Here is a 138,880-nt window from a genome sequence, read left to right on the forward strand (position 1 = left end):
CGACACGGCGGCGTCGGCTACGTCGACGAGGTCTACAGCCACAACCACCGGCAAGCAAAGGCCGCCCTCCGCATCATGCGAGCGGAGCAACAGTCGTGCGCCAGCGACGACGCCAAGCTGACGGCGGCCGCAGTCCACCCATCGCGCACGCCGTCGCCATCGCTGTTTGTGCCGCGGGCGGCATGCCCGCCGCGCGCGTGGGCGCCGCTGACGCCGGCTGCGACCTTACATGCTGGTGGCGGCCCCGGCGCGCGTGCCAGCACTCACGAGTGTCCACCGACGCAGTTTTGCGGCTGATGCGTGCAGCCGGCGCATCGTTGCCTCACTTCGTGCTGCTGCGTGAACCCGCGTGGGGGCTGAACCACCCATGTATCTGCGCTGCCCCACCGGTCCCGCTGCTCCTCGTGGATCTGCGGGTATGGTCTTCCTCGTTCAAGTTCGGTGGCAGCCATGGCTAGGGCCATACGCGGCGGCGGTTCTGGGTGAAAGCTTTGCCTAGCTCATGCTTAGGCCGGCGACGGTGGCGTCCTTTGGCGTCACACCCCTCTGTGGAGGCGTCGTCGAAGAACCTCATCTACCATGGACTCTCTTGGTAGCCTTCTTTCTCCAGTTGAAAACCAAGATCCAGCTCGGCCGGATCGAGCAATGTTGGCGTCTTAACGTCAAGTCCTCATTGGAGGCATTGTCTCGGAGATGGGCATCTCGAACTTGTGCATGGTGATTGCTGCTACAACTTGGAGCTTGCGTTGCGTTGTTGTGTTATTCGCGGTTAAGCCATATTTTCGTCCTTATGCTAGGACATGATATTGTTATCTGTGGATATGCCACAATTTACCCTTGTGCTAGGGTGTGTAGGCCTAGTTTAGCTAGGTTCAGGGTTTTAGCCCGATTTTCTAAAATTAACCGAGCGTTGTAGGGTTTTGTCTCATTTTCCTCAAAAATGAGGCATTCGATCTGTGGCCTGCCACACTTTTGAATACAATTCAGGTGGGGATGCTCCCCCCCCCCCCGGTGACCATTCAAAAAAAAGTAGAGTTTTGAGGATTTGAGGGTTTGACAGGATCAGGGTGCTCCAACAAATTCCTTATTTCAGGTGGACCTAAGTGCATCTCAATTTCACATTATTTTAGGTGGGCATTGCCTAACAATTGTCATTAGCTCCCAACTAAGCCTGTCTTTTAATATTTAATAATCAATCCCTGTCACTATAGGGCCCTGCATTCAACCATTTCTATTATTCAAGTTTGTCCGATCTTTACCGTATACATTGCAGATAAGGCTAGAACCCTTTGCTTGCGCATGGCAATTGAGTTGCACCTTCCTTTGTGTTGACTAGACAAACATGGCTGGTAGAGTAGTAAGTCCTTGTCTACATGGCAAAGAAGATATTAGATCTTGACAAATGGAACATAATTATAGGAAGAACGAGACTGGATCTTATAATAGCAAGCGTTACAAGTCGTGCTTTTAGTTGGAGTAGAAATTAAGTTTACACAGTAATATGGAGCTTTGCTTTATTTATCGTTATAATATTTGACAACGCTGTTAAGGAATTGCTTATAGGCAGAAGGCTGGATCCTCATCCGCTGCTGAAAGAAACAAAGAAACTGATACATCCAGTCCAGGTGGGGTTCCTCATCCGCTGCTGAAAGAAACAAAGAAACTGATACATCCAGTCCAGGTGGGGTTGGCCGAGGGCCAATAAATTAAGGTTGCCCAGACCCTAATAGTTCTTAGTGCACACCCACTCGGGGAAAGACCCAATCTCTCTAAAAGACTGCACACCCACTCGGGGAAAGGCTCAATCTCCCTAAAAGACTAGTTTGATAGAGGAATGATGGCTCTCTCTTTTAAAGTGGTTTCCTCCTCCCAAGCTAAGCAAGGTGTGATTATTCAGAGGCTCACACGGTCGCCGCCCGACTACAACTGGGCCACTTGGCCATTTTTTTATTGCGTTTTTGCCAGCGGGTAATAGTGGAAGATGCCCTCGTCACAAACCAAGCTAGGAATTGGTAATAGTCTACTATGTTTGCATCAATATATTTTTTTCATCGCTTTTATTTACAGTGTGCAGCATATGCGTCCCAGTGATTCCGTTCAATCGCTCTTGTTAGGTATTTGAAATTTTGATGATTTTTATTCAAGTTTGTCCGACCTTTATTTATCGGATCCATTGCAGATAGGCCACCGCGCTTGCGGCAAGCGTGGCAGTTAAGTTGCACCTTCCTTAGTGTTGACTTAACATGGCTGGTAGAGTAGTAAGTCCTTGTTTTACATGGCAAGATAAGAGATTAGGTCTTGATCAATGCAATAAAATTATGGCATATGGAGAGGCCGGTTTAATCCTTTATATAAAAAATAGCCAGCGTACGTTACAAGTCGTGGTTTAGTCAGCAATTAAGTTCACACAGCGATAGGGTTCTTTCATCCGCTGCTGAAAGAACCAAAGAGTGGAGGGCAGTGTGGCCCTTTGGAGCTGAGCTACGAAGCTATTTAGTAGTAACTGGAGGGAACTCCCAAATTTGAAGAATCGTCTAATAGAGCTAGCGGTAGCAGATTAGCAGCAGAGTTCACTTTCAAAAAAAAAAAAGATTAGCAGGAGCCCACCAGTTATTTGCAGATGGTAACTACAGCAACGTCCACGCCGCCACGGCCGTCTGATGAGGAGGAGTGGAAGGAAGCAGCTGAAGACGTCCCGGCTGATTCCGTCAACCACCTGGAAGGAAGAATCTTTCCTTTGGGTCTGGAAGCATTGCTCAAGAAGCAAGCAATAGAGTTCCATGCCGAATTTGCCAAGATGGAGACGAAGATCCATAGGCTCCCTCCGAGCCTGCAGGGCCTGGACCCACGGTACTCCGTCCCCAAGGCCGTGGCCATCGGCCCTTACCACCGCCGCTCGCCCCATCTCCAAAAGATGGACATGGTGAAGAACGTGGCGACACGCCACTTCATCATCGGCATCTTCCGCTCGTGCGAGGAGATGTATGCGGCGTTCTGCTCCGCCATAGGTGATGTCGATGTCCGCAGCCTCTACGACGTGCTCACCGACGATGCGGTAGCAGGTATGAGCGATGATGAGTTCTTGACTATGATGCTCGTTGATGGTTGCTTCTTGCTGCAGTACATGCTCAAGTGTACAGGCAACCATCATAGGATGCCTCCGTCGTTGGTGTCCTTTTTCGACGCCAACCAAAGTGTTATCGACAATGACATCATGCTGCTGGAAAATCAGCTCCCATGGGTGGTGATCCAGACCCTCAGGAAGTTCAAGAAAGTACCAGTTGAGAAGTTCATCGCCAAGATGGGGCGCACGCTCCAAGTTGCCCGCAAGGAAGAAGAGCATGACAGAATATTTGCCTTGGGTGGATACACGCCGCCACATCTCCTTGGCCTCCTCCGATTGTACAAAGCGCCCAGATACACTGTTGTTCCAAACAACCAAGACGAAAGCTTTTCTCTGATTAACTGCTGCTACTGCTACAACAACAGCGGAGTGCCCCCATCTGATGGGTTCCGCCCAATGTCGAAGACTGTTAGCGCCATCGAGCTTGCAGAAATCGGCATCAAGCTCACGGCCAGCAGGACGACCAAGTTCAAGGACATGGGCTTCAAGAAAAAGCTCTTCGGCAGCGAGATATTCCTGGCGCCACTGTTGCTAGATGAAATAAGGTCATGCTGGCTCCTCAACCTGGCGGCCTTGGAGCTCTGCACGGCCACAAGTTCTAACGAGACTGAAAACCAAGCCATCTGCTCGTACCTCGCCGTCTTGGCTATGCTCATGGATCGTGAGGACGATGTGCACAAGCTGCGATCGAAGCGCCTCGTGCAAGGAGAGCTCACCAACAAGGAGACGCTAGACTTCTTTAAGAGCCTTATAAAGCGCGTAAGTGGCGGCCCCCTCTACATCCACATCATGGAGGAGATCGAGGACTACAAGCTCAAGAGGTGGATGTGGATCAAGGTGCACGCGTTTGTTTACAACAACTACAAAATGATCACTGCGGTGCTCTCCATCGTCGGCGTTCTTGTGGGCATGTTCAAGGCACTCTTCTCTCTGAAGCGGCACTAGCAGCTGGCCGGCTGCTAGACCTACCATTGTTCAAATGATGACTTTCCTCATTTTGTAATTCGTGCAGTCAATGTACTGCAGTAAGGTGTATGTCTTTGGTTTAATCTCTTGTACATCTTTATTTGTTCCTTTTTGCTGTTGTAACCTGTTGTGGCATGGTGAACGAAAGAGGCGTCGGTGAGGCGCTATAAGAAGGCCCTCTTGAAGAAGCGCGACCAGGCGGGCGCGCTTCGGCAAGTACCTCGAGGTCGTGGAGGCCGGCAAGGCCAAGATCGCACAGCCGGCGAGCTCCTGCCGCACGAGATCGCTAGCCCGGCAGAAAAAGTATATATATAACCCCCAACATATCAATGGTTTATCATATCACCCTCTGAACTACAAAATTGAATTTTTAACCTCTTATCTTTACAAAATCAGACATTTAACCACCCAAGATGGCTTTGTAGCCCGGTTTTGCTACACTGGTGCGGTTTTGTCCTTTTCTTTTTTATTTATATCCGCTATTTTTTAAAAATCATAGTAAATTTTAGAAAAATCATAAAATAGGAAATATAATTTTGTTGAACTCTACATGAGTAGAACTACACAGCGAATATATATGGTATGTTTTAGTACAAAGTTTTTGTAGTAGCTTTAGATCTATGTTTTTTCGTAGGTAATTGGAATAATTCATGATACAGTTTTTATGGTTTAATTGTGATAAAGTTTTTATGAAGGGCTAAAATTATAGCATGTTTGAATTGTGGGTCATGCATGCTGCACAGGAGGCTGGCATAGTTCAGGGGAAGCCAGCTCGTCAGCGTCAAACTGCTGGATGTAGCCGTTGGCCTTGTACTCCTTGACGAGCCCCGCCGCGCGCTCCTTGACCTGGCTGAGCTTCTCCCGCAGGCCGTCGGTCATCTCGTCGGTCATAGGCGGCGCGGCGCAGCGCCCGCGGAGCTTCCGCGGCAGCATGCGAGTTCGCATCAGACCAGACGCGGCCGTCAAGGCCGCCAAGAGGCGAGCTGCATCAGCCCCTCGCCGGCAGACGACCGTGTGTGCTCTGCTCGGCTTCCCAAGTACCGATGCTGACTACCGTACGCTCCTCCTTGTACCGCAACGGCAAGCTCGTCAAAACCAATCGGACGAACCCAAACTCATATGAGCAGCGAGCTCCAATCATCTTTTGTTTTTTCAGAGCTCCAACATCGCTTTCTTGGTATTCAGTGATGCTAGATTTCCGTACGTCAAATGTTGTCTTGTCAACAGGATTGAACATTCTCAATCAATCGTCCGTCAGTTGATGGTTTCTCATCTCCATATATCTGATGAATAATATCAGCAAAATCGAGCTTAGGCTGTGTTTAGGTCACTTTGCCAAAAAATTTTGAAAGGGAATCTTAATATTTCGGAGTACTAAATAAAGTCTATTTACAAAACTTTTTGCATAGATGGATTGTAAATCGCGAGACGAATCTAATGAGTCTAATTAATTCACGATTAATTCATGATTAATGAATGATTAATATAGCATCACTGTTGCAAATCATGGATTAAGTAGGCCCATTAGATTCGTCTCGCAATTTACAACCCATCCGTGCAAAAAATTTATAAATAAACTTTATTTAGTATGGTACTCTGTATCCAAATATTCGTTGTGATGTTTTTGGGGAAAAAAATTTAAAACGAAACACTGCCTTAGAACTTCTTAAGAAAAAAAACACGGCCTTGTGCTATTAATATGGCGACCTGTGTATACAGACAGTCCTTTACATACTACGCGGTGGATCTCCCACAATTGGCGATCGTTTCTATGCTGAAAATGGATGGAATGGTGAAGCACTGGATAAAGATTCAGGCATGGGCATGCAACCGAATATGGAAACCTGCAGAGGATGACGAGACAGACCGCCGCCTCGCGAGCCAGCCTTGTCCGTGAAAACAGCAGCAAAGACAAGTGCGGCCAGCTCCACTGACGGGTGGGCCTCGCATTTCGATGCCCCACCTGTCAGTGGGATCTTCGTCGGCGGGGAACGCCGACTGGCCGCATCGGTTGACTCCACCAACCTTCCTTCCTCGGGGGCCGTTCCACTTCCACCCACCCCTCCCCTCGATCTCACTCCCCCCCCCCGTGCTCAATGGAGCCCCCGCCCCCCGACCCCACCTCGCCGCCGGCGACCGGCTCCCCCGCCGCCGCTGAGGGCTCCTCCCCGTCCCCGGGAGGCGGCGATGGCGAGGCGGCGGAGGGCGGGTTCAGCGCGGGGCTGGAGCCGCTCTGGTCGCTCCTTTTCGGCGACCCCGAGGAGCTGGAGCCCATGTGGTCGCCGCCCAGGGACTTCGGCGTCGGCGCGGGGTTCGCGGCCCCGGAGCCGGACGCCGACGAGGGCGACGCCGAGGGGCCCTGGGACGGCGCGCCGTGGCGCTCCACCGGGATCGTCGCCGGCGAGGGCGCGGCCGCCGCGTTCCCGGAGTTCGACCCCGCCGCGGAAGCTTCCACGGGAGGGGCCGCGCCAGAGGTGAGGCCGCTCGATTATTCCGCCCCCGATTCTGCTTCGCCGGTGCCGCCGTGCTCCCAAGCTCCGGTGCCTTTAGAGGTGCGTGCGCCCGAGCTGGTCCCCGGCTGGGACGAGCCTGCGCTACCGCCCGCAGCGGCTTCTTCGGAAGCCAAACTAGAGGAGTGCACCCTCAACTCGGTGCCATCGCCGCCGGCCCCGCCTTCTCGGGATGATCCTGATTTGGGGGCAGAGGACGGGTCCTCCCCGCAGAAAATCACCTCGGGAGCCATGGTGGTTGTTGGTCTGACTGCGGTGGAACGTCCTGAGGTCAATGCAGCTAGCTGCAGTATGCCAGATGTTGTTGGCAGAGATCGCACACCTCTCCGGAGGTCCCCGAGGATTGTGGCAGCCAAGGCCAAAGCATATGCCGCGTCTCTGGAACGGAATGCTGACTCATCTAGAGCTTCCAAGCTCCGGTTAGCAGTTTCTGGGCGGAGCAGCATCAGTGAAGGGAGCCTACTTGAGGAGACGACCACAGTTGACTTGCTCGATGGGGTGAAGCAGCAAGGATCACGAGAGATTGTTGCAGTGCAGAGCTCCTCTATCACTGTTGTGGTGGCTTTACCTGTGGTGAACAAAAGGACCTTGAAGAACAAAGCAGTGCCCGTGTCCTCTCCAAGGAAGACTAGATCAGCCTCAAAGGTATTAGTGAATTCCAACAGGGTCTCAGCTGTCTCGCCAGCAATGAATTGTGGGCCTGTGAACAAAGCAGGTTCTCATATACCTCCTAGGAAGCACAAGCTTGCTTCTGAGAAATGCTTGCCCAGTTTGGAGAGAGTGGATGCTGTGTTACATAACTCTGGGTTAGTGAGTGCTAATAAAGTTGAGATGCCCCTAGAGCTCCAGGCAGCAGCATCTCAACCTCCAAAGGCAAAAAGGGCCAGGGTATCCTCAGGGAAATGCTCATCCAACTTGAGGAGGGCAGAGAACAATAATACCTCAATCTGCAAACTGCCAATGGTCACGGTGACCTCAGATCCAGAGGATAAGCCTAAACTTATATTGGATAAGTATTCTATTGATTCTGAAATGGTGGATGGCGAGGATGGTTCCTGTTTCTTTATGGGTGAGGCAGTGCCTGACGAGGAGGCTAGGCAGAGGTGGCCTAACCGCTATCAGAGCAATCATTGCCTTCTGAAGAAGGTAGGCATGTGTCTTTGCTGTTACTTCTCTCTGCATGGATGCACCATCATACACTTATTTACGTATAAGAATGGATATGAGGTATAACAGATTGGTAGTGGAGAAATAGCTCTTTGAAATTCCATTTAACATTTTTAGCATTTAGGGAGAGGAACTCTTTATTAAAACAACATTCATCTTTTTATCGCAGAAGTAAATATTTATGAGAGGCTCTAATTAGTAAAGGCATAATGCTGAGAAGTGTGCTTTTGTCAACAAGATTCAAGTATTTAGAAACACATAAATGTCGATTGTGCTTTACATGTTAGAAATACATAGGTGGCAAAAATGAAAAGGGGAGGTACTAAAGAGATGCGTTAACACCCTAAAAGACATGCTTCTTTAATTTAATAACTATAGCTGTATATCAATCTATCAGTTTGCTCCTGTATAACTTATAATTGCATTTCTGTGGACAACAGTCAAGATATTTAAGTCCAACAGAAAAATAGAGAATTGCTAAAGAATCATAAAAGTGGTAAGAAACAAATATTTCTCTTTTATGCACAATAATGTAATTTAGAGTCAATTTAAGTTATTTTTCATAAAATCTGTAAAATTTATGCAAAACAATACAATTTTAAAATCAAGGAATGGTCGAAAGTCAATTTGCATGCAACAGGAGAACAGATAACTATCAAAGAAATAGTATTAATAAACCGGAGGAAACTAATTTCTCCTTTTTGCCATGATGCGATCTTGCAATTAGTTTAGCCACGCATATGTGTGCTACATAAGGAGTCAGGTAGCGCATACACATATTTGTGCCACATAAGGAGTCGGGTAGCACATACACATAAGGAGTTGCGTAGCACATACACATGTGTGCCACATAAGGAGTGAACTGCAGGTCCTAATATGAAACTTTTATCTTATGTTTTGCAATACGACCTTATCTGGTTTGCACTATGCTGAACTTGTAAGATGACATTATTCAAGTAACCTATTTGGCTTGTGGCTTCTTTGTTTGAAGGATAAGTGGAGCAATACCCAAACGTTTTCCAAGTGAGCAATAACTGAATTAACTTTTATGCTCATATGTACGTCTAATTGAATAATTGAAGTTACTCATGATAAAATTTCTATATTCACAGTGCTGGCAAAGCTGTCTTCGATGTCAAATGTCACTATTTGCAAGCTAGTGTATGTGGATCTACTTTATGTATTGGGGATTGTGCATTCATTAAGGTAAGTTATAATTGAGGTCTAAATTGCTTCTTGGATATCTCTGTGGCCTGCGTTATCTTTATTTCATGGCTTCTCAACTAATTAATGGTCTGCACAAGTACTCAGAAAACTAAATCATTGATGGATGTATATTGTGTATCATTGTTCATGTGTATGTATGCTTATCTACATCTGTTGCTTGATTGTAAACTGTAGCTTCCATGATTATTGTGTCTATTTGTACAAATAATGTGTACCTTGATACCACATGCTTTGCTGTTGTACAACTTAGTATGGTTAATTTTTACAGGGTCCAGAAGGAAAACCACATTATATTGGCAGGTTGTTAGAATTCTTCGAAACGAGTGGAGGTGAATATTACTTCAGTGTGCAGTGGTTTTTCAGATCTGAAGACACGGTGAGTTTGGCTGTCCTAGCTTTTTGTCCGGGAAATTATGCATGCCTGAAGAAACATGAGATCTGTAAGGAGACATGGATTGATGAAACGTAAATGGATGTTCAGCTTGCAAAAGTTAAAATATGATAATCCAGTTTATGTTAGATTGCTTAATCGCACTTTTAACCTCTTATTCGATCTCAGGTCATGGAAGACCAAGCACAGTCTCATGACCCAAGGAGGCTCTTTTACTCAGACCTGAAGGACGACAATTTACTAGACTGCATTGTTTCTAAAGTGACCATCGTGCAAGTTTCCCCTAGTGTAGGACTCCATCTTATATTAATATATTTTTCTTGCATTTGTTTACTTTTACTTGTTTGTATGAGAAGTATGATTTTCATTTTATGCTATAGGTAAATGAAAAGTCTCGATCAATTCCTTCGTTTCACTATTACTATGACATGAAGTACTCTCTGGATTATAGTACATTCTCTACCATGGAAATGGGTGAGTCTCCTTAAAACACAGTGATTTGTAGGTGGCTTAACCTGGATGCAAGAGATGTTAAATGCTTCACAATATTGATGAAACAATCAATCATCACTTGTATTTGAAATCTACTCTCTGAATTTTGCAATTTATACTGAAGCATCTTTTGTTATAAATCTTTTTATCGTGTTGATCATACTTTATTTCTGTAATTATTATAGCTTTTGTTCTTTTATGTTTTTGGTACAGTTATGAGCATGTTAACCTAGTTCACAAAATGCAGGAAGTTCAAATGACACATTACAGTTACATTACACTAGTAGCAGCAGCAACAGTGTGAAAAGGATCGATTCCACTGGAAGGCAGAAGTCTCCCACACCAGAGATGGAGCTCTCTCTGTTAGATCTGTACTGTGGTTGTGGGGGGATGTCCACTGGACTTTGTTTTGGGGCTCGTGGTGGTGGTGTGAATCTTATAGCGGTAAACACTAATATTGTAGATGTGCTGTGGCTTAGTATAGTAATTGTTGCTTTTTAATTATTTCCTTATCATTAATAGAGATGGGCTGTTGATGGAGATGAAGCTGCATGTGAAAGCTTCAGACTGAATCATCCAGAAACTCGGGTATTTAGCTTCATGCTTTATGTTGTTTCAATATAATTCTAAAAATTCAAAAGTCAATTCTGGTTCATTTATGCACATAAATATACTTGTTGCATAGGTCCGGAATGAAACCACCGACGATTTTCTTGAGTTGTTGAAGCAATGGGAAAAACTGTGCAAAACTTATGTGAAGCTTCGGAGTAAACTAAAGTCCCATTCCAGCGATTTAGCACAATCCAGTAGAGAAACTCTAGAGTGTTCTACAGTTCCTCCTGAAGAATTCGAAGTATGGAAGCTAGTTGATATTTGCTTCGGGGATCCAAATGGTGTCGGAAAGCGTGGCTTATACTTTAAGGTTTGTAATAATTCGCTTGCTTTAGCCTTGTAGTTACAGAGTGGCAACTTAATTACTTGTCAGAATCATCACTTGCAAGTAGAAATTTGCCCTTCTACTCTTTAGTTCAACACTTTTTAAATATGTAAATAATTTCCTTGTTATTTCATCCAATAATAATTTTGGCTCTATTGCCTCATGCCTGCTGAAGGCTGTTTGTTCTTTAGTGCACAAATTGCAGGTATATATCGTTTATTGTTTTTATTGTTGTCTTCATATAGATGATTTGTACTGAAATAATTCTGCTACCTTATCAAATGTGTAGGTCCGTTGGAAAGGTTATGGCCCTAATGATGACACATGGGAGCCAATTGAAGGCTTAAAGTAAGAATAAAAGGACTAAAACTTACCAATACTCCCTTCACTATGATGTGAACAATTTGTCTTTTGTTATTGCAGGAACTGCAAAGAGGCAATTAGGGATTTTGTTATTCAAGGGCAGAAGGAAAAAATATTACCGCTTCCTGTATGTGATACCCATGCTTGATTTCAAAATGAATCTCATGTTATGAACTGTATGCTAGTATGACTCCTCTACATCCTCTCCAAGCTGAAAATAAATAAATAAAGAAAAGGAAAGGAAAAAAAATAAGACATTCTATACTCTAGAAGTCAATTCAGGAGTGAACTAAGCAATTTTTTAATGATGCAGAATTGTGCATTGTGTCCATGACCCATATTGTTCTGGCGTGGTACTCATAAATTATTGGGGATATCTTGTTTTTTCCATTTCATGTGGGATTTTTTTGCATTTGATGGCTGCTTATTGCATATAATGATTTTAATAGTCATTTACTCAAAATGGTAGTTAATTATATTGATAACACCTTGTGAATTTCTTTGACCAAAAGTCATGACAAATAGTGTGTTTATTGGTGGCAAACTTATATTTGTGAACAAACAAAATTATATGGGAAACTGAATGTCGCCTCCACAGATATTGAAATATATATGAAACCAAATGTAATAACAAAGATGCAAGATGCTGGTAGCATGAATACTCGCTAGACAAATATTTCCAAGCCAGCATTGCCTCCATTGCTGCTAGCAGCGAGCAAGGAATACTCATTAGATAAATATTCTTTCTTGTTAATACTGGTTATTTAATGCGACTGGTGTGGTATTGTTGTGACTTGCTACAACACTCAACATTCCTTCTGATGTCTTGTATGAATTCAGGGTGATGCGGATGTCATATGTGGGGGACCACCATGCCAAGGCATCAGTGGCTACAACCGCAATAGAGAATTTGATGCACCATTCAAATGTGAGAGAAACAAGCAGATTATTGTCTTCATGGATGTAATACAATTTTTGAAGCCCAAATACATTTATATGGAAAATGTCCTTGATATATTGAAGTTTGCTGATGCAACACTTGCAAGATATGCTTTAAGCCGGCTAGTTGCTATGCATTACCAAACAAAACTCGGGATCATGGCTGCTGGGTGTTATGGCCTCCCACAATTCCGAATGCGTGTATTTTTGTTGGGCTGTCATCCTAAGGAGGCAAGTAATAGTTCCCTTATATTAGGAAGTTACTTTCTTCTGTTCTATTTTCTCCTTATTTTTATACTTCTACCCTGTAGAAATTACCCCCATTTCCTCTTCCTACTCATGAGGCAATCGTGAAGAATGGTTGCCCATTGGCTTTCGAGGTAAATATGATTTGCTGAATTTGGTCAATTTATGGATAGGCTTAGTTCTGCTCTGGTATTCATTCGTTTAGAAAGTTCAGTTCCCAATTAATGCAACATGCCAGACTATAATAGCACACCAATGTCTCTTTGGAGACATCCGATAATAGCACACCAATCAGTACAGTAAACTTCTTTGTGTGCATTTTTCCCTTATACTGAGAATTAGTATGTGGTGAAATAATAATAATATTAATATTCTTTTCTCTTTTTGTAGCGTAATTTGGTTGGGTGGCCCGATGGCATGCCAATGCAACTAGAAAAACCAATTGTTCTTGAAGATGCTTTATCTGATCTTCCGGAAGTAAGTAACAATCTCAGAGATTCCATACCTACCTGACCATGCTGTACCTTGTCCGCAGTTGAACTAGCACTTCCCTAGACCATGTCACCAAAACTAAAAGTTAATTTGACCAGGGTACACCAGTCCAATATGCAATAGTAGTTTACTTATGAGGGTTCATTTGCTGACTTTATAAGGTATATGCAATTTCCCTTAATTTAAGAGCCATTTGATTCAGAAGCTGCTGTGAACATCTTTGGTAGGTGGCGAATGGAGAAAAACGTGAAGAAATGCTATATGTAAAGGGACCTCAGACGGAATTCCAAAGATACATTCGGTCATTTAATTCTGGTTTGTTGATTGCTTACATTTGTATAGAAGAAACTTGAATGCTCTTTTCATGTCATGTTGAGTTGTAGGTTCTGATGGCTAGAAATATCTATTTTGTTCACTATAGTAATATTGAGATGACTGATTCCATTCTTGAGAGATGATAATTAACTTGTATGCTTTTGTAATGGTCTTTTGCATACAACTAAAGTTATCTGAAAGACAATTTAATTGGTATAAATTGTGGGATATTATTTGACAAAATAAGTATAAAGATAGCTAAAAATGAGACTTGAAACAACATGTATCAGATATGTTCCCTTGGTTTCTATCTGCATGCCACTACCACGGAAATCAATGTTAGAGTCAGCTTGGGTATTTTGTGGACTAAAAGCTCTTTTTCTTTCTATTTTTTCAATTTTTTTGTGCTCACTGCTATTTCTGATTCTCATAACCATGTTTGTTGGCATCACTTCGTGATAGCTACGGTGCAAAACTCTCACATGAAATTGTCTTCCTCCCTGTCCAGAAGTGCTTGGATCCAGAGCTCATGTCACAGAAGTTTCCAGGTCAAAATTGTATGACCATCGACCAAAAGCACTAGATGATGATAACTACCTAAGAGTATTGCAGATTCCCAAGAAAAAGGTTGTCTGAGATGCTTGTATTTACGTAAAACTCTATGTTAAAGAAACCTCTACAATCTCATCAGTCCTGTTTCAGGGAGCTAATTTTAGAGACCTTCCGGGAGTCATAGTAGGTCCAGACAATGTAGCTAGATTAGATCCAACTAAGCAGAGAATACTTTTGCCTTCTGGTAATCCTCTGGTAAGATGCTCGAGACAAACACCTCTGAGATACACTATACTTCTCTTTAGATGTGAATTTTGACAAATTTCCCAATTTACATCAGGTAATTGATTGTGTGCTAACCTATGAGCATGGTAAATCATTAAGGTTGGTTTCAATTTTTATAGTATTTATATGTTTTTGCATTCATGTTTTAGTGGTTCCTTTTGGTAATATGTTTCAGACCATATGGTCGACTGTGGTGGGATGAGGTAGTTGGAACCGTGCTGACATCTCCAAATGCTCGCATGCAGGTGAACTGTAACTCTTGATTTCAACCCCCTTTCCCTCTTTTATTTTGCTTCTGATTTCATTTTCAATAAATATCCTTGCATACTCTCTCAGGCCTTAATACATCCTGCACAAGACAGACTGCTAACTATTCGTGAAAGCGCTCGTTTGCAAGGTTTTCCTGACAGCTTCAGGTTTCGTGGAACAGTCAAAGACAGGTATTTGTTTTTTAAATTTAAACATGAGGATCACATCTATAAGGCAATCTGGATCCAAAATTATTTCTGCATTTCCAATTCCTCTATGAATCGGCATATATGAAGTTCTGTTCAATGCTTTAATTTAGTACTAGTGCAAGTGAAAGTTGTCCAGTTTGTAGACTAAGTTCTCATGTGATGAGCCTGGTTGCAGGTATCGCCAGATTGGAAATGCAGTAGCAGTACCTGTCGGCCGTGCACTTGGGTATGCCCTGGCCATGGCTATTCTGAACAAGAGTGGAGATGATCCTCTGATGGTGTTGCCACCCAAGTTTGCATTCTCTCATGAAGTGTGAGGTCTTTCAAGTCTGAACGATCTTCAGAGTGGCAACATCTAATTTTTTTTACTTGGCCCAACTCAGTTTGACTGAAGAATTCATCACCTCTGTGATTCTCCCGTTGGAAAGTTGCTCGCACAGGGCAGCACTCATTTATCTGCGGGAGTCGGATGGAAGGAAATCTGGGTTCCCTAATCTGACAGTTTATTGTTCGAAAAAAAAAATCTGACAGTTTCTCATGTCTGTTGTTCACATAGTCTCATTCATTTGATTCGCTGTTGTAAGTTGTATCATTCATTGTACTAACTTATCAGAATACAGGTTCCCCTTCAGAGTCTTCTTGTTCAAAAGAATGTACATACTGTATAAAGCTAGGTATATCAGGGGAACAAAATGTTGTGCGTCGTTGTATTTGGCAGTGAGTGAACATGAATATAGGAACTAGAATGAAATAAATTTGTTCAATTGATATGGAGTCGCAGAATCGTACTACTATTATCAGTCTGATCTTTCAAAAAGAGACGGATTAAACAATTTACGGAATTTCTAGAGAAAAGTGTCTTGCATGTTGTAGCTCTGTTTGAACAGAGAGATCTCTACGTGCTTCTGGTTCCGTTTGGTAAAGACGCGTGCTCGAAACGTCCATCAGTCAATGGATGCTATGTCAGGAAAGGGAAAGTTTTCTTCTATGCTTTTATAGTGTTGTAACGCAACTGCGCAAACTCACATATGAGAAGATGACGCTTTGGAAAACACAGGGACGGAGCTAGAAACGGTCCAAAAGCCTCTGGAATGAAGCCTCATGCTGCCCTTGCTACGAAGAAGATGGTGATGGATAACCTTTTATACGTGTACACTACTTGAGTACTTGTATCCGTATCCGAGATGCATTTCGATGTGAGACATATGCAATGTTTTCTCAGATGCTGCTGCATTGCATCTATACAATGACATAACAAGACATCAACTATTTTTCAACATATAATATGCTTAGCTAAAATCTTGCTCAAGTTTACCATTGTTTAGGCACATCTACTTAGACAAGTGTGGTATGCCACAACTACTACTGTAACGAAGAAAACAGCTGTCACAACTATGGTAAACTTAAGCAAGAAAAAAGTGTCTATGACACGTAGGATATGATGGTAAAAAGGTGTGGCCTGCCATATAGATGTGGCAATGAACACCTGTCTAAAAAAATGAACCATGACTAGCATGGCATGAAATGTTTGGTAATGAAATTATGAAAACATGCCCCAAGTTCTAATATTATGTAATTAATTGATGATAAGGTACATTGTGAAATTTGATTAATCTGGGCAGCACACAAAACAAGTTTAATATGGAGTATCGAACTACGAAACACTAGACATTCACACAACTTGTATCCGATCCTCACAATTATATCTGACAATTTTTCACAGAACCCATGCAAATTTACACTCCTGTATATGCTCCAAATACAGTTACAGACTGACATATGTAAAATACAATAGCTGCATCTATATTTAATCATAGTTGTTTTGCATTATCGACCACAAAAAAAAACTATGATCAAAACCAATAGGGTCATCTTCCACCTGAAAGACCGGTGGTCGCGGTTGCCACAGAGGGATATGAGGCAACAAACTGATCATACACTTCATCATTAGCTGCATCCGCACTGAACAAACTAAGTGGAAAATCAGGAAGTGTCGCAACAGTTTCCAGGTATTGCATCACCAAGCGCATGCCAGGCCTCAGCTTGGGCGACGGGTGTGAGCACAGAAGTCCAAGCTTTAGAATCATCTCTACCTCCTGTTCTACACAATCTTCCAGGAGTCCATGATAGAGCCACCTTGCCATGCACTGGTCACATGGTCAGCTAGCACCTGAGGCTCTCCAGAAGCATTTACCTCAACCGGCCGCCTTCCACATGTAACCTCCATCAAAAACACCCCAAACGCAAAAACATCAGTCGCTTTGGTTGCTTTGCCAAATCTAGCCAGCTCAGGAGCAATGTAGCCAAATGTACCTGCTACGCGCGTGGTGTGAGCATCCACTCCGTGGTCATGTAATCTTGCAAGGCCAAAATCACCCAGCCTTGCATTCATTTCATCGTCAAGGAGGACATTGCTTGACTTAATGTCTCGATGGATGACCACATGTTCCCATTCCTCATGGAGGTACAAGAGTCCGGATGCAACACTTTTGATGAATCTCTGAGACCAACCTAGTGCAAGTTTACCTTGACCGCCATACAGATACTTATCAAGGCTGCCATTGGGCATATAATCATACACCAAGAGTAGCTCATGCTTGTGCCTGCAATAGCCAAGTAAACGAACGACATTCCGGTGGCGAACATGACCTAATATGTTAACCTCGGATATAAATTCCTTGGTCCCTTGCTTCGACTCAGGGGAGATCCGCTTGATCGCGACATTCTGCTTAGAGGCAGGGAGGAATCCTTTGTAGACCCGTCCAAAACCTCCCTTACCAAGGAGCATTTTGTCTTTGAACCCACCAGTAGCATTGACTAGATCTTTGTATGTGAAACAAGGTGGCCCGTGGTTGATCTCCCAATCTGATTGCCTCCCGGCAGCCTTGGAATGCCTTCTCTTATAGCCATAACCAAGGCTGGCAAAAATAACAAGCAAGATCAAGGAGGTTAAAGTAACTACAGGTAGGAGCATATGCAAGGGTGGGCGAGCTCGCTGTGATCCGTGATTAGGATGTGGAAGTGGAACTATGTCCTGAGAAACATTAACTTCTAACCCTGGCCCTGCTGGTGCAGAGTTGTTTCTTGTTTCCCACCCTTCTATAAACGCAGAGTAGTTGAGCTGTGGAGGTTCCCCATTTGTTTTGAAGCTCCAGCCAAGAATGAAATGCCTGGTTGCAAGTGTGCTTGTTGATGCCGAAAACCCAGCAAATACTGCGCTTGGGAAGAAAGATGACAGATTCAGAGGGCTCGACAGTAGTGGAAACTTGGGTTTAGGTGACCAGGGAGACCCTAAGGTGACATTTAGTTGCTTAGCCTTGCCATCATACTCCACCCATAACTGAAACTCTTGTTCACTAATTAGTCTCAAGGAATTGAACCCACCATCGGAGGTGTAGAAGCCAGCAGTATGGGAGTTAACTGAAATCAAGCTGTTCATATTGATCGCGACATGGTTATCATCTACGTCGTTGAACTTAGGATTCATAATGTTGCCAAGCTCAATAGCAAGTATATTCCTGGAAGCGTTGCTCCTATTTGACATATTGAAAAGGCCTAGGTACGGACCTGGTAGTAAGGAGTCGTTCAAGAACTTATCCGTGGAAGAAATCACAAAAGCAACCCCATCACGTTGAGCAGAGGGATCCACACCTTGAGAAAATGTCGTCTCGAACACGAACGATGTCGTAAAGGAGTGCATGGTAGGATCGCTGCGGGTCTTTCCGAAGCTTATAGGGTATCTGTGGAAAGCATGGCCGATTCCAACTGTCAAGACCACTTGTCAGTCCCAGGCGACCACGCTCATCAATAGAAGCTTCACCCTCAAAGCTTAGATCAGCGTTTGTGAATCCATTGTATACAAATTCCACAGCACCAGAGCCATGAAAGAAGAAAAAGAGAAGAAAACACTGCAAGAAGAAAGGGATCATAGCTTACTACTCTCGGTTCCAAAGGACTGGAGGTATGAAGACTAATTAATGTATCTCTGGCTCAACTGTACTGCCAAGTTCAGGTTTGTGCTTCCTGGAGAGGCCAGCTGTTAGCACTTGGCACAAGTCCTTCGGAAACTCTAATGGAAAAAGTCTACATAACCCCATCAACTATTGTACCTGGACTACTTAACCCCACAAACTACAAAACCGGTTATTCTACCCCCTAAACTTTTCAAAACCGGTCAAATAACCCCCAAGGCGGTTTTGAAGGGTGCTTTTGTATTTTTCTTTTTTATTTATTTCAGCTGAATTTTTGTAAAATCATAACAAATTACAGAAAAATCCAAAAATTAAAAATCAAATTTTGTTGGACTCTACATGAGTAGATCCACAAATTAAACATATAACATAGTTTGCATTCATACAAAATTTTTGTTGGAGATTTAGATATATGTTTTTTCTGTAATTAAATAGAATAAATCATAGCTGCATTTTTCGTGGTCCAATTGTGATGAAATTTTTATGGTGAGCTAACTATTGTATGCTTGAACTCTAGTAAAAACTTCATACTCATTGGATCATGTATACCTTTGTCATAAATTTATTTATGTTCATGCTAGTTAATTTTAAATAAATCTATAACTAAATTATACATGATCTAATGAGTATGAATTTTTTACTAAATTTCAAGCATACTATAATTATCCCACCATAAAAAGTTCACTACAATTGGACAATGGAAATTGCAGATATGAATTATTTCCATTAATTGCAAAAAAAGTATAGATCTAAATCTACAACAAAAAAATTGTACTAAATCATACCATATTATATATTCACTGTGTATATCTACTCATATAGAGTCCGACAAAATTGGATTTTCAATTTTTGGATTTTTCTTTGATTTGTTATGATTTTTCAAAGATTCAGCTGAAATTAAAAAAAAAAGACAAAACCACCCTCTAAAACCACCTTGGGAGGTTATTTGGCCGGTTTTGAAAAATTCAGAGGGTAGAATAACCGGTTTTGTAGTTTGGGGGGTTAAGTAGTCCAGGTCCGATAGTTGAGGGGGTTATGTAAACTTTTTCCAAACTCTAATCGTCAAACATGAATTCAATGCTGAAAGAGACGGAAAGGGTGTTTTTTTTTCCATTTTGTTTGGTACAGTCCAATTGGTACAAGGACCTTGAACGACGACTTGGGGTCAACTTCATCATCTAGGCTCTTTTCTTGATTTTTTTTCTTCAAAATAAGCATAACGCATAACTAAGAATTCGGAAACTTGTCCTATACTAATGCTAAGCCGTACTCTCCAATTGAATGAACGTACATGTCGTTTAACTTCGAATTGCATTTATTTATTTTATTCTAAAATCTGCACATTCCCCATTAACAAAGAGGTTGATTGCATGGAGTTTTAACTAGTGATTTGAGGAATTTTCAGATTAAGAATCCTAATTTTTAGAAGCAACGGAACGGAAATACTCCCGGATGGGAGCAGGCGACCAGCTCTCCGCCCAACCCCCCTTCCCCCTGGCCCTTTGGGTAGCGGTCAGGCTTACGTTAGGTTTTCCTGGGTCCACGAAAGGGATGACAACCACTCTGACCACGCCACATCCCAAGAGCCACCACTGTCTTCTCATCAAGAATTTAAATATATACCCTTAAGATATAACTTAATTCAAACAATACATGACTCTAAACATTACACAAACTGTGTTTCCTTTTAGAATTGACTTTCAGAATGCCCAAGTACAAAGAATAAGGGGCTAATGGAATGTGTATATCAAAAAGAGGAAGGAGGGAAGAGGGTATGAATTTATGGGAACAACAGACATGTACATACTGATCAACAGCATCGGTGAAGTATTCCAAAGTCTCCCATAAAGAGCTACCGCACATTCATCCAAAGATAAGAGGAAGCAACAGAGGAGCTTGCAGATCCTCCTAAAGCGAGGTCCACTGTCTTATCTTCTTTCTTCCTCACAGGTGTGGAGCATTCATTGAAATCGAGCACCCGTCCTTCTGCCTGCAGAATAAATTGAATATTGAGCTTTAGAATATACTGGAGTAAAGAATAGAGGTGTGCCCCCCTGCTTGAGATTCAGCACCTGTTTCAATCGGTCACATATATGCTTTCCAATCAAAGGAAAATCTATGAACCCTAATTAGCTATGTGGTTTTCCACTTTACCAAATCTCAGTTTCACTTGTCTTCCCCATAAGGTATATAATAATGAGAAAATGTATAATCTAAGCCACGTGAATTTAGCCAATGATCTGATTGATTCCCTGTCCACTAGAATTTGATGATGCATGCAAAGCTAAGGTGTAAACAGTGAATGGTTGCATCAGAGAAATGCATTGGTTAATTCATACCTCCAAATCTCAACTTAGAAATTTGTGTGCAACCATCAAAGTATTCAATGATGTATTCAATTACACGGTGTAAAAATAAAGGAATACATGGAAGAAAGCAAAAGGACAGGTGTTTATAGGAGGTTCAAAGATTTCTCCCTATTTCATTCAGTTACTTATTTGTTCTGATTTTGACCTAGAGGAATTCAAGTTTCTGATCAGTTTAAGGCTCAAAGCAAAAACAAGGTTCTAAGCAATAGTATAATCTGAAGATTTTGATTTAGCAATCATGAGAATAGCAAGTACAGTAGGGAGCTTACATACCATGGGTTTGGATGGAGGTTTGCTTGTTCCAACTTCGTTCTTCCAAGCTGTATTTTCTTTGTCATTGTTTTCCTTGCAGTGTCGCTTCCATGGGCTACCGCTTGCCAGAACCTCATGCGCTTCCTCCAAAGCAGCAGCACTCTGCTCATTAATCTGCTTCACCAATCCTAAGGCATCAAAAGCTCTGCTTGCTGGGCTCATGAAGTATGCATCCTGAAAGAATGATACAAAATGAAGCAGTCAGCTTGGTGTGATAAATAATAATATTTTCAAGCACAAAGTTATTAGTCCAGACAGTATGGTCCTTCCTCAGAGGCATAGCAAGTTATACAAGACTAAAAGCACCCAAAAAATTCAGTTTCAAAAATATTGGTGTACTGCTTGCCATAAAACATGAACTTAACAATGATTGGAAGAGAATATTTATATGGAATCCTCGAGCTATATAATTTATTTCACATTGAAAATTCCTAAAGCAATTGCCTCATCCAAAAAGTCCCTAAAGAAATCATTACCTGGAATGGTGTGAACAAAGGAGACTTCCATGCAGAGGGAGATTCTAAGCCTCTTTTAATACCTGGAGTATCAGCCAATCTGACAATAACAGCTAATGAGGATCATTATTGTATATGTGCAAAATCGTGAAGTCTGTATTCATATTATCATGGATGATTCATGATTGACATTGTCATAACTCATAAGATAATTTAAAATCCAAAAGTACATTTTACTCTATAATGACTCAGTGAAACAAGGTTTGATAGTTTACTTTGCAGTAATAAGTGCCATCAACTGAACGTATTGTAAAATGTGATCACTAAATTAACCTCAGAACAATGGATTTAATTCTGAATGAAATCTGAAAAGAAATTTCAGTACAGCATTCTAAAATCAAGATGAATAGGGAAATTTAATAGGTGACTCGATCACGAGGAAATTCTGATTTGAGCTGCCTTAAATAAATCATGAAGCACTTAGAATTTACACCAGATTAAACAGTGCTGCGGCTCTATCCAAGTTGGGGAATATTCCCACAACTAACTGCAATTTGTATAAAATCAGGAGAAAAAAGTAACAAGCGGTTTTGCTGTACTGGGGAGAATCACATGGTTCATGCTGGTACCCCACAAAACTGAGCAAAAATTTCAAAGAGCGTTGATGGTTTGATTTGCATCTACCAGCTGCAAATACTAATAGCGTAACTTCAGGATTTGTGAATCAAAATCATGGAAACTTCTCACTAAGCAAAACATAGAAGAGAATCCAACTTACATGTTCACATACTCGTAATCTGCATCAATGCAGGGTATAGATTTCTCAACGAGAAGTTCAGATGGCTTTGATCTAGAAAATATTATATCTTTAGAGTTAGACCAAGCCTTTGTACTGGTATTTAGCCTCTGACTTTCATAATTTGGACCATGCTTAGGTGTATTGAGGTTGTCGACACTTCTATCAGTAAGAATCCCTGCAGAATGCTGCATTAAACAATACATAGAAGATCAGGATAAGACAACAAACGCAAAGATACATGATTGCAAGTTATATTTCAAGATTAAGATTAAGTACATTTCAGTTCAGGAAACTTTATTACTAAATTGATTTGGCAAGGTGGACCTCCAATAGAGGAAATCCATCACTCATCAGGCCTACGACTTTTAATGTTTTATCCTTGAATAAACTAATATTGAGTATAAATAGAAAACTAGTAGAATGAAAGTACGTACTAAACTGTTTGTGGAATCACTGTTCACAGTGGAACATCTCTTGCCTTCTGTGAAATGGTTTACCTTTGCATTGCCTTCATTTTCTCCCTGATCAGTAATTTGATTTAAATTTTCTTTGTTTTCTTGAGAAAGCTTGAGCTTCTTTTGAAATGCAGTTTTCCTTGTCGGCGAAACTAAATCAACAAAATCATCAGGGGTGTCCATGCAAGATTTCCCAATTCTTGTAGAGGACATGCCTGACCTCCCACAATCCTTTTCAGCATTCAATTTCTTTTCATTTCTTATATCAGGAGTTGGAGATGAGAGATCCCTCGGCCGTTTTTTCATTATGGATGGGGTGCACACAAAACTTTTGGCAGCATTTTTTAGCACAGCATCAGGACTACCATCACGAGTAGGGGAGCCCCACAATCTTACTGGGGTAGGGAAATTCAAGGATGACCTCATCAACTCTCGAATGCCAAGAGGACTGTATTCTGGGAGATCACTTGAGGTTACAAGCTCGCAGCTGACAAAGGGAACTTCAAAGCTCGCAAAGCAAGGAGGTTCATAGCATAAAGCTCCAGCATCCTCCTTTTCGCTTAATACAGAGTCACCATGACTTGATAGTGCTTCTTTTCCAATGTAGGCTGTAGGCTCCAAACATGATTGTTCGAGATCAACCAGCTGTTTCTTTTCAGAATCTGGTATGCTGTCCATTGATTCAGAAATCCTGTTTCTGTCACCTTCGCAGCTAATGGGCTCCAAACATGATTGTTCAAGATCAACCAGCTGTTTCTTTTCAGAATCTGGTATGCTGTCCATTGGTTCAGAAGTCCTGTTTCTGTCACCTTCGCTGCTAATATATGAACTTTGATCAGGATCACCTGAAGAATTGTGGCAGGTTTTAATCTCCAAATCTTGGTGAGAAACAGAACAGCGATTCTTCTCAAATTTGACATCAGATGCATTGGAAGTACCATCTGAAGAAATGAAGGATGGCGGTAATGATGTTACAAAAGTCTGATAGTTCGAAGGGCCGCCCATCATGGTTGCAGGTTCAGATGTCTGCAATGGGTAAAGTGGTGCAGAAAAGTTGTTTGCAGCTTCAGAAGAATATGAACCTGGTTCAATGGAAATATTCTGCCACTGTTCAGTCTGGAAACAATCCTCATTTTTTATGCCCACTTCACACATCATATTTATGTTATTGTCACATTCAGGAACACTAGGTAAGATGGAAACACATGGTGTTACAGCATAAGGTATCAAAGATACTCCATTTTCTGAACTATGCATAATCTGTGTGTCCTGAAATTGACCCGTAAGCTCATTGGATGCATGGCTATCTGTCATCACAAAATTGTTTGGTACTTCATCTATGTCAAGATGCAAATCCATTCCTTGAGAAAATTCTTGCTGCAATTGCAACTGTTTATCCAAATCCATCCCTTGAGATAACTCGTCCTGGAAGTGTTTATCTTGATCCATGTCAGAAGTGGATAACTGGTGATGCATCTCAGGTAATGCAGAAGCAGCATTGTCAGCATTAATGAAACCATCCTGACACAATGATTCATGCACATTTAAATGAGATCCCAAAGTGACATCAGTTAGCTCCTCCTGAGAGCAAGAACCCTTGGCAAACGATGATTGACTTAACTCTGTCGAATCTTCCACCTCCCGAAAAATATTAAGACCACTGTCTTCACTAATTTGGTTGGTCATTGCAGATGAAGAATCAACACTTAAACCACCAGTAGTGTATTCAACAGGTGCTAGGCCCTGGAATTGAGCCAGTAATCCAGATGCTCTGTATGAATCAATTTTCTTCTTCACCGAGCTGTGCCAATGATTTTTTATTGCATTGTCTGTCCTGATAGGATATATACAAGCTTGCTCATCAATTTCTTTGTAGGTTATTTAGTGATGTACTTGTTAATAGGTAATCGAAAAATATATCAGGCATATTGCAATGGGTATCACGAATGCCTAGAAGGCTAGAAGATTTTTTTTCCAGTTGACATGACCTAGTACTCCTTTTAGTTTAAAGAAGATGAGGGGAAAAATCTTTACCTTCCTGGTAAAAACTTTGTCAGTTCAGCCCATTTGTTTCCATAGGTTTGATGAACATGGATGAGCTTGATTTCCTCCTCTTGTGTCCAAGCTTCCTTATTGATCCCTGGATTAAGATGGTTGTGCCATCTAAATAAAGATATCATACCAGAATGTTTCATGTCAGTATTTATCTCCATATCAATGTGGTTTGTGTGATTGCAGCTAACTATCAGTTTGCAATACATATGCTCCAAACAAAGAATGCACACTCAAAGAAACAAATTCTAGGCATGCCAGATCTTTCTCATATAATTTCAAGAGTATTCGGCGGCAAAAATGCAGAAAATATCATTGCGACTGTTAATATACATTAGAATGACTCCTATCAGGCTTCAGAGAATTCATCTGCATAGTAATGATCATGAGAAGTGTGGACACGATAGCTTTACTATTCTATTTGTAATTTTACAAAAGGAAAGTTTCCTCTAGTTAGCGGGGTACTCTGGTCAATTGCCCGAAAACATAACTCTTATTTTTCCATAGAAGCTAGACCAGAAATAAATAAATATTGTTGCATCACTTACGTTAGTAAATTCTGGAGCTGATACTACAGTACTACAGGTACTTTTCATGTCATACCTTTCTCGACATTGCTTTCCAATACGTCCAGGCAGAGCTTGGGCAATGGTTGACCATTTCTTTGGCCCAAGTTTGTTTACCATCTGAATAATGATATCATCTTCCTGGAAATAAAATAATAAAAATAATCATTTGGTATGTAATATAATTCAGTAAAATAACCTAAGATGGGATAGTTAATTTATTTTAAGAAAAGTGAAACAAACCCGAAATGGAAAACTGTAGAACTTACTTCTTTGGACCATGGCCCTTTAACAAGTTCAGGGTTCAAAACCTTCTGCCACCTATGCAAACATTGAACATCGGTCCTACCTGGAAAACATTCAGCTGGAAAAAAGGCAGTTCATCAAGCACTAGTTTCAGATAAACACAAGAAAATATTCACACTGATATGCAAGGGGAAAAGGATGGAGTAGTATCATGAAAGGTGAGTCACATTACTGTAAGAAATTGAGCTTGCAATACCATTAATGACATGAGCAGAAATGATATAACCGCAAAATTCAAAGAATGTCATTTGTAGATGATGTTAATTTCTTGAAGTAGCTCAGTGGTAAATGAAGTAATACAATAACAATATTTTTTTAAAAAAAAATGTAGCATGTACACATCTATGATCATCTGTGCAATATTTCATATCACAGGTTCAAATTATTACATTATAAACATTAACAAGAGGGCCATATCTAGTTTAGTCCTGTATTTGGTGCTAAAGTCCTAAGTCTTCTAAATACGACATTCCCCTTTTTTTATATTTGGACTTGTGATGCAAATTACAAGCAAATAACAAGAGGCATGTTAGCAAACCAAGTGAAGTGTCATTTTATACGGTCAATTTACATTTGGATACCTTAAACTTCAAAAAGAAATCTGCCATCTGTAATACACAAATTGAGAAAAGAAAGCATATCAACTTTGCGTCAGCTAAAGAAAGTACCTATCTTTTTCCAATTTTTCCCTTTGTAAGTTTCAACAGCTTTGCGAAGTATGTCATCCTACAATTGAGTAGCATATGTGCCCATCAGACCACACCAGTAGATAGACAAAATATGGTTTAACCATAAGGTCATCTTCAACGCAATGCTTAGCATATAAAAAGAACAACATCAAATAAATCTTCAATTTCCGTTGTATGTGTGTCACTGAATGTCTACAATGTTTATTGCAAATGAAAATAAATACAGCAAGGGGATCGATCAGAACAGTAATCCCGACCTATTATCAACTATTAATGTCTGGTGAGAAGTTCTATATCTGTATGCTATTTATCTGCTCTATCTACAGGTATAAATTATCTTACAAAGAATAAGTGTTCAGCATAGGATTCCTAAAAGCTAGCTAAGATAGGCTAGCAACCTCACCATTTAAATTATTATTATTTTATTAAGAAAGCAGGATAATAAGAGAGTTTGGGAGACCAGAGTGCTAACTTTACCTCTTCTGCAGTCCAGTTTCCCTTTGATGAGCGACGTGCTGGACCAGTTGTCCTCCTGAAGCATGAGATAAATGTATAAGAAGGAATTTTACACATAATGTAAAACCAGATCGGCAGTTCTAATAAGTGGATGGACATATACCCATTGGGCAATCGCCCTTTTTGAGGTTCTTTTCTGACTCCTTCATCAGGAGGAACAGCAGGAGCTGAAGCCTCTGTGCCCTTCGAAGTCATCTGCCCTTCGCTCGTCATTGTAAGTGAAGACTGAAAACTCAATCCCCACTTGTAGTGAATGCAAGGGAAGGGCCAAAAGTATCATCACAATGTCAGACCCCTCTTAAGGTCTACAAGGAGTTTTTGCACTGGGGGAGAAGTGGTCATGGTCTGCCAAGTGGGGGGAGGGAACAAAATTTAGACAAGAAGCATGAATACTCGAAAGTATAACAACAGAACCACACAATTCTGAAGGAAGTTATGGTGGAACATCGTGATTTTGCCAAGACAGACATGACGTCAAAGCTAACCACAAGGTATAAACTTTTTTACAGTGAGAAAATTAACAAATCCGAAATTGTCTAGATTTGAGAATTTTTAGAGCACAGACGAGATAAACATCACTACGCAGCAGAAGCCTTTCCAAATCCCCAACTCCTCCCAGTCCTCACACCACACGCAACCAATCCCTCGAAGGCTCTGCTGGCGCACCGCGGGCGGTATCGCCAATGCGCAACCCCACACCCCCAAGGCCCCAAACCAAATCGTCACATCACCCGGTCCGATTCCTCTATGGCGGCTCCAGAAGGAACCCCTCTCTCACCTCCCAACCTCGCCACCCCTTCCGCCGCCGCACCGAGCTCGAAGCCGGGCATCAGAACGCCGCGCCGCCGAGTGGCCTCGGGCGCAATCGGGGTCGAGGGAGCGGGGAGGCGAGAAGAGAAGAGAAGCCTCACCTCTCCGGGGGACGCGGCGCATCCGCTCCGCTCCAGCGGCGACCGAACCGCGCCGCCACCCCGATCCGGCCGCCGCCGCGGTGCTCCGAAATCTCGAATCGCGCAGGCCAAAGGCGAGGCCTTTTCCACCCAATTTTTAATAGGAAAAAAATGGTCCTGCGGCCCTTGCTTCTCCGGGCTTCGCTTGGGATGTTTCAAATTTCGGACGCTGCCAACGGACGGGGAACGAACGGTTCCTCTGGTCAGAGCGAACTCACTCAAGTAGCCATCGGACCGGACGGGCGCACTCCAACGACGGAGCGACTGAGCGAGCACGCTAGTCCTGTTCGGCTGTTCCCCAGCGTTTAGCCTGGTGCATCTCAGCCGTTCAAGCGGTGGATGCAGCTGCCGGGTTTTCCTGGCGCCAAAAAAAAAACTCACCATTCACTCACTTCAGCTAGTTGTGGCTGGTGACTCATGCTGATTTAACGGTGGTTGGTGGCTGGTCCTGATTTTGTATGAGAGAAAAAATATTACTGACTGGTTGGCTGGTTGACCAGCCGAGATACAAAATAAATCATTTTCACCAATTTTTTAATAGAAAGAAATGGCTCTGGCTTCTAAAAGAGAATCCCACTGCGGCAAGGATTGCTGGGATGTCATTCAAAACCTACAAAACCATCTGATTTAAATCGTTCAAGCGGCGAGTGTATCTCTGTTGTTTGAGTTTTTCAAATCATCAAATGTCAATGGCTAGTTGCCTATTGCACATCCCGTTTCACGCTTGTTTCGGCGTGAGTGGAATTCAGGCCCAGGAGCAACTATCATCTGGAACAAGCATCGGCAGCAACTGCCTTCCCTGGGGCCTGTTGTCCTGGTGGCATCCCCGAAAGAATACGATCTGGAAACTCAAGATAGCGTGCTCAGACATGCACAAATGCTCATCAAACAGAGCGAAGGCATGTCGACGCAATCACGCAAGTATAGTCAAAACTCAACATGTACAAGGGATGAACAGTGCACTAATTAAAAAACTAATTTCAGAACTCACCTGGAAACCGCGAGACGAATCTTTTGAAGCCTTTGACGCATCATTAGCACATATGGGTTACTGTAGCACTTATGGCTAATCATGTACTAATTAGGCTCAAAAGATTCGTCTCGTCGTGTACATTCAAACTGTGCAATTAGTTTTATTGTTTAACTATATTTAGTGCTCCATTCATGTGTCTAAAGAGGAAGATACAAATTTCAAGGTGAAAATTTTTGGGAACTAAACGCCCCCTATTGTTAGGAACAGGGTGTTGGGTTTATCCATGGGCCTGCATGCTCGTTTCCTGTGTTGGACTGAGCCTAGAGTGAGTTGGCCCATGTGAGCACTTATATGTATGCCTGAACCAGGTTGAAGCAGGACAATCAGCGATGAACAAACATTCCTATTCTGAACCTATCTTCCTCAACCTCTCGCTTCCACGTGAGCTCTCCTCCTTCTTCCCTGTTTGAGGCAGCGCAACCGTGCTCTACCGCCGCGCGTGACGCCGGCAACCCTTCTATCTCTTCTAGGATAGTTATATTTGGTTATCAGAGCAAGGTTCAATTGCGGACTCGTGGAGCAGACCCAAAAAATTCCATCAAGATTTTCTGATTTGGGGTGAAATTGGGGGAAATTTTTTCTTCCGATTTGCTCTCAAAAGGCAGGCGCAGCTGGAGCACGCGAAGCTGTCTTCAGACCAGAGCATTACTACCAGCATTAGACCATAGATTATAGAGCCAGCGTCGCCGTCGCTCAGGGGCATCATACAACTCAGTGCTGGATGGCAGCCGGTGCCAAGGCCTCAGGACGATTGCTAGGCTTCATTGTTGTGTTACTCCACGGATTGCTTGTGGCAAGAAAGTATTCAGCTATCAGTATTGCACTGTATTTGTTGATGAGAATTAAGAGCTCCATTCAGAATTGGTATCTGAAATGTAGGAATTTGATTTCAACCTAAGACCCAAACAGCTCGATGAACTAACCTATCAAAATAATAATAATAAACTATAATATATTTTTCTAACATATATTATGATGTGTATTATCATCTCGTAAAATTTCACCTATGCATGGAGAAATAAGAAAATGATAAATTGTATTACAGAGTAATTTGAACCAAAAGTTTAGTTTGGAGAATAAAATAAACTAAATAGTAATAGTTTAGATGTTATCCGAACTTTTAACTATAGGTTTTTCTCCTCTTTAAATGATTTGACAGTGTTTTTACAGATCTTTTTAAAAAACTTTAACTACAGTTGAGGAGAATAAGTTGAGGAGAAGAATTTAATCTTATTCCATCGGACGCCTCCGCCACCGATGGCCGCGCCGCCGCCACCGTCCGCTACAGATCCCGTTCCAGCCGGAAGCGAAAGTGTCCTTCGCCCAGTCCGCGCCTACCACGAGAGCTCAGCTCACCCCCTGCTGTTCTGTGGCAGCAAGCCGCGCGCATCGATGCGGCGCACTTGAGCTCACGCGAACCGCCATGGGCGGGTGCGGCGGCCTGATCACTTCCAAGGACACGAGAGGCTACGCGGGCATCGGTGCCACTGCCATCTGTCAACGAAACATTTCTTTCTATATTTTGTGCCAGTTGCAAGCACGCAAGAAACCCTGAGCGACGGAGCCAATCAGCTTCCTGAGGAAACGGCAAGCACGCAAGAAACCCTGAGCGACGGAGCCAATCAGCTTCCTGAGGAAACGGCAAGCACGCAAGAAACCTCTGTAATCGGAAGCCTTCCTCCTTGGCTCAAAATTTTCTTGCTCGCTCCTCTCATACTCTGACGCAAACGGAACGGTCCGAACAGAGCACGGCAGGGAGTGAGGAAGAACAGGGGAGGTTGGAGCAGCGACAGCGAGAGAGTTGTTGGAACCTCTCAGCTCAAGATTTGCTTTCCAAAGAGTATGAAACGGCATGGTGGCCAGAATCTTTTCCTGCTATGGTCATGGAGACAGTGTGGTGCTTGCCTTTGGATTTGGGAACCGAGTCTTACTTGTCTCATCTTTGCAGGTTTAATAGAGCAACTGAGCATGAGCAAGGCAGTTATTATCTAATATAGGATCGCCGCGTTGGATTCGGAGGGGAAGCATCTGCTGGTCTTCAGGCCGACCATGAGATGGGGGGCCTGGGGCGGATGCCAGGCTTGTCAATACTGAATAGCCTGACGACAATGGCCGCAACACTAACGAAGCTGTTCCGACTGAAGATGAAGACAGAAGCGACAACATAGTCAACCACCCATGGAGAAGGGACGATCAACCCTCTTCGGCCTTCCCTTACCATCTAACGACGCGCAACAACTCTGTTAGCATGGTCCACACCTACTGCTGTTACTTTTTTCATTCCGTTCTGTGGGACCGAAGCCGGCGACCAGAGGGGGGTGAATGGGAGCCGATCAAAATTTCTTCCGAAATTCAAACCGTCGGCCTATATCCCGAAAATCACCCGAACCCTCAAGCGTTCTGGCCAAAGTTTGGAATAGCTATGGAAAAGCTAAACCAACACAAAAGACCTCGAACGAGCGAGCGAAACCACAAAGCAAATCGGAAGCGAATTGAGAAAACTGCAGAACTGATCTGCCTGGACCGGTCTGACCGGTGCGCTGGACCGGTCTAACCGGTCGTGCCTACCGGTCTGACCGGTAGCACCCAGAAAACCCCCGAGAAATTGGATTCAAACGTTGAATCTCGAGCAAACGACCACGAAAAACGGTGAAACTTGGGGGATTGCTTCGCCCCTACCCCGTGAACATATCCCCAAAAGATCTCGTCCTAAAGATCAATGATTCTTGAGAATTCGAGAGGAGATCAAAAGGGTTGGGGTTATTTCTAAAACTCAAGAACTCGAATTCGAAAGAGCTCGTGATTCCAGAGGGAGTAGGACAGGGCTAGATGCACGGGAATCACAGCTAAGAACTCGTAGCCTCCTCTCAATCAAGTGTGCCAAGAACGAAATCAAAAATCCATTGCACAAGGCACAAAACCAGGGGATTGAATCGAATCAAAAGCCCAGAGGGCACGAGGAGGATAGGGCCTCCTTTCCCAATCAAATCCCTTACAAGGTTTCAACAATCCATAGACAAAATCAACTCAAAAGAGAGAAACAGGGGGAGGAGAACACAGGGGCGGCGGCCTGGAGAAACAGAGAGTCCACGAACAGATTACAAAAGCCGCAATTAACCTAACACAAGTGAAGGGGTATTTATACCCGCGGGACCGGTCAGACCGGTACGCTGGACCGGTCAGACCGGTTGGTTAGACCGGTCAGACCGGTGCCAGGGACCGGTCAGACCGGTTGGCCTGCAGCACCCCCTGTACACGATCTCATCCGACGGCCGAGGTTCTTTCTTCGAAACGAAGTCTTCTCCACGATGCCGCCGTCTTGATGAAGATCCAGTCCGCGGTTTTGGAGGGTCCGCGAAACCTGGGTAGATGGCCGGTTTTGAGAAAACCGCCAAAACCTCACGCGCGGGAAGATTCCCGCCTCCGCGCCGTGGCCCTAGACGCCGTTCCCGCCTCGGCCTTCTGACAGCCCTAGACGCCGCCCGACGCCCGTCACCTCCTCGCCCGCAGCGAGGCCCTAGACGCCGTCGACGCCCGTCGCCTCCGTCAGTCCCGAGACCGACGCCCGTGCCTCCACGACTTGCCGTCTTCAACCGCCGTCCGCCTCCTTGGTTTTGTGGCGCAAACCAAGAAACCCGTCTTCCGTCGCCGCTTGCGCCCTCGATCCAGGAGTGGACGCCACAGCTACCGCCCGGTCCGAGCTCCGGTCCCGGCTGCCCTTCACCGCCGTCCACCACACGGTCCATCGGCCACAGCACCTCCACTGCAGCTCCCCGTCGACACTCGACGCCCGTGTACCTGCAATCCAAAGACCAAGCGCACGATCACACCGCACGGTTGACAATTCACTCATCACAAGCAGGATAGAGTACTCAACATTCCTCAATCTCCCCCTTGATGAGTGCATTGTCAACACACCACAAACGAACCAAGAGAAGTGAAACCAGAAAAGAACAAAGAAGCACAAGCAAGTGACAAAAGGCTCAGAAAGGCAAGAACAGTCACTTACTCAAGCAAAGATCGATCCCCTAAGACAAGGGCAACGGCTCGACGCAATCGATCAAAAGCCAAAACATGACTCCTCAAAGACAGAGGTAACGCTCGACGCAGTCATGCAAGCAGCAGAGGGAAAACGAGAAAACCAGTAGCCAAAACCAAAGCAGAAACTCCCCAAGCAAAGTTTTTCCCTCTCATAAGTGCAACTCTCCCAAAATGATGCACTCTCAAAGCCCTGTGCACAACAAGTTTTTCAAAAATCAAACAAACAAGTCTCCCCCTTGTTCGATCACTTCTCTCAAAATTCTCCCCCTTGTTGGCACATGCACACATCAAGCCTAAAAAGACCTAAAGCTCCCCCTGAAGCAAAAACTCCCCCTGAACAGATGCTATGCCATGAATGCAATGCAGGAGGTGTAAGTGAAAGCATTCAGGGATACAAGGATATGAGCAACATCTAGTCACAAGCATGTGTGCATCCATAAACAGGACCTGCATCTAGCTCAACAGGGTATATCAAATCAGTCTAGAGCTAGGCAAGTTCAGTTTAGGAGAAATAAAAGCATCACCCATGATCTAGTACTAGCAAGTAGGAAATGGAAAGCAGTGCTACTCAAACTCATACAGGTGAGCCAAAACAAGTTGCCAACATTCCTTTTTCAATCAACTTTATCTCAATCAATTCTTAATGCCAGGGGTTGAAAGCTTGTCATGCTTCACTTAGCAACGAGGCCAAACCTATGCCAAAAGACAATCAGAAGCTTAAAGCACTCGTTTCAGTCATGCACAGCCTTGCCCGGGTTCTCACAAGTGCAAAGTGAGCCGTCCCGAAAGCTCGATCAGTGCGACAAGCAATTCCACCTGGATCTTTTCAATCCATTTCAAGAATAGTTCAAGCAATTTTATCAGATTTAGATCATTTCAAGTATGAATTGCTGAACGAAAAGCCACACTAGCATGAATAAGATAGCAAAGCACATCAACACGCCCTAACATGCTAGTAGCCAAGACAGGGTGATCATGTTTTCAGATTTTCAAATCAAAATAGCTTAACTCAGATGATGTCATATACACAATGGAGCAAGCTATACATGATCAAGTTTATCAACTCACACTAGCAGGCACTAGAAGATCATAGCAATGTATTCAAGAATGCTAGTGCAAGTGAGACAATGCAAGATGCAAACATGTACAATGCATATGCACAATGCAACTACCAAACCTAGAAAACAAAGAGAAGCAAAACAAAGACCTACCAAGCTAACCAAAACAAAAGTCAGCGATCAAAAGGGGTAACAAACCCCAACCTCCCCTCGCAAGCGAGCAAAGGTGTCCTGCTCTAGCGGTTTGGTGAGGATATCTGCAGTTTGCCTCTCAGAAGGGACATGGATCAAGTCTATGTGTCCTCTCTCATGGTTGTCTCGCAGGAAATGGAATCGGATGTCTATGTGCTTGGTTCTGGAGTGTAGGACAAGGTTCTTTGCAATGCTAATGGCTGACATGTTGTCTACAAAGATGGGAACCCTACCGAAACTCAAGCCATAATCCTGCAAGGTTTGTTTCATCCAAAGTATCTGGGAGCAGCAGCTAGCAGCGGCAACATACTCAGCTTCTGTGGAAGAAAGCGCTACGCTAGCCTGCTTGCGAGAGGACCAAGACACCAACGATGTACCTAGAAATTGACAAGTGCCGGATGTCGACTTGCGATCCAACCGACACCCACCGAAATCGGCATCAGAAAAGCCCACCAAAACCAGAGAAGAATCCGCAGAATACCAAAGACCAAACTCAGGGGTGAATTTCAGATACCTGAAGATGCGTTTCACCACCTGCCTGTGGGAGGTGCGTGGAGAAGCCTGGTAGCGCGCACAAAGGCAGACGCCGAACTGAATGTCCGGTCGCGTCGCCGTCAGGTACAGGAGCGAGCCGATCATGCTCCTGTACTCCTTCTGGTCCACCGCCTCGCCGTCCAAGTCCTCATCAAGCGCCGTAGATGTACTGATCGGAGTCGGCTGAGGAGACAAGTCGCTCATGTCGAACTTCCGCAGCAAGTCTCTAGTGTACTTGGCTTGATGGACAAAAGTGCCCTGAAGAGTCTGCTTGATCTGCAGCCCGAGGAAGAACTGCAGCTCACCCATCATGCTCATCTCGAACTCCCTGGACATCTGCTCGGAAAACTTGGACACAAGAGCGTGAGAAGAGCCACCAAAGATAATATCATCCACGTATATCTGAACCAAAAGAAAATCAGTGCCAGATCGCATGAGAAACAAAGTTTTATCAACACATCCCATTTTAAAGCCCTGAGCCAGCAAAAAGGTTTTCAATCTATCATACCAAGCTCTAGGTGCCTGTTTCAAACCGTAAAGAGCTTTCTGAAGTTTATAAACACGGGTTGGAAACTTGGGATTTTCGAAACCAGGGGGTTGCTTCACATAAACCTCTTCTTCGATAAAACCATTCAAGAAGGCAGATTTAACATCCATTTGGAAAACTTTAATACCCTTGGAAGCAGCAAATGCAAGAAAGATTCGAATAGCTTCCAAACGAGCAACAGGGGCAAAAGTTTCCTCAAAATCAATACCCTCTTTTTGGCAAAACCCCTGGGCAACAAGACGAGCCTTGTTCCGAACAACCAAACCATCCTCACCCTGCTTGTTTTTGAAAACCCACTTCGTTCCGATGGGATTACAAGCAGGTGGAGGCTCGACCAAAACTCAAACTTGGTTTCTTTCAAAAATTTCAAGTTCATCATGCATGGCATTGACCCAATTAGAATCAGAAAGAGCGTGTCCAATATCTTTGGGCTCAAAAGAGGCAACAAACGCTGAATGAGCAAAGCCAGCGATACTTGTTACCTTGGACCTGGTGACTCGCTCGTTGAGATCACCTAGCATCTGTTGAGGTGGATGGCGACGCTGAATGTGTCGCGGTGCTTCCCGTGTCGAAGTCGCCTCCTCCTTAACCAAAGCTGGTGTCTCCCCAGGTGCAGCTGGTGTAGCCTGAGTCACCTCCTCGAACAGCCCCCGGGAAGTAGACGTAGTCGGGTCGGGGCCGTCGTCATCGTCCTAGCTCGTAGCAGAGATAGCTGGGTCCACAGCACGCGTGGTAGCCTCAGCCTCGCCATCTGCAGCTTCTTCCTCCTCATCTTCAAAGATGGAGGTGCCGAGCTTATCATCTCCTGCAACTTCAAAAACAGAAGAATTGCACGGTGCAGTCTCGTCGAAAGTGACTTCACAAGTCTCTCTGACGATGTTGGTATCAATAATCAGCACACGGTATGCTCTAGAGTGAGAAGCATAACCGAGAAAAATACCGTCAGACGAGCGAGACTCAAACTTATCAAGATTTCTATCTTTCAGCACAAAACACCGGCAACCGAAAACTCTGAGATGGTCAACACGGGGCTGGCGTCCAAACCGCAACTCATAAGAAGTCCTGTGCATGAAACCACGCAAGAAAATGCGGCTGGACACGTAACAAGCGGTGTTAACCGCCTCAGCCCAGTCTTTGCGAGGAGTCCTATGCTCATCGAGCATCGTCCTCGCCATCTCAACCAGCGTCCGATTCTTTCGCTCTACAACTCCATTCTGCTGTGGAGTGTAGGGAGAAGAATATTGGTGTTCAAGCCCTTGATCACTGCAAAAGACATCAAAATGAGCGTTTTTGAATTCTGTGCCATTGTCAGAGCGGATCGCTCGCATGGCCTGGGGTAGCTCGTTTTTCAATCTCAAGATCAAGTCTCGAACAAACTCGAAAGCCTCATTCTTGGTTCTCATGAAAAAGACCCAAGAATAGCGAGAAAAGTCGTCCACAATCACAAGCACGTACCACTTCCCACCAACAGACATCACCCTGGAAGGACCAACAGTGTCCATGTGTAGCAACTCTCCAGGGTGAGAAGTCATCACCTGATTAACAGGCGGATGAGAAGCGGCAATCATTTTCTCGTGGCGACACGGATGGCAAACAAGGTTCTTCTCAAACTTCAATTTGGGCAATCCTCGGATCAGGCCAAGTGAGCTCAGTCTCGACAACAAATCGAAGCTCAAATGTCCTAGTCTCCTATGCCACCTGCACAAATCAGAAGAAGAACCTGCCATCAAGCATTGAGAAGGGCCAAAAGGAGTTCCAGAGAAGTCAACCAAGAAAACTCGATTGCGAGGTGTAATCCGGCAAACCAAATCTCCCCTGGAATCCAAAACACGCGAACAACCCTCCTTGAAGCGAACCTCAAACCCCTCATCAAGAAGTTGCGAAACAGAGAGCAAATTAAAACCAAGATTCGAAACCAAACCAACTTCTCTCAGGGTAAAGCGATCAGAAACTCGAACAGCGCCAAGTCCACGTACCTTTCCTTTTCCATTATCCCCGAGCACAATGTACTCCTTTGAGCGCATCGGGGTGAGGCTGGAGAACCATTTGTCATTTCCGGTCATGTGGCGCGAACAACCGGAGTCCATGATCCACCTGTTCTCCAAGCCTCCGACCTGCACATCAGTAGCGAGACAAAGGGTGAGCAAATGTCTCAACACTGGGGTTAGCAAAGTGAGAAGCAAACCAGTGTCGAGCCATTTGCTCTACAGAAGGGTTAGCAAAACCAGACAAAGCGTATCCCCCGTCCCGTCTACCGCGTGACTGACGAACACCACCGCGAGGAAAGCGTGGAGCCTCAAAACCTCCTCCAAAGCCTCGGTCCCGTGGTCCATAGCCGTACTGAAAACGACCAGGAGCACGGCCGGCCAAGCGACCACCTGCTGGAGCACGGTAACCACCATCGTCTCCCGGACCTCCACCTACACGGCGCGCCCTAGCATCTCGCCTATCACCATGCAGAGAAGGATCATGCACTCGAGCAGAGTACATGTCCGCATTCAGTCTCTCCTGCTCTCTCCTCACAGCCCGCTTCCTTCTGAAGCAAAACTCCTCCAGGTGACCTTCCCTGTCACAGAACTCGCAGTGGTACCTCACCTCACGCTTGGGAGGAGGAGGCCTAGCCTGCGGACGAGGAGGAGCAGCCCTCTTCTTCTGGGCAACCTGGGCTGTGGCAGCAGGCAGCGTGTCGAGGGAGTTCCTCAGCTCATTGGGCTTTGGAACCCAAACCTGCTTCTGCGGAGGTGCTTTCGGTGGTTCTTTAAGCACACCATCCGCGGGGTCAACAAGCGAAGGCTGCGTGCTCGTGCTAGCAGTGTTTCCAGCAGCCTTGCCAATCTTACCATACAACCTGTCAAAGTCTGACTTCGTGTACGTGTAACCGACCCCAAACCCATCACCACGCTTGAACTGCTTAATCATCATGCCCAACTGCGGCTCACTGCTAGAGACCCAACTCAGAATCGCCCTAAGATAGGTATTCTCATTCTCCAGGTTGGCTTTCTCTACCGCAAGATTATCCAAATCAAAAATCAAACCAGGGCAAACAGAGCAGTCAATAGGTGGGCTAGACTCTATGACCTTAGTCTTTCCAAAAGACTTGATCAAAGCGTTCTTCTCCTCTAGCTCCAATCTAAGCGTGGGACAAAGCTTACAAGCACCAAGCAAAACTGGCCTAGACTTCATCTCCTCTAGCTCGCACACAACAGTAGCAAACTTAGACTGCAATGAAGCTAGATCAGACTTAAAGATAGGACACTCCTCGCATTCAAGCACATCGCTAACAATAGGAGCATCCTTAACCAGTTCTAGTTCATGCTTGGCCTTAGCGAGCTCATGAGACACGTCAGCAAGCGAAATCTTAGCAACATCTAAGTTCGCGACATTCTCATCATGCTTGGCACGGAGAGCAACAAGATCATTCATGTGAGATATGCAGCCAGCGCACTCATCCTCACTAGACTTCTCCCTAGCACAAGCCAGCTCAGCCCTAAGCTTTCTACGCTCTCTAGCTGCTTCCTTAAGCAGCCTCTTCTGGTTGTCGAGAGCGGCGTACAACTCCCTAACCTCTGTATCAAGCAGGTCGATCGTGGAGTTTACCTCTGAATCGCTCTCGGATCCAGGAGAAGAGCCGGAGTGCGTCGGTGTAGCATGTCCACCCGAAGATGCACGAGCACCATCGGCTTCGCCTGCCATGGTGCAGAAGCTCTTGCGTCGACCGGCCGCCAAGCAAAGGCCGATGAAGCAGGTGGCTTCCTTGTCCCGCTTCTTCTTCTTCTTGTCGTCGTCGTCGGAGGTCGGTGAAGAAGAGCGGTCGGTGTCGGAGCTCTTGTCGAGGTCGCTGAGCTGCGCCAGGAAGGCCTTCTCCCGCTTCTTGGCCTTGTACTGGAAGCGCTTCTTGAGCGACTCCTTGTCGAAGCGTCCTCCCCGGTCACGACTGCGGTGCTTGTGGCGCCGACACTCCTTGTTGGAGCCTCCCTCGTCGCGGTCGCGGTGGCGGTAGTAGTCGAAGGAGTTGTTGTGGCCACCGCCGGACTTCTTGGGGCAATCGGCGATGAAGTGGTTCAGATCGCCGCAGTTGTAGCACCCGGGGTTCTTCTTCCTCTGCCTGTTGTGGTAGACGCGCTGGAACTTGCTAATGAGGAGGCACAAGTCGTCGTCGCCCAGCGTCTCCAGCTGCTCATCTGAAACAGAAGGCAAAGAGGCAAGAGAAAAGCCAAGAGCAGAGTTAGCGTTAGAGCTCGATCCACCTGGGCCAGTCACAATAGCGACGCTCTTGGAAGGAGGGGCACCATTGAGCTTGGCTCGTGTCTGGTTATCCACCTCCGTGGCCTTGAGCTTGCTGAAAAGCTCGTTCACCGTCAGAGTCTCATAGCCAGCAGACTCAATGATGGTGTTCACCTTGAGATCCCACACAGAGCGATCAAGTGCGTAAAGCAACTTAAGGGCCTTCTCGTGCTCTGTGTACTCAAGGGCACCAGCAGATCTGTTCGCATTAACCTTGTTCACAATCGACTGAAAATGACTGAACATCAGGTCAATGCTCTCACCCGGCTCCTGTGTGAAGTTCTCGTACTCACGCCGGTGAGTCTCGAACAGTCTGGCCTTCACCTGAGGTGTACCCTTGTGGTAGTTCTCAAGGCACGTCCAAATCTTGTGGGCTTCCTGAAAACCCTGGACGCGTGAGAACTCCGCACGAGAAACGCTAGCGAACAAGGCATTGACAGCCTTGGCGTTAGCCTCGTGCTGGGTCACCTGAAGAGGCGTGGTCCGAACAGCCAGCACCTCGTAAAGCTGGTTCTTGGTAATCTCCCAGACCTCGGCTCTCATGCTCTGCAGGAAGGCTCTCATGCGAACCTTCCAGTAAGCATAGTCCTCGCCGGAAAACACGGGGATCTTACCAAGACTCGCCATGGTCGCCGAGTGGTTTTCGAACCGGTTAAGGTACTGAAAACCTCAACCAAGCTCTGATACCAATTGTGGGACCAAAGCCGGCGACCAGAGGGGGGGTGAATGTGAGCCGATCAAAATTTCTTCCGAAATTCAAACCGTCGGCCTATATCCCGAAAATCACCCGAACCCTCAAGCGTTATGGCCAAAGTTTGGAATAGCTATGGAAAAGCTAAACCAACACAAAAGACCTCAAACGAGCGAGCGAAACCACAAATCAAATCGGAAGCGAATTGGGAAAACTGCAGAACTGATCTGCCTGGACCGGTCTGACCGGTGCGCTCGACCGGTCTGACCGGTGCGCTCGACCGGTCTAACCGGTCGTGCCTACCGGTCTGACCGGTAGCACCCAGAAAACCCCCGAGAAATTGGATTCAAACGTTGAATCTCGAGCAAACGACCACGAAAAATGGTGAAACTTGGGGGATTGCTTCACCCCTACCCCGTGAACATATCCCCAAAAGATCTCGTCCTAAAGATCAACGATTCTTGAGAATTCGAGAGGAGATCAAAAGGGTTGGGGTTATTTCTAAAACTCAAGAACTCGAATTCGAAAGAGCTCGTGATTCCAGAGGGAGTAGGACAGGGCTAGATGCACGGGAATCACAGCTAAGAACTCGTAGCCTCCTCTCAATCAAGTGTGCCAAGAACGAAATCAAAAATCCATTGCACAAGGCACAAAACCAGGGGATTGAATCGAATCAAAAGCCTAGAGGGCACGAGGAGGATAGGGCCTCCTTTCCCAATCAAATCCCTTACAAGGTTTCAACAATCCATGGACAAAATCAACTCAAAAGAGAGAAACAGGGGGAGGAGAACACAGGGGCGGCGGCCTGGAGAAACAGAAAGTCCACGAACAGATTACAAAAGCCGCAATTAACCTAACACAAGTGAAGGGGTATTTATACCCGCGGGACCGGTCAGACCGGTTGGCCTGCAGCACCCCCTGTACACGATCTCATCCGACGGCCGAGGTTCTTTCTTCGAAACGAAGTCTTCTCCGCGATGCCGCCGTCTTGATGAAGATCCAGTCCGCGGTTTTGGAGGGTCCGCGAAACCCGGATAGATGGCCGGTTTTGAGAAAACCGCCAAAACCTCACGCGCGGGAAGATTCCCGCCTCCGCGCCGTGGCCCTAGACGCCGTTCCCGCCTCGGCCTTCTGACAGCCCTAGACGCCGCCCGACGCCCGTCACCTCCTCGCCCGCAGCGAGGCCCTAGACGCCGTCGACGCCCGTCGCCTCCGTCAGTCCCGAGACCGACGCCTATGCCTCCACGACTTGGCGTCTTCAACCGCCGTCCGCCTCCTTGGTTTTGTGGCGCAAACCAAGAAACCCGCCTCGATCCAGGAGTGGACGCCACAGCTGCCGCCCGGTCCGAGCTCCGGTCCCGGCTGCCCTTCACCGCCGTCCACTGCACGGTCCATCGGCCACAGCACCTCCACGACAGCTCCCCGTCGACACTCGACGCCCGTGTACCTGCAATCCAAAGACCAAGCGCACGATCACACCGCACGGTTGACAATTCACTCATCACAAGCAGGATAGAGTACTCAACATTCCTCACGTTCGCAACAACTCTGTAACAGCTGAAAGGACAACTTCTGCCATTTTGGGCTCTCTCCAGCAGATTACTCGTAATTCATACCTTCTCTCTCATAACTACTTACTTGGATGGACGGAAAATCACGAGAAGAATCTAAGCCTAATTAATTCATCATTAATGGTTATTTATTGTAGCACGACATTATTTAATTATGATCCAATTAGGCTTGAAAGATTCGTTTGACAATTTCACCTAGGGGTCATAGAATGTGTTTTGTCAGTTATCTAATTTAACACTTCTAATTAGTGGTCAAACGTTCGAAGTTACTGTAGTGGTGGAAAATTTTTGGGTACCAAAAGTTGGGTAGATCAAGCACTCGATCTCTCATCTGTACCCGACGGAATCTAAACTATACTTCCGCGATCTGCTCTTGCTGTGTGTTCCTCGTTCCTGCTCTGTTCTCCTTGTCTTATCATCTTCACTCTTCAGGATCTGACAAGTTGGGCTTTGTTTGGTTACTGGGTTCCAAAAATTTGAATCCAAAACTTTGGATGTGCAGTTTAGAATTTTAGCCATTGTGTGTTTAGTTGATCCAAAATTCTTGGTTTCATAAAAATTGTTAGATGCACCACCCTTCCTTCGTTTCAGCCAGTTTAGAACTTGTCATTATTTTGGCCCCTAGCGTTTGGAAGTTTTGCTCATTTCGGTCTAGGCTAGAATTTGGAGCCCAGTAACCAAACCAAACAAGGCCTTGATATCAGAGCTCGGCGTTCTTCTTTGGTCGAGTTGTTCAAAGCAGCCAAGCTTAGGCCGTGTTTAGATGCCAAAAAAAATTTGATAAAAAATATCACATCACATGTTTGGACACATACATGGAGTACTAAATAAAATCTATTTATAAAATTTTTTACACAGTAATATTTTATTTAATATTTCGAAACAGTAAGATTTTTTTCAAAAATTTTACCCCTAAACATCTAGACACGGCGTTACGCTGAAAAAGATTTGTATTCACGAGTTGCGTCACAGAACACACTATTCCCCCTCTTTTTTCTGATTTCCCAAAGGTAGATTTTTGTCAACTTAAACTGCTGCCTGCCAACAACCGCTGAACAGGGAGAAAAACTTGCCACGCCGGCGTTCGCTGTCCGGTGGGCGCGCAGCGGATCCCGACGCGTAGGGCTGGGCATTCGATTAGTGCGGTTAATTCGGTTTTGAAATATTTCGGTTATGACAAACTCTTAACCGAAATTGTAGCTAGAAATCTTTTAACCGCGTAAATTCGGTTGCGGTTAAATCGGTTCGGTTTTGCGGTTAACCGTAATGTATACAATACATAAATAACAAGCAAATTAGAATGAAATTATGACATCAACCACAAGCTATTGGCCACTAAAATAAGCTTAGAAAGCTAGAAAAACAATTAATGTAGCCTCACTTAGATATCTTAATTATGAAAACCAAGAATTCTTGATATCTCACATGATTATACATATATTTAAGACATAAGATAAATACATATTACACTCAACTTGCTAAATCGGTTAATTCGGTTAAATCGGTTAGTGGCACATCAAAACCGAAATAATATGCGGTTAAAGAATATCTCAAAAATTTTAACCGCAAAATTAACCGTTAACCGAATTAACCGATTTTTACGGTTAAAGCGGTTTAGTTTGGTTCGGTTAATCGATTTCGGTTATATTTTGCCCACCCCTACCGACGCGGTTACGAGACCGCGTGGAGGCGAGCCAACAGGAGGCGCCGCCAGCCAATGGACGACGCAAAGGCTCGCTCGGCGACCAGGGAGGGACCATGCGATGCGATGCGGTCGGCGCACGCCTCCCGGGTCCCGGCCCCATCCACCACCACGCACGCAAGCATCCCTGCCACGCATGGCCCACGCCGCCGCTCACATGGCGGGCCCCGCGGCTCAGCCGGGCTCGAGCGCCCACGTGTCCGCGCCCGCGGTGCCGCCCGGGCTGCCTGCCTTTTGTCCCCGCCTCCCTTTCCTTCTCCAGACGATCCCGTCACGAGGGCGCCGCGGGTCTCGAGCCCCTCCGAACCCGAGCCGCCTCCAGCACCGCTGACAGGTGGGTCCCGATCGCGCGACGGGTTCGCGCGGGCCCACGGGTCCGTGGCGCACGCCGCGGACGCGAACGTGCGCTTAGCTTCGCCGCGACGTGCCCGGATAAAAAAAAGGCAGTAGTAGTTGTAGTCCCCCCCGGAGACGGAGACGGAGACGGAGACGGAGGAAGAAGACGCGTAGAGACAGGGAAGGGAGCATGGCGAGCGTCAAGCAGGGCGGCGACGCGGCGAAGGGCGCGGGAGGCGGAGGGGGCCTCGGGATGCCGGCGGCGGAGGTGGAGCAGGTGTTCCGGCGCTACGACGCCAACGGCGACGGCAAGATCTCGGCGGAGGAGCTGGCGTCCGTGCTGCGGGCGCTGGGCGCGCCGCCGGGGCCCGGGGAGGTGCGCCGCATGATGGACGAGATGGACACCGACCGCGACGGCTTCGTCGACCTCGCCGAGTTCGTCGCCTTCCACTGCGCCGCCCGGCCGGAGGGGGAGGACGAGGACGGCGGCGCCGCGGAGGCCGAGCTGCGCGAGGCCTTCCGCATGTACGACGCCGACCGCAACGGCCTCATCTCCGCGCGGGAGCTCCACCGCGTCCTGCGCCAGCTCGGGGACAAGTGCTCCGTCGCCGACTGCTCCCGGATGATCCGCTCCGTCGACGCCGACGGCGACGGCAGCGTCAACTTCGACGAGTTCAAGAAGATGATGGGCGCCGGCACCGGAGCCAGGCGCTAGCTAAGCCGCCGGAGCCTGACTCCGATCCATTCCCCACCACCAAAGGTTTAACTGGTCCTCCCTTGATGTATGCGTGGTTTATCTGCTTATTAGCTGATTATTAATCAAGCATGATTAGTTTCTACTACTTACTAAGGTGAAGTGAGTAGCCTGCCTGCATCCATCCAGCTGAACAGCCTTGGAATTGGATCTTAGGCCTCCTTTTACTGTAGTACTCCACCGGGCAAAGCACGGTTTTGGAGGCACTGATCTGATTTTATGGTGAACAGCGGAGGTGATGTTGTCGTGTAAAGGTGTGATGACCTGCTACTGCTTTTCTGTCTGCCTGCTCCTATATTATGATGATGTAATCTACTGATTGACTAATCCCTGCTGTCGCTAAACGGCTAAAGGAGGCTCCAACTTTTAATCCCTTTGTTTGATTTTGTTATGGGCAAGACCTTTGTTTAATTTTGTGCCATGGGCCAGGTGTGAGTGTTAATATATACTAATATACTATTATATATGATCAATTGATCACCCTTCACTCGACCTCAAAACATAAAGGTGCAAATTGGTGATTTTTAGTGCACCTTTAATCCTCTTTAGTTCAAGTATATGTAGTATCTTTTCAAAATAGGATCTCACTTTGAAGAAGTACTATAAAAATTTGAGCTAAAGAGGGTTGGTGGTGTGCACCACCAATTTACAACTCTTACGGCTGTTGTTGGGATTCAGATAGCGAGAGAGGGAGAGGGCGGTGGCTGCTGTCGCGCTACAGTACCCGTGGTGCCACAGTACCCGTGGGTACTGTTCATGAGATGGAGGGCCTTGAGGGCGAGAGAGCGGCGGCTAGGGTTGGGGGCGCTGGGAACGCCGGCCGCGGGGCTTCGCCCACGGCCGGCAAGAGGGAAAGGATTTCCTTCTAATCTCTTGCTTGATTAGATTGATACATCTCATCTCCTTATAGAGAGATTTACTTGACCCCTAAGCAAGCGACTAATTAACCCTAATGGGCTAAGGCCCAATAGCCCCTTGACTCCTCTAACACTACACCCCACCTGGACATGCAGCTCGTCCTCGAGCTACAACCTAACGATGACGCTAACAATGACTCCACTAGACGCAAACCGAAAACCTAAGAACAAGCCTTTTACATCTCGACTTATTTTAAATAAACTGCAATTCTTTATTTTTGACTCTTCGACGGACACTCTCCTTGTGCTGGACCTGCACGTAAGTAGCCGCCTGGGTCCCATGGAGACCATCGGAACGAGAGGGGAGGACAGGTATCGCCACCGGAAATTAGTCGCAACAACGACCAGCGGAGACGTCCTCGTGGCGGCCGGTGACGGAACGTGATGGCGCTAGGCGATGTGCCTCCGCCGATGACAAGGAGGAAAGCGTCTCCCTTATCGCTGCTGTAGAATTGGAGTTCGCTACCTAGCGCGCGCTTGAAGACAACGGCGAGTTGGCGCGAGCGCTGGTGGCCTTCCGACGGGACAAGGTCGCGCCCCCATTTGCCGAGGTCGCGCCCCCAATTGCAGAGGTCGATCGCTGTCAAAACCGCCTCTTGCATCTCCAAGCGCATCTTCTGCAGTCGACGCCGCGCTAGGAGGCCGCGTGCTACAGCCTGCAGCCGCACCGCTGCAAACATATGGTAGGCGTCCTCCCACGCAAACGCTTCTTCTTCCCGAGCTATGGCAAGGCTACTGCTGCAGGGACGACTGGATGCCAGCAGCGCGCTGCAACCGGCAGCGGCGACGCCGCTGCCTGGGTGCCATCTACGCCCCCGTAGAAGATGCCCTCGCCGTGCTGCTGTGGAGGCACGGGGCTAGGGGCGGTGAACGATGGGAAGGCGGCCGCGAACCTTGACTCCAACAAGGTCAGGCGGGCCTCCATGCGCGCTTCCATGTCGCCCATGCTGCTCAGCAGCTTGGTCATCAGGGCGGCCAGACCCTCCATGGTTGGCAGCGGCGGCGGTGGCTCAGACTTGTCGTCGCCTGGCATATCTGATACTAGATTGTTATGGGCGTTGTTGTTGGGCTGCAGATCGTGGGAGAGGTCGGTGGCTGCTGCCGCGCTACAGTACCCGCTGTGCTACAGTACCGCGTGTACTGTTCACGAGATGGAGGGCCGTGAGGGCGAGAGAGCGGCGGCTAGGGTTGGGGGCGCTGGGAACGCCGGCCGCGGGGCTTCGCCCACGGCCGGCAAGAGGGAAAGGATTTCCTTCTAATCTCTTGCTTGATTAGATTGATGCATCTCATCTCCTTATAGAGAGGTTTACTTGACCCCTAAGCAAGCGACTAATTAACCCTAATGGGCTAAGGCCCAATAGCCCCTTGACTCCTCTAACAACAAACCTATCAAAACATATTGTTTGCTACCTGTTAAGTACTCCAGTACATACATGGACCTTTTGAATGATTTTGCCAGAAGATCCATTTAACTTGAGCTGTTTTTTAATTGCTTTGGTGGAGCAAATTTTCGGTACCATGAGACAGAGGAAGATATTCTATAGCTTTTCAATCCGGATGAAATTAAAAGATTGATTCAATCCATGATTCTCGTTTTATAAGCTCAATATGTCTAGTAATGCTCTCTTATCTTGTTGTGAAGCTTCCTTTGGAACGAAGAATTTCATGATTTTGAAATGTTTTCAAAACTCTTGTTAAGTTCCAGCATGTTTCCCCCACTATAACATAGAATTTTCATGTTACAAAGTTCCAGCATGTTTTTTTCTTTCAAAAAAAAAGTTCCAGCATGTTTTGGTTCGCTGGTTTGAGCATTTCAGGTCCTTGGCCTCCACAAACAAAATGGCCCAGCGCAAATATGATTTCGACAAGTACTGACAGAATTGACCCGGCATTGTTGATGCAACATGGCCACACCAATTGAGCTCAACCCATGCTTTTTCTTGAAACATAAGCAAGCTTTGCTTCCTTTCTGGGTCATTTGGTAGATCTAGAAAGCATTTTTTGTTGAAGTAAACTAATTTGCATTTTAATGTAGAGAAATGAGATGCATCAAGGGTGGGTATCCACCTGAACTCATGTTGTTTCCCCTTTGTTTGTCCATTTTGATATTTGGTTCATGTCTATTCTTGGTTATCTTCGTAGCAATCATATTGTTCGACTTAATTCTATTCAAATAAGATTACATGAGGTTTGCCAATTACGAGTATTTATGGGGGAAGGAAGCTTGAGGGGGTGGCTTGTTGGCGAGGCCAAATGGGCCGCACGGCACGAGCACGGCCTGGGCGTGGCATAGTTCGGCAATGAGACTGTCTCCAACAGCACGAACCCAAATAAGAGACCCATTCCAGGCTTTGGGTCAAGTACAGTAAGAGGGTCACCATCCAAATCTTTCCTTCTCCAACAATGAACGCAATAACACGACACCCGTTCAATTCCAGCAGCGCCTCGTCTTGGGCCCACCTCGCCGCGCCTGCCGCTCCCCGCCACGCCGCGTCGGCCGCTCCCCGCTCCCCGCCGCGGGCCTGCCTCGCCGCGCTAGCCACTCCCTATCGCGGGACTGCCTCGCCGCATCCTGCTGCTCCCCGCCGCGCCGGCTGCGCCCCGTCGTGGCCCCACCTCGCGCCCCGGCCGTGCTCCGCCGCCGCTGCCACGGGCCGCAGCCCGCTCCCCGTCGCAGACCCGCCGCGCCGGGTGCTTCTCGCCGCGCCGGCTCCCCACCGTGGACCAGCTCGCCGCGGCCACTCCTCGCCGCACCGACGGTTCCTCGCCGCGGCCGCTCCTTGCTGCTGCTCCCAATCGCAGACCCGCCGCGCTGTGCCGGCGGCCCCCTGCCCCGGCCACGCCTCGCCGGCGCCACCTTGACACGTCCTACGCCAGCGCCAGAGCATGCGTCGTGGAGAGAGGAGACCCTTATTTGTGTCTACGCTAGCGCCAGAGCATGCGTCGTGGAGAGAGGAGACCCTTATTTGTGTTCTGCCTCGCCGGATACGCAAAATGGGTGAGCTGTTTGCATCTTCTGTTGGAGCCTGTTTTGAGTTTGCAAAAACATTGTGAAAGACCTATTTTGCATTTGGGTCTCCATTTGCCTGCGCTGTTGGAGATAGCCTGACATGACTAGGCACTAAGCCTTACTCGTGCTGGCACCGTGTGACGGCTCCTTGCCTGAACATGATACGATTGGAGTTTAGTCGTGCCATGCTGACCTGCCATCATGAGCAGCCTAGCGTGCCAGTGTCGGCCTGAGCTCAGTAGCCTCCATTGCCGTCGCCGTTGGTGAAGATCATGGCGGCGAGGTGCAGGGGAGGCCGCGGTGGCGGGAGCTGGGGTGGCGAGGGGTCGGAAGGCCGCGGTGGCGCTAGCTCGGACGGTAAAGGGCGGGGAGTCTGCATGTTGGGGACGCCACCTTCGGCCATCGACCGAAAGCCTGCGGACCGGCGGAGCCAGGGCAGAGAGCGTCATCAACCATGTCTTCGCTGGTCAAGCGAAGTTTCGAAGTCCTCGAGCGAAGACCTCGTGCGAAGCCCTGCGAAGAGGCACCTCCAGAACAGCGGCGACAGCAGCGAAGACCTAGTGCGAAGCCATGCGAAGAGCTGCGAAGCGTTGCCTCCTAAGCGGCTTCACCGGCAGCACCAGAGACCAAGCAGACAGATGATGGCGTCCGACAGCGGGCCCAGGAACAGTAGGGGAATCCAGCTGTAACCCTCTACGTGATGTAAAAATACGGTCTTATCCTAGGAATATTCCGGGAATATAGTTGTTGGAGGACGTTACGGTGTAAATTACGGGGATTGGTAGGTGAACCGTCACCTATAAATACCCGGATCATTGTACATTGATGGGACACATTGAATAGAAAGAGAAAATACTGCTCGGCTGTCCGAAGCCTACGTGTTCACCAGTACGCGTTCCTCTTTGCTTGGTGCGTTCTACCTACTGTTGTAGTGTTTGTCCATCCCAGAGACACTCTCTACCAACAGTTTGACGCCTACCATGGACGGGGCTTCCTTTGCCCCCATCGTCCTCGGAATCCCCAGTGCTGCGAAGGAGCGACGAAGTCAAAAGGTCCAGCAGCTTCGTGCGCTTCGCCCCTCCAGGGCCGGCACCCCCCTTTTTTTTCCTCTTCCTCTTCTCAAGAGTGGCAGTGGCGCCAGTCGCGCCCCCAGTCTTGCTCGTGGCCTTTTGCTTGGCGAGCAGGGCTTCGGCAGCGCGCTGCGGGACTTCAACTCCGAAGAAGGAGAACACCCGATTCCCGTGCGTACCGGCGAGCTTCGTCAGCAGCAGGTCGTACTCGGTCCCAGACACGGTACCGAGAATCTCGTTGGCGCGGGCCTCCACCTCGTTGGCATCGATGACTGAAAACCAAAGAGAGAAATCTTTAGTCCGAAGCCTTTCAAAAAAAACTTACATTCTTTCCGAAGCTTGAAGACCTCAGTGAAATTGGGCATCGGAAGCCCATATACTTCTTTATCTGCCGAAGCCCACGTGGACACGGCCCAACCCTCCCTCACGGGGAAACACCTGCACGCCACGAACTCCTCCGTGATATCGCGCATCACCAACACCTTCGACACCTCACGAAGGATCGATAGGTACGCCTCATTGGCGGGCACGCGGTCCACGTCCACCTTCGGAGTGTCGCTCAGATTGGCAATCTTCCGAATCACCAGAGGGTGGCGCTTTGTGGTAGGATCGAGGGGCACCTTGTGGTAGAACCAGAAGGAGGCCTAATCCCCGGCCACTTGTTCTTCGACGCGCCCACGGGGCTTGGGGCAGTCGGTTGGAAAGCAAAAGTGTAGCACCCATACTGGGGCTCCACCTCCGTCGACTTGCCATCCGGGCCCCATACAAAGATGGTCTTCGGCTGATAATGCACCCGCATAACCCGAGCGAAGTTCTCAGGGGTCAGTGCAATTCGGCAGGTCTTCGACAGCCACATGAAGAGATTGAGGCGGACGAAGGAGTTCGGCGTCATTTGGTGTAGGAAGATGTCGTACCGAGCGAAGATGTCGACGACGGCAGAATCGAGGGGGAAGCAAAGCCCGGCCGAGAAAAAATCCTTGAAAACCACCACCTCATCGTCGTGGGGCTTCATGTACACCTCCGTCTTTGGGGGAACTCGTCCGAAGCCAGGAGAGATCACCTCTCGCTTCTCCATGTCTTCCAATATATATAGCCGGAGACATCTTCGTCGGCCCCAAGAAAGTAGAGGAGCTTTAGCTTTCTTCGGGGCCATGGCTGAGTCAGTTGAAGTCGTCGTCGCGCTAGCGAAGGAAACGGAGCAGAGGCTTTGCTAGAACGTATCGAAGAGAGTCCAAGGCAGAGAGCATAGGAGAGTTCAGCGCAACAAACTAAGGAGGCATAACTCCCGTCCGCGCCCCCTCACCTTTATAGAGGGGAAGAGATGTGCAAAGTCCTTTTTGCCCTCCATGTATTATACAGGATGAGGGCGCGCGGAGGGCATTATCGGCAGTCCACAAAGCGGAAACGCATCGCGCGAGCCGACGCCTCGATCACCGCATCGGTGAAGTCAAATCTCTTTTTATAATTAATGCATTAATGGTGTCTCGAATCATGCACAGGGCGGAACAAGTGATTCAACGGCACGGAACTCAGCCCTCGACCGGACCGCGAAGCGATCGGACGAGGGCCGAAGGGTGGCGCTTCGGGAGAAGAAGTCGAGGTCATCGCCCCTCCAAGGAGGGACAACGACCTCGAGGGGCTACTTTTGGGGACGCCACCTTCGGCCATAGACCGAAGGCTTGCAGACCGGCGGAGCCAGGGCGGAGAGCATCATCAACCATGTCTTCGCTGGTCAAGCAAAGATCCAAAGTCCTCAAGCGAAGACCTTGTGCGAAGCCCCGCGAAGAGCTGCGAAGAGGCACCTCCAGAACGGCGGCGGCAACAGCGAAGACCTAGTGGGAAGCCATGCGAAGAGCTGCGAAGCGGTGCCTCCTGAGCGGCTTCACCGGCAGCACCGGAGACCAAGCGGACAGATGATGACGTCCGACAACGGGCCAAGGAACAGTAGGGGAATCCAGCTGTAACCCACTACGTGATGTAAAAATACGGCCTTGTCCTAGGAATATTCCGGGAATATAGTCGTTGGAGGGCGTTACGGTGTAAATTACGGGGATTGGTAGGTGAACCGTCGCCTATAGCAAGGGGCATATTAGCAGATCATTGTACATTGATGGGACACATTGAATAGAGAGAGAAAATACTGCTCAGCTGTTCGAAGCCTACGTGTTCACCAGTACGCGTTCCTCTTCGCTTGGTGCGTTCTACCTACTGTTGTAGTGTTCGTCCGTCCCGGAGACACTCTCCACCAACACTGCAGCGGCGGGTACTGTTGTAGTGTTCGTCCGTCTCGGAGACACGCTCCACCAACACTGCAGCGCACGGGAGCTAGGACGGCGAGGGCGGGGCAGGCCTCGAGGGGCCGTGGTGGTCAGCTCGGCGTTGGGTTGGGACGGCGAGGCCGCAAGGGTGGAGGTGCGCGGCAGTGGCGAGGGGCGAAGGTAGCGAAGGGTCAGCAGGATGAGGCGGCAGCCAGTTGTAGAAGGAGAAGAATGAAAATTAGAGTTTGGAGTGAAAGTATTTATACGAGATATATGATTGATAGACTAAATCATAGCGGATCCATTAGTCGTGTCATGTTCATGTCCTGCATAGCGGGAGTTAGGCCCACGCACGACACGACGGCCCTATCTAGCTGGCACGGGCGCTATGTCTATCGTGACGACGGCCCTACCTAGACCGTGTTTTTAGTATCGTTCCCCTCTATCTAGTTGGCACGAGCACTATGCCTATCGTGTCGGACCGTGTTTTTAGTGTCGTGTCCTGTGGCCATCAAACACGGCCCATTTGGCCATATGCAGTTTTTTTTTTTTTGAGAGTGGCCACATGCAGTTGATGAGCGCTCAGGCTCGACGGAGTGGCCGGCCCACCCACGTTAGAGTTACACACTGGTCGGTCAGCAGTAGGTATCTGTACCTCCTATCCTATGTAACACATGGACAAGTGTCAGTACGGGGATCAGTTGGGAAATGCTGATACGCTTTTAGTATGTTGGTGAGGAGATATGGGCCCTTGTGTCGGGGTCAAAGTTCAGGTCACAGAGATAGGATTGGAAAAACACATGAGAAAAACAAAAGAAACAGGTAACCGTGCACGTGTCTTTATTCTAAATCTGAAGATCGTGTCGCTAAGGAACGAGGCTCAACGGAGCACCAGGTTTTGTTAGGATTACCAACTTACAAAGCTTTAGCCAGTCTAGAAAACAATGCTCCACTAATACAAAAAACCATTTCTACATGCGGAGAAATAGAATTTCCAGAGGGCGGTAATAAGATGTAAATAGAATTTCCAAAGGTGGCGAGAGGTCCGGCTTTGAGCTTACGCCTATGGAAATGTGCATTTCCTATATTTCAGAATCATCAGAAAAGTATTGGAAATGCTTCATATAATTCAATGATTAATATTTGCATGGTATGGTTATCAATCATTTTGCCTTTATGTTCTCCTTGACTATGGTCAATGGGAAATTCTCTCCCATCTAGAAGCTAGGAAATGGGTCCGTGGGCACGCAAACTAGCGGCTTATGATTGTTGCCAGTTAGGAGCCATGGGGGCCAACCAAATTTCAACCACCAAGACAGCGATCTGATCATCTGAATAACCCCCGAGGCATCTTCCGTGGAGTATCCAGTAACAGTGTCTTTTCAGAACACATGCATCCACTCCTTGTACAGCATCATCATGTTTTTTACCTTTTTTTTGTACAACAGAAGATTCTCCTTTCGAAGGTCGGAAACAAGACTGTCAAATCACATCGGAGAAACTGACATGCATGGATGATCAAAGTAAACTGATGGACATTGGCACATTTGCATGCTGGATTAGCTGTAGGACTACTGGACACGTTCTTTCTTCTTTCTTCTGAGATGAGATACCCTCTTTGTTGGTGTGTATTTGCACAAGGTAAAATTGGCGAAAGGTGTAAGTATAAGTACGACCATGGAATACAAATGAACTATTTTAGCTTTAACTTATATAATGTCTACAGGAATTACCTAGATTGGCAACAGTTAGATTTGACTGCCATCATCTTTATAATTAGAAATATAGGTCAGCCCTAGGAAAATGAATAAATAATTAAATGCCTTGGAGACCAATATTCTTGATTTCTTGGTATTATAATTGTATTTAAGTTTAGCACATAGGCGTACTCACATTGCTCATTAGTGATCATTTATGTTTTTCAGCATGCACCATCAAGCATAACTGAGAATAAATATTTTTTTCTGCATTTTACAACACTGATTGAGAGGACAGTGCAATCCCCATCCCAACCAGTGTTGTAAAATGCAGAAATAATATCTTTTTAATTACAAGTGCGGTTTCCGGCTGGTTTTGCCTAACTTGAATTTCTTAGGACCTCCAGGAAGGCAGAAAGCAACCGATCATAGTTGAATGGGACATGCAACCTCAAAGCTAGGCACACTTGTACAATTCATAATGAAGGTAGTCGGTCAGCAAGCTAGAAACACATCAATTCTATATAATTATGGCAACAAGTATGTGAAATAGACATTCTGCTACACATGAATATAGACTTGTCTACAAGGGACACTAGCAGCGCTTCTATGAATTCTGGTTGTACCTGAATCTATAATTAAAAGTAGTCTGGTAAAGCAGCCTGTTATTAGATGATAATAGACATAAAATTTTGATTTTACGAATGGTGTGGAATATAATATTAACCCAGCTTTTCTTAGAAAGGACTTTTTTTTCCCAACTCAAGTCCACTCCGGCCCATTTGAATCAATTTGGCTCACTAAGCTAGAACATGGAGTTAAGGTGTATAGCATGCCTACACGAATATACAGATTATCTATCTGATTAACAAGCTTTGGAGGAAAACCTCACCTGCCAAGTATAGCTTTCTATGTATCCACATGTGTGTTCCACCTTTTTTTTTGGGAAACATGTATGTAAGTATGTTCCAACAGAAGGACGAGATACTTGCATATGAACGCGTGATATTTTTAAGGTTTCTATTAATAAGTTAACATGCTTATTTAGATTAAGAAGTATAGATCGAAAAGAGTGCGTGGTATATTACCAAAAAAAGTGAGTACTACAATATATATGAGAATTTAGACATGATGCAGTAGAGCTGACGATTTTTTATTAGGTAATGATTCAGTACTAGCTAGGACAAATACATCAGATACATGAACAAGACTTTATTGGGTCCAAGAGCCCCTCCTAAAACCTTCAAATTGAAAGATCGCGAATACTGCACTTGAGTGGTGGATCAACATCACGACCACTGCAGGAACGCCACGGAAGGCATTACGTAGCCTAGCGCTACTCATTATGTGGGTCTTATGGAATGAACACAATGCAAGAATATTCAATCGGAAGAAGTCTAGTTTCATCTCAGTAATAGGAAAGATTGAAGAGGAGGTGTCTGCCTGGATTGTGGCAGGAGCGCCCCCCCCTTGGGGCCTTATTGTTGCGAGATTAGCCCTTTAAACCATGTAATTTTGGACTTGTACTCTCTTCCTCTTTATCAATGAAATGGGCACATTCTCGTGCCGTTCGTTCAAAAAAAATGAACAAGACTTTTATTGGTGACAGTTTGATAATGTGTCAACCTCTCAGGACAATATAATGCTGCTCATGTCACTTTCGGTACAGTTAAGCAGTGCAACTGTGCAACGAAATATTAAAGCCCCTAAGTTTCCAATGTGTGAACATAGAACCTCCCTTTCCATTAATTAATTAGTCAAGACACTCACGAAAAAACACCCGCATATTCTCTCACCAATAATCTTATACTCCCCATGATGGTTCAAATTATAGCATTTCCAGAGCTAAGGGTTTCAGAGGTCATGAGGACTACCCCATGAAGAACTCCTGACGAACCCAGAAGCAAGTAAGACAGGAAGAAAGCAAGAAAGGATCTACGTCCTAATTTTACTATCTAGGGAGTTTTTGGAGTGCCCATTTAGACCCCCTACACTAGGGTTGATGCTGTAAGAGCATCTCCAAGAGAGGAGCCATTTTTAACTCTCTATTTGACTCTCAATCTGACTCTCTACACAGATTACTCTCCATATTAAGGGACTCGCTCCAACAAACTCTCCATTTCCAACTCTCCAAATCCCAACAGCTCATTCACTTCTCCCCCTCCACACCCACTGACGCATGGGTCTCACCCGTCATCATCTTCTTCCTCCTTCCTCATCCTCCCAACCAGCCTCTGCTCCCCTCCACCCCAGCCCGGCGGCCCTCTGCGCCCCCTCCCCCGGCGTGACGCGGCGCGGGGAGGACAGCAGGGGCGCACGGCGGAGGCCGGCGAAGAAGCGCCGGTGGCGTCCTTACTGCTCTCTCTCTCTCTGCGCTCCAAAGTCCGGCCGCGCCCGTATTCTTGTCGTCCACAGCACCGCCACCTTCTCTCGCCGGCTGCGGCACCTCCGCTTCACAGCGTCTGCTCCCGCCCGGCCGCAGTCTCGCCGGCGCTCGCCCGCTCCAGCCTGCGGGTCCGAGCTCCGCCGCCGCCAAGGAGGGGCGCTGCGGTCGATTTGACCTACCCCACCGCCGATTTTGGTTCGTGGAGCTCGCCGAGAAGGCCGGCCGCGTTCATGGCGGGAGGGAGGGAGCGCGAGGGACAGGAGGGAGGGAGGGCGAGGGACAGGAGGGAGGGCGCGGGAGGGGATAGCGAGCGGGGGCGGCCCGGCATAGATGCTAAGGGAGGGGAACAATATCCAGAGCCGGATTGCGAGGAGACTCGGATGGCGATGCTGTTGGACAACGATTTTCACCTGTATAGAGAGGCAGATAGCGATGCAGAGTTGTTTTTCTCATCTGTTGGAGATGCTCTAAGAAAATGCTAACATTCTAGGGCTGGCTAGGTATATAGAGTGCAGTTATCAGCAGCAGAGAGGACTAACATGCTGGTGGAGAGGAGAGGAACCGAAAAAAGCACAAGTGTAACGAGCCGGCCTTGATTACGCGCAGTTACTGCGGCCACCTGCTTGGCAACCCCCACCTCCATCAATGCCGTGATCTACTACCAGCACACGCTAGTGACCAGCGCCCTCGTGCCTGCCTCGCCAGTCGCCACCACCTCCCCAACCGTGAATTGATTCGAAACACCACCACCCAGCAGGCAGCTCGAGCTGCGTCGCCATTGCAGGCTTGCAGCCGAGCCGAGCACTTCTCTCCCACCACTTTTCTCTCTCTCTCTCTCTGTCTCGATCTCACACCCACACCCAGAGAGAGGGAGAGGGAGACGGAGAGGGAGAGGAGGAGAGGAAAACGGCAGGTGCGTGAAACCCAATCCGGAGCATCCCGCCTCCATTAATAGGGGGGATGCGTGTCGTAGCTACCTCAGCGATGCGAGCTGCCCAGCTGCCTCGCTCCTCCTCTTCCTGCGCCAGCTAGCTGCGTTGGCCACCCAGTGGAGAGAGGAGGAGCCTCTATAGCTAGTAGGAGACAGGCGGAGACAGAGAGGGGGCGGAGCAGCGCAGCTAGAGATCGATAGCGTCGTCGTCGTGGAGCGAGATCGATGGACAGCGGCAGCGGGGAGGCGTGGCGCGGGGCGATGTCTCCGGCGGCGCGCTACGCGGAGTCCGGCGGCGCCAGTCTGACGTGGGAGAACCTCACGGCGGTGCTGCCGGGCGGCGGCGGCCGGGCCACCAAGAAGCTGGTGCAGGGGCTGTACGGCTACGCCGTGCCCGGCCGCGTCGTCGCCATCATGGGGCCGTCCGGCTCCGGCAAGTCCACGCTCCTCGACTCGCTCTCCGGTACGTACGTCGTCCGATGATCCTCGTCGTCTTCCTCGCTCGCGCCGCGTACCCACGCGGAAAGATTCAATACGCGCCTCCGTACTCCTACGCGCCTCCCTCCCTCCATCCTCGGACCCATTGGACTGTTTGGATCAAGCTCTAATTACTAGTATTAATTAGCAGTACTGTGATCAATTCAAATGGTTCCGATCCTGAGTAACCAAAATTCAAATCAATTCAAATTCTAATCGAGAGGCTGCTTCAAGATTAAAAGATGCATGAAAGATTCCTATATATGGATCCGAGTTTTGATCCGTTGAGGGCGATGGATGGATTGATTTTGCATGGCCCATCGATCTGCAGGGAGGCTGGCCAGGAACGTGGTCCTCACCGGGAAGGTGCTGCTCAACGGCAAGAAGAGGCGGCTTGACTATGGCGTCGTGGTGAGCATCACCTACCTCGCCATGCATGCAAATAATCTGTCCATCATGCATGCGTTTCATACCCAACTTTGAGGTCTTGTCATGTGTCTTGGCCAAAGAAAATCCCCAACTACGTACAATGAGCTTGTTTGTTTTGTTTCTTGCTTCAATTTTATTAATTGATTCATACTCGATCCAATTTGAATTGAACCTTCCACAAGCTAGGTCGCCGGGCTAGCTGTCAGCTCGGATCATCATAAGCATCTTTACTCCACCACAACCATAAGGCTTGATGTGGATGGAGTGAGCTTACAAATATCTGCTGATCGATGTGATAATATTCAGACCCAGATCTTGTTTGGAGAGCAGGGTGGTGCATTGGTAGCTGTAGGTGGGTGACCTCCGTAGGATACGTGTCACCCAACCAGAAGATTGAATTCAGGATCCAACGGTTGTGGTTTTATTTATGGCAGCAAAATAGTATCCCACCTGTCTCAGAATATATACTTAATCATCAAACCCCCCTTTTAGTTGAAGTTATTTGGATGGGTGGCATGCACCAAACGAAATCATTTAGTGCTCATCAGACCTTGATGTGCCTGCCCTTTTCTAATTAGTTTGCTGGTGGTTCCACACCAGAATTCTTTTGTCCCTATTTTACCTAGTACTAAACTTGCTTTAAGCAGGCACAATTTCCAAACTAACCATCCTTGTCTTTTTCTGGGTCCATGCGATCAGAGCGCTATAGTTGTACACATGCCATGATGGAGCAATACTGTTTGTACAAAATCTCCCCTATTCAGGACTTCTAAATTTGCCCGGAGTTTGAGTATGCAAAATTCAGCAGCACAGTTCCTCATATACAAATCCTCTGTTTCAGAGGAAACCTATTCCCTAGACTGTCCACTTCTCTGTGTCTTCCCAGCCTGCACCATCTGAAAAGAACTAGCAGAGTGACACTGCGAATTGAATGCCCAACCAATTCTGGAAGTAGCATTCATTGCCCATGTAGTTGTATCTTGTATATCCCTTTCAAATCCTTGAATGGATATGTCATCACAAAGTTTGTCAAACCGTTATGGCAACAAAGTCTGGAGAACGTCGTTATGGTCAACAATTAGCATTACACAATGGACTTGTCAATTAATTGTTGAATGGACTAGTCTATGCACTAGGCTCTAGCTCAACTACTTTGAGGGGTACTACGTGCTAGAATTAGTATGAAGTAGTAAGACACATCAGGGGATCTTATTTTCTTTTCAGAACAAATATAAACTGCAGAGGAAATATCTAGTTCTCCCAGGCATGCTTGTTCCTAAACCATGAAGCACCGCATGAATGGCCATGAAAAAAAATTCTGAAGAAAAAAATGTGTATTGTAAAGCATGCTATCATAAACCATCCCTCAAAATTTCAATTCAAATATCAACGTGAAAAACAAAAAGACTGAGGGACGGTTTCTTTTTTAATTCCAAGTTTGAGGACTCTTTCCTAATATTTCTTTTTTTTGCAAACATAGTCAAATAAGACCAGTGATCAAATTTGAAAACTAAAAAGTCAAACGAATTATAATTTGGATACTAGTCAATATTAGCATGAGGGACGTTGGTAGTTTTGAAAAGCACAGAAATGTTTTTCACAGGACACGACGACTTAAAAGCTACTATAGGCAAATTAGATATGCACTGAAAATTTTGATTAGAGCTCTTTTGGTAAATTTTCTTGTAGTATTATCAAGTACCCACATTATTTCTTGCCCCTGCCAATCTACCTTGGCCTGTTCTTATATCTCAAACAACAGCTGACTTTTTTTCGCGATCAAACCAACAGCTGACTTTTGAGTGAGCCTAATCGATATATAGATTTTAGAGCTATGCTTATGTACAGTTTGCAAGTCTTGTGTCTAGAGACATAACTAAAATTTCCAAATAAATAGATTTTATTTAGTATGAGAAGTTAAATGGTTTGGTATCTGAAGTCAACGTCTGTGTGGACGCTACATGGCAGGCGTATGTGACTCAAGAGAACATACTCCTGGGCACGCTGACGGTCCGGGAGACGGTGACCTACTCGGCCCTGCTGCGGCTGCCGTCGAGCATGCGCAAGTCGGAGGTGCGCCGCATCGTGGACGACACGCTCGACGAGATGGGGCTCCGGGAGTGCGCCGACCGCCACATCGGGACCTGGCACCTCCGCGGCATCAGCGGCGGCGAGAAGAAGCGCCTGAGCATCGCGCTGGAGATCCTCACCCGCCCGCGCCTCCTCTTCCTGGACGAGCCCACCACTGGGCTCGACAGCGCCGCCGCCTTCTCCGTCGTGCAGACGCTGCGCCAGCTCGCCGTCGACGGCGGCCGCACCATCGTCTCCTCCGTGCACCAGCCCAGCAGCGAGGTCTTCGCGCTCTTTGACGACCTCTGCCTCCTCTCCAGCGGCGAGTGCGCCTACTTCGGTGATGCCAAGCTGGCAACGCAGGTACGTACATCTCCATGGCGAGTGCTTGCAACAAACCCATTCCAGATGCTGTATTTCTCCTTGCATTTTGTGACACTGACAATCTGACATATTGTTATGCAATTCGTGCATGCAGTTCTTTGCGGAAACAGGCTTCCCCTGCCCCAGCCGGAGGAATCCATCCGACCATTTCCTCCGGTGTGTCAACTCCGACTTCGATGATGTCGCAGCCACCATGAAAGGATCCATGAAGCTGCGAGCAGTACGTGGCCTAAACTCAGAGCCGTCTTTGTTGTTACATACATAATGTTGGCTTCTGATGGAATTTTGGTCAAATCTCGTTTGAAGGAGGCAGAGCTTGATCCCCTGCTGAATTACTCCACGTCAGAGATCAGAGAACGGCTAGTGGAGAAGTACAGGATCTCCGATTATGCCTTGATGGTCAGGAACACAATACACGAGATAACCAAGATCGTAAGCACCAGTTTATTATTTATCTGCATTCAAAAAATATATATTTTCACCAATCGGTTGTTGATGTGAATCTCATCTGTGCAGGAGGGTGTGGTGGAGGAGGTGATCCGTGGCAGCGAGGCGAGCTGGTTCAAGCAGCTGCGCACGCTGACGAGCCGGTCCTTCACCAACATGTCCCGGGACCTCAACTACTACTGGCTGCGCATCATCATCTACATCGTCATGGCCATCTGCCTGGGCACCATCTACTACGACGTGGGCACCAGCTACACGGCCATCCAGGCGCGCGCCTCCTGCGGCGGCTTCGTGTCCGGCTTCATGACCTTCATGTCCATCGGCGGCTTCCCGTCCTTCATAGAGGAGATGAAGGTGTTCACCCTGGAGCGCCAGAATGGCCACTACGGGGTCGCCGCCTACATCATCTCCAACTTCCTGTCCTCCATGCCGTTCCTGCTCACCGTGTCCTGGGCCAGCGCCTCCATCACCTACTGGATGGTCAAGTTCCGGCCGGGGTTCAGCTACTTCGCCTTCTTCGCCCTCAACCTCTACGGCGGCGTCTCCGTCATCGAGAGCCTCATGATGATCATCTCTGCCCTCGTGCCGAACTTCCTCATGGGCCTCATCCTTGGCGCCGGCGTCATTGTAAGTCTGCCTTGCTGTCCACTTGTCCCTCATCACTGACATTATTGCATTTCGCTCATTCTGGTATTCTTCCATGGTTGTCAGGGGATCATGATGTTGACATCAGGATTCTTCCGGTTGCTTCCGGAACTTCCCAAGATCTTCTGGCGGTACCCGGTGTCCTACATTGTGTATGGCTCATGGGGATTGAAGGTATATAATAATATGCTTCTAATTTCAGTATAAGTCTCCACACTAATATAAGTTGAATCAGCAAATGCAAACCGGAAATTCAGATAGCAAAAATGTTCATGATGTTTGATGTCGCGCGCAGGGAGGGTACAAGAACGACCTGATCGGGCTGGAGTTCGAGCCCATGATGCCGGGGCAGCCGAAGCTCAAGGGCGAGTACATCATCACCGAGATGATGGGGCTGAGCCTGGACCACTCCAAGTGGCTGGACCTCGCCATGATCTTCGTCCTCCTCTTCGCCTACCGCCTCACCTTCTTCATCGTGCTCAAGGTCAAGGAGGCCGCCGCGCCGTACATCCGCGTCGCCTACACGCGCTTCACCGTCAAGCGCCTGGAGCGGCGCGCGTCCTTCAGGAAGACGCTGGCCATGACCTCGCTGTCCAAGCGGCACAACCAGCCGCACCCCATGGCCAGCCAGGAGGGGCTCAACTCGCCCATGCCGTACTGATCGAGCTGAGGAACACGAAGAGCAGCTGGGAGCGGAGCTGGTAGCAAATGGTAGCATCACCGGTTACTTGTGGATGTGCTTACAGATATGTTTGTTCCACTGTTTAGGAGTTGGAGCGTTCATTCACAAAGATAATACCCACGATACAGTGTTCAAAGCATTCGTTTCACTGTAATAACTCTCTGAACACGATACGCATACAAGATAGTGCTGTGCCTACTCGTTTTTTTGTTTTACCTTCTGTTTTGTAAACATTTAATTCGTGCAATGATCTTGGGGGAAAAAATCATGCAGGAAAAAGTACTCTAGGATTTTTTTAGTTTTTTTTTGTAATGTGTGGGTATGTGAATAATGTTTTGTGCACTGTTTGGAGAATAAACTTTCTGGCCGAATCTTATGGTGCTTCTTCTGTCAAGGATTTCCTGGACATCAGTACGCATTTGCACCCATTTCGGCTGTTGCACACTTGCACTTAGGCATCTTGAGAGACTTAAAGTCGTTATCATAAGACATGCAGTTAGGCATGTAGTAGGTAATAAGGTTACTAAGATTAGCCTTGCTATACTTTTGTGATAAGAAAATTTTCCTTCTAAAGTTTGGGAAAAAGGAAACAAAATTCTTTCTAGGGACTAAATTCTTTCTAGGATGTTTAGTGCAAAATCCAGGGCTGCAATTTGGAGATTTGGCTGTAGATTTAGAGAGTCTGGTGGTTTATCCCAGCGGTTAAGAGGGTTTCTATTTTTGTACGGGCCAATTTAGTTAGGTATAAACCTCTTGGTGTTGTTCTAAGTTGTCAAACCTCAATCATTATGACATAAAATCTCTTTTTGATACTTGTCATCTTAACAACTACTTGAAATATAAAATTAAATATTTTGAATTACAAAGAGTTTCATTGACTTTTTCTGATCACAAATAATTATCTTTCGAATTATAAATTTGATCAAATTTAAACTATTTTAATTTAGAATAAAGCAAAATATCTTATATTTTACTCCCTCCTTCCCCGTTTATAAGGCATACACGTATATCAAGATTCAAACCTTCTCATCTTTGACCAATAATTTGACTATTAAATTTTTATTTTTATAATGCAAATTTCATATGATTGGATTCATAATCAAACATAGTTTACAATGATTATAAGTTTATAATCAAAAGTAATATAATATATGATAAATAAATGGTCAAAGTGTTGTTTAGAAGACCGTGTCATGTTCCACCATGCCTTATAAACGGGGAAGGAGGGAGTAGGACATAGGGGTAGGACACTCTGATTGAGATTGAGCTTACATCACTCACAAATGAATAGTAAACGGACACCGCAGAAAGTCAAATGCAGAAGTAAATTTAAATAAAATAAGAAAAATAACCCCATCGCTCCTCCTGCTCTGCTTCGTTTCCACGCGCACGAAACCCTATATAAGAATCCTCTCGATTCCCCGGTTCTCCTCGCCGCAATTCCCCACTCTCGCCGCCCCCGGTTCCTCCCCGAGATCGGCCCGGTTCCGCCGCCCGGACCCCGGGGGACTCCCTCCCCTCCTCGATCCGTTCGGGCGGCCGGCCGGCCGGCGTGAGTGGCCGGGATGGTGTTCTACTTCAAGGCGCGGCCCGAGGCCGGCGACTACACCATCTTCATGGGCCTCGACAAGTACGAGAACGAGGACCTCATCAAGTACGGCTTCCCCGAGGACATCTGGTAACCGCCACCCCTCTCCTGTTTCCTTTTGCTTCGCAGATTTTTGGGGATTAGCTCTGGTGCGCCTCCATGCTTAACTGACGAAAAATAGCGGATGGGAAGCTCGAGTGAGTTGTAGTAATTCGAGATTTCGTGGAAGCTACAGGCTGTGCTGACACTCTGTTCAGCTTGTTATTTTAGACAATTTAGTCCGCGCAATGGAATTATTAGGTGTTTGTTGGGGGATCCTGCGGACTGGTTCTTGTATTTTTTTTTCCTTTTTCAGTAATTTTTTTTATCATGGTATGCCGCATTTTGTGTCTAAAGGATGAAGCTAAACTAGCTTTGAACTACGCAAATTATGCTTGCCTGTTAGTTGTCAGAATCATGAAAAGCTGAATTACTACTTAGCATTCCATTTATATATTTTTGCTTTTAAGATTTATTAATGGTTCCTGTCTTGTGGTCTAGGCCAAAACCATCTCATTCATCAATTCGTGCAGTTGTGTACTTGTGTTCCTAGATTCAGTAGTATGGTGTGCTCTCTAGTGGTTAGCGGAGTGCGAAATTGTTTGTTTCATGCATTTTGTACTGTTTCATACTGGACAGCCGCTAATGCCTTTCTTTTCCTTTTTCTTTATATTGTAGCTCACCTCTTGTACTTATCATTGCATATGTGATTTCTTCATTATCTTTTCTCATTAAGCCCTATAATTAAGTGCAGTTTAAGTTTTCAGAATCATCTTGTCATGCATTGCACCTTATACTTGTTTTGGTAATGCAGGTTCCATGTAGATAAGATGTCCTCTGCGCATGTATATGTGAGACTAAATAAAGGCCAGACAATGGATGACATGAGTGAAGGTCTGCTGGAAGACTGTGCACAGCTTGTCAAAGCTAATTCCATTCAAGGTTGGACAAACTACATTAAAAATCAGTATTGTACATTTGTATCACAAGTTCCATGCTTCACCTTTGCTTGCAAAGATGCTGAGTATTTTTTATGTACAGGAAATAAAGTCAATAACATTGATGTAGTTTATACTCCATGGTATAATTTGAAGAAGACCCCTTCAATGGATGTGGGTCAAGTTGGTTTTCACAACCCTAAATTGGTGAGAGCTCACCCCCTTCTTTTTTATTCATTATTCTTACAGCAGGATTACATACATATGATTTTTTTTAATGTTTTGACAACAATATAAAATTTATGTCATCTTATTCCAACTATTATATTTTTAAGGTACACTTATGATAAGATTTCGTAATGTAATCTTGATCTGCATATAGTCTAAAAGATGCCCATAGTAACTTTGTGAGCACTCAGAGGGAAGAGTTTATTATTTTAAGCAGTATTGAATGGAATGTAATCTTTGTTTATATTTTTCTCTGTATTTCTTCTGTAACGACTTAAAGGGTATGCGATGCTTGGAATTCCTTTTGGTAGCATGTTTACTATTATTATTCTGAGGTAGTGAGGTAGATCTGTAATGTTTATCCTTTCTTTTCAAAGTGCAACAAACTTTCAAACAGTATTGAGTTCTTGCATATCCATCTCGGCTGTGTCCTGCGTAGCACCAATATGTCATGTGATAACACTCTGACCCCAATATACTGGCTCCATACTGCTATCTTAACTGTGAGAACATATCACAATCAACTAGCACCAGTGACAAAATGCAAACCGTTAACATCTAACAATTATCAGCACCGAATATAACAATGATATGTCACCACCTACCACTGAACCAATAACTTTGATAGAATGAGAATTTAATTTAGACTGCGGTAGCATTTTGAACCCGATATGAGGTTTTAGTGGGTGTTGCATGTGAAATTAAACTTTAATGTTGTGGCTCCTAATGAATTTGAAATAGTATTAGCCAGCTTAGCTTGTTCATATACCTCCGCTGTCCATTTTTGCAAGGCATCCTTATTATGAAAGGGGTTTTAAAAGTATATTCTAAACTTTATTTCTCTTACAGTATGTTGCCCATTGTTGACAGCGAATGCATTGATACTACATGTTCAATGTGTATATTTTAATAAAATCAGTTGAAACTTCATATATCTGACCTTTTCCAATCAAAGTACGCCTTACAAAAGTAGACTTAAGCAAAATCTCTTGTTTAACATTCATCTTGTATGTAACTAGATTTTGTTTTGTATGAACAACATATTAATTTTTTTATCATTTCTCATGAGAGTTATTTTCAGTACACTGGCTCAAATTTATGAATTATTTTGCAGGTTCGGACCATCAAAGTCGAAAAGAGGATCAATGAGATTGTGAACCGCTTGAACAAGACAAAGGTGGAGCAGAAGCCTGACTTGAAGGGTATAACATATTTCTTCGCAATAATTCATTATACTCATATTTTATTCAACATGATGCCTACTAGTTTCTTTAAAAAGAAAATGATTAAATGTTTCCTTTTTGTTCCGGGATTTTTAAAGCTAGTATTTCATTTCATTTTTTTGCACCCTGTTGTTTCCTTGGAGACTGTCAACCAATGGAAATGAGGATGTAATGTCAGTATGTAGGCTGAAACAATAAAATGAATCTATGGTACAGGTAGCTAGATATGCAAAAAGGAGGTTATAATAACTATAGAACTTGACATGGATATCCCTACTATTCTATTGAGAGAACACTGCTGTTTCGCTATCTGGCTGGTGTTTATTAGGTCTGTGAACAAAAGGCGCGATTGATGAATTATTTATTTTATTCCTAACCATAGATTTTGGTGCTGCCTTGGTTTGATTCTTTGGCTTGCCACAACTACAGTTTTGTTAGTTTTCTCCTCTAGTATTTTTGTGTTTGTTCTAACCATGCATATTGACTACATAATCATGTCATCATTTGCTGCAGCTGAAAGAGAGGCTGTGAGTGCTGCTGAAAAGGCAGAAAGAAAGGTGCAGCTTAGAGACAAGGTAATCTATTTTGTTCTTCTGCCAGGCAGTGTTTCCTTGTGTTTTTGTGTGCTAGTTATGTGTTACTAAACCAAAGGTCTGCACAATTGATTCTCTTGTAACAAACACTAGGATTTATTAAATTGTATTTATGGTGTCAAATTAAACTGGTTGTCACGCATCTGCTGCTTCGTAGTGTCGATGGAGACTGGTCACTGGATGTGTATTTGATTAAATTGATTTATGATAAAATGGCTGAACTTTGACATTGAGTGTGACTGGATTTCATTTTTTTTATTTTGTTTCAGAAACGTAGGGAAGAAATGGAAAGGCTTGAGAAGGAGAAGCAAGCGGAAATCAGGAGCTACAAGGGGCTGATGGTCCAAGAGAAGATGACTTCTAACAAGCAAGTCGCATCTGGCAGCAAGACCCTCCAAGAGCTCGAAGAAGACTTCATGTGAGATCATGGCAATTTGTCATGCTGAAGCTCTCTGAACTGCCTCTGTCAAAGACAGGACAGGTGTCCCCAGCTTGCTTGCTAGCCAGTGTCCGTGATGGCTCATGGGTTGGGCTATGACACGATGTGATGATGTTGTTGTCCTTATGGTCTCTGTAGACCTGTTTGATTGGTGAAACAACGAGAATGCATGCTCAAACCGTGGTTGATATAATGATCAGTTTTTCATCAATCGTAAATGGTAATGGTAGTGAAACTTAATTCTGTTTAATTTTTCTATGATAATAGTAACAGTAATGGTAATGCTTGAGCCACGGTTGAAGTCACAAATGAGTAATGGTATTACACTAGAATGTTTGAAAGTACTTTTGAGTTGGATCTACACCCATGATTTTCATGTTCCAAACTAAATATTTTAGGCAAAGATAAAAATATGAATAAATCTTGTCCAAAACTTGAATTATTTATGATTGATTGGAGTGATTTCTTTCTAAGACAATATCAGGAGCATAAAAATATATGTTTTTATACGATGAATAAATGCAGAAAAATAATGTCGTCCGTCGAATTCAATTTTGATGGCTCAAGCAGGTAGGGAAAGTTCTCTCTTGGGCCTTTTTTGTGCCAGGTTTTCTTTTCATCACCCAACAAAAGATAGTTCTTCCCATTTCCCAATTCCCAATGCCAGGCCCAGGTTGCTTCAAAAGGTACATGTAGCTTTGCAGAGTTATACCATTATTACCATGTAGAAAATCACATACTAAATTTTGGAATTAATCGGCTTGAAAAGAGAATTCTTAACCTGCGTCACACGGCTGGAACAATACCTTTCTCTGAAAGTGGGCCCTCGCGCTCATAAATCCTCTTCTCCCTTCCCCCCAAACCCGGCACAGCAAGGAAAGGCGAGGGAGGGGGAGAGAAAAAAAGGAACGCAGCTTCAGCCATGGCGCAGCAGCTGCTGCTGCTCCTGCCCGCGCCATCCAGAGCCTTCTCGAAGCCCCTCCCCTCCCAATCCCCCACGCTCGCCTCCCTCTCCCTTCGCCACCACGTCTCCGTCTCCGCCGCCGCCCGGCGCGGCCTGCTCCGATGCGGGATGAAGCGTTCAGGTGAGCCGCCGGCGCTGCTCCGCTTCTCTCCCGTCGGTTTCAAGCGAGGCATTTCGACGAGCCGAGCAATTGGTCGGCTGACACGGCCTCCACCCATGATTTTCATGTTCCAAACTAAAATTTTAGGCAAAGATAAAAATATGAATAAATCTTGTCCAAAACTTGAATTATTTATGATTGATTGATTGATTTCTTTCTAAGACAATATCAGGAGCATAAAAATATATGTTTTTATACGATGAATAAATGCAGAAAAATAATGTCGTCCGTCGAATTCAATTTTGATGGCTCAAGCAGGTAGGGAAAGTTCTCTCTTGGGCCTTTTTTGTGCCAGGTTTTCTTTTCATCACCCAACAAAAGATAGTTCTTCCCATTTCCCAATTCCCAATGCCAGGCCCAGGTTGCTTCAAAAGGTACATGTAGCTTTGCAGAGTTATACCATTATTACCATGTAGAAAATCACATACTAAATTTTGGAATTAATCGGCTTGAAAAGAGAATTCTTAACCTGCGTCACACGGCTGGAACAATACCTTTCTCTGAAAGTGGGCCCTCGCGCTCATAAATCCTCTTCTCCCTTCCCCCCAAACCCGGCACAGCAAGGAAAGGCGAGGGAGGGGGAGAGAAAAAAAGGAACGCAGCTTCAGCCATGGCGCAGCAGCTGCTGCTGCTCCTGCCCGCGCCATCCAGAGCCTTCTCGAAGCCCCTCCCCTCCCAATCCCCCACGCTCGCCTCCCTCTCCCTTCGCCACCACGTCTCCGTCTCCGCCGCCGCCCGGCGCGGCCTGCTCCGATGCGGGATGAAGCGTTCAGGTGAGCCGCCGGCGCTGCTCCGCTTCTCTCCCGTCGGTTTCAAGCGAGGCATTTCGACGAGCCGAGCAATTGGTCGGCTGACACGGCCTCCGTTTGTGTGATCAGGCTTGGTGGCGGAGCTGGAGATTGCTAAGGATAAGCAGCCGCAGAGCAGGCGCGCCAATGGCATCTTCTGGATCTTGCTGCTCAATTTCGGCATCTACGTGGCCGACCATTTGTTCCAGGTACCCCGGAAACACCTCGCCGAAGCTCAATTTGAAGTTTATGTGTCCGTGTGTGTCTCGCATAAAGATGCGCATACCGCACGAGTTTTTTTAGGTCCATTCAGGGGGGTGGTAGAGATTTGGGTTCCAAACACGGCATACATAAGAGCAATAGAGAGTATATATGCATATGACTTGCTACTTAACTTTTGAAACTATTCACAACTAAACTGATAGGTGCCGATATTTTGGGTGTGTTTGTTTGTCTTTTAGATGTGGATGGGGAGAGGTTGTTGTTGTAATGGGCAGGACATTTCAGAACCACTCTGTAGTTAACTTTTATAGCATTCAAGCTAACACACTGATCATAATCATGCCCTACTGACTCAGGAAAATAAATACGGAGTATCTTGTATCTTTTGTCTCACCATGATCGGCAACAACTGACTCAACTATTTTTGACCCTGAATCAACATTAAGCACATATTCAAGCATTGAGCTCAAGACATATACCGATTTTAATCTGTTTGACGTCAGTATATTTTTTTGTTTTTCTTTTGAAGAATTTGAGGCACGCTTGTATTTCTCTATATTATAAATGTTGATTCAAATTGTTCTGGATTCTAAATGTTGATTCAAATTGTTCTGGAAATCTTGGCTAAAAGAAACATATTATGGAAATCTAGCAACATTGGATGATTGGATCTTCACCTCTAGATATTGACAACAAATAAGTCATAATCAGCATCTTTGCTCCATCCTTACTTAATTATGACTTATTTGTTGTTCAGAACTTTTATGGACCTTATGCTTATACCATATAACAGTAGCCTTAGAATTGTAGGATTCCACAGGGATTAATTAGAGCTGATATGATCACACTGTTTCACTGTAATGAGAGATTTCTTGAAATTTCTCACTTAAATCTTAAGCACATGGCATATATACATTTTTTCTTCCTGTGCTGAACTATATATTTACTTGTCAATTGCTGTTCCCTTGCATTTCAGATTCGGGAAATAAAATCACTGTACCTGTATCATGCACTCCCTACATGGTATCAGTTTGTGACATCAACATTTTGCCATGCCAACTGGTTAGTTTGTCTTGCTATTCTAGGTTCATTTAATTTCCATTCACTGCTTGGTAGACTTTTTTTTCCTTGAACATCCAGGAGAGCTGCATATCTTTATATTAATAGAGAGGAACTGCTTGGTAGACTGGTAGTTCTTTGTTCTGTTTTATGAATCTATGAAGTTTAGCACGATTGGCTGATATATTATAATGCTGTTCTTTTACTTCTTTTTTGAGGGTATCTCATTAAGTCATTCTTGATTATCTACAGGAATCATCTTTCAAGCAATCTCTTCTTTGTGTATATCTTTGGTGAGAGTTGATTCAAAAAATGAATGCACTGCTTGCTACTTCTAGTTCATCTAAGGACGCCTGGTGCTGACCTAAATATACAGGAAAGCTTGTGGAGGAGGAGGAAGGTAACTTTGCTTTGTGGATGTCTTACATTTTGACTGGTGCCGGGGCAAACTTGATTTCGTGGTTGGTTCTCCCGACATCCTCTGTGTCACTTGGAGCATCTGGTGCTGTTTTTGGCCTTTTCACCATTAGTGTTCTAGTTAAGGTGATTAACTCAATCTTTTTTATTTCAAAATTTCTTACTTAACAAGACAGAACCAGCCAGCCACTGTATTTCTTTTGAAACGTTTCCTCAATATCATGGCAGATGTCATGGGACTGGAGAAAGATCCTTGAGGTGCTTATCCTGGGGCAATTTGTTGTTGACAAGGTACCTCCATGACACTGTTTTACTGCTTTCCTTAAACATTTTTTGAAGTAGAAGAATGGATATTTATTGCAGAATTGTATCAGAATGTATGATTTTATTTTGTCACCACCTTATTTTACATGGAAAATGAACACTAACAGTATGAAAAGGTTTCCATGGAGGGCAATGGCTGGAACAACTGTGCTAGAGAGAACAGTTATCTATTACAGTTTCAACTTTCAAAACCAGGTTCAAGATAATTGAACATGCGCTGAACCAGGCAAATTTGCACCCTGCCACCCTCCCCAGGGGAAGTAGTTAAACATTTGACCATATTTTGTTGTGTTTGAATTGAAAACCTCTCACAATGTGCAACTCCACTGGTTAGTTACACATCCTCACAATATTCTGAAGGACCAGGATAGTAATCATAGACTTCTAGTGATGATTTGAAGCACACCTTCTGTTAGTAATTAAAGTTACACTAAAGTATGTACTCGCTGTTATGAAATGCTTAGTGGATTGTTGTCTCTTAAGGCATGACAATAACTGGACCGCTAACATGTACATTACAGTCTAGTTGATAATTGCTATGTTTCCAATTGTCTATTTTATGTTTGAAGTTCAGTTCTGTCAGTGCCAAACAAGAACTTCCCTTCGAACGTCTGAAGTTCCTCTGGTCTGATCAACTTTCCTTTACCTAATAGGTCATGGAAGCAGCACGAGCAACAACAATCATGGGTCAATCATTTCAAGTAAACAACATTGCTCATGTGTCAGGTGCTTTCGTAGGTGCAGCATTGGTGTTCCTGGTCAGCAGAATCCACTTTTCATCCAACGATGATAGCCCCAAGACAACAAAAGAGAGTAAATAGGGAAAAAAGTTTATCAACTAACATCATATTATCATTCATTACATTTCTTTATATGATAACTTGACATTGTTCTAAAAATTCAGTTATGACATTTCTGATTTAAATGAAAGATCATCTAAAAATTCAGTAATGGCGGCGCATCACGTCCTGGTACCCTCCGGCCTCCACCATGGGATGGCCATTCCGGCTGCCGCCGGCAGCTCCCAGCCTCGCCACGGCAGCCGGCTCGACCTCCGGCCGGTGAACGGGCCCGACGGCGTCGACCGCCTTCTCGTTCATGCACGTCATCAGCAGGCTGCTGCCAGTGGCGGTGATCCCGCTTCTCCTCCTCCGGCGGTCGTTCTTCACCGCGGCGTGCCGCAATGTGCTGTCCTCACCGTAGTTGAAGTAGTGGTAGTAGCAGCCCGAAGCCGCGCTGGAGAAGTTGCCGGACGCCGCGCCGTCCGCGGTGACCATGCTCCAGACGACGCTCGCCTCGCTCGGTGGGTACGCGCACCCGAGCTCGCTCGGAGCCGCGTCGTCGTCCTCGGCGCCGGGGCTTCCTCCACCGCCAGCGGCCGCGCGCCGAGCATTTCCGGCGACGATTGTAAAAGCAGAGCTCTGCGTCGCTGGGCCGAGCGCGCTCCCTTGGTCTCCCAACGGCGGCCTGAACTTTTCAAAAGATTTCACGCGCCGCGGCTCCTCGCCGGAGGATGCCGTCGCTGCGGGATGCAAGACCGCCGGCATGGGCAATTCGACCGAGTTGGCAGCCCGGCGGCGGCCGTGCCCTGCGGTGTCAATGGGGGAAAACGCCTCCATTCCGGCAAGGCCTTCGTCGCCTTCGAGGAGCCATCTGCCGCTGCCAGCCCTGACCGTCACTGGCGTGGCCTCCTCGAACAGGGGCTCCGGTGGGATCATCTCTGTTTCTGGAGACAGCTCGCTCTCAGCGTTACATTTCTTGCCACCGGCACCGGGGACGTCGCCAGCGGCTTCCGTTTCGTCGGCGCTCACCGACTCCTCGCCCTCGCCGTCGCCGTCGCCGCGGGCGCAAGCGCAGCCCGCCACGGCGAGCAGCCACCGCCGCAGGTTAGAGTTAGACGACGACGATGCGCGCCTGCGCTCGTCGCGCCCGCTCTCCGCCCCAGAACAAGGCTCCGCTTCGGCGACCGGAGTGGCGGCGCCGGCGCCGGCGCCGGCGCGCAACTTGTCATCCGAGGGCTGGATAAGCAAGGGAAGCAGCGCGGAACGGCTGTTCCAGCTCGCCTCCGACGAGCTGGTGCCCGCCGTGGCGACGGACCGGGCGTGCTCGAGCGTCCCCGTCCTGAACGCGGACGACGACAGCGACAGCGACGACGACGAGCGCCCGCACCACAGCGCGTCGTCCCCGTAGAAGTAGCGCTCGGCGGCGAAGACCCCGATCTCGTCGGGGTCGTCGGCGGCGTCCCAGCGATCCGGCTTCACCGCCGCCGGTGCTCTACGTCTGTCCATGCCCGGCGGCTCAAGGCTAGGCCCGAGCCCGACCCTGCCTGCTGCTGTTGGCACACGGCATGGCATCTGCACAGAGCACGGGCGCTACCTATATCTCGCGCCCAGAGCGTGCGGCCAGCGGCTGCGGGAGATGGTCTGGTCTCTGGTGGAGGGAGCTCTCGCGGACGCGGACGCCATTGTCAGGGCTTGATTGCTATGGGCCCGACGCGAGAAATTCCTCGGGCGTCCCCTTGTCTGTTGGTCGCCGGTAGCTCTCGGGAGGATTTCCTTCATCTTTGTGGCTGTTCTGCTCCGACGCCTCGCAGTCGCGGCGTCCATACTTGGCCAAGCAAGTTCGGCCAAGCAATCAACTGGCACCCAGATGTCTCAACATAATCATCATAATGAACAAAGACACATTTAGGACATATTTGGAGGAAGGGAAGTATGACTCTAAAAATTGTAGGAATTTGTTTTTAAGTTTGCAGTAAATTCTAAATCACCTTTTCAATTCAAACTTATTATGAGCAAGTGATTCGTTTTGAAGCCTCCATGTTAATCCAGATTCTTTTAAAAGTTAACCAAAAAATTGGCAGTAGGACATCTTTCAAAGTTGGCTAAATTTCCCCTGTAATCACTAAAAAACACCTCTTTAATTTACCAGAAAATACTCTTCAACCATCCTAATTTGCTGCAGGATACCGGAGTCTACTTTTTATTCAGATTAATTGAAAAGTAATAAGAAATGGACAAATTACCTTAAGCTATGCATGCGTGGTCAAAATTTATGCAATTCTTACACTCCCTACATACGTGGTCAAATGCTCCAGCAACGGCCAAGTTTAGGCCATCCCGGTGCCTAGAAACGAGCTCCGCCTCTCACGTGCAGCTGCGCATGGCCTATTTCATCCACTTGACCCTCTATTTTTGAGTTGCTCGCTCGAGGCTTGACATCATCTCGATCAGGTTGCTAGATCCCATCGCATCGTCCAAGAAACAGAAGAGGACGGGCCACCATGCCGCAGTTGCGTAGCCTCGTCGCGCTGCTCCTGGCTGCCACGGCCGTGGCTGCCGTGGCCGTCGCCGGCGCAGGCAAGCCGGGGTTCGTCGTCACCGGGCGCGTGTACTGCGACAACTGCCGCGCCGGGTTCGAGACCAACGTCTCCCACAACATCCAAGGTGAGAGCCCTGATTTATTTGATTTGTTGGCCGTTGCCGTTGCCATTGCCACTGCAGGCGTGATGCCTGCAATGCACTGCAGGCGCGACGGTGTCGATGGAGTGCCGGCACTTCGAGACGCAGAAGCTGCACGACAAGGCGGAGGCGACGACGGACGCGGGCGGGTGGTACCGGATGGACATCGGCTTGGTCTTCCACACCGACCCGACCACGCATTGTTCCTCAAGATCAATTCATGGGTGGACATATATTAGCAAACAGATTTAATTCCTTGTTAGAAATAAAAACTAGTAGTAATCTGCATCTTGTTGATGTTGATTTCCCTTGCATTAATTATATTGGTGTGTAGACTCTTGTACTAATAATAACCTTGCACAAACAGAAAAAGGAACAAGTATATATATTGCAGAGCGCTTGATCTTGATAATCTTTGATACTCTATATCGAGGTCCGAAATTTAGATTGATCCAATAGTAAGTAGCTGTACTATTCTGTTATGTGAATGATCGATATTTTCAGAGTTTGGGCTGCAGCCCAAATTAATGTACAGTCCAAAACAAAAGGGAGCGGCGATCTGCCCCCCCCCCCCCCCTCCCCCAACTGGGCCGTGCCTGCCTCGTGTGCGTTGTGATTTCTATAACCGGAGCGGCGACCATCCTTACTCCAACTGCATGCATGTCTGCATCGCTGCCGGTTCACACCGTGCGCAGCTCACGCGCCGGCGCCGCAACCTATAAAAGGGCAAGGCAAACCCACCTGCCCGCCCAGAGAAGGCGGCGCTCCAAGTCTCGAGACCGAGCGCGGCACGATGGACATGGACAATAACACACCGATGCCGGCGCCGGACGAGGCGCCCGAGCGGCTGGCCACGAAGAAGTCGTCGTGGAGCAAGGGCGGGGACGCCGTGCTGCGGGAGCCGGGAGCATGTGCGGCTGCACGGCGAGCAGAACCGGGAGGGCGTCAGCGCCGCGCTGCCCGGCCGCAGCGCCCGGTCGTGCCGCCTCCGCTGGTGCCAGCACCTGGCCCCCGGCGTCGCCGCCGGCCGGCCCTTCTCCGCCGAGGAGGACGCGCTCATCGTCGCGTGCCACCGCGCCCACCCCAACAAGTGGGCCACCATCGCGCCCACGGCCATGGCGGCGTTGAGGGCGATGGTGCAGGCTGTTCGGGCGCCGTAGATTTTGTGCTCGTTTAATTTTTGCTGTGATTCTGATTTCTGACGAATTTCTGAAGAATAGTTTCTACCTTGCAACACTGCTGCATGAGAATTCCACTGAAAATTCGTTATACTAGAAAACCGCGCGGCTTTGCCGCTTATGGCCATCGTTAGCTCTTCTTTTTTCTTTTTTCTTTTTTTTCTCCTTTGTAGTTTGGTACATCAGTATGAATAATGGTAGCTGAATTGTTCTTTGTGCAATATATTAGTGTTTTTTTCGTGTTATTTGGAAATTATCATTTACCGATGATTGTATATGTTAACCGCAGATTTACCATTTTGCTATCTATATATTTCGAAGGTTGAACTGTCTCTTTTTTTTATTGTTTGAGTAATTTTTTTGAACTTTGAGATATACTCCTTCCGTTCCAAATTATAAGTCGCTTTAACTTTTTTTGGTTTATCCATTTAGTTATGTATCTAGATACAATAATATGTCTAGATACATAACTAAATGGATGAACCAAAAAAGTCAAAGCGACTTATAATTTGGAACGGAGGGAATATGTATTTTGTTCTTTTGGCTATGTTTGTTGTGGGTAAAGAATGGGAGGCAAAAATATACAGTGAAATCTTTGTACTAAAACATGCTTCATTTTAGTTCGACTGCATAGATCTGTTCGTGAGGATTCCAAAACGATTTGATTTTCTATTTTACGATTTTCTTGTGATTTACTATGCAATTTCTAAGTTTTAGCATATTTTTTCGTAGAAGGAAAAGGTAAATAGATGCTCAAGTAAATAAAGGAAACCAGCTTCAGTCTGGATTCGGCCCACTAAGGCCCATTGAACTGTTGGCAGGCAAGCCCATGTGAAGGCGTGGACGGCGGGTACTATTTGTGCAAAGTTCGAGGGTTTTTTTATAAAAAACCTGAGAGAGGAGGACGGACTGCGGGTTCTATTTTGCCAGGGTTCAAGGGCTTTTTTGTAAAATGCCGGGACTTGCTTGATTTGGGCCGTCCGTCCGGCCAATCGAACGGCCGAGGACAGCCAGCGACGTGGCCACGCTGGTTGCCCTCCTTTTAGTGTGTGAATCGTTTATAGAGATTTCTGTAACAGCCCGCTCTCACGTACTGTCCGCGAGTTATGGGCGGACGGTCCGTCCCTGCTCGTTCAACTCATTCTTAACTCGAACAGAGTCTCCTTTCTTCTCTCTCCTTATCCATTTCTTCCCCAACCCAACCCCTCTCCTCTGCTAGGCGCCATGGAGGAGCCCCCATAGCTCCTTCCCCATTTGAAGCCTCCACCCTCGCCGGAGCTTCGCCGAAGGTCGTCGTCGCCGAGCTCCACCGCCTAGCCATCATCTTCTTCCCCGGGATCGAAGTTTCTCCCAAATTTTCCCAAGTTCTTCTTCCTCTACTTCAAGGACAAGATCAAGCCCGAGCTCAAGTTTCCCCAAGGCCGCTCTACACCAACTTGTGGCACCTCATCGGAGTTCTAGCCATCGCCGGTGAGCTCTCTTCCTCCCCGAATCATCCTCTCTTCTCTAGGATTTGAGTTCTAGGGTTTTATTTTGGATTTCTTCACCATTGTTGGTCTAGATCTTTCAAATATTGGTTCCCATCAAATCCATCTCTTAGAATGAGTCCTAGACACTCATAGAAGTCTTTAGGAACAAACCCCGACCAAAGCCGTGGCCGGACTTGTCGCCGGCGGCCTCGTCGGTGCGTCTCTGAGTTTTTGCGTACGGTCCGCTCGAACCCGGCGGACGGTCCGTCACTTGCACATCGAAACCACCAGAAACCTCACAGAAAGTTGTTTTCCAGTCCGTTGTACGGCGGACGGTCCGGCATTCACTCCCGAACGGTCCGCAGTATACTTCTCGACACACAAACAGAATCGGGTCATTTCTAGATTTCGTTTTGCTTTTGAACTGTGGACGGTCCGCCCTTCACCCGCGGACGATCCGCGGTTCATTTCCAAATCCCACACAGAAATGGTGCGTTTCTGGAGCCCAATCTGCTTTTGTATGGCAGACAGTCCGCGATACAGTACCGGACGGTCCGCAGTACATTTCTGAACAAATACACAGAACCAAACCTTTTCAGGAACCCGTCTCGAATTTCACCGGCGGACCGTCCGGGCCTCAAGGGAGGACTGTCCGTGGTTACTGTAGCACTGTACAGTACCAGCCCAATCAACTTTTTGTTTGGATGCATTTGCATGTCTTATCTTGTGTAATTCATATAAAATTGCATATAACTCAGAATAAAGTGAAATAAATTTTGTTAGCTTCATTATGATGTCAAGAATCAATTAAAATTATGTTTTACCCCAAGATAATTAAATTAATTATTTGAACAATTAATGTGTCATCTCATGTCTTTTGCAACTCATTCATGGCATATTTATTTATCATGCACCATTGCACTCGTGTAGAGACCGAAGCGCCAGCTCAAGTGGAAGTTGAGACCGAGTCGGAGTCTGTCGTAGACGACACTTCTTTGGTGAATCAAGGCAGGCACCTAAGCATCTTTTTACCCTATTTTGGATCAATTAAAATATTTGAGTCTTATTTGTGCATAAGTCTATGGTATAAATGTTTGCTTAGCTCCTATCTTATGCATTACCTTCCTTGATTTAGAATAAATCCTTTTAGGTGAGTATGCTTGTGTAGGCGTCCCGATTTAATTGCTTATTCATGCTTAGTTTCGGTAGAAGTCAGGAGGTGGCAAGGTCACCACCACCCGCGAGCAATAGGTTGCTTGCTTAATTCTTAAAAGTTGAACCACTTGTAATATGATACAGACTTGAGCATGAATGGTAGGGTCAAGTGAGATGGAGCTCACTTGGCTTAGTGATTGCTTGGATTGATTAAGGCCTGTGACTCCTTGCTTTGATACTTGAGCACTTATGCGTACAGACCACATGCCAAATTATGGGAATGGCAAGCCAAGTACCATAAATCACACTTTGCTTTGACCGGATTCGGTGCGGGGTTGGTTGAGGTGTGATTGGCCGTCGTGCGGTGCATCTAACCATTCCGACCGTTCGTTCATAGTCGAGTGTGGGTATGCGAAAGGTTGAGGGCATGATTCAACCCTTATCCTAGGTTAAGGATATGTGCGTTGGGCTTGCGCCTCGTGCGGGTAAAGTTGTACACCCCTGCAGCGTTTTTCATCTATTGCAATAGTCGGGCTCCATGGTTAAGAAGCAAGCTCTTGAACTTTGACTTTGGGTGTAGAGTTACCGATTGAAATTCATGGAAGATTGGACTGGCTCACATGATGATCATCTTTACTTTATGCAATTTGATTGGTGTATTGCTAATAGGATAAAAGTCTTTTGCTTATTATAACTTTATCATATCAAATACTTTTATGCAAAATTAACTACCTTGCCAATTTTCTTGCTACTAGCCAAATGCATCCTCTTTGAAAGTCGGGTTTTATACCCTTGTTGGATAAGCCCTGCGGAGTACTTTTTGTACTCACGGTGCTGCCGTTAAGTTGATGCAGGTGAGCCTCAGCAGGAGCCCGTCTTTGGGTACTTCTACCCTGTGGACGGTGGAGCGGATGAGAGTTGAGGGCCGGTGGTTGAAGTAGAGCACTATCTCTATATGGTGTTCTCTTCTGGGTTGTGTCCGCAGAGACATATTTAAATAATTTCACTGCAAACTCTGAACTTGTAATGTAATTACTTAAATCTATTTATATAAGAGACTTCTATGTATGGATATGCTTATATGTGATGGTATTTTCAAGTTGTGCTTAGTGAGGTGTGTCATCCTAAGCGTGTTCAGGACGCATCTCAAGGACTACCAGGGCTATTCTCTTTTAATTGGGTGGATCAATGAATGATGACCTGATTAAATGGGTTTAATTTAGGCGGTTCCTCACAATTTGTTTCCAAATCACCTGATTCCGGGGGGGGGGGGGGGGCAGCCAACTGTTTTTTGAAAAAAAATTGGTTTCAATCGGACGAACTTGAGCCGTCTGATTGTCTTTTTTATTCCTCTGGTGACATCTCTAGTTTCAGACGTTGGTTCACAAAATCTAGTTTGGGCCTACTCTGCCTAAGCCCAACAGACGCGGCCCATCTAAGCCATTTTGGTTAGTGCCTAAACAAAATGGGTACAAATTAGCTTTATGCGCATTGAATTTTCACCATTTTCACCCGTGAACGGAAAAAATTGATTTCGGACAAAACTTTTCAGAAACTCTGAATTACGAATCAATTTGCACCCTAAACCCTAATTATTGGAGAACGACTAGCAACTTCTACGTACCCCCAGCAGAGCAGGTTGAGGGGCTGATTTGATTCCTAGCGTCTGCACTCTTTTGGCACAAATTGCCTCACTGTCGAATGGGCCCAGCAATTCGCGGTGATAAAAAAAACTAAAAATGGTGTGCTTAGAATTATTGTGGAAACTTCCATTTGAAAGGAGTAATGAGGAGACCATTAAACTATAACCTAACATATGAATACCATTTCGAAAGAACTATAAATAAGATTCAAAGTATTCAATTTTTTCAGATTTTAGGATCAATCTGACAGAACAATTACCTAATTTTAGTGATTTAGATGGAGACAAATGAAAGAAAGAGCAAGGTAAACAAATTTTTCGCTAGGTTCATAAATCTTTTTCATAAATATCTAATACTTGGCTATGTCCCTTAATATTACTAGCAGGCGTATTTCATTCATCACAAAGAGCGTCGGTGGCAGCAGGTTTGTTGGCTTTTGAACCTCAGGTTTGTTTATCTGAGCCGTCTGAGCCTGCCTCTGCATACTTGGCCATAGACTCTGCAGACCAGAGCACCATGCCACCAACACTACTTATCAAAAAAAAAAAGAAGAAGAAGAAGAAGAAGAAGCCACCAACACTACCTGATCAGTCAGTTTAGTTACCCTGAAAACTGATCTCCATGGCCTCTCCTTTTAAAGCACGGTGCTGTTTGATGCTTCCAACAGCGAATGGCCATCTTCTGCCAGCGCCCAGCATAAACTGTTCAACAAGGTTTCATCCCTGGCATTTCTTCCTCATCCCCTTGCATATATGCAGCCTTTTCTTCTTTTGAGGGGTCTATATGCAGCCTTTTTCTTTCACGGAAAAGTGATTCCATGTAGTAACTCTGTGAAGGCTTCATTTTGCTTGCTGCGATATCATGGCCGACAGGCACCTAGCTACTCCCTCCGTTCCAAAATGTAGGTTGTTTTGGTTTTTCTAGATTTATAGTGTTTGTCATGCACTTAGATATAACATATGTCTAGATATATAATAAAATATATAAATCTAGAAAAGTCAAAACGACCTATATTTTGGAACGGAGGGAGTACATCGAAAATCTTGAGAATAAAGTGAAATTATTTCACTGCAGCAAAATTCCTTTTTTTTCCTCCAAAAGATCAAGAGAAAGAAAGGAGGAGAGCTCACCACCAGGCACCAGCACCTCTCCCTGTCGTCTATCCATATTCCTGCTTCCAAAGCAGGTGGTGGTCCCTGGCTCGCTCGCGTCCATTCTTTCCGGGCATCGCCGTGCACCTCGCCGCTACGCCGCCGGGCCTATTTTATACCCCTCCCCGGCCTCGCCATTCCTCATCACAAGCGAAGCAGAGCACAAGCAACAAGAAGCACCACACCTTCTTCAGCGCCAGTTCCTGCTCGTGATCAACACAAGGATCAGCATGGCTTGCTGCAGCGGCAACTGCGGGTGCGGCGCCGGCTGCAAGTGCGGCACCGGATGCGGCGGGTACGAATCTAATAGAACCTCACAGCACAGCACATGATGCTATCGCTGCAGATTTCTCCATGAAAAAAAGTTCTGCGCTATAACTGATCATATATCTGACGACGGATGTGTATGATCCGCGTATACGCAGCTGCAAGATGTCCCCTGACGTGGAGGCCACCTCCACCACCACCACCATGGTCATCGCCGCCGCCACCAGCAAGGCGTAAGTCGTCGGCCGGGATCGTTTGTTTGATTCGTCTTCGATTCATCGCCGCCCATGTTGTCCTTCAGTGCGCTCGACTCAACCTTACCTGCGCGTCCGTTGCAGGAGCTCCGGCGGGTTCGAGGCGGCGACGGAGAGCGGCGGCTGCGACTGCAGCACCTGCAAGTGCGGCACCAGCTGCGGCTGCAACTGAGGCAGCGCCGCGATGGAGCGTACTATATAGTAGCAGGCCAGCGTTTAAATAAGATCTTGATTGGCAACTGAAAATTGTGGTCAACTGAACACTACTGTATCAAGGAAATTGATGCGCCTGCCTGTTGGGGAAGAAGTTACATGCCCCCTTGAAATGAAGACATTACTACAGTTTGGCTAAGATCTTTCTGTTATTTTTTGTTTTTTGATGAAAGGCTAAGATCTTTATGAACGGTACGGGTGAAAATTGTGGCTCTATATTGACGCTGCCATCTCACGCGTTAAGGTTCTTGCAACATCGTCCATTCACACGCCTGCTACCACTTTGTCCAAAGATCAGATAACCGTCATGTTCACTTAGTTTGTCCAAAGTAGCTACTGATGTGAATCTAGAACAAGACTAGAAAGGGAGGTCACAATTGATCAATCCAGGAGGCCATGGCGGCTACTGAGCTTGGTTTAGCACGGTGTAGGAGCAACTGAAACTCAGCTTTGAGTTTCCTTTTGCAGTTGTTCACTAAGGGACAATCCAGCTTATCAGAATAATTATATCTCTATAAAGAAAGGAACCCCCAGTTGCTGTCTGATTCTTGTGAAGAAATGAAAAGGAGATCTAGGTTTACCCCTATTGAAGCCTAGCAAGCTTTAGCAAAGTTTTTTTTTTGAAATTAAAGTCAGGAGCACTGCCACATTATATCAGAAGAAGGTGCCTCATATTAAGGGAAACGAGGCCAAACCATACAATGCTCAGTTAATTATGGAAAACCGAGCTAAAATCCAACACGACGTCACACCACTACACCCTGGGAGAGGAACCACCAAGACACCACCAAAACAAGCGCCGTCGAAATGATGTTCCACACCATCACTGATGTAGCCTGCTGCTAGCCATAGCAGTGCCCCACAACTCCTCCACCATAGCTCTGCCAACCTCAAGCCACACATCCATAGTCGTCGATCTCCAAGCCACCATCGTGCAGCAAAAGCGAAGTCTTGACCCTCAGAAACCTCACACTTGTGGGGCCTCGCCGCACCCGCCTCCTCACAACACAGAAGCAAACCACCTTGAAGCCACACTCCGCTGCTGGACACTGCTTCGCCAAGACTTGTTCTGCCGCCGTGGCTCCAAGAAAAGCTATGCCACCACCAGGATCACCACCGCACCACAAACGTCGACTCAAAGCCAACATCAACTATGAGCCCTTAGCACCTCCCAGCACAACCACGGACGAACCACCACCACCCAACGGGCCACACTCACCCAAAGCCATCTCCCCCTACCATTGGCGACACAACGACCACTGCAAGCCAAGCTCGGTCTCAAGAGACATCGCCTCCAAGGAGGACGCGACGCCAAAGGCGCCGCCGGCGCTCGTCCAAAGATGGACAGGGTTTTCACCCAGAGACCTCTCATGCAACAGGTAGAGTGGCTCCTAGTGGTGCCCCCAATGGGGAGAACGACGCCGGAGGGCGCCGTCACCAAGGCATTTCGCCCGGAGCAGCCCCATCCTGCTGCGTGAAGAGAGCGACCTGCCTCGCGGTAGCCAGCCGACGGACGAGACGACCGAGGTGCATCGCAGGAGGGGTGGCCCGGCAAGGTGCAGTAGCACCACCACGGTGCCACAGAACGCAGCACAGGACATCCTGGCCCAGCCACCATGGTGGAGCCGAAACCAGCAAGCACCCGCCGCCGCGCCACCGCCACCAGCAACCAGCCGTGCCGCCGCCACCAGCAGCCGGCCCCCCAGCAAACCCTAGCCCCGTCGCGCCACCAGGGGCCGCCGGAGACGAGAAGAGGAGGGAGAGGAGCACCACAGGGACGGCACATCAGCCTCCCACCGCCACCTCCATCCCCACCGCCGACGAGCCGCAGTAGAGTCGCTAACCGCCGTCCGCCGCGCCCCCACCGCGCGCTCAGCCACAGCACGGCCGGAGCACGGCCGGAGCTTTAGCAAAGTTACATCTCAAGAAGAGATGTGTCGAGGTCTCAGGTAGTTGTAGGAAACAGGTTTTTGATAATGTGACATTTACCAATTGGTTGGATCACCATTTTTCTATGACTTCTCGTGCTACCTCCATAATAATGCGTCATATTTTAATATAACCACTACTTCCTTGAAAAAATAACACGTCTATTAATTGCAACATGATTGCAAATACATTAAGTTTCCAACTAATTGTACTCTGTCCTCCCTAATAAATTATTATACCCCTACTTTCACCTCAATAAAATACAACAATAAATGTGGTAGCTCCATTTTGATACCCGGAATAATATACTACTTAAACAATAGCGTGGCGATAATGAAATGCCGAAAATATATACCATGACACCTATGCGAACTTGGACCTGAATAAGGGGTAGCAGAAGATTTTCTAGTGATAGAAGCTGTTGAAAAGCTTGCTCAGAAAGAGGAATGACCATATGGCCCGGCATGAGGCGTGGTGACGCGCTGGCTCGGTGCGGCTGACCGGCGTACAGCTCGACAGTGCAGCTTCTTCTGCGCGGTGGTCTGTGAGTAGCTTGGCGCACCGCGCTGGCGTGGGCGGCCCGCCGTAGCGTCGCCGCTCGCACAGAGGAGGGAGGTGCATGAGATCTACTGTAGATACCGACGGATCGCAGGTTTGATTCAAGTGAAGTTCGAGGGCTTTATGGAAACATTATGTGCTTCCTTAGCCTGGAGGTTGATTTCTACTAAATAGAAGAACCTTTTTGAAAAAAAATCCGAGTAGATGTCCGTCCGGCCGACCCGACGGCCGGTAGCTGGCCGTGACGTGGCCATGCTCCAGCGCACCTTTTGGTGCAAGAATCGTATTAAGCTGCCTCCTAGTGCCAATTTGCAACGCAGGAGGCAGGGCCGATGGATCAAATCGGGCAGCGCTAACTGCAGAATTTTTCACATGTTCAGACTTCAGATTGTCTTATGCATTGGTGCATTGCAGTTGCAGCATCACGCATTCCTTTTCTGAATACCAGACAATACATCGTTTTGCAATTTGCAAGTGCAGACTTTAGATTGGCTGCTTAACGAGATTGTTAGCAGCAACCCTGATCTAGGAGACCTGCCTGCATGGATTGAGCACAGAAATCTCAGCAAGTGGGACATTGTTTGAGCGCAGAAATCTCAGCAAGGGAACTCCCAACGCTGCGGTTAAGATCTGAATGTTGGGGCTGTAGTATCCACTCTGTGTTTGCGATCTGAACTGTGTGGGTATCGTACTCATTTCGTTGAAAGTCGTGACACTACTGCCAACAAAATGTACACATCCACTGTGGTGCGCTGCTCCTGCAGCAAGGACTACAGCGCCTGAACACCGAGCACGCCCATCATCACTTCACCACAGCAGGCAACAGAGCTGCAGAACTACCAGCACCAGAGCCTAAACAAGGCCACACAATGGCCAAAGCAAAACATGATGGAACAGCCATTATTAGCCCTACGGAGACACTCTTGTCAGCATACCACGAACAAGAAACCTGACAGTGACCCACTAATCAGATGAGATGCAGCACCAGAGGAAGATGGTGGCCGTCGACCACGTCCCGGCCCGGAGCAACGCGGCGGCGGAGCGCGACGGACAGTAGCAAGTCGCCGATCACCCCCTGCACGCCAGCCCGCGTAGCGCGTTTCCCCCCTGCTCTCGCGGACAATTATTGCGCCGCCGCGCGCGGCCGTCCACGGTGCCGAGCGGCTGGCCGCGCCCGCCGCCTCCGTCCTGGGCCGCTCGATCCGTCTGGCGCCGCTGCTGCACGCCGGCATGAACACCGTTCGTTGCTCCTTGCCTGCTCCCCGTGGCCATGGAAGAAGGTGCGATCCGAGCCGGCGTCGCGACGTGGTCGCGGGAGGAGGGGACCTGGACGGAAGGGGCGCCGCGGAGCTCCGGTGTGACCATGAGGGACGGACGGCGAGCAGAACAAGGACCAGGGGGTGGACGGTATTTGAAACACCGTCCACCCCTGGGGGCTCTGCTGCCCGTCTGATCAAGAACGAGCGGCCCAGATGGGGCGTTGACTTTGGTCAGCGACTGGTTTGTCCTCGTCCCTCGTCAGGCAGCGCCGCAGGGAGTCGATTTCCGCGGGGAGCTCGTCGGCGAGTGCGCGCCGGCCGTCGAGTACCCCGGGAACCTTGCCGGAGCTCTCGCGCTCCGTTCCGGGAGAAATCGTATGCTGGCCTGGGGAGACTCTCCGGCGGCCGGGCAAGCTTCGACTTGGAGAGGTGCGTGCCGCCTGCCGTGTCGTCGTCGTCGTCGCCGCCGCTGCCCCCCGTGGTGGCCGCCGTAGAAAGTCGCGCCGCTCGTCTCTACCTGCACGCGCGGCCGGGACGTGCGTGCTGCCGAGCGCCTGCCGCGGCCGCCTCGCCTCTCGGGGTTCCGTCCGGCGGGGCGAGTCGGCGCCGCTGCTGAACGACAGCGTGGGCCCTGCTTCTTGCTAGCTGATGCGAGCTGTGGCGTCGCGGGCTGTGGGTGGATGGAACCTGGACGAAGGGGAGGGCAGAAATCGACTCCCCGCGGCGCGCGGGCGGAGCTCCGGCGTGCGGGGGTGGACGGGGCGCGAGGGTCAGGTGGACGGGGGTGGACGGTATTTCAGATACCGTCCACCCCTGGGGTTGCGGGAGCCATCGGATCAAACTCCTGCGGCTCAGATCGAGCGTGGGCTGCGGTCAGCGACGCGCTCGTCCAGGTCAGGCTGGCGCGGGAGCGCGGCGCGACGCAGCGCTGCGGCGTAGCTGGTGCCGGAGCTCGTCGCCGGTCGAGGACGAGTCGCGGGAAGGAGACGGCCAGGCGGCCGGTTTCGGGGGATGCACGCGTGCGCGTCCGCACTCTCCACGTCGGCGTCTCCGCCCCCGCCCGCCGCCCGCAGCACTCCAGCGAACACTGCTCGCCGTCCGGTGACTTGTTCTTCTGATGACCCTTTTCACCGGCTACTAGCTTTCCGATACCGCCACTGCATCGGGGCTTCATGGACGGTGACCTCTGCTTGCCGGAACGTGCAGTAGCAGAGAAGACACATCCGTTAAGAACGGGGGCAACGCAACCTGTCCGATCGTCTGCTCGCAAAGTCGCAACAGGAAGAACCTGCCTGACACTTGTGCTGCCGGGCAAAACAGAGAGGCGGTTATCTGCTGCGGTACCATCCCCTGAAACCCTGAATCTGAGCGGGGAAGGTTACCGAGTGGAAAGAGGTTCAGCTGGAGATCAATAACAGGGCCACATGTCTGAAACTCTGAATGCAGCAGTAATGTGGTTAAAAGTTAAAACATGGAGAAGCCAAAGCTCAGAAGATTATCGACCAAGAACTCGTGCCAGCCAACCCGGTACAGATAGAAAAATAACCGATCTTGGGGTCAGAATAAAAAGATTCGAAATAAACAAGGTTTTGATCGTTTTGCTAGTGTGCTGGAAGATTGAATTGAACAAGGCAGCAGCTTTACCAAATTTCCAGTCTTTGCTAGCGCCTTTGATCTGTTACTCCAAAGAAACAATGCTAGCTTGGAAATTTTGAATCTTCTGTTTTTTTTATTTCTTACTAAGCATCGGAATGGTGCGTGTTCTTTTCAGAGTAACGTGCCAAAGGGCCTCTAGCTGAATTGGTTAGGGTAACCCAGCGGCACTCCTCAGGTCCTGGGTTCGACTCCCCGTGGGAGCGAATTTCAGGTTGAGGTTAAAAAAATCCCCTCGCTGTGTCTCCCTTCGAGGATGTCCCGGCCTGTGGTAACGGTGCGGCCCAGCCTGAGGGCTGTGGCAGTGGTCGCCGGCCCAGGTTACGGTGCAGGTCTTGGGTGAGGCCGGGGTTCGGGGGTTTTCTCGGCCTGGCGTCGAGAGTTCTTCTCTGTATGACAATACCGTTGGGGCGGTCTTTCCCCAGCCGGCCGAGTTTTTTTTCCAGAGTAACGTCTTCAGCCTTGTGGAACTGCAGAATGCTACACTCTGGTCAGACAAGGCCTGGCCATGTACTACGTATGTATGTGACTACGCAAGCTATGAATTTGTGATGCTGTACATTATCTTTATGAAACATTTTTTTAAAATAAATATCCCTAAGATAGAGCTTGGCGAGTTGCATCAAATACATTGTTATTCATACATACAGTCATTGTAGGGTATGTTAAGGTTCAGACAAGGACATCTAAATGAGGCCCTGATGATTACAAAAGGCACCTGACCAAGTAGGTTAATGGGCAAGCTAATTGAATAGTGCGACGATGTTTAGCACAGAATGCAGTACACCTCTGATCAAATGCAGAATAGGAATTGTGACAAATGTGTTTATTTTCCCTACAGTCATTGTACAGTATGTTGATGTGTAGGAAACTACAGCGAAATCAATTGTTCCATTCAGATAATTGATTTCAGAAAACCAAGGACATCCAGAATAATAGGCAATCACCAACCAAGCACTTTGAATAGTGGAAAGGTAAGGTTAAGCCTCAGTAACTGTGTCAGTAATCTCCTGCAGTAAAGTGATAAAATGCAAAGATGCAGGTCTCAGAGTTCCAGATGCTCCTTCACTGTACTAGATAGTGTTTTCGCACCCCCAGATATACGCACACTACTACCGCACATAGTCGTAAACACGTGGGATACTGCAGTGGCCAGCGACATAGTTTTCGCCCCTCAGATGCAACATCCTCTCAATGCAGGCGAGGCAGTAAGTAAAATCCGCATGTTGCTCACCACCGAGCTACCATAAGGCTGGAGAAATTTTTGTCCCGCTGCAGCAAACAAACAGAAGAAGCTTCAGAAAAATGACTCAGGTAGCACATGATGCATTAGTATCAACTAGTCTATCAACTCGTGCTCCTGCACGAGCTAGTTAGAGATATCTAATAATTATCTATCTCACATTCTATTTAACCAATTAAATATTCTAATACAGTACTGCGAAGATGCATATTTATCATTATATAATTTTAATAAATGTGATAGGTTTAATTACTAACAATTTTTTCTCACTTCACATCACACCTCCATATATATTCGATATGTGTTTAATTGAACACTTTGTTTGAGCTATATGAACAACATGAAAATTGGTATGCTTAGCTCTTCTCTTATACATGAATATATGGTGACAAACACATTATGGTTAGTATGTTTATATAAATAATAACATAAATAATATATTAATAATAATAGAAATAATAATTTAGAATTTTATATTGATGCGCTTTAAGATTTTATTTAATAATATAATTTTGATTCATATTTGGGCTTTGGGGTTCATTTTAACTTTTTATTATGTTATCATTGGATAATATATATAAAAATTTCGGAGTTATTTGATATTATTTTATAATGGCATAAGTGCGTAATTTACATGAAGATTAGGGGGTTACTTTAAATTAGTTCTTTATAATGGCAAAGGTGGGTAATTTAGATGCATGTTTAGGGGATTAATTTAGTCTATTTTCGTAATGGCAAAGGTGGGTAATTTGTTAAAAAAGATAACAGATCTAATGGCTATTATGATTAGAGTTGCCAAATTGATGGCCGGATGTTTCTGTTTTTTGTGAGAATTTGTAGAATTTCTCTTTTTTTTTAGACCGTCCACCTAGGATTCTAGGTAGCTTCACATGGAGGCTTCAAAAGGAGCCTCCAATTAGTAATAGCAAGATGATTACTCAAATAGAAAAGGAGGCATTACTGTATTCATCACGGATCAAGCCGGTGACGGACCAGCTTATTTCATTCTTCTAACCAAAGGGGAAAAAGTATGACGAATAAGTTTCATTCCTCAAAAACAACACATGCAACTGTAGGTAGGAATGCATCTATGTCACTATCAGCCCCCCAACCATAAAAAAGATATGAAGGCCTCATAATAGCAGTCAAAGATGAGATCCAATAATTTAGCAAAACAACATTGTCAATTAAATATCATGTTTTCTCAAGATCACCTAAAATAAGACCCCAGAGTAGCCATCCTGCAAAACCTATTACTGCAAGCATAAGCAAATCCATCTAAAAGATGCTAACACACTAACCGCTGAAACCCATCACAATTTTTCTCGCAAAATAAAGATTCAGAGTTGCATCCATGTTCATTTTGAATTTAGTAGTCCTTCTATATGTGTACATTCTTTTACAGACAAACTGCTAATATATTCATATAATAAGAGAACCGATCACCTGCAGAATCAAAGCCCAGTGGCTCACAGCAAATGACGATGAAGCCACTTGGATCCCGCCTTTAGCCACAATTCTGTAGAAGCAAGGATCAGTATGAGGTTGTGCCAGTGGTGCCTTCACCGGATTCATGCAAAGAGGGGCTTTTGAAGCCAAAATCAATTACGGGTTGTCCAGCAATTTTCCAAATCCTATAGTGATTGTGGGTCAACTGTTATAAGGTTCCGAAAATGGACACTGAAATTACGCCCTTGCTACAAAAAAGTACCAGATCAAGTTGGTGAATGTGCAAGCTTAAGGGAATGGTGCGACGATCTTTAGCTCACAGTATCCCTCTGATCAAATGCAGATTTGGAATTTTGTGCTAAAAGTGTTCTGTTTTCTAGCGTCACTGTGCACTGTATTGATATTGAGATCACCACCAATGTACCAGAGGAGGACGCCGTCATGGAGCGCGGTTCGGGACGCGCCAGGTCGGCCAGAGCCGCCAGCACGGGCACCGGCGTGTGCTGGTGGAGCTACTCGTCCAGATGGATGCATTCAACGGCTCAGGCGACGAACTCTCTGGACGCGCTGTCGGTGAAGTAGGCGCACCCGCCCGTGACCTCCGCTTTCCAGGCAAAGTCCCGAGCATCCACGGCGAAGCTGTCCTCCCGACCAAGGAACAAGCAGACATGGCCGCCGATGCCGGCCGCGCTCTACCCACCGCCGTTGCCCACTTCCAGCGCGTGGACGGACACCGAAGCCGCCGGCACGGTTCTATGTCTTGGACATCGACCGATCGATGCACAGCAGCTCGGAAATGGGCCTCGAGGACGTGCCTATCTCCCGTTCTCAAGAGTTGCCGCGGCAGCTTCGCATGTTCAGGGCAAGGGTGCAAGGCCCAGACCCTAGAGGCAGCAGGGGCAAAGAGGTGGCGACGTCGAGGGAGAGGACGCGGCCGCTGTTGGGGTCCGTGAATCCTATCCACCTTCGGAAGATGGATAGCGTAGGTAACTTCCGGTCTATTTTCTCAAAAAAAATATAACTTCCGATTTGAGATTCGTACACGTGTAAACAACAAGTAGACCGCCGAACGAGCAAGACAGCCCAGCATTGAAGCGCTTCATGGGCCAAAAGCAGCAGCAGAAGGAAGGATAACACGTGGTTGCACCAGACTTGCTGGCGGTTGATTTCGTATGACCGGACATTCAAATGCACTTTACTCTCAAACCATGTGCCCATTTCAAATTATCGTTTGGACCTAAATGTTGTTCATAATTAATTCAACAAAACAAGATCCATTTTCATATATTTTTCGTTATTTATTTTTTTTAGAAAAAAAGTCAACAAACTATATGTACCATTTCAACATTTTAAATATATTGTTTCAACATTTCTAACATGTTATTTAAATAATTCGCACATAATGTTGATCTTTCCCCAAAATCGTTGAATTAGTTTTTTTATATCAACATTTTTATGGTATGAGTTCAACACTATAGATATACTAGCTCAACATTTTAGTTATATTATTTCAACATTGCCATGTAAAATGTTGAACTACCTTATCTAGTATGATTAAACTAGAAATGAAAAAGTTTGAATCTATTATTTTAGAATGTTGAATATGCTAATCCAATATTTTCTCATATTCTTTTTATTGAAAAATGAAAAGTTTCCATGCCTTTCGGTTCTGTGTTGCTGCTGCCTTTCAGTAAGCATATTAAAGTCGGCTTTGGGCTGCGGATATGTAGGGCCCCTCTGCGTCACACGTCTAACAAACTGGGCGGAACACTGAGTGCGGGGGATTCGCTTCGTTGATGGGCTTCATCAGCTGTTAATGGGCTTTATAGTTATAGATGTTAAACATCTTTCGGAAAGCATATAGGGACGCCCGTTGGGGTCGGAGGCGTGTCGTAGCCTCGCGCCGCGGAGGGCCCGGAGTTGGCGCCGGCAGCAGACGTCCTTCAATTCCTGGTGAACGGCGAGCGGAAGCTAATAAGCGTGTGCCAGCTGGTGGAGGAGGAGGACGCCGTCACCGCAGCGCAGTTCTAGGCGCGCCAAGTCGGCCAGCGCCGCCAGCACGGGCACCGAAGCCGCCGGCACGGTTCTATGTCCTGGACATCCACCGATCGATGCACAGCAGCTCGGAAATGGGCCTCGAGGATGTGCCTGTCTCCCGTTCTCAGTTCTCACGAGTCACGAGTTGCCGCGGCAGCTTCGCATGTTCAGGGCAAGGCCCAGACCATAGAGGCAGCAGGGGCAAGGAGGTGGCGGCGTCGATGGAGAGGACGCGGCCGCTGTTGGGTCGGAAGCGTGTCGTCGTAGCCTCGCGCCGGGAGGGCCCGGAGTTGGCGCCGGCAGCAGACGTCCTTCGATCAGTTCCTGGCGAACGGGGAGCGGAAGCTAAGCGTGTGCCTGCTGGTGGAGCACGGCGGCCGGCGAGGATACTCATGCGGCCATGGTGCGGCGTCTGAGCACTCTAAAGGAAGCCCTGATGGACGGGCGCGGCACCGGCAAGACAACGATCTCCAGCCGATCTCCATGTCAAGCTTTATTTTGTCACACGCCAGCGTCCACGCCTCGGCCGCCGCCAGCCGGCACGGGGTAGAAAACGCTTCCTATCCCTGCCATACATGGGTGGTGATTCTTGCCGGCGCCGCTGCCGCCGCGACGCACGAGAGCTCGGCCCGTCGTGGAGGGGAACCGCAGGAGAAGAAGCGTCGAGCGGCGCGGGGGACGGGGGACGGGGAAGGCGGGGTGGGCCTCGGTGCCTTTCAGCTATTCGCGACGATCTCGTCCGTAGAAGCCCGATCCAACGTCCAATATAGGCCCTGTGGGTGGTCGGCATTTCGTCTACCGTCCAGATTGGACGGTAGACGAAATGCCGACCACCCCTAGAGCCCCGACTGGACGGCACCGTTGGCGGCGTGGCCGCCGCCGAGGCCTCCACCGCCGGCTCTCCCACGAACGAGATGGTCCGCGACGTGTTCCGGGCTTCCAGATTTCCAGGGAGAAGTTCTCGGCCATCGACTGGCTGATGGTGGTCGCCGTCGCGCGGCGGCGAGGTTTGACGCCAAAACACGGGCGGCGATGGCGTGGTTCAGCGCTTGCCGGTGGAGCTGCGTACTCGCGCCCAAAGGACGGGATTCGATGGCACGGCAGCATGAGCGCCGCCGGGGTTCCACCTTCGCTTTGCTCGCAGTTACGGGGTCCGGCGTGCAGGTGGTACGCGGCGACTGGCCGGCGGTGGCCGCCCGGCGCGCTGCGCGAGGACTTACCGAAATCAGCTCGTTCCAAATAAGAACAGGATGTAGCGACGCAAAGTACTCAAGCTTTGCTTGTTCTTCCTCTCATTGCAATTTGCGAAGCTCCCGGCTGTCTCACCAGTCACCACTTATCGAAGCTGCATGCTCTCTGAAGTCTGAACCGAGGAACAAGCAGATGGATACATACATGATTAGTACAAATATAACATGATGAATAATGGACTCAATGGAGCCATTCCGTCGAAACTGCCATGATGTTCTTCCATCTACCAAATACCACGGCGAAGTGTATAAGTGAATTGCTCATCGAATTGACTTAGCATGAGCCGAGAAGAAAGCAGCATCTTGCTCATTCTACTGCACACCTGCTAGCACAAGCTTTTGAAGCCTAGACTAACCGAGCCACTTGAGGCACTGCACAAACTCGCTCCCCTCAAATTCAGATTGATCACCTGATCGTGTATCCTGCTCTGGCTTGATTTGCGACACTCTTGTTTTCAAATGTACCTCCTCGATCATGTGATCTGTTTCCCCCAAAAACAATGAAATTCTTGTAAGCAAACACATCAATTTCTGCTGGATAGATGTTGTAATTAACTGACAGCTTGATGCGACCAACAGATGCAGTGCAGATCCTCGAGGCCCACCGGGAGCTTCAAGCACCGCACCGGCGGCCAGGCAATTTCTGCCGCTGCCCGCCGAGCACCCAACACGATGCTCCCGATCGAGGACGTAACCCATCATACCTGTATTATGTGCCAGCGAGATGGCGCAGTAGTCGTCGTCGACCATCTTTGCCGACGATCGCGGCGGCGCGGCCCGACGAGGTGCCACCTGCTCGTCCAGATGGACAGGCACGGCACGGGCGAGCCCACGATCAGTACGTCTCCATGCGACCATGCCCATCGCTCCCTTCTAGTGTCTGCCAGCTTCCGGTCGGTGATCCTCGGGGAGCTGACTTTCTCGGGGCGCCGCGCACTTCGTAGCTCATGGGGGGCAGAACAGAACGCCGCGTGGCCCGTCGCGAGAGGAAGACGAAGAGGCCGTTCGCTGCCTGAAGTTAGCCGCCCAGGTCAATCTAGACCGCACAACTGCGATCCGACGGCTGGGAGGCCTAGGGGGCGGACGGTATTTCATTTACCGTCCACCCCCTGGACGGTAAACTGAATGCCGTCCGCCCCTGGGACAGGCCGGGCCGGCGCCATCGACGGCAGCCACGCCGTCGCGGCCTCCACCGCCTGCTCTCCTGGGCTCTAGACGGTTCGGGGACGTGTTCCGGAGCGCCAGGGAGGAGGCGGTGCCATCGGCCTGCTTCGTCACGGACAGGAAGGCGCCGTCCGCTGCTCGGCGCGCCATGCCGCCGGCGCGGGCACCCACCGCGAGGCGCGAGCTCTCGCTCTGATGGATACGGCTAGGGGGCGGCGGAAACGTGATCGCGAGTCGAGTCGTCATAGAGACGAGCTTCCTCGACGCGTTGCGGCACTGCTGGGTTTGGGCGGCGGCCGGCGGCCGGCGCTGGACCGGAGCCTGGAGTGCCATCGCCGCCCGACAGGCGGCACAACCGGGTCGTGTTTCCGGCGTGCGCGGAGGCAATGAGCCTGGAGGACCTGGAGAGCCCGGCGGTGCCTTACCGCGGCGCGTGCTCCTCCCCTAGACGTTGAGGGTCTCCGACTCCGTCGCTGTCTATTTGGGGCAGCTTGACTGGAATCGCGCCGCCGGTGAGCTGTCGCGGTTGAGGGCAGGAGAACCTCGCTCGTCATCGGCGCCCCGGGGATAGAGATTCCGCGACAGCACGACCGTTTCCAGCCGCCACGACATGGTATGACCGGAATCTGAACTCTGAACATGAAAGATGGTTGCCTTCTAGGATGGATCAATCCAGAACCACTTTCTACTCTGCAGATCTGACATCTGAGTGCTCATTCATTCATAAGTTGATGACTGTCGTTCAGTTTCAGTAGCTCTGCCTTCGGTAAATTTATAGCCAGTGGATAATGCACTTTCTTATCGGTCAGCTTGTGCTAATTTTGTTCCTCTTATCCGTTTCAAAAAAAAAAAGTTCCTCTTACGCGGAGATATCATCCCAGGCTTCTGCCTTTGCTGTTGTTTTCCAAGATCTACTGCTCCTCAACTTGTTCAATCGGTTCTCTCCGTCGTCATTTTTCCATAGTATTTATGTTTTATTGTTGAATATTCTTTTTTAGGGTTTTTATTGTTGAATATTCAGATAGTTGTTGCTCTGTATTCGTGATTGTGAATCTGTGCTTATTCTGTACTACTAGCATGTTCGGCTGGTCTAGGCTTGGCTTGGCTTGACTTGATTTATTACGATTTATTTCCTCTCAGACAATACTATTCAATCTACCAGCCGAGCACTATTTATTCTATCAGCCGAACAGGGCATACATAGTTGCATCAATTTCTTGATTGAGCTATCTTTTAAACTACATCTCCAATGAACTTTACCTAAAGTGGAAGTTATAGGTTTTGAAAAGCTCTTCCATTTTATTTTCGTCAAATTTGAAGTTGCAGTTTGACTCTCTTTCTCTCTCTTCTCTATCCCTCCCCTGTTTTGCTCCCGACCGCGGCAGAGGCCGCCGGCCAGGCGGCCGACGATGCTTGACGGCCGAGCCGTGCAAGGCCCCCTCCCCGACAGGCCATCGACCGGCTGAGGCCGCACGATCCCTCCCTCTATCCCGAATCGCCCTCTGCCAGCTCGAGCTCGCCACGGGGCCGGCAACCCGAGCTCCTGCTCTGGAACCCACCCTCGTCGGCCCCTTGTCGCGCCCTTGTTCCGGCCTCTCTCTCGCTCGCCTATAATCCCTGTGGCCTTCCTGTCTCGTGCCAGAGCGGCCCACGGTGGCCACCATTGCCGCAGCAGCTTGCCTCCACGCCAAGCTCCCTCCTCCGCACCTCCTCCACCCTAGTCAGTGTCCGGAACCGAACCGCCTCGGGCCCTTGTTGCCTCCCAGCCCAGCCACGGCCACCCACCTCGGCGGGGTTCGCCGGAACGTTGACGTGCCGCCGCTGGAGCTCCTGCTCCCGCCGCAGTGGTGCGTCGGGGAGCTGGGAGGCGCCGAGCCAAGCGAGGATGCCAGCAGATTAACGATTTGACGGACGCACGTCGCACGGCCGGAACGCAGCAGTGGAGCGGCGGGCGCCGAGCGCAGGGTGTGTGCACGCAGCAGGCGGCCGCAGGCAGGGCACTGGGATGGTTGGTAGCCCAAGATTCAGTAGCCTGTGATCCTCCGGCGAGGTCCTGCGACGGCGGCGAATGGATTGTCCGTCGGGGACGTCAGCGGAGGCGCGGAGGCCATCCCCTGGGACGGCGCCGCCGGCGCCGGCGCGGCAGCCACCCCCCTCAGCGACATCAGCGCGCGGCGGTTCAATCCATGGCGCACAACGACCAGCCTCCCAATCGGATCTCCCCTATCATCAATCTCAACCGCAAGTTGCAGATCGGACGGCTCCCAAGCACCTCGGCGTGGACGGTAAATGAAATACCGTCCACCCGGTCGGTAGGCGAAACCCCGTCCACCCCTGTGATCCTGGCGTGGCGGCGTCCAGCGGCCATGGCCACCGGCACTCCGGCAGAAGAGCTCTGATGGAACGAGGGAAGTGAGGAGAAGCAGCGCCTGACCGAGAAGACGAGAGCGCATCCCGCTCCTCATCGGGCAGGCAGCGCCGTTCGATCGGCGCTCCGCCGGGCGCGCCCGCGCTGCGCGGGTGTGGCAGCAACCATGCAGTCCTCTGGCGGCGAGCGCTCGGTACTCTGGAGCAGCGCGCCGTCGAAGCCCAATGTCTCGGCGGTTGGTGAAGCCGAGGTGGTGGCACAGGTGCGCTTGAGGAGCGGGCACGGGAGCCCTCGGCATCTCCGTCCACCACGATGCAGATACACGACGGCGCGGCGGAGCAGCACTGCTAGCGTGGCACGACGCCTAGTGCCAACTCCGTAAGAGGAGGAACGCGCTCTCTCCATCCAAGCACGCGCTGCTCTTCCTCCCGTCCGTCGCCCCCTCCGACTCCGAGCTCCCCGGCCGGTGGACATGGCCGCTGGACGTCGTGAACTCGTGGTCAGGGGTGGACGGTATTTCATTTACCGTCCACCCCCAGGTTCCTAAGGTCCGTCCGATCAACATCGCACGGTCGAAAATGAAGCAAGGCCCCACCTGATAGAAAATGAAGCAAGGCCCCACCTGATACAGTGGCCAACGGACGGCACTGCCGCGCCGTGCGCCGCTGACATCGCCGCCGTGGACAGACACCGCCGACGCGAATCGAGCTCTGCTAGCTAGAACTGTACCCCACGCAACCAGCCAGCTCCATGTTCTCCTCCTCCAGCTCGGGCTTCCCAGCGCTCTGGCTGGCCCTCCTCCCATCGCCACCGCGTCCTCCTGCCCGCCCCGCACGCCGGCACCGAGCCGCGTTCATCGCTGGCAGCCGGCGTCCGGTGGCACCCTCCGAGCTTCCCGGAGGGTGGCCATGGCAGGTGCATGTCGTGATCAGGGCGGCGGCGCGGAGTCCATGCCCCTCGGCGACATCAGCGCGCGGCATGTCCGGCCTCCCTCCAGCCGCAGCCAAGTTTCCGCGCTTCCAATCTCGACCGCGAAATACGGATCGGACGGCTCCAGGTACCCTGGGGCGGACGGTAAATGAAAAACCGTCCACCCCCGATCGGCAAACCGAACACCGTCCACCCCTTGCTGCGGTGGCTGCGTCCGCCGCGGAGCCGGCGGAAGTGGGCGGGTGGCGCAGCAACCACGGCTGACCGTCGCACAGCCACGGCACCTGCAGCCGCTGGGCGGTGACCGGCCGCAGGGCGCTGGCAACGCTAGTTCGGAGTAGCGCCGTGACAGATGAGGGTCCGCAGAGTGCCGGCGCCGCGCGCGCGTGTCATGGGCGGAGCTAGGTGGATGCCTGGGTATTCCTAGGAATACCTATCTTTTTCCCCAAACAATCATGTACATTTGAAGTATGCATATATGTATATCTTATATTAGGCCATATTCTCTGTTCTCTAGGTTAGAAATTAGCCAAATACGATCTTTAGAGGTCCCGTCGCCCACAAATCATCTCTCTGTCCATGTATCAATTCAATCTATCTCACACGCGTTCTTGTACGACCATCCTGGTTCTGCTAGGGACGGTGGTGTGGCTGCACCCGCGGTAGAACATGCTGACTTGCCGAGGCTTTAGGCATCATGACGCCATCTGTTGATTACCCTGAGATAATATGGTTCAGTCCGTGGCAATCATATATAGCAGCTTATGATCTGAACAAGCTATAGGTACCAAATTTTGATAGAAGTGGCGTATTTAGCTAATTATGTGTAGTTTGAACATTGAAATGCTCCTTTACCCATCAGAGCAAACTTAAGAGCAGACTTATGATCAAATTTGGGACTGAACAATTACAATTTGTACAAATCGGCACTAGACTTAACTAATTGGGTTGTTCACCTAGCATATGAACTAGTTCATTGTTGAATATGAAGTAAGATCAAAAAAAATGAGCTTGTATCTTTAATTGTCGATATTGTGAACTTGGATTTTTTTAGAAAGTAGGAATACCGAACTACAAAATCCTGGCTCCACCACTGGCGTGTATGCTCGTGGAGATGACGGGAAGGTAGCGGGAGATCCATGGTGGGAAGCGGCGGCGGAAGCAGAAGGCGTGCTCGCCGGTGGCGCAGCGGCCATGGGTGACCATCGTGAGTCACGGACCAGAAACCAGCTGCTTCCGTGATGCTCCAGTGATAACGGAATTCCTTGAGAGGCATGTGGATCCAACCTGAAAGATCCAGAAGCACTTTCTACTCGGCAGCGCTGAGTGCTCACTCATTCAAAGTTGATGACTGTCATTCAGTTTCAGTATCTCTTTATAGCCTGTGGATAATGCATTTTCTTATCGGCCAGCTTGTGCTAATTTTGTTCCTCTTATGCAGAGATATCATCCCAGGCTTCTGCCTTTGCTGTTGTTTTCCAAGATCTACTGCTCCTCAATTTGTTCAATTGGTTCTCTCCCTCGTCATTTTACTATAGTATTTATGTTTTATTGTTGAATATTCAGATAGTTGTTGCTCTGTATTCGTGATTGTGAATCTGTGCTTATTCTGTACTACATAGTTGCATCAAATTCTTGATTGAGCATGTTCCTGTTGGTGCATAGGGCTGTAACTGATAATTATCGCAACATGTCAATGTTAAATTCCTGCTGTGACTTAATGTCAGTATCCCTGCATTTGATAAATTTATGACCAGTGAATAGAGCATTTTATTTCTCATCCTTCGTTAATGTTGTTGCTGTTTAGGCACAGTTGGATCTCTTAGGTAAGATAACATGTTATCCTCAGTAGCAGCATATATTGGACAACCTAACTTAGTGGTGGCTTATCTCTAATTTAGGCAGTAAGTACTGGTATGTCAACTATATGAATCCCACACACATCTGAGTCTTCCTAGTTTGCTACTCCAGTTGAAAATGTTAGGGAGGAGTACAATGCTTCCATACCATATTCGATCATTAAATTGTAAAATAAGAGAACAAGGGAACACAAGAACCCATATGGTTTAGCGATTGCAGACTTCCTCTGTTCAGAATTTGAGCATTAAAATTTGCTAAAACAAAATTTTGTAGCATCAACTACAGAGTATTTATGAATTATTACACCAAAGATGCATCAGAGCCTTCTGTGACAGATCCAGGCCCTTGCGTGATAGCTGCAAGCAGCCTTGGCGCTGGGGGCATATCAATCTCCTGTAGACCCTCAAGAACACGGACCACTTCACCCATTGTTGGCCGATGAAGCTCGTTATCTTGGATGCACCAATATGCTACTTTGCAAACCCTTTCAGCCTCTTCCAAATTGAAGAGCACCACCGCCACCAGCAACCAGCCGCGCCGCCGCCACCAGCAGCCAGCCCCCCAGCAAACCCTAGCCCCGCCGCGCCACTAGGGCCCGCCGGAGACGAGAAGAGGAGGGAGAGGAGCACCACAGGGATGGCACATCAGCCTCCCGCCGCCACCTCCATCTCCACCGCCGACGAGACGCAATAGAGTCGCTAACCGCCGTCCGCCGCGCCCCCACCGCGCGCTCAGCCGCAGCACTGCCGGAGCTTTAGCAAAGTTACATCTCAAGAAGAGATGTGTCGAGGTCTCAGGTAGTTGTAGGAAACAGGTTTTTGATAATGTGACATTTACCAATTGGTTGGATCACCATTTTTCTATGACTTCTCGTGCTACCTCCATAATAATGGGTCATATTTTAATATAACCACTACTTCCTTGAAAAAAATAACACGTCTATTAATTGCAACATGATTGCAAATACATTAAGTTTCCAACTAATTGTACTCTGTCCTCCCTAATAAATTATTATACCCCTACTTTCACCTCAATAAAATACAACAATAAATGTGGTAGCTCCATTTTGATACCCTGAATAATATACTACTTAAACAATAGCGTGGCGATAATGAAATGCCCAAAATATATACCATGACACCTATGCGAACTTGGACCTGAATAAGGGGTAGCAGAAGATTTTCTAGTGATAGAAGCTGTTGAAAAGCTTGCTCAGAAAGAAGGATGACCATATGGCCCGACATGAGGCGCGGTGACGCGCTGGCTCGGTGCGGCTGACCGGCGTACAGCTCGACAGTGCAGCTTCTTCTGTGCGGTGGTCCGTGAGTAGCTTGGCGCACTGCGCTGGCGCGGGCGGCCCGCCGTAGCGTCGCCGCTCGCACAAAGGAGGGAGGTGCATGAGATCTACTGTAGATACCGATGGATCGCAGGTTTGATTCAAGTGAAGTTCGAGGGCTTTATGAAAACATTATGTGCTTCCTTAGACTGGAGGTTGATTTCTACTAAATAGAAGAACCTTTTTGAGAAAAAAAATCCGAGTAGATGTCCGTCCGGCCGACCCGACGGCTGGTAGCTGGCCGTGACGTGGCCATGCTCCTGCGCACCTTTTGGTGCAAGAATCGTATTAAGCTGCCTCCTAGTGCCAATTTGCAACGCAGGAGGCAGGGCCGATGGATCAAATCGGGCAGCGCTAACTGCAGAATTTTTCACATGTTCAGACTTCAGATTGTCTTATGCATTGGTGCATTGCAGTTGCAGCATCACGCATTCCTTTTCTGAATACCAGACAATACATCGTTTTGCAATTTGCAAGTGCAGACTTTAGATTGGCTGCTTAACGAGATTGTTAGCAGCAACCCTGATCTAGGAGACCTGCCTGCATGGATTGAGCACAGAAATCTCAGCAAGTGGGACATTGTTTGAGCGCAGAAATCTCAGCAAGGGAACTCCCAACGCTGCGGTTAAGATCTGAATGTTGGGGCTGTAGTATCCACTGTGTGTTTGCGATCTGAACTGTGTGGGTATCGTACTCATTTCGTTGAAAGTCGTGACACTACTGCCAACAAAATGTACACATCCACTGTGGTGCGCTGCTCCTGCAGCAAGGACTACAGCGCCTGAACACCGAGCACGCCCATCATCACTTCACCACAGCAGGCAACAGAGCTGCAGAACTACCAGCACCAGAGCCTAAACAAGGCCACACAATGGCCAAAGCAAAACATGATGGAACATCCATTATTAGCCCTACGGAGACACTCTTGTCAGCATACCACGAACAAGAAACCTGACAGTGACCCACTAATCAGATGAGATGCAGCACCAGAGGAAGATGGTGGCCGTCGACCACGTCCCGGCCCGGAGCAACGCGGCGGCGGAGCGCGACGGCAGTAGCAAGTCGCCGATCACCCCCTGCACGCCAGCCCGCGTAGCGCGTTTCCCCCCTGCTCTCGCGGACAATTATTGCGCCGCCGCGCGCGGCCGTCCACGGTGCCGAGCGGCTGGCCGCGCCCGCCGCCTCCGTCCTGGGCCGCTCGATCCGTCTGGCGCCGCTGCTGCACGCCGGCATGAACACCGTTCGTTGCTCCTTGCCTGCTCCCCGTGGCCATGGAAGAAGGTGCGATCCGAGCCGGTGTCGCGACGTGGTCGCGGGAGGAGGGGACCTGGACGGAAGGGGCGCCGCGGAGCTCCGGTGTGACCATGAGGGGCGGACGGCGAGCAGAACAAGGACCAGGGGGTGGACGGTATTTGAAACACCGTCCACCCCTGGGGCCCTGCTGCCCGTCTGATCAAGAACGAGCGGCCCAGATGGGGCGTTGACTTTGGTCAGCGACTGGTTTGTCCTCGTCCCTCTTCAGGCAGCGCCGCAGGGAGTCGATTTCCGCGGGGAGCTCGACGGCGAGTGCGCGCCGGCCGTCGAGTACCCCGGGAACCTTGCCGGAGCTCTCGCGCTCCATTCCGGGAGAAATCGTATGCTGGCCTGGGGAGACTCTCCGGCGGCCGGGCAAGCTTCGACTTGGAGAGGTGCGTGCCGCCTGCCGTGTCGTCGTCGTCGTCGCCGCCGCTGCCCCCCGTGGTGGCCGCCGCAGAAAGTCGCGCCGCTCGTCTCTACCTGCACGCGTGGCCGGGACGTGCGTGCTGCCGAGCGCCTGCCGCGGCCGCCTCGCCTCTCGGGGTTCCGTCCGGCGGGGCGAGTCGGCGCCGCTGCTGAACGGCAGCGTGGGCCCTGCTTCTTGCTTGCTGATGCGAGCTGTGGCGTCGCGGGCTGTGGGTGGATGGAACCTGGACGAAGGGGAGGGCAGAAATCGACTCCCCGCGGCGCGCGGGCGGAGCTCCGGCGTGCGGGGGTGGACGGGGCGCGAGGGTCAGGTGGACGGGGGGTGGACGGTATTTCAGATACCGTCCACCCCTGGGGTTGCGGGAGCCATCGGATCAAACTCCTGCGGCTCAGATCGAGCGTGGGCTGCGGTCAGCGACGCGCTCGTCCAGGTCAGGCTGGCGCGGGAGCGCGGCGCGACGCAGCGCTGCGGCGTAGCTGGTGCCGGAGCTCGTCGCCGGTCGAGGACGAGTCGCGGGAAGGAGACGGCCAGGCGGCCGGTTTCGGGGGATGCACGCGTGCGCGTCCGCACTCTCCACGTCGGCGTCTCCGCCCCCGCCCGCAGCACTCCAGCGAACACTGCTCGCCGTCCGGTGACTTGTTCTTCTGATGACCCTTTTCACCGGCTACTAGCTTTCCGATACCGCCACTGCATCGGGGCTTCATGGACGGTGACCTCTGCTTGCCGGAACGTGCAGTAGCAGAGAAGACACATCCGTTAAGAACGGGGGCAACGCAACCTGTCCGATCGTCTGCTCGCAAAGTCGCAACAGGAAGAACCTGCCTGACACTTGTGCTGCCGGGCAAAACAGAGAGGCGGTTATCTGCTGCGGTACCATCCCCTGAAACCCTGAATCTGAGCGGGGAAGGTTACCGAGTGGAAAGAGGTTCAGCTGGAGATCAATAACAGGGCCACATGTCTGAAACTCTGAATGCAGCAGTAATGTGGTTAAAAGTTAAAACATGGAGAAGCCAAAGCTCAGAAGATTATCGACCAAGAACTCGTGCCAGCCAACCCGGTACAGATAGAAAAATAACCGATCTTGGGGTCAGAATAAAAAGATTCGAAATAAACAAGGTTTTGATCGTTTTGCTAGTGTGCTGGAAGATTGAATTGAACAAGGCAGCAGCTTTACCAAATTTCCAGTCTTTGCTAGCGCCTTTGATCTGTTACTCCAAAGAAACAATGCTAGCTTGGAAATTTTGAATCTTCTGTTTTTTTTATTTCTTACTAAGCATCGGAATGACAGGTGCGTGTTCTTTTCAGAGTAACGTGCCAAAGGGCCTCTAGCTGAATTGGTTAGGGGAACCCAGCGGCACTCCTCAGGTCCTGGGTTCGACTCCCCGTGGGAGCGAATTTCAGGTTGAGGTTAAAAAAATCCCCTCGCTGTGTCTCCCTTCGAGGATGTCCCGGCCTGTGGTAACGGTGCGGCCCAGCCTGAGGGCTGTGGCAGTGGTCGCCGGCCCAGGTTACGGTGCAGGTCTTGGGTGAGGCCGGGGTTCGGGGGTTTTCTCGGCCTGGCGTCGAGAGTTCTTCTCTGTATGACAATACCGTTGGGGCGGTCTTTCCCCAGCCGGCCGAGTTTTTTTTTCAGAGTAACGTCTTCAGCCTTGTGGAACTGCAGAATGCTACACTCTGGTCAGACAAGGCCTGGCCATGTACTACGTATGTATGTGACTACGCAAGCTATGAATTTGTGATGCTGTACATTATCTTTATGAAACATTTTTTTTTAAAATAAATATCCCTAAGATAGAGCTTGGCGAGTTGCATCAAATACATTGTTATTCATACATACAGTCATTGTAGGGTATGTTAAGGTTCAGACAAGGACATCTAAATGAGGCCCTGATGATTACAAAAGGCACCTGACCAAGTAGGTTAATGGGCAAGCTAATTGAATAGTGCGACGATGTTTAGCACAGAATGCAGTACACCTCTGATCAAATGCAGAATAGGAATTGTGACAAATGTGTTTATTTTCCCTACAGTCATTGTACAGTATGTTGATGTGTAGGAAACTACAGCGAAATCAATTGTTCCATTCAGATAATTGATTTCAGAAAACCAAGGACATCCAGAATAATAGGCAATCACCAACCAAGCACTTTGAATAGTGGAAAGGTAAGGTTAAGCCTCAGTAACTGTGTCAGTAATCTCCTGCAGTAAAGTGATAAAATGCAAAGATGCAGGTCTCAGAGTTCCAGATGCTCCTTCACTGTACTAGATAGTGTTTTCGCACCCCCAGATATACGCACACTACTACCGCACATAGTCGTAAACACGTGGGATACTGCAGTGGCCAGCGACATAGTTTTCGCCCCTCAGATGCAACATCCTCTCAATGCAGGCGAGGCAGTAAGTAAAATCCGCATGTTGCTCACCACCGAGCTACCATAAGGCTGGAGAAATTTTTGTCCCGCTGCAGCAAACAAACAGAAGAAGCTTCAGAAAAATGACTCAGGTAGCACATGATGCATTAGTATCAACTAGTCTATCAACTCGTGCTCCTGCACGAGCTAGTTAGAGATATCTAATAATTATCTATCTCACATTCTATTTAACCAATTAAATATTCTAATACAGTACTGCGAAGATGCATATTTATCATTATATAATTTTAATAAATGTGATAGGTTTAATTACTAACAATTTTTTCTCACTTCACATCACACCTCCATATATATTCGATATGTGTTTAATTGAACACTTTGTTTGAGCTATATGAACAACATGAAAATTGGTATGCTTAGCTCTTCTCTTATACATGAATATATGGTGACAAACACATTATGGTTAGTATGTTTATATAAATAATAACATAAATAATATATTAATAATAATAGAAATAATAATTTAGAATTTTATATTGATGCGCTTTAAGATTTTATTTAATAATATAATTTTGATTCATATTTGGGCTTTGGGGTTCATTTTAACTTTTTATTATGTTATCATTGGATAATATATATAAAAATTTCGGAGTTATTTGATATTATTTTATAATGGCATAAGTGCGTAATTTACATGAAGATTAGGGGGTTACTTTAAATTAGTTCTTTATAATGGCAAAGGTGGGTAATTTAGATGCATGTTTAGGGGATTAATTTAGTCTATTTTCGTAATGGCAAAGGTGGGTAATTTGTTAAAAAAGATAACAGATCTAATGGCTATTATGATTAGAGTTGCCAAATTGATGGCCGGATGTTTCTGTTTTTTGTGAGAATTTGTAGAATTTCTCTTTTTTTTTAGACCGTCCACCTAGGATTCTAGGTAGCTTCACATGGAGGCTTCAAAAGGAGCCTCCAATTAGTAATAGCAAGATGATTACTCAAATAGAAAAGGAGGCATTACTGTATTCATCACGGATCAAGCCGGTGACGGACCAGCTTATTTCATTCTTCTAACCAAAGGGGAAAAAGTATGACGAATAAGTTTCATTCCTCAAAAACAACACATGCAACTGTAGGTAGGAATGCATCTATGTCACTATCAGCCCCCCAACCATAAAAAAGATATGAAGGCCTCATAATAGCAGTCAAAGATGAGATCCAATAATTTAGCAAAACAACATTGTCAATTAAATATCATGTTTTCTCAAGATCACCTAAAATAAGACCCCAGAGTAGCCATCCTGCAAAACCTATTACTGCAAGCATAAGCAAATCCATCTAAAAGATGCTAACACACTAACCGCTGAAACCCATCACAATTTTTCTCGCAAAATAAAGATTCAGAGTTGCATCCATGTTCATTTTGAATTTAGTAGTCCTTCTATATGTGTACATTCTTTTACAGACAAACTGCTAATATATTCATATAATAAGAGAACCGATCACCTGCAGAATCAAAGCCCAGTGGCTCACAGCAAATGACGATGAAGCCACTTGGATCCCGCCTTTAGCCACAATTCTGTAGAAGCAAGGATCAGTATGAGGTTGTGCCAGTGGTGCCTTCACCGGATTCATGCAAAGAGGGGCTTTTGAAGCCAAAATCAATTACGGGTTGTCCAGCAATTTTCCAAATCCTATAGTGATTGTGGGTCAACTGTTATAAGGTTCCGAAAATGGACACTGAAATTACGCCCTTGCTACAAAAAAGTACCAGATCAAGTTGGTGAATGTGCAAGCTTAAGGGAATGGTGCGACGATCTTTAGCTCACAGTATCCCTCTGATCAAATGCAGATTTGGAATTTTGTGCTAAAAGTGTTCTGTTTTCTAGCGTCACTGTGCACTGTATTGATATTGAGATCACCACCAATGTACCAGAGGAGGACGCCGTCATGGAGCGCGGTTCGGGACGCGCCAGGTCGGCCAGAGCCGCCAGCACGGGCACCGGCGTGTGCTGGTGGAGCTACTCGTCCAGATGGATGCATTCAACGGCTCAGGCGACGAACTCTCTGGACGCGCTGTCGGTGAAGTAGGCGCACCCGCCCGTGACCTCCGCTTTCCAGGCAAAGTCCCGAGCATCCACGGCGAAGCTGTCCTCCCGACCAAGGAACAAGCAGACATGGCCGCCGATGCCGGCCGCGCTCTACCCACCGCCGTTGCCCACTTCCAGCGCGTGGACGGACACCGAAGCCGCCGGCACGGTTCTATGTCTTGGACATCGACCGATCGATGCACAGCAGCTCGGAAATGGGCCTCGAGGACGTGCCTATCTCCCGTTCTCAAGAGTTGCCGCGGCAGCTTCGCATGTTCAGGGCAAGGGTGCAAGGCCCAGACCCTAGAGGCAGCAGGGGCAAAGAGGTGGCGACGTCGAGGGAGAGGACGCGGCCGCTGTTGGGGTCCGTGAATCCTATCCACCTTCGGAAGATGGATAGCGTAGGTAACTTCCGGTCTATTTTCTCAAAAAAAATATAACTTCCGATTTGAGATTCGTACACGTGTAAACAACAAGTAGACCGCCGAACGAGCAAGACAGCCCAGCATTGAAGCGCTTCATGGGCCAAAAGCAGCAGCAGAAGGAAGGATAACACGTGGTTGCACCAGACTTGCTGGCGGTTGATTTCGTATGACCGGACATTCAAATGCACTTTACTCTCAAACCATGTGCCCATTTCAAATTATCGTTTGGACCTAAATGTTGTTCATAATTAATTCAACAAAACAAGATCCATTTTCATATATTTTTCGTTATTTATTTTTTTTAGAAAAAAAGTCAACAAACTATATGTACCATTTCAACATTTTAAATATATTGTTTCAACATTTCTAACATGTTATTTAAATAATTCGCACATAATGTTGATCTTTCCCCAAAATCGTTGAATTAGTTTTTTATATCAACATTTTTATGGTATGAGTTCAACACTATAGATATACTAGCTCAACATTTTAGTTATATTATTTCAACATTGCCATGTAAAATGTTGAACTACCTTATCTAGTATGATTAAACTAGAAATGAAAAAGTTTGAATCTATTATTTTAGAATGTTGAATATGCTAATCCAATATTTTCTCATATTCTTTTTATTGAAAAATGAAAAGTTTCCATGCCTTTCGGTTCTGTGTTGCTGCTGCCTTTCAGTAAGCATATTAAAGTCGGCTTTGGGCTGCGGATATGTAGGGCCCCTCTGCGTCACACGTCTAACAAACTGGGCGGAACACTGAGTGCGGGGGATTCGCTTCGTTGATGGGCTTCATCAGCTGTTAATGGGCTTTATAGTTATAGATGTTAAACATCTTTCGGAAAGCATATAGGGACGCCCGTTGGGGTCGGAGGCGTGTCGTAGCCTCGCGCCGCGGAGGGCCCGGAGTTGGCGCCGGCAGCAGACGTCCTTCAATTCCTGGTGAACGGCGAGCGGAAGCTAATAAGCGTGTGCCAGCTGGTGGAGGAGGAGGACGCCGTCACCGCAGCGCAGTTCTAGGCGCGCCAAGTCGGCCAGCGCCGCCAGCACGGGCACCGAAGCCGCCGGCACGGTTCTATGTCCTGGACATCCACCGATCGATGCACAGCAGCTCGGAAATGGGCCTCGAGGATGTGCCTGTCTCCCGTTCTCAGTTCTCACGAGTCACGAGTTGCCGCGGCAGCTTCGCATGTTCAGGGCAAGGCCCAGACCATAGAGGCAGCAGGGGCAAGGAGGTGGCGGCGTCGATGGAGAGGACGCGGCCGCTGTTGGGTCGGAAGCGTGTCGTCGTAGCCTCGCGCCGGGAGGGCCCGGAGTTGGCGCCGGCAGCAGACGTCCTTCGATCAGTTCCTGGCGAACGGGGAGCGGAAGCTAAGCGTGTGCCTGCTGGTGGAGCACGGCGGCCGGCGAGGATACTCATGCGGCCATGGTGCGGCGTCTGAGCACTCTAAAGGAAGCCCTGATGGACGGGCGCGGCACCGGCAAGACAACGATCTCCAGCCGATCTCCATGTCAAGCTTTATTTTGTCACACGCCAGCGTCCACGCCTCGGCCGCCGCCAGCCGGCACGGGGTAGAAAACGCTTCCTATCCCTGCCATACATGGGTGGTGATTCTTGCCGGCGCCGCTGCCGCCGCGACGCACGAGAGCTCGGCCCGTCGTGGAGGGGAACCGCAGGAGAAAGCGTCGAGCGGCGCGGGGGACGGGGGACGGGGAAGGCGGGGTGGGCCTCGGTGCCTTTCAGCTATTCGCGACGATCTCGTCCGTAGAAGCCCGATCCAACGTCCAATATAGGCCCTGTGGGTGGTCGGCATTTCGTCTACCGTCCAGATTGGACGGTAGACGAAATGCCGACCGTGGGTGGTCGGCATTTCGTCTACCGTCCAGATTGGACGGTAGACGAAATGCCGACCACCCCTAGAGCCCCGACTGGACGGCACCGTTGGCGGCGTGGCCGCCGCCGAGGCCTCCACCGCCGGCTCTCCCACGAACGAGATGGTCCGCGACGTGTTCCGGGCTTCCAGATTTCCAGGGAGAAGTTCTCGGCCATCGACTGGCTGATGGTGGTCGCCGTCGCGCGGCGGCGAGGTTTGACGCCAAAACACGGGCGGCGATGGCGTGGTTCAGCGCTTGCCGGTGGAGCTGCGTACTCGCGCCCAAAGGACGGGATTCGATGGCACGGCAGCATGAGCGCCGCCGGGGTTCCACCTTCGCTTTGCTCGCAGTTACGGGGTCCGGCGTGCAGGTGGTACGCGGCGACTGGCCGGCGGTGGCCGCCCGGCGCGCTGCGCGAGGACTTACCGAAATCAGCTCGTTCCAAATAAGAACAGGATGTAGCGACGCAAAGTACTCAAGCTTTGCTTGTTCTTCCTCTCATTGCAATTTGCGAAGCTCCCGGCTGTCTCACCAGTCACCACTTATCGAAGCTGCATGCTCTCTGAAGTCTGAACCGAGGAACAAGCAGATGGATACATACATGATTAGTACAAATATAACATGATGAATAATGGACTCAATGGAGCCATTCCGTCGAAACTGCCATGATGTTCTTCCATCTACCAAATACCACGGCGAAGTGTATAAGTGAATTGCTCATCGAATTGACTTAGCATGAGCCGAGAAGAAAGCAGCATCTTGCTCATTCTACTGCACACCTGCTAGCACAAGCTTTTGAAGCCTAGACTAACCGAGCCACTTGAGGCACTGCACAAACTCGCTCCCCTCAAATTCAGATTGATCACCTGATCGTGTATCCTGCTCTGGCTTGATTTGCGACACTCTTGTTTTCAAATGTACCTCCTCGATCATGTGATCTGTTTCCCCCAAAAACAATGAAATTCTTGTAAGCAAACACATCAATTTCTGCTGGATAGATGTTGTAATTAACTGACAGCTTGATGCGACCAACAGATGCAGTGCAGATCCTCGAGGCCCACCGGGAGCTTCAAGCACCGCACCGGCGGCCAGGCAATTTCTGCCGCTGCCCGCCGAGCACCCAACACGATGCTCCCGATCGAGGACGTAACCCATCATACCTGTATTATGTGCCAGCGAGATGGCGCAGTAGTCGTCGTCGACCATCTTTGCCGACGATCGCGGCGGCGCGGCCCGACGAGGTGCCACCTGCTCGTCCAGATGGACAGGCACGGCACGGGCGAGCCCACGATCAGTACGTCTCCATGCGACCATGCCCATCGCTCCCTTCTAGTGTCTGCCAGCTTCGTCGGTGATCCTCGGGGAGCTGACTTTCTCGGGGCGCCGCGCACTTCGTAGCTCATGGGGGGCAGAACAGAACGCCGCGTGGCCCGTCGCGAGAGGAAGACGAAGAGGCCGTTCGCTGCCTGAAGTTAGCCGCCCAGGTCAATCTAGACCGCACAACTGCGATCCGACGGCTGGGAGGCCTAGGGGGCGGACGGTATTTCATTTACCGTCCACCCCCTGGACGGTAAACTGAATGCCGTCCGCCCCTGGGACAGGCCGGGCCGGCGCCATCGACGGCAGCCACGCCGTCGCGGCCTCCACCGCCTGCTCTCCTGGGCTCTAGACGGTTCGGGGACGTGTTCCGGAGCGCCAGGGAGGAGGCGGTGCCATCGGCCTGCTTCGTCACGGACAGGAAGGCGCCGTCCGCTGCTCGGCGCGCCATGCCGCCGGCGCGGGCACCCACCGCGAGGCGCGAGCTCTCGCTCTGATGGATACGGCTAGGGGGCGGCGGAAACGTGATCGCGAGTCGAGTCGTCATAGAGACGAGCTTCCTCGACGCGTTGCGGCACTGCTGGGTTTGGGCGGCGGCCGGCGGCCGGCGCTGGACCGGAGCCTGGAGTGCCATCGCCGCCCGACAGGCGGCACAACCGGGTCGTGTTTCCGGCGTGCGCGGAGGCAATGAGCCTGGAGGACCTGGAGAGCCCGGCGGTGCCTTACCGCGGCGCGTGCTCCTCCCCTAGACGTTGAGGGTCTCCGACTCCGTCGCTGTCTATTTGGGGCAGCTTGACTGGAATCGCGCCGCCGGTGAGCTGTCGCGGTTGAGGGCAGGAGAACCTCGCTCGTCATCGGCGCCCCGGGGATAGAGATTCCGCGACAGCACGACCGTTTCCAGCCGCCACGACATGGTATGACCGGAATCTGAACTCTGAACATGAAAGATGGTTGCCTTCTAGGATGGATCAATCCAGAACCACTTTCTACTCTGCAGATCTGACATCTGAGTGCTCATTCATTCATAAGTTGATGACTGTCGTTCAGTTTCAGTAGCTCTGCCTTCGGTAAATTTATAGCCAGTGGATAATGCACTTTCTTATCGGTCAGCTTGTGCTAATTTTGTTCCTCTTATCCGTTTCAAAAAAAAAAAGTTCCTCTTACGCGGAGATATCATCCCAGGCTTCTGCCTTTGCTGTTGTTTTCCAAGATCTACTGCTCCTCAACTTGTTCAATCGGTTCTCTCCGTCGTCATTTTTCCATAGTATTTATGTTTTATTGTTGAATATTCTTTTTTAGGGTTTTTATTGTTGAATATTCAGATAGTTGTTGCTCTGTATTCGTGATTGTGAATCTGTGCTTATTCTGTACTACTAGCATGTTCGGCTGGTCTAGGCTTGGCTTGGCTTGACTTGATTTATTACGATTTATTTCCTCTCAGACAATACTATTCAATCTACCAGCCGAGCACTATTTATTCTATCAGCCGAACAGGGCATACATAGTTGCATCAATTTCTTGATTGAGCTATCTTTTAAACTACATCTCCAATGAACTTTACCTAAAGTGGAAGTTATAGGTTTTGAAAAGCTCTTCCATTTTATTTTCGTCAAATTTGAAGTTGCAGTTTGACTCTCTTTCTCTCTCTTCTCTATCCCTCCCCTGTTTTGCTCCCGACCGCGGCAGAGGCCGCCGGCCAGGCGGCCGACGATGCTTGACGGCCGAGCCGTGCAAGGCCCCCTCCCCGACAGGCCATCGACCGGCTGAGGCCGCACGATCCCTCCCTCTATCCCGAATCGCCCTCTGCCAGCTCGAGCTCGCCACGGGGCCGGCAACCCGAGCTCCTGCTCTGGAACCCACCCTCGTCGGCCCCTTGTCGCGCCCTTGTTCCGGCCTCTCTCTCGCTCGCCTATAATCCCTGTGGCCTTCCTGTCTCGTGCCAGAGCGGCCCACGGTGGCCACCATTGCCGCAGCAGCTTGCCTCCACGCCAAGCTCCCTCCTCCGCACCTCCTCCACCCTAGTCAGTGTCCGGAACCGAACCGCCTCGGGCCCTTGTTGCCTCCCAGCCCAGCCACGGCCACCCACCTCGGCGGGGTTCGCCGGAACGTTGACGTGCCGCCGCTGGAGCTCCTGCTCCCGCCGCAGTGGTGCGTCGGGGAGCTGGGAGGCGCCGAGCCAAGCGAGGATGCCAGCAGATTAACGATTTGACGGACGCACGTCGCACGGCCGGAACGCAGCAGTGGAGCGGCGGGCGCCGAGCGCAGGGTGTGTGCACGCAGCAGGCGGCCGCAGGCAGGGCACTGGGATGGTTGGTAGCCCAAGATTCAGTAGCCTGTGATCCTCCGGCGAGGTCCTGCGACGGCGGCGAATGGATTGTCCGTCGGGGACGTCAGCGGAGGCGCGGAGGCCATCCCCTGGGACGGCGCCGCCGGCGCCGGCGCGGCAGCCACCCCCCTCAGCGACATCAGCGCGCGGCGGTTCAATCCATGGCGCACAACGACCAGCCTCCCAATCGGATCTCCCCTATCATCAATCTCAACCGCAAGTTGCAGATCGGACGGCTCCCAAGCACCTCGGCGTGGACGGTAAATGAAATACCGTCCACCCGGTCGGTAGGCGAAACCCCGTCCACCCCTGTGATCCTGGCGTGGCGGCGTCCAGCGGCCATGGCCACCGGCACTCCGGCAGAAGAGCTCTGATGGAACGAGGGAAGTGAGGAGAAGCAGCGCCTGACCGAGAAGACGAGAGCGCATCCCGCTCCTCATCGGGCAGGCAGCGCCGTTCGATCGGCGCTCCGCCGGGCGCGCCCGCGCTGCGCGGGTGTGGCAGCAACCATGCAGTCCTCTGGCGGCGAGCGCTCGGTACTCTGGAGCAGCGCGCCGTCGAAGCCCAATGTCTCGGCGGTTGGTGAAGCCGAGGTGGTGGCACAGGTGCGCTTGAGGAGCGGGCACGGGAGCCCTCGGCATCTCCGTCCACCACGATGCAGATACACGACGGCGCGGCGGAGCAGCACTGCTAGCGTGGCACGACGCCTAGTGCCAACTCCGTAAGAGGAGGAACGCGCTCTCTCCATCCAAGCACGCGCTGCTCTTCCTCCCGTCCGTCGCCCCCTCCGACTCCGAGCTCCCCGGCCGGTGGACATGGCCGCTGGACGTCGTGAACTCGTGGTCAGGGGTGGACGGTATTTCATTTACCGTCCACCCCCAGGTTCCTAAGGTCCGTCCGATCAACATCGCACGGTCGAAAATGAAGCAAGGCCCCACCTGATAGAAAATGAAGCAAGGCCCCACCTGATACAGTGGCCAACGGACGGCACTGCCGCGCCGTGCGCCGCTGACATCGCCGCCGTGGACAGACACCGCCGACGCGAATCGAGCTCTGCTAGCTAGAACTGTACCCCACGCAACCAGCCAGCTCCATGTTCTCCTCCTCCAGCTCGGGCTTCCCAGCGCTCTGGCTGGCCCTCCTCCCATCGCCACCGCGTCCTCCTGCCCGCCCCGCACGCCGGCACCGAGCCGCGTTCATCGCTGGCAGCCGGCGTCCGGTGGCACCCTCCGAGCTTCCCGGAGGGTGGCCATGGCAGGTGCATGTCGTGATCAGGGCGGCGGCGCGGAGTCCATGCCCCTCGGCGACATCAGCGCGCGGCATGTCCGGCCTCCCTCCAGCCGCAGCCAAGTTTCCGCGCTTCCAATCTCGACCGCGAAATACGGATCGGACGGCTCCAGGTACCCTGGGGCGGACGGTAAATGAAAAACCGTCCACCCCCGATCGGCAAACCGAACACCGTCCACCCCTTGCTGCGGTGGCTGCGTCCGCCGCGGAGCCGGCGGAAGTGGGCGGGTGGCGCAGCAACCACGGCTGACCGTCGCACAGCCACGGCACCTGCAGCCGCTGGGCGGTGACCGGCCGCAGGGCGCTGGCAACGCTAGTTCGGAGTAGCGCCGTGACAGATGAGGGTCCGCAGAGTGCCGGCGCCGCGCGCGCGTGTCATGGGCGGAGCTAGGTGGATGCCTGGGTATTCCTAGGAATACCTATCTTTTTCCCCAAACAATCATGTACATTTGAAGTATGCATATATGTATATCTTATATTAGGCCATATTCTCTGTTCTCTAGGTTAGAAATTAGCCAAATACGATCTTTAGAGGTCCCGTCGCCCACAAATCATCTCTCTGTCCATGTATCAATTCAATCTATCTCACACGCGTTCTTGTACGACCATCCTGGTTCTGCTAGGGACGGTGGTGTGGCTGCACCCGCGGTAGAACATGCTGACTTGCCGAGGCTTTAGGCATCATGACGCCATCTGTTGATTACCCTGAGATAATATGGTTCAGTCCGTGGCAATCATATATAGCAGCTTATGATCTGAACAAGCTATAGGTACCAAATTTTGATAGAAGTGGCGTATTTAGCTAATTATGTGTAGTTTGAACATTGAAATGCTCCTTTACCCATCAGAGCAAACTTAAGAGCAGACTTATGATCAAATTTGGGACTGAACAATTACAATTTGTACAAATCGGCACTAGACTTAACTAATTGGGTTGTTCACCTAGCATATGAACTAGTTCATTGTTGAATATGAAGTAAGATCAAAAAAAATGAGCTTGTATCTTTAATTGTCGATATTGTGAACTTGGATTTTTTTAGAAAGTAGGAATACCGAACTACAAAATCCTGGCTCCACCACTGGCGTGTATGCTCGTGGAGATGACGGGAAGGTAGCGGGAGATCCATGGTGGGAAGCGGCGGCGGAAGCAGAAGGCGTGCTCGCCGGTGGCGCAGCGGCCATGGGTGACCATCGTGAGTCACGGACCAGAAACCAGCTGCTTCCGTGATGCTCCAGTGATAACGGAATTCCTTGAGAGGCATGTGGATCCAACCTGAAAGATCCAGAAGCACTTTCTACTCGGCAGCGCTGAGTGCTCACTCATTCAAAGTTGATGACTGTCATTCAGTTTCAGTATCTCTTTATAGCCTGTGGATAATGCATTTTCTTATCGGCCAGCTTGTGCTAATTTTGTTCCTCTTATGCAGAGATATCATCCCAGGCTTCTGCCTTTGCTGTTGTTTTCCAAGATCTACTGCTCCTCAATTTGTTCAATTGGTTCTCTCCCTCGTCATTTTACTATAGTATTTATGTTTTATTGTTGAATATTCAGATAGTTGTTGCTCTGTATTCGTGATTGTGAATCTGTGCTTATTCTGTACTACATAGTTGCATCAAATTCTTGATTGAGCATGTTCCTGTTGGTGCATAGGGCTGTAACTGATAATTATCGCAACATGTCAATGTTAAATTCCTGCTGTGACTTAATGTCAGTATCCCTGCATTTGATAAATTTATGACCAGTGAATAGAGCATTTTATTTCTCATCCTTCGTTAATGTTGTTGCTGTTTAGGCACAGTTGGATCTCTTAGGTAAGATAACATGTTATCCTCAGTAGCAGCATATATTGGACAACCTAACTTAGTGGTGGCTTATCTCTAATTTAGGCAGTAAGTACTGGTATGTCAACTATATGAATCCCACACACATCTGAGTCTTCCTAGTTTGCTACTCCAGTTGAAAATGTTAGGGAGGAGTACAATGCTTCCATACCATATTCGATCATTAAATTGTAAAATAAGAGAACAAGGGAACACAAGAACCCATATGGTTTAGCGATTGCAGACTTCCTCTGTTCAGAATTTGAGCATTAAAATTTGCTAAAACAAAATTTTGTAGCATCAACTACAGAGTATTTATGAATTATTACACCAAAGATGCATCAGAGCCTTCTGTGACAGATCCAGGCCCTTGCGTGATAGCTGCAAGCAGCCTTGGCGCTGGGGGCATATCAATCTCCTGTAGACCCTCAAGAACACGGACCACTTCACCCATTGTTGGCCGATGAAGCTCGTTATCTTGGATGCACCAATATGCTACTTTGCAAACCCTTTCAGCCTCTTCCAAATTGAAGAGCACCACCGCCACCAGCAACCAGCCGCGCCGCCGCCACCAGCAGCCAGCCCCCCAGCAAACCCTAGCCCCGCCGCGCCACTAGGGCCCGCCGGAGACGAGAAGAGGAGGGAGAGGAGCACCACAGGGATGGCACATCAGCCTCCCGCCGCCACCTCCATCTCCACCGCCGACGAGACGCAATAGAGTCGCTAACCGCCGTCCGCCGCGCCCCCACCGCGCGCTCAGCCGCAGCACTGCCGGAGCTTTAGCAAAGTTACATCTCAAGAAGAGATGTGTCGAGGTCTCAGGTAGTTGTAGGAAACAGGTTTTTGATAATGTGACATTTACCAATTGGTTGGATCACCATTTTTCTATGACTTCTCGTGCTACCTCCATAATAATGGGTCATATTTTAATATAACCACTACTTCCTTGAAAAAAATAACACGTCTATTAATTGCAACATGATTGCAAATACATTAAGTTTCCAACTAATTGTACTCTGTCCTCCCTAATAAATTATTATACCCCTACTTTCACCTCAATAAAATACAACAATAAATGTGGTAGCTCCATTTTGATACCCTGAATAATATACTACTTAAACAATAGCGTGGCGATAATGAAATGCCCAAAATATATACCATGACACCTATGCGAACTTGGACCTGAATAAGGGGTAGCAGAAGATTTTCTAGTGATAGAAGCTGTTGAAAAGCTTGCTCAGAAAGAAGGATGACCATATGGCCCGACATGAGGCGCGGTGACGCGCTGGCTCGGTGCGGCTGACCGGCGTACAGCTCGACAGTGCAGCTTCTTCTGTGCGGTGGTCCGTGAGTAGCTTGGCGCACTGCGCTGGCGCGGGCGGCCCGCCGTAGCGTCGCCGCTCGCACAAAGGAGGGAGGTGCATGAGATCTACTGTAGATACCGATGGATCGCAGGTTTGATTCAAGTGAAGTTCGAGGGCTTTATGAAAACATTATGTGCTTCCTTAGACTGGAGGTTGATTTCTACTAAATAGAAGAACCTTTTTGAGAAAAAAAATCCGAGTAGATGTCCGTCCGGCCGACCCGACGGCTGGTAGCTGGCCGTGACGTGGCCATGCTCCTGCGCACCTTTTGGTGCAAGAATCGTATTAAGCTGCCTCCTAGTGCCAATTTGCAACGCAGGAGGCAGGGCCGATGGATCAAATCGGGCAGCGCTAACTGCAGAATTTTTCACATGTTCAGACTTCAGATTGTCTTATGCATTGGTGCATTGCAGTTGCAGCATCACGCATTCCTTTTCTGAATACCAGACAATACATCGTTTTGCAATTTGCAAGTGCAGACTTTAGATTGGCTGCTTAACGAGATTGTTAGCAGCAACCCTGATCTAGGAGACCTGCCTGCATGGATTGAGCACAGAAATCTCAGCAAGTGGGACATTGTTTGAGCGCAGAAATCTCAGCAAGGGAACTCCCAACGCTGCGGTTAAGATCTGAATGTTGGGGCTGTAGTATCCACTGTGTGTTTGCGATCTGAACTGTGTGGGTATCGTACTCATTTCGTTGAAAGTCGTGACACTACTGCCAACAAAATGTACACATCCACTGTGGTGCGCTGCTCCTGCAGCAAGGACTACAGCGCCTGAACACCGAGCACGCCCATCATCACTTCACCACAGCAGGCAACAGAGCTGCAGAACTACCAGCACCAGAGCCTAAACAAGGCCACACAATGGCCAAAGCAAAACATGATGGAACATCCATTATTAGCCCTACGGAGACACTCTTGTCAGCATACCACGAACAAGAAACCTGACAGTGACCCACTAATCAGATGAGATGCAGCACCAGAGGAAGATGGTGGCCGTCGACCACGTCCCGGCCCGGAGCAACGCGGCGGCGGAGCGCGACGGCAGTAGCAAGTCGCCGATCACCCCCTGCACGCCAGCCCGCGTAGGGAGTTGTACTTGCTAAGCAAGTTGAAGAGAGCCACAAAAAGCTTAAACAAGAGCATAGGGAGTTGGCTCACAAGTATCAAGAACTTGAATTTGCCTATGAAGCAATTGACCCAAGTCTTGAGAACTTTGCTCATGAAACTATTGAGAAGGTCAATGCTTCTACTTCATGTGATGACCTACTCATTAATGCAAATGCTACTAATGCTTTGCCCGAGTTTGCACCTTCTAGGGAAAAGGAATTGATGGATCAAGTTGCAAGCCTCAAGAGTAGTGTGGAGAAGCTCTCAAGAGGAGAATACATCCACAAGAAAATTCTCTTCAACAATGCACGTGACTATGGCAAGAGAGGTCTTGGTTCATTTCCGGAGCCAAATCAAGGCACTACTCCTTCTCCGGAGATCAAGATTAGCTTCATCAAGGAAGTTGGATCATATTGCCAACATTGCCAAGTCACCGGGCACCACACTAGGGAGTGCACCCTACCATCACGTCCTCTTCCCACTTTACCTAAGAATTACTCATCAATGTTTGAAAATAACCATTTTCTCTTGAGTAAAGTGAAGGGCAAGGTGAAGGCCAAATTCATTGGCAAACTCACTAAGGAGTCAAAGAAAAAGCTCCCCAAGCAACTTTGGGTCCCAAAAGCTCTTGTCACACATGTGCAAGGCCCAAAGCTTGTTTGGGTTCCTAAAACTCAAAAGTGAATTCTCATGTGTGTAGGTGAACTACAAAGCCGGTGGAAAACATTGGGTACTTGATAGCGGTTGCTCTCAACATATGACCGGCAATGATAGCATGTTCACCTCCCTTGAAGACCCCGGCGATCATGAACATGTCACCTATGGTGATAACTCAAGGGGAAAGGTTTTAGGTTTGGGTAGAATAGCAATTTCTAAAGATTTATCTATTTCTAATGTTTTGTTTGTAGAAGCACTTAGTTTTAATCTTATTTCAATTGCTCAATTGTGTGATCTTGGACTAACGTGTGCCTTTGACAAGAATGGTGTTGTAGTAACTCATGAAAAAGACAAGTCATTGGTATTCACGGGGTTTAGGCATGGCAACATTTACTTAGTGGATTTCTCTTCAAAGCAAACAAGCACCATGACATGCCTCTTCACCAAGTCTTCTCTTGGGTGGCTTTGGCATAGAAGAATTGCTCATATTGGCATGAGCAACCTCAAGAAAGCCCACAAGAGAGGGATGATCACCGGCTTGAAGGACGTCACCTTTGACAAGAACAAGCTATGTAAAGCATGTCAAGCCGGGAAGCAAGTTGCAACACATCATCCCATCAAGACAATGTTGTCTACCTCCAAGCCGCTCGAGCTACTTCACATGGATCTCTTTGGTCCAACTACATACAAGAGCATTGGTGGTAACCTCTATTGCCTAGTAATTGTTGATGATTTTTCACGTTACACTTGGGTTATGTTTCTAGGCGATAAGGGTGAAACTCCGGAACTCTTCAAGACATTTGCAAGAAGAGCTCAAAGGGAGTACAACTCCCCAATTGTGAAGATCCGGAGTGACAACGGCACCGAGTTCAAGAACATGAAGATTGAAGAATGGTGCGATGAAGAGGGCATCAAGCATGAGTTTTCCGCCACCTACACGCCTCAACAAAATGGAGTGGTGGAAAGAAAGAACAAGACTCTCATCACCCTAGCTAGAGCAATGTTGGATGATTATGGCACGTCCGAGAAGTTTTGGGCGGAAGCAATCAACACGGCGTGTCATGCATCCAACCGAGTATATCCTCACCGACTCCTCAAGAAAACTCCATATGAGCTCATCACCGGGAAGAAACCAAATATATCATACTTTCGAGTCTTTGGTTGCAAGTGCTTCATCTATAAGAAGAAAAGGCTCGGTAAGTTTGAAAGTAGATGTGATGAGGGTTTCTTTCTTGGTTATGCATCAAACTCCAAAGCATATAGAGTATTCAATCAAACCTCCGGGTTAGTTGAAGAAACATGTGATGTGGAGTTTGATGAATCTAATGGCTCCCAAGAGGAGGTTGTTGGCTATGAAAATATAGGTGATGAGGAGATCGATGTAGCTTTGAAGAAGATGTCCATTGGGGATATCAAGCCGGAAGAGTTGCATGAAGACAATGATCAAGGGGGAGGACCTTCCTCATCTACACCAAGCACCTCCACGGCGCCCCAAGTGGATAAAGATCAAGAAAAAGATGATACACAATCTCAAGAAGAAGTGCCAACACCAACAACCCAAGTTCAAGAACAAGAAGAGCAAAACGTTCCACCACAAGCACAAGTCACCCATGATCCACCCCAACAAGCATCCACGCAAGTACCGCTAGTAAAGCATGGTCGCATCTCCAAGGATCATCCAATTGGTCAAATCATTGGTAGTCCATCAAAGGGAGTAAGAACTCGCTCTAAGCATGCTTCATTTTGCGAACATCACTCGTTTGTTTCTTGTATTGAACCCACTAGCATAGAGGAAGCGCTTGAGGACTCGGATTGGGTGATGGCCATGCAAGATGAGTTGAACAACTTCACCCGCAATGAAGTTTGGGTCCTCGAAGCTCCTCCAAAAGACAAGAACATCATCGGCACCAAGTGGGTCTTTCGGAACAAGCAAGATGAACATGGGGTGGTGGTACGCAACAAAGCAAGACTTGTGGCAAAAGGGTTTTCTCAAGTCGAAGGTTTGGATTTTGGTGAAACTTTTGCTCCGGTCGCAAGACTTGAAGCTATCCGTATCCTTCTTGCTTACTCTTCACATCATAACATTAAGTTGTATCAAATGGATGTGAAAAGTGCATTCTTAAATGGCGTTATTAACGAACTTGTTTATGTTGAGCAACCTCCCGGGTTTGAAGATCCGAGGAATCCTAACCATGTTTATAGGTTGCACAAGGCACTCTATGGGCTCAAACAAGCTCCAAGGGCTTGGTATGAGAGGCTTCGTGACTTCCTAATCATGCAAGGCTTCAAGATCGGGAGGGTGGACACCACGTTGTTCACAAAAGACGTCAACGGGGATCTTTTCATTTGTCAAATTTATGTTGACGATATTATTTTTGGCTCAACTAATGATTTGCTAAGCCATGAGTTTGCTACCATGATGTCTAGGGAATTTGAGATGTCCATGATTGGCGAATTGACCTTCTTCCTTGGTTTTCAAGTCAAACAAATGAAGGAAGGGACATTCATCCATCAAGAAAAGTATACCAAAGATATCTTGAAGAAGTTCAAGATGGATGAGTGCAAGCCAATCAAGACACCCATGGCAACAAATGGGCATCTCGACTTGGATGTGGACGGTAAACCGATTGATCAATCCCTCTATCGTTCTATGATAGGGTCTTTGCTTTACCTTACCGCATCTAGGCCCGATATAATGTTTAGTGTGTGCTTGTGTGCCCGCTTTCAAGCTAACCCAAAGGAGTCACACCTTTCGGCTGTGAATAGGATCCTTCGGTATCTCAAGCACACTCCTAGCATAGGCTTGTGGTACCCCAAAGGCGCTAGTTTAGATCTCTTGGGATACTCGGATTCGGATTTTGCCGGAAGCCGTGTGGATCGCAAGAGTACCTCCGGGGGTTGCCACTTGCTTGGGCGTTCTCTAGTTTCTTGGTCGAGTAAGAAGCAAAATTCCGTGGCTTTGTCCACCGCGGCAGCGGAATATATAGCGGCCGGTGCATGTTGTGCCCAAATCCTATATATGAAGCAAACCCTTTTGGACTTTGGTGTGAAACTAGATAGGATCCCACTCCTTTGTGACAATGAAAGTGCCGTAAAAATTGCCAAGAATCCAGTTCAACACTCTCGCACAAAGCACATTGATATTCGCCATCACTTCTTGCGTGATCACGAAGCCAAGGGGGACATTTCCCTTCAAGGTGTGAGATCCGAGGAGCAATTGGCGGATATATTCACAAAACCTCTAGACGAGAGTACCTTTGTTAGGCTAAGAAATGAGCTCAATGTGTTAGATGCGGCAAACGTCATGTAAGTTGCCATGTCATATAGAAAAAATGCATACATATAGGACACTTGTCTAACCATGGTAAGATAGTGATGAGCAAGGGTTTAGCTAGAGGTGGTGGTCCACTTGTTTTCCTCTAGGCTTGTAAAAAGGCTCATCATGAAGAAGCTTCCCGTGGGTTCAAACTTGACAAGTAGATCTTAATTTCTTGTTATGCATTTCTTGTCATATAGGTGTGCACTTCATGTTTATTATACTTTCGCATGTGGTTGTAGTTTGCATCATCATTGCATGCGTAAGGGTCACAAAGGAGATCACTTGATGAAAATGAGACTTGTTTTCATATACAAGATCTTAATTCATGAAAAGTGAAAAGAGCAAAGTGTTAGGTGCGTTATTGCCTAGTGAGCAATGTCATGATGAGTTTGAAGCTTTCTATCTTCAATATTCCTATGACATGGCTCATACATTTTATTTGGCGCTTTGTCTCTCTTGCGGCTTTTCCTTGTGTTTAAAAAGAAATTTATTTAAGCAAGTGTGCTATCCTATTTATTTTGAGGGGTAAAGTCGCCTATGCAAGTCCATTAACTTGAGTTTATTTGAATTTTATAAGTTTATTGGACTTAGCATAGAAGAGTGAGCTGAGTGTGGGGTTTTTGGCTTCACCGGTTAAACCGACGTTCAATGGAGCATCATCATCGGTTTAACCGGCGTTACTAAGTTTGTCTCAGCTCAGTCAAGTTTTCAGGCGTTCAACCGGCGTATTCAAAAGTCAGTGCATCGGATCAATCGGTGATCATAAATGCAAATCAGACCTAGCAATCAACCGGTGTTTTGATCAATCAACCGACGAGTTCATTTTTGACAGCATCGGTTCAACCGGCGTTCAAAAACAGATCTGGTAGAATCTCGGGTGAACTACACCGACGCAATCAACCGGCGTTCAAACCCTACGCGTCGGATCAACCGGTGTAAAGGAAAATCGCGGGTCCCACCTGTCATATATGAGTCGTGCTCGAGCCGCCGCCTCTCTTTCCTCTGTTTCGCCCGCATCCATCTTCGAGCCGCCGCCGCCTTCCCTTCGCGCCGCCGCCGTCTCTCCACCGCCGCCGTGCGCCCGCGCTGCCACCACCGTTCCACCTTGCCGCCGCCGTGCGCCGTCACTCCTAGCCGCCGCCGCGCACCCTCACGCTCACCCAGCGCCGCCCGCGCGCACCTGCACAACCCACGCCGCTGCTCGCCGCCACGGTCGCCAACCGCCGTGAACTCACGCCGCCACCACCATTTTCGCAGCCACGCCGCCGCTCCCACACGCCTTGCCGCCCACGCAGCCGCACCTCCACGCCGCAGCCGCAGCCGATCTGCGCTCACCAGGTGCTCGACGATTTGCCTGGGCTGCTTCTTTCGCGCCGCGTTTGTGTTTCGCTCACCGTCAGTCGAGATGGGTCGCGAGAAGAGGAAAGGGAAGGAAGTTGTGGTCGAGAAGCCCGCTCGCAAGCGGACTCGTGCAGAGAAGGAGGCCGAGAAGGCCGAGATGGTGGCCAAGGCCGCCGAGGAGCAGGCATCAGGCCGCGCTCGTCCGTTCCAGATCAGGGAGGACCCCAGAGGCAGAGGCAGAGGCAGGGGCATGGGTAGAGTCAGAGGTGCCAGGGCCACCAGAGCCGCGACAGCAGCAGCAGCAGAGTCAGATCAGTCAGATACAGCTGCAGATTCAGATTCAGGGGCAGAGCAGTCCGAGCAGTCTCAGGGGCAGAGCACACAGGAGTCACCGACTCTACGACGGTCTGGCCGCACTCGGCAGACATCCCCAGCAGCAGAGACTTCACCAGCGACCGAGCGTCGCACTGGACCGAGGACGCGAGGAGGTCACCAGCCACAGGAGCCTCGCAGGTCCACAGCTGCAGCAGCAGCAGCTCGTAGAGCCGAGGCCCTAGAGGCCGAGCGCGCAGTGTTCCGTATGGACACTGTTGTGCGTCTGGAGCCAGGTGTGCTGCTCCAGAACTTGACCCGAGCCAATGCGGCCAAGGTCAAGAGGCTCAGGTGGAGTGTTGACGAGGAGGTCTGGTTCCCGGTGACCCGAGACAGCAGAGTCGACAGGAGGTTCTGGACTTTGCTACAGGCCAGTTTCTACGAGACCTACCAGAGGCGGGGCCACCGGATCTTTCAGCACAGGGTTCTTGACTGGGTCTCACTGAGGACAGCCGCAGGGGGAGCAGATGTGAGAGCACACTTTGCTCACTTCAGAGGTCTGCCTAGACTGCTAGAGATGGAACAGAACCGTTATATCGAGGACTGGGTCAGAGTGTTCTACGCTACAGCTTGGATAGCCCCCGAGCGCAGAGCCGTACACTTCATGTTTGGAGGGCAGGACTTTGGTTTGTCGAGGGCGACCATTGCTGGTATTCTTGGAGTTGACCTGGTCGACGTCTCGCTGCACGAGAGGGTTTACGGGGACTCAGATCCACCCCGCAGGGCGATGGTTGGCGGGATTGCTCCTTCTCACGAGGCGATCACTCAGTGCTTCCGCCAGCCGTTCCCAGCCTCTTACGCCAGAGTGCCGAGCTTGCTGACCCCAGAGGCTTACGCTGTTCACATGGCACTCCGGAGGACTCTGTTACCGAGGAGTGGCTACCCAGAGGGGTTTACGGGACTGCAGCAGCTCCTGCTTCTACACATCCTCACTCACGAGCCCTTTGACATAGTTGACTTTATTTTGGCTGAGATCGAGGATGTGATCACTGATGGGATGGGTGTGGTGCGACAGTTTCCCTATGCGCACTGGATCAGTTACATATGCTCTATGATAGTGCCAGCAGAGTCACCCATCAGTGCCCCTTACCGTCACGACGAGGCTCCCAGGTTCCCTGTCTACCGACCCACGGCTCCACAGGACAGGAGGAGGGGCAGACACGCAGATAGAGCAGCGATGGCTCGACTGTCACCGGAGGTTCAGGCACGAGTGGCAGAGGAGGATGAGGCACTCCTAGCAGCAGAGGCACAGCTTCCCGGGGGAGATGATGAGATTCACTGGTCTGAGCTTGAGTCAGACTCCTCCGACGACGTTGAGTACTTTCCTTCAGCTGCCCCAGCCAGTCACGATCACGAGGCAGGAGGTTCAGGACAGCCAGCACCTCCGACTTCAGCAGCTGCTACAGTCTCTGAGTCTCAGGTGACTCAGCCGTCCGAGCTCACTTCACTGCTACAGCAGCTCGTGACCCAGCAGAGAGAGGACAGGCTTGCTCAGGAGGAGGCCAGGAGAGCCCATGAGGCCCAGATTGCTGCTATACAGAGAGAGGCCGCCCGAGAGCGGGCTGCGACCGAGGAGCGTTTTGTCGGCCTCATTGACAGAGTTTCACAGAGGACAGACGCACAGTTCCAGCAGATGCAGCAGGGCATGATGGCGATGTTCGGGATGATCTCATAGCTTTACTCTCACACCGGACTCGCCCCGCAGCAGCCAGGACAGCCAGGCCTTCAGGGTGTTGGAGCACCTCAGCTTGCCGTCACACCAGCTCCCCCTCCTCCAGCTCCTACTGCAGCTCCAGCTACCTCAGCGACACCGGAGACCACATTCTCGATGTCAGCACTCTTTGGGTCTGCCGGTCGTCCGCTCTTTTCACCACTGCCGGCGACCACACTCTTTCAGGACTCACCGTCAGCGGTTCAGTCGGTCGCCCTCCCCTCCTCACTTCAGGCAGCACCTTCAGGGGGAGGAGCAGTAGAGGAGTCCCTGCTTCCACAGTCGACGCAGCCGGCAGCCTCAGCAGTCACCTCTTCAGGTATTGATACTTCTTCTGCTGACCTGGTTACGACTTCTACGGATCCTCTACCAGGCAGTGCCAGCACGAGAGCCTCCACGACAGTTACTCCCCCAGTGAGCTCAGACCCAGACCAGCAGCTTCCGTCTGTCACCGAGGGTGAGAGTTCTCCGTCCGACGACGACGACCCGGACCGCTTCGTCGCCGTACCACGACAGCACGACCCGTAGCTCGCCTTTTGGTGCTTTGATGCCAAAGGGGGAGAGGTGTTAGGGGGAGCACCAGAGTTAGGGGGAGGGTAGAGCTAGAGAGAGCTCGTAGTTATCAGGACTTTGATTCTTTGTATCTCATTTGGTGTTAATTCATGGATATGTACTTTTGTCGCTTGAGTATGCCGTTCTTTGAGACATATCTATGGATTTCGTTTGAGCCGTTGAGCTCTTTGGTCCTTCTTTTCGAGTTTGCTTGTGTTTATCCTGCTTTATCTTTCTCGCTCTCTCGTTACTTATGTTTGTGTTGTCATCAATCACCAAAAAGGGGGAGATTGTAAGCATCTAGGCCCTCAAGGTATGTTTCGGTGATTAATGACAACCATTATTGTGACTAATGAGTTTGTGCAGCTTAAAAGATCTTTATCGCTCATTTGGTCATATGTCAAAAGAGGCCCCTCAATTTCGGTTATTCTAAAAGGCGATCTCGGTTTTCAACTTATATATGTCAAGGCTAAGGATCTTTCTAGTCCTAAGTGTCACAAGGTTGAGAAGGACACTTAGGTTAGTATAGGTTTTATAGTTTTATAGTGATCGCACTATTAAGAGGGGTTAAGGCTAAGTAACTTGAGCATGGACATGATCATTTGAAAATGGATGCACACTATGGTCACTCAGGTTTCTAGAAGTTCAAATAAGTGGTTCTCAAACTATATCTCAAGAATATTTGGATTTCATTCAAGACTCAAATCAGAAAAGACAAAATCAGAAAAAGTCTATACACCGGTTTAACCGACGCTCTCAATTTTCTATACGTCGGTTAAACGAAGTCAGCAGAGTCTGGACAAATTCAATACACCGGTTAAACCGACGTGTTTGAATTTAACGTCGGTGCATTAGTCCAGAGTTGGTTTTTCCAGGGCAATTCAAGATCTATTCACCGGATTAACCGACGCTGTTTGAATCAAGACGTCGGTGCAATTGACCAGTGAGATGGTTTTTTCAGAGGAATTCAAAAGTTGTACTCACCGGTTAAACCGACGATAGGTTTGAGTTAACGTCGGTGCAGTTGTCCAGAGACTTGGTTTTTCAGTGGTTCAGTGGACAACTACACTCACCGGTTAAACCGATGCTACGTCGGTTAATCTGCCCCAGTTGTAACGGCTAGTTTTCAGAAGAGGCAGTTTACATTCACCGGTTAAACCGACGATGACAATGGGGGGTACGTCGGATTAACCGGCGCTACGCAGTTTTCTGGCAGCTTTTCTCCAACGGCTCTATTTGTGTGAGCTGCCTATATATACCCCTCCAATGGGTCATTTCGCCCACTCTTGACACCAGGCAACATCCAAACACTCATACCATAGTCAAGAGCCACCTTGAGCTTCATCATTCACATACTTGTGCATTCAATCAATCAAGAAGCAAGATTAAGGACTTGAGTAGAGAGAAGCTAGTGTGCATCCGTTCTTGGTGATCGGTTCTTGCTCAAGTGAAGGCCTTAGCTTGTTACTCTTGGTGATTGGCATCACCTAGGCGATCTTGGTGATCGGGGTGTTTCTCGCGGAGCTTGCCAAGGATTGTGGGAGCCCGGAGAAGAAGATTGTACGTGGCTTGAGCACCACCACGCCGGGATGGTGAACGGAGACTCTTAGTGAGCGCCCAAGTCTCGGTGACATGGGAGGTGACAAGACTCTTAGTGAGTGTCACAACGTGGACTAGGGGTGTGTGCCAACACATCGACACCACGGGAAAAAATCCGGTCGTCTCTTGTCCACTCTCTTTATTCAAGCATTTTCTTTCATGCAATTTACTCATGAGCTTGACTTAGAGATCATAACTTAGCTCTACCTTGCTAGGCTTTACTTTGTTTTTATCACTCTTAGCTTGTGTAGGTAGTTTAGTTATCCGGTTGGTGAATTGGTGCCCTACTAGTATTGCATAGGTTAAGGTTGCTTTACCTTGCTTTAGAATTTGAAAAAGGCCCAATTCACCCCCCCCCTCTTGGTCCATCGATCCTTACACCGGCACCGAGCCGCGTTCATCGCTGGCAGCCGGCGTCCGGTGGCACCCTCCGAGCTTCCCGGAGGGTGGCCATGGCAGGTGCATGTCGTGATCAGGGCGGCGGCGCGGAGTCCATGCCCCTCGGCGACATCAGCGCGCGGCATGTCCGGCCTCCCTCCAGCCGCAGCCAAGTTTCCGCGCTTCCAATCTCGACCGCGAAATACGGATCGGACGGCTCCAGGTACCCTGGGGCGGACGGTAAATGAAAAACCGTCCACCCCCGATCGGCAAACCGAACACCGTCCACCCCTTGCTGCGGTGGCTGCGTCCGCCGCGGAGCCGGCGGAAGTGGGCGGGTGGCGCAGCAACCACGGCTGACCGTCGCACAGCCACGGCACCTGCAGCCGCTGGGCGGTGACCGGCCGCAGGGCGCTGGCAACGCTAGTTCGGAGTAGCGCCGTGACAGATGAGGGTCCGCAGAGTGCCGGCGCCGCGCGCGCGTGTCATGGGCGGAGCTAGGTGGATGCCTGGGTATTCCTAGGAATACCTATCTTTTTCCCCAAACAATCATGTACATTTGAAGTATGCATATATGTATATCTTATATTAGGCCATATTCTCTGTTCTCTAGGTTAGAAATTAGCCAAATACGATCTTTAGAGGTCCCGTCGCCCACAAATCATCTCTCTGTCCATGTATCAATTCAATCTATCTCACACGCGTTCTTGTACGACCATCCTGGTTCTGCTAGGGACGGTGGTGTGGCTGCACCCGCGGTAGAACATGCTGACTTGCCGAGGCTTTAGGCATCATGACGCCATCTGTTGATTACCCTGAGATAATATGGTTCAGTCCGTGGCAATCATATATAGCAGCTTATGATCTGAACAAGCTATAGGTACCAAATTTTGATAGAAGTGGCGTATTTAGCTAATTATGTGTAGTTTGAACATTGAAATGCTCCTTTACCCATCAGAGCAAACTTAAGAGCAGACTTATGATCAAATTTGGGACTGAACAATTACAATTTGTACAAATCGGCACTAGACTTAACTAATTGGGTTGTTCACCTAGCATATGAACTAGTTCATTGTTGAATATGAAGTAAGATCAAAAAAATGAGCTTGTATCTTTAATTGTCGATATTGTGAACTTGGATTTTTTTAGAAAGTAGGAATACCGAACTACAAAATCCTGGCTCCACCACTGGCGTGTATGCTCGTGGAGATGACGGGAAGGTAGCGGGAGATCCATGGTGGGAAGCGGCGGCGGAAGCAGAAGGCGTGCTCGCCGGTGGCGCAGCGGCCATGGGTGACCATCGTGAGTCACGGACCAGAAACCAGCTGCTTCCGTGATGCTCCAGTGATAACGGAATTCCTTGAGAGGCATGTGGATCCAACCTGAAAGATCCAGAAGCACTTTCTACTCGGCAGCGCTGAGTGCTCACTCATTCAAAGTTGATGACTGTCATTCAGTTTCAGTATCTCTTTATAGCCTGTGGATAATGCATTTTCTTATCGGCCAGCTTGTGCTAATTTTGTTCCTCTTATGCAGAGATATCATCCCAGGCTTCTGCCTTTGCTGTTGTTTTCCAAGATCTACTGCTCCTCAATTTGTTCAATTGGTTCTCTCCCTCGTCATTTTACTATAGTATTTATGTTTTATTGTTGAATATTCAGATAGTTGTTGCTCTGTATTCGTGATTGTGAATCTGTGCTTATTCTGTACTACATAGTTGCATCAAATTCTTGATTGAGCATGTTCCTGTTGGTGCATAGGGCTGTAACTGATAATTATCGCAACATGTCAATGTTAAATTCCTGCTGTGACTTAATGTCAGTATCCCTGCATTTGATAAATTTATGACCAGTGAATAGAGCATTTTATTTCTCATCCTTCGTTAATGTTGTTGCTGTTTAGGCACAGTTGGATCTCTTAGGTAAGATAACATGTTATCCTCAGTAGCAGCATATATTGGACAACCTAACTTAGTGGTGGCTTATCTCTAATTTAGGCAGTAAGTACTGGTATGTCAACTATATGAATCCCACACACATCTGAGTCTTCCTAGTTTGCTACTCCAGTTGAAAATGTTAGGGAGGAGTACAATGCTTCCATACCATATTCGATCATTAAATTGTAAAATAAGAGAACAAGGGAACACAAGAACCCATATGGTTTAGCGATTGCAGACTTCCTCTGTTCAGAATTTGAGCATTAAAATTTGCTAAAACAAAATTTTGTAGCATCAACTACAGAGTATTTATGAATTATTACACCAAAGATGCATCAGAGCCTTCTGTGACAGATCCAGGCCCTTGCGTGATAGCTGCAAGCAGCCTTGGCGCTGGGGGCATATCAATCTCCTGTAGACCCTCAAGAACACGGACCACTTCACCCATTGTTGGCCGATGAAGCTCGTTATCTTGGATGCACCAATATGCTACTTTGCAAACCCTTTCATCCTCTTCCAAATTGAAGTCACCATGTAAATGTGGATCCACCAGACTTTGCACATCTCCCTCCTGAAGCTTGGTGATAGCTTGCACAGGGAAATATTCAATTTGATAATTGCCGCTACTATATGCTTCAGGTGAATTTCTCCTACCTGATATGATTTCCAACAGTACCATACCAAAGCTGTAAACATCAACTTTCGATGTAATAGCTACTCCCCCAAGCCACTCGGGGGCAAGGTACCCTGCAGTTCCTCTGAATGTAGTCAGAACTCGGCTAAAGTCCCTTCCTACAAATGCTGCCATTCCAAAGTCTGCAATTTTGGGAACAAATGATCCATCCAGAAGTATGTTTTGTGGTTTAATATCACAGTGTATGATGCATTCTCGGCAACTCTGATGCAAGTAGGACAGTCCTCTAGCAACTCCTAGGACTATTTGATACCTGGTGTTCCAATTTAGGGCAGCAGCATTGCCCCGAAATAGATGGGCATCGAGAGAGCCATTTGACATGTGTTCATACACAAGTAGCCTCTTATCACCTTCACAGCAGAAACCAATCAATTTGACTAGGTTGATATGTTGGATCAGCCCAAGTGAACTCACCTCAGCCCTGAATTGCTTTTCTCCCTGACGGGCACCATCAAGCCTTTTCACTGCTATAGCAGTCGAGTCACTTAGTGCTCCCTTGAATACACAGCCAAAACCACCTGCTCCAAGCTTTTCCGAGAAATTTTTAGTAGCATGACCTAAATCAGTGTATCTAAAGGCTATAATTCCACCATCACCTCGACTGTCGTACGATGGCGTGCCACACCACTTGAATTTTTTTCTCCAAATCATGAACAACAGCATGAGGATTAGTAACACAAAACCAATTATGCTTGCTGCAATAACAACTCCAATGCTTGATTTTCCTTTGTTTCTTGTCAGACTTGGCGAATCATTGGCGGCAAGGCGAAGATAAAGAACATCTTCGGAATTATTGTCGATGCCATCATTCTTATTTACACTAAACAACTCCCCATGCCAGACGGAGCATCTGCTACTGTTGTAGGAATAAGCAGTGCAGGAGCAGGAACTGAGGCAAGCTTCTTCACATTTGCTCTGATTGGTCGCACCATCTATGCTTTGGGGGTTGTAGGGCAGTGTAACATGAGCAATGGGGTTGAAAACATCTGTTGATCTTGCTGTGTTCTTCTCACTACTAGTGCAATCTAACCGAGTGTTTCTGGTGCAGCCTCCTGTTCGATCATCAAGCGCCCAATCCTGCGGTGACTTCAGGGAGAAGCTCTCCATACAGTCACAGAATGGACGGGAGGTGCCGTTGCAAGTCGTGAATGGTCCGCAGGTCGCATACGGAGTGCAGGGATCGGCAGGTTGGGCAAATATGGCTTGCCAGGACTGTTCAGCTTGTGACCAAACATTCATCTTGATCTGGCCGGAGATGTCCAGCGAGACGAATGTCAAGGACGAGTCATCCAGTGAAGTGTACATGTAGTACTCCTCTGCGTCGTCGTCGACGTATGTGGGGTCAATCAAGCCTTTGGTCCGTGGATTCGACTGCAGCATGGTCTTCAGTATTGGTATGAGCTTCAGTGTCGACGCTCCGGACGCCCAGCGCCAGTACACCACAGACGGGTTGCGGTGCTTGAGGACCACCCCGCTGGTGTCGATCTCGACGGAGTAGGAGCCGAGGCCCGGATCGACGAGGCTCTTCCTCGTGACGGCCTGACGGCTGAAGCCGGTGAGCTTGTTCCGGCCGAACTTGGCGCCCGGGAGCACGACGTCGGTCGGGTAGTCGAAGCTCTGCCACAAGGTGGCATTGGATGATGGGGTTTCTACGAGGGCGAGGTTCCCAGTGTCCAGGAGAACGGCGCTGGTGGCGTTCGTGCCGCCGGCTCCTGTTGTCCTGTTGGGAACAATGTGAGTGGACCAGACTATGGATTCAGGACTGCCATGGCTCACGATGGCGAGGTTGCCGTCGCTCGAGATCTTCAGCTGCGTTAGCTTGGGGTCAGCGATTGGCTGCTCTCTGTTGGCGACCCAAACGGTCGTGAAAACTGAGATGCTGTTGAACCATATGCCGAGGTACCAGCTTGGGGAGGTGGTGTTGCCGGACTTACTGATGATGGCGGCGGCTGTTGGCTGGAAGAAGCCGAGCGCGAACTTGCCGTTGCTGGAGACGAGCCTGTCGCCGACGGCGAGCACCTGGCCTGCCGCGAGAGTATCGGTTGTCGCGCCTGCAGCGGGAGCTGGAGCTTGCAACGAAGCAAGGAGAAGAAGGCCGAGTGGTATGTGCAGGGGATTCATGGGCAAACAAGATCGGAAGTGGTATGAGTGACGATGGATCATGGATGGACGTGTTTGTGCTGATCGGAGAAGGAAGAAGGGGATGTATAGAAAGGAAAGGAGGAGGTTGCAGAGAACGCGCGACTCGGCGACGACGCTGCTGGTCAAATCCGGTGAGCTGTGTGTGCGCTCTGCTCTGGACAAGCACGGGCACTACCAACTTGGGTTCCCACTTGTGGTGGATACACTGCAGAAGGACGTTGTGCTCTGTGTCTCTGAAATAATGCGAGGCGGTATTGCCATGTAAACAACGTGCTGATGGCCACCTAGCTGCCGCCGCAGGCGACGAGCTGCCACGGAAAGCAAACGCAGCTTCTTCGGGTGCTGATGATGAAGCTACTCATCGGCGTCCACACTTTGTCTGAGGGGCCAAGTGGGCTCATGTTCTGACAAGGTGGAGACGCGAATGAACACGGTGTTGAACATATATTAGTATACTTTATTAGATTCGTCTCGCAGTTTAGCCCAGATTTCTGCAATTAGTTTTGTAATTAGACTTCATTTAATACTTCTAAATACTAAAAAAAATTTAGATGTGACATGGTCTAAAGTTTAGTCCTTGCATCCAAACAACCCCTAGCACGTGTGTATGAGTGTCCCGCACTGTATTCCAAGACATGCATGTACTGACGCCCACGAGGCTGAATGTGATCAAATGGAGTATCACCGTCTACTCATCTTCCTGCACGCACCACCAGTTAGATTTTACTGAGTCTTACTTCCAAATTCATTTGGACTTGATTAACATCTGTAGGATCTAGAAGACAAACTACACCCAGAGTGTTCAGCGCAGACTTCAGAGTTGCCATCGAACTATCCAAGGTACTGGGTACAAGAATTGTGCGCCACGAGACAATTCTCTTGAATTCAGCAAGGCTCATTTCGTAAATGAGTGTGCTGTTGGAAGGAAGAAATTTATTCAGAGAATGGCCGAAGAAGGAGATGACGCCCAAGTAAGAAGCGTGCCAGCTTCATTCCCCGTCTGCACCACCGCTAGACAGACAACAGGTCCAATAGTTCCACTTGCCAGATCAGAGTGGACAGCCAGCCAAAAGTGTCGATCATCACAGGATTAGGGACGAAACGTCCGACCTGAACATGCTATCAAGCACTCGGATTAGGGATGACATGGGACCCAGAATGTCAGATACAGCATAGGCCCAGCAACCACAGGTGCAGTCCCCCTACAGCGAGTCAAGACCAACACCTCACCTGCGTTGGCTCTCGTTCAAGATTTCATTCATTCATCCAGGGTCACGCGTCGGACGCCACCGGCAGTCCGGCACAAGCCTGGTAAGAAACGCGATCGAGAGACAAGCCAGGCGTCCATGCCCCATCCCGTGAGCTGTCGCATGTGCCGTGCCGTGCTTCCAAAGAGCAGCAACACCAGCACGCCACAGATCAGCCGTCCCGCCTAACAATCTCCCCCAACAAACTGGCTCCAGCGAATCACACAAACTTCACTTGCGGTAAAAGCATTACACCCAGTTGCCAGTTGGCTGGTTAGTAGTTACCCGTGATAGCATTAGCACACATGTACTGGAACAACAATGCCTGCCCAGGAAGAACATGATCATGAGAATCAACATCGACCCCAGTGGAGCTTCTGAACAGATCAACGCATGAGAAGCAAAAACGAAGAAGTTATTTACACGACTCATCGATGAAGAATGAAGCAAGAACAGGGTATACATATCAACAGTCAATTAGCTCTATTTGAATTGCACAGCAAACGTTGGCGGGCACAGCAAGAACATACTTATGAAAGAATCAACGATTCCAGCTACCAAAAGCTATACTCGGGTACACCACACGCAAGTCAGCGACTTTGGTCATATAACTCGGCCAGACTTTACAAATTGCAACAGATGTCATAAGGACAAAGAAAAAAAATAAGAGGGAAAAAAGAGAAAAGGGAATTCCCTCACGAGGCTCCGCTGTATCCTGAGCTGTAGCCGCTATAGGCGCTTTTCTTCATCGCGCCTGAGTCCATCTCCTGGGTCTGGTGGCCCTCGCTGCTCGACGCAGACGGTATCTGCCCGTACTCGCTGGTCGGGGCGCTGTATTGGCTGCTGGTGTAGTTGTTGGTGTTGAATGCCATCTTCCTGAACTTCTTCATGTCTTCGTTGTATTGGCCTGAGTCATAGTCAGAGCTGCTGTACGAACCGAATAAGCGGCTGTGACCAGGTCGGACACCTTCGTTGAGATCCTCCAATGACACATCTCCTTCCAAAGCCCGAACAACCTGAACATCAATCAGGCAGCAGACTAGTATTAGACCACCAAGTGAATATGAGCACAAGCTGTATGGATCTAAATGTGGCATGTAACATGTTTTCATCATTCAAACTAGTGAACAAAGTTCGACCTCAGAAATCAGAACATCATCATTTCATCATCAACACAGTAACTTTCATAATTATAGAAATCATGAGCTATAAAACCTCGATTCGGAATAGTCCCACTTAACAATGCCCAAAGTAGATGTTGTAGAAATTAACAACGAAAAGTGTGATGGCAATTTACGGATACTTTCTAGGACAGCTGAAAAGATGTTTATGAATTACCTGGCTCATGCGTGGACGACGACGTGCAGAATGGCGTACACATGCAGCAGCACAGGCTATCATTCTTGCCATCTCATTAGGATTGAAGTCCTTGCCCAGCCGAGGGTCCACCAAAGAATCATATTCACCATCCTCAAGTGCCCTCATTAGTAAAGGCCTTGCCTGCAGATGGTACAGTAATGTTACTTTCAGGAAGATTACAGTGTAATAGTCCAAACAGCAGATACTTTCTCAAGGCAGCACAAGACTACAAGCCCATAACATTTATTAACAACAATACAACATAATGGCCAGAAATATGCTTCTTGACTGATAGAAGTCAGAAATAAACTCTCTTAAAAACGAGATAAATCATGAAACTTATCAGCAAAACTAATTGTCTTTACTTGACATACCAAAAAAACAGAAGAAAACTTTCGTTTTGACCTAGCAGTTAAGAGGCATTTTGAAAACATCAAAGCTGGAAAAGATGTTTGAAGTAATTACCCAGTCAACCAAGCTGTCATCCATATATGTTTGGGTTGTGTCAACTGGCCGCCGTCCAGTTATTAGCTCAAGGAGCATGACACCGAATGAAAATACATCTGATTTTTCTGTGAGCTTGCCAGAAGACGCATACTCAGGTGCCAAATACCTAATGCCAGGAAGATGTATATTAGCAAGACATATTTAATACTACAGTATAGCAAGTTGAATGTTGGAATAACTCTCATGCTAGCTGAGAATATGATGCAAATGTTGAATTTACAAAATCTCTAGGGTGTTTTATCATTAAGAAGATTAACCATATCGTCGACCTAGTGTAAGTTACATAAGTAATGGCATCCACAGCTACAAGAATTTCAGTCGAACAATGGTGTATGCAGCACGTCTATAATGTCTAACACCATACTTCAATTACAAAGTAGCTTTTGTACATACCCGAATGTGCCCATTACTCTTGTTGAAACATGAGTGTTGTTATCAGTAGTGAATTTTGCAAGTCCAAAATCCGCAACCTGTAGAGTCACTTGTTAGTTAAAGTGAAGCTCAAAAAAAAAAAAGTGGTCTAGACATTCAAGCAAGAAGGCTGTATAATTTCTCATCAAATATGATTATTGAAAAATCCAATAAAATGAAAAAAATTCAAAGCAAGTAAAACTTTAAGGTTACCAAAATAGAGTAAATAGCAGAAACCACATTACAACATCATTCAAGACTTGTAACAGAGATGATTTGTGGACTGCCAAAATGTCCTAATGTAATATAGCTTTGTCAAGGTGGTAAATGCAAAATAAGAATTGCTTAAGACATATTTTCAGTTTTAACAGAAACGGACAGAGAAAAGAAAACTCAGCGCATACCTTAGCTTCAAATTTGAAGTCAAGAAGAATGTTTGATGCCTTTATATCACGGTGGATGATCTTCGGATGGCCTGCACATGAAGAAAATGTTATATATAAGGTCCTCCTATATATCTAAATTTAATAAAAGAGATATTGTAATAAAATATATATGGCAGTGCTGGATGTAAACTCACAGTCTTCATGAAGGTACGCTAAACCCTTGGCAGCACCCAAAGCAATCTTTAATCTAATGGGCCACTCCATTGTCGGTCGATCTTTCCCTGCAGAAGGTGCAGATATGTCATAACAATGCGCAGGCGAAAATGAAACAAATGGAAATAGCAGTTAACTTATATCGTGCATGTCTCAATCAAATTTTAGGATAAGCATTTAATTAATCCATGGATTGCCCTATAGGGGATGGGATTTTTCTTTGTGCAAGCAAGATACTTATCGTAGATTGCCATTTTGTACATGAAAAAAGACAAAGCAAATACTGTCAAAGTGACATGCTGAACAGATTTTTTGTTTCAGGACATGGTGGCATCGAAAAGGCTAGAAGGTGGCTATGATGAATAGCAAACCAGCAATTATTTCGTGCCAAAGGAAAGTAGGTGAGCTTTTTATTAGCTAAGTGTCACAGGCTATAGAATTTCCTCCAACTGAACAATCTTAGATGTGCTAATCAAACTTTGTAACATGGTCTCAAAGAGAAACCAGGTAGAAAATTCAAATATTTGAAATGCAGGATCACTGATGGTGAAGCAAAAATGGAAGAAAAAGCATACCATGTAAGTGGAATTCCAATGTGTTATTGGGGACAAACTCATAAACAAGCAATCTCTTGCCTCCAGAAATGCAGTAACCAACCAAAGACACGAGATGTTTGTGATGTACTCGACTGATAATTTCAACCTCAGCCTGGAACTCACGCTCTCCCTGGCCACTTCCAAGCTTCAATTGCTTTACAGCAATCTCTTTGCCATTAGGCAGCAATCCTCTGTGAACGTACCCAAAACCACCTTGTCCAAGGAGATTAGCATCAGAGAATCCATCAGTTGCCCTCACCATCTCTTCATACGTGAATGTGCTCTTCGAGAAGCCAAGGGCAGCGCCAGGGGATGGTGGAGGTAGGATCTCGCCACCAGAGTAATTAGAACCAGACCCACCGCTACTGTTTAACATTGCCGGTGGAGGAGGTGGCGGTGGCTGTGGAGGGCGGTTGGCATATGCTGGCGGAGGTGAAGGGTGCATCTTGACAACATGTTCAGGTGGTGGAGGAGGTGCATTTTGCTGCTGCCAGTTTTGGTATGTTCCACCGTATGGATCCTCTGCGGTAAGATAAAACATCATGTGAGATAAATTATGTCTCCATCTCGTAACAACTTATATTATTCAAAGTTCAGCTGGTATTTGATTTAGATAGCAGGCTTGACACCAATCAACAGTTACCAGGTGATGTAATCTCGGAGTAATTTATTGTTGAACTTTTGTCGTGGCTAGGGGTTTACCATCCCGAGTAAGGATCATCAATCAATGAAAACGAAATTCAGGTCCGATTCTCTTGAAATTGAAAATAGCATGTATACCTAGTGGAACTTAATACTTTCAACCTACTTTGCACATGTCAACAAGAGCTACGCGAAGAATCGGGCACTCACACACCTAACACCCATGTTCATGCCGCGACTT

General features: G+C 48.2%; 13 protein-coding genes, 1 long non-coding RNA gene and 1 pseudogene across 26 annotated transcripts in view; 10 read left to right on the plus strand and 5 right to left on the minus strand.

Annotated features, from left to right (window-relative positions):
* Nucleotides 1-2,487: 2,487 nt before the first annotated feature.
* LOC120701013 lies at nt 2,488-4,125 on the plus strand. Its single transcript, XM_039985189.1, has one exon. It carries the CDS (start codon nt 2,621-2,623, stop codon nt 4,067-4,069), a length of 1,449 nt encoding a protein of 482 aa, XP_039841123.1. The 5' UTR covers nt 2,488-2,620; the 3' UTR covers nt 4,070-4,125.
* Nucleotides 4,126-6,171: 2,046 nt separating this feature from the next.
* LOC120697074 (DNA (cytosine-5)-methyltransferase CMT2-like) lies at nt 6,172-15,234 on the plus strand. 8 transcript variants are annotated; one of them, XR_005684357.1, is made up of 21 exons: nt 6,172-7,746; nt 8,759-8,790; nt 8,880-8,973; nt 9,263-9,370; nt 9,554-9,673; nt 9,766-9,859; nt 10,125-10,321; nt 10,400-10,465; nt 10,563-10,799; nt 11,104-11,162; nt 11,238-11,304; nt 12,018-12,347; nt 12,428-12,496; nt 12,753-12,839; nt 13,082-13,169; nt 13,678-13,796; nt 13,872-13,976; nt 14,062-14,092; nt 14,182-14,251; nt 14,343-14,446; nt 14,640-15,234. XR_005684357.1 is itself a non-coding variant. In XM_039980203.1 (21 exons), the coding sequence occupies exons 1-21, from the start codon at nt 6,187-6,189 to the stop codon at nt 14,779-14,781; spliced, it is 3,792 nt and encodes a 1,263-aa protein (XP_039836137.1). In that variant the 5' UTR covers nt 6,172-6,186; the 3' UTR covers nt 14,782-15,234. The 8 variants fall into 8 exon arrangements, 3 of the variants coding, with proteins under 3 accessions (XP_039836137.1, XP_039836138.1, XP_039836139.1); XM_039980203.1 differs by having other exon boundaries at nt 14,062-14,105; XR_005684360.1 differs by lacking the exon at nt 14,182-14,251 and having other exon boundaries at nt 14,062-14,105.
* Nucleotides 15,235-16,135: 901 nt separating this feature from the next.
* Nucleotides 16,136-18,563, minus strand: LOC120697076 (annotated as a pseudogene).
* A 1,526-nt stretch (nt 18,564-20,089) lies between these two features.
* On the minus strand, nt 20,090-28,100 carry LOC120697077 (transcription factor MYB3R-1-like). Of its 5 annotated transcripts, XM_039980209.1 has the most exons (13): nt 27,866-28,096; nt 27,058-27,299; nt 26,916-26,970; nt 26,418-26,475; nt 25,713-25,807; nt 25,481-25,584; nt 24,860-24,988; nt 23,554-24,659; nt 22,805-23,448; nt 22,350-22,555; nt 21,593-21,671; nt 21,078-21,290; nt 20,096-20,425 (listed from the first exon to the last, which is right to left on the minus strand). In XM_039980209.1, the coding sequence occupies exons 2-13, from the start codon at nt 27,165-27,167 to the stop codon at nt 20,288-20,290; spliced, it is 2,937 nt and encodes a 978-aa protein (XP_039836143.1). In that variant the 5' UTR covers nt 27,168-27,299; nt 27,866-28,096; the 3' UTR covers nt 20,096-20,287. The 5 variants fall into 5 exon arrangements, with proteins under 5 accessions (XP_039836142.1, XP_039836143.1, XP_039836141.1 ...); XM_039980208.1 differs by having other exon boundaries at nt 20,090-20,425; nt 22,868-24,659; XM_039980207.1 differs by having other exon boundaries at nt 21,078-21,293; nt 21,602-21,671; nt 22,805-24,659; nt 27,866-28,097.
* Nucleotides 28,101-44,017: 15,917 nt separating this feature from the next.
* On the plus strand, nt 44,018-45,058 carry LOC120697083 (probable calcium-binding protein CML18). Its single transcript, XM_039980216.1, has one exon. The coding sequence runs from the start codon at nt 44,084-44,086 to the stop codon at nt 44,606-44,608; it is 525 nt and encodes a 174-aa protein (XP_039836150.1). The 5' UTR covers nt 44,018-44,083; the 3' UTR covers nt 44,609-45,058.
* A 2,909-nt stretch (nt 45,059-47,967) lies between these two features.
* On the plus strand, nt 47,968-48,426 carry LOC120700523 (translation initiation factor IF-2-like). Its single transcript, XM_039984781.1, has one exon. It carries the CDS (start codon nt 47,968-47,970, stop codon nt 48,424-48,426), a length of 459 nt encoding a protein of 152 aa, XP_039840715.1.
* An 8,274-nt stretch (nt 48,427-56,700) lies between these two features.
* On the plus strand, nt 56,701-62,426 carry LOC120697078 (ABC transporter G family member 12-like). The gene is made up of 8 exons (XM_039980211.1): nt 56,701-57,379; nt 57,725-57,804; nt 59,791-60,255; nt 60,371-60,496; nt 60,583-60,708; nt 60,793-61,350; nt 61,435-61,542; nt 61,664-62,426. The coding sequence occupies exons 1-8, from the start codon at nt 57,142-57,144 to the stop codon at nt 62,027-62,029; spliced, it is 2,067 nt and encodes a 688-aa protein (XP_039836145.1). The 5' UTR covers nt 56,701-57,141; the 3' UTR covers nt 62,030-62,426.
* A 990-nt stretch (nt 62,427-63,416) lies between these two features.
* On the plus strand, nt 63,417-67,348 carry LOC120697081 (coiled-coil domain-containing protein 25-like). The gene is made up of 6 exons (XM_039980215.1): nt 63,417-63,728; nt 64,492-64,619; nt 64,719-64,822; nt 65,958-66,045; nt 66,580-66,641; nt 66,929-67,348. The coding sequence occupies exons 1-6, from the start codon at nt 63,616-63,618 to the stop codon at nt 67,079-67,081; spliced, it is 648 nt and encodes a 215-aa protein (XP_039836149.1). The 5' UTR covers nt 63,417-63,615; the 3' UTR covers nt 67,082-67,348.
* Nucleotides 67,349-67,938: 590 nt separating this feature from the next.
* On the plus strand, nt 67,939-71,979 carry LOC120697080 (rhomboid-like protein 11, chloroplastic). 2 transcript variants are annotated; one of them, XM_039980213.1, is made up of 7 exons: nt 67,939-68,183; nt 69,101-69,219; nt 70,209-70,294; nt 70,544-70,584; nt 70,668-70,834; nt 70,937-70,999; nt 71,686-71,979. In XM_039980213.1, the coding sequence occupies exons 1-7, from the start codon at nt 68,021-68,023 to the stop codon at nt 71,851-71,853; spliced, it is 807 nt and encodes a 268-aa protein (XP_039836147.1). In that variant the 5' UTR covers nt 67,939-68,020; the 3' UTR covers nt 71,854-71,979. The 2 variants fall into 2 exon arrangements, with proteins under 2 accessions (XP_039836147.1, XP_039836148.1); XM_039980214.1 differs by lacking the exon at nt 67,939-68,183 and adding an exon at nt 68,751-68,995.
* LOC120697079 (protein PHYTOCHROME KINASE SUBSTRATE 1-like) lies at nt 71,863-73,549 on the minus strand. Its single transcript, XM_039980212.1, has one exon. It carries the CDS (start codon nt 73,384-73,386, stop codon nt 71,977-71,979), a length of 1,410 nt encoding a protein of 469 aa, XP_039836146.1. The 5' UTR covers nt 73,387-73,549; the 3' UTR covers nt 71,863-71,976.
* Nucleotides 73,550-73,652: 103 nt separating this feature from the next.
* On the plus strand, nt 73,653-75,653 carry LOC120700524 (pollen-specific protein C13-like). The gene is made up of 3 exons (XM_039984783.1): nt 73,653-74,478; nt 74,561-74,667; nt 75,426-75,653. Exons 1-3 carry the CDS (start codon nt 74,316-74,318, stop codon nt 75,651-75,653), a joined length of 498 nt encoding a protein of 165 aa, XP_039840717.1. The 5' UTR covers nt 73,653-74,315.
* A 1,217-nt stretch (nt 75,654-76,870) lies between these two features.
* Nucleotides 76,871-78,294, plus strand: LOC120701017. The gene is made up of 2 exons (XR_005685971.1): nt 76,871-77,141; nt 78,071-78,294. It is a non-coding gene; the product is annotated as an uncharacterized LOC120701017 (long non-coding RNA).
* A 2,832-nt stretch (nt 78,295-81,126) lies between these two features.
* Nucleotides 81,127-81,962, plus strand: LOC120697084 (metallothionein-like protein 2C). The gene is made up of 3 exons (XM_039980217.1): nt 81,127-81,384; nt 81,515-81,589; nt 81,695-81,962. Exons 1-3 carry the CDS (start codon nt 81,320-81,322, stop codon nt 81,780-81,782), a joined length of 228 nt encoding a protein of 75 aa, XP_039836151.1. The 5' UTR covers nt 81,127-81,319; the 3' UTR covers nt 81,783-81,962.
* Nucleotides 81,963-116,296: 34,334 nt separating this feature from the next.
* LOC120697085 (G-type lectin S-receptor-like serine/threonine-protein kinase At2g19130) lies at nt 116,297-133,450 on the minus strand. Its single transcript, XM_039980218.1, has 2 exons — nt 130,954-133,450; nt 116,297-116,616 (listed from the first exon to the last, which is right to left on the minus strand). Exons 1-2 carry the CDS (start codon nt 133,297-133,299, stop codon nt 116,425-116,427), a joined length of 2,538 nt encoding a protein of 845 aa, XP_039836152.1. The 5' UTR covers nt 133,300-133,450; the 3' UTR covers nt 116,297-116,424.
* A 1,519-nt stretch (nt 133,451-134,969) lies between these two features.
* LOC120697086 (proline-rich receptor-like protein kinase PERK1) overlaps nt 134,970-138,880 on the minus strand; it is a 4,959-nt gene continuing 1,048 nt past the window's right edge. The window contains exons 2-8 of the mRNA XM_039980221.1: nt 137,977-138,519; nt 137,383-137,469; nt 137,207-137,277; nt 136,785-136,861; nt 136,350-136,497; nt 135,864-136,025; nt 134,970-135,541 (exon numbers count right to left, since the gene is read on the minus strand). Coding sequence (XP_039836155.1) covers nt 135,221-135,541; nt 135,864-136,025; nt 136,350-136,497; nt 136,785-136,861; nt 137,207-137,277; nt 137,383-137,469; nt 137,977-138,519 — 1,409 coding nt within the window. The 3' untranslated portion in view covers nt 134,970-135,220. The remainder of the gene's footprint in view (nt 135,542-135,863; nt 136,026-136,349; nt 136,498-136,784; nt 136,862-137,206; nt 137,278-137,382; nt 137,470-137,976; nt 138,520-138,880) is intronic.

The sequence above is a fragment of the Panicum virgatum genome, chromosome 3K (genome assembly GCF_016808335.1).
Source record: "Panicum virgatum strain AP13 chromosome 3K, P.virgatum_v5, whole genome shotgun sequence".
NCBI lineage: Eukaryota > Viridiplantae > Streptophyta > Magnoliopsida > Poales > Poaceae > Panicum > Panicum virgatum.

Bases quoted from the DNA above. Each gene is read 5' to 3' on its own strand.
- LOC120697074 (XM_039980203.1), top strand. From the start codon at position 6,187: ATGGAGCCCCCGCCCCCCGACCCCACCTCGCCGCCGGCGACCGGCTCC. The intron at 10,800-11,103 runs GTTTGTAATAAT...TCAAATGTGTAG, and splicing joins AGCGTGGCTTATACTTTAAG to GTCCGTTGGAAAGGTTATGG. The intron at 13,977-14,061 runs GTAAGATGCTCG...AATTTACATCAG, and splicing joins TGCCTTCTGGTAATCCTCTG to GTAATTGATTGTGTGCTAAC.
- LOC120700524 (XM_039984783.1), top strand. From the start codon at position 74,316: ATGCCGCAGTTGCGTAGCCTCGTCGCGCTGCTCCTGGCTGCCACGGCC. The intron at 74,479-74,560 runs GTGAGAGCCCTG...AATGCACTGCAG, and splicing joins CGTCTCCCACAACATCCAAG to GCGCGACGGTGTCGATGGAG. The intron at 74,668-75,425 runs GTCTTCCACACC...CACGGCGAGCAG, and splicing joins ACCGGATGGACATCGGCTTG to AACCGGGAGGGCGTCAGCGC.
- LOC120697081 (XM_039980215.1), top strand. From the start codon at position 63,616: ATGGTGTTCTACTTCAAGGCGCGGCCCGAGGCCGGCGACTACACCATC. The intron at 64,620-64,718 runs GTTGGACAAACT...TTTTATGTACAG, and splicing joins CAAAGCTAATTCCATTCAAG to GAAATAAAGTCAATAACATT. The intron at 66,642-66,928 runs GTAATCTATTTT...ATTTTGTTTCAG, and splicing joins AGGTGCAGCTTAGAGACAAG to AAACGTAGGGAAGAAATGGA.
- LOC120697079 (XM_039980212.1), bottom strand. From the start codon at position 73,386: ATGCCATGCCGTGTGCCAACAGCAGCAGGCAGGGTCGGGCTCGGGCCT.
- LOC120697085 (XM_039980218.1), bottom strand. From the start codon at position 133,299: ATGATCCATCGTCACTCATACCACTTCCGATCTTGTTTGCCCATGAAT. The intron at 116,617-130,953 runs GATGAAAGGGTT...AATTTGGAAGAG, and splicing joins GTGACTTCAATTTGGAAGAG to GCTGAAAGGGTTTGCAAAGT.
- LOC120701013 (XM_039985189.1), top strand. From the start codon at position 2,621: ATGGTAACTACAGCAACGTCCACGCCGCCACGGCCGTCTGATGAGGAG.
- LOC120700523 (XM_039984781.1), top strand. From the start codon at position 47,968: ATGAACGCAATAACACGACACCCGTTCAATTCCAGCAGCGCCTCGTCT.
- LOC120697083 (XM_039980216.1), top strand. From the start codon at position 44,084: ATGGCGAGCGTCAAGCAGGGCGGCGACGCGGCGAAGGGCGCGGGAGGC.
- LOC120697077 (XM_039980206.1), bottom strand. From the start codon at position 27,167: ATGACGAGCGAAGGGCAGATGACTTCGAAGGGCACAGAGGCTTCAGCT. The intron at 25,808-26,417 runs GTACTTTCTTTA...CCTTTTTTCCAG, and splicing joins GAAAAATTGGAAAAAGATAG to CTGAATGTTTTCCAGGTAGG. The intron at 24,660-24,859 runs GTAAAGATTTTT...ATATCCTATCAG, and splicing joins ACAAAGTTTTTACCAGGAAG to GACAGACAATGCAATAAAAA.
- LOC120697078 (XM_039980211.1), top strand. From the start codon at position 57,142: ATGGACAGCGGCAGCGGGGAGGCGTGGCGCGGGGCGATGTCTCCGGCG. The intron at 60,256-60,370 runs GTACGTACATCT...TCGTGCATGCAG, and splicing joins ATGCCAAGCTGGCAACGCAG to TTCTTTGCGGAAACAGGCTT. The intron at 60,497-60,582 runs GTACGTGGCCTA...TCTCGTTTGAAG, and splicing joins GATCCATGAAGCTGCGAGCA to GAGGCAGAGCTTGATCCCCT.
- LOC120697084 (XM_039980217.1), top strand. From the start codon at position 81,320: ATGGCTTGCTGCAGCGGCAACTGCGGGTGCGGCGCCGGCTGCAAGTGC. The intron at 81,385-81,514 runs GTACGAATCTAA...GCGTATACGCAG, and splicing joins TGCGGCACCGGATGCGGCGG to CTGCAAGATGTCCCCTGACG. The intron at 81,590-81,694 runs GTAAGTCGTCGG...CGTCCGTTGCAG, and splicing joins GCCGCCGCCACCAGCAAGGC to GAGCTCCGGCGGGTTCGAGG.
- LOC120697080 (XM_039980213.1), top strand. From the start codon at position 68,021: ATGGCGCAGCAGCTGCTGCTGCTCCTGCCCGCGCCATCCAGAGCCTTC. The intron at 70,585-70,667 runs GTGAGAGTTGAT...CTAAATATACAG, and splicing joins CTTCTTTGTGTATATCTTTG to GAAAGCTTGTGGAGGAGGAG. The intron at 71,000-71,685 runs GTACCTCCATGA...TTTACCTAATAG, and splicing joins GGCAATTTGTTGTTGACAAG to GTCATGGAAGCAGCACGAGC.